This window comes from Balaenoptera musculus, chromosome 14, assembly GCF_009873245.2.
Source record: "Balaenoptera musculus isolate JJ_BM4_2016_0621 chromosome 14, mBalMus1.pri.v3, whole genome shotgun sequence".
In the NCBI taxonomy this organism is placed as follows: Eukaryota; Metazoa; Chordata; class Mammalia; order Artiodactyla; family Balaenopteridae; genus Balaenoptera; species Balaenoptera musculus.
Window position 1 is genome coordinate 77,058,695 of NC_045798.1, and position 144,179 is coordinate 77,202,873.

The following is a 144,179-nucleotide window of genomic DNA, read 5'->3' on the forward strand; positions in this document are numbered from 1 at the left end:
ACTTTTAGACCAGCTTTTTAACTGTAATCTCTAAAGACAATTTAATATTTAATCTCTTAAAATAAATATGATGTAACAAAAGGAAAATATGTGACCTAACTAAACAAAAAATTGTCTTTGAGGTACCTTAAACCCATGACAACTTAAGTGATCAAAACTATAGATTGTAAGTACGATGACACTGGACACATGTGGGGTGCTTCCGCAGCATCCATGTCTCCCTTCTTTCCAACAGCCCTGGATTTCTTTTGTGGGATCCACACAGTTCTGAAGAAGCTGCCTCCACTTCTCTGGCTCCAGGATTGATCAGGAACAGGCATGTAACCAAAGCCAATTCAGTTAGAATAAATCTCAGGACTAGCCTGGCAAGGTTGGGACGCTGATGTTTTCTCTTCCCTGCTAGAGGTGATAAGGGTTCAGGTGATCCCCGGAGCTGTTAGCAGTTACTTTTGGTCCCTGGAGCATTATTCGTTCATTGTTTATTTAACAAACATTTAGTAACAACTACTGTGTTCCAGATGTGAAAATATAAAAGTGAATAAAACATGGTTGTCGATGTTAAGATATTTATATTGTAATGGAGGAAACAGGGAGGTATAATGGGGGAGGGGGCAGATAGGTCAACATTCACAAAGACTAAGAGAACAAATTCTTGGTGCGGATCAGGTTAGCTGTTGCAGGATATCATCTGAGGTAGACGTGGCTGTAGCTAGGCATCCTTTATATGGAGTAGATGTCATTACCAGTCTGCCTTGAACCATCCAATTAATTGTGGTTTCAGTGAAATTTCTTGCAGTAACTTAATTGCAAAAGGGTTACAAAGTCTCCTCAATCTTCAACCACTGGCTGGTGTCTTAATCCAAAGTATAATCTTAACTTGAAACCAGTCTTCTGGGTACACCATCTTTCATTGTTAAAGAGGCAAATAAAACAAAGTATATTGAGTACGCATAAATATCATCTAGGGACAAGACACAATAGCACATTGTGTCCTTAAAGATGTCTTTTACAGGATATATTCCTCTGAAAGATCTGGATACAAACACACACCCACCATTACCACAGCAATACTATTTGGCCCATCTGAATGATTACATAGAAAATATATAAAATACCAGGGAATCTAGAGCAGGTGTTCCCAAAAGGTAGGCCCGGTGGGAGGAATACCTTCCTAGGATGTCTTATTAGAATCATCTGGATAGTTTTTTCCAATAAACACGCCTACACCTCATCTTGGGATTTCCATATGGGCCCCTCCCTGTTGTAGTACATTGGTCTTAACTGAAGGTGTTCTCTCTCACTTAGAATGGGGTGGAAAAAAACAGAGGCCTGGTCTAATGAGTAGCGGTATGGAGAGGGACCTCTGAAACCATGTACTGGGGCATAAATAGCAAATTATCCAGCTGATGCATGATGACCAGAATCATTAAATCACTGTGTGTCATATATGTGTAGGAGCTTTGATCACTGCATTTTCTTTTCTTTTTTTTAAATTAATTTATTTTTGGCTGCGTTGGGTCTTTGTTGCTGCGTGCGGGCTTTCTTTAGTTGCAGCAAGTGGGGGCTACTCTTTGTTGTGGTGGCTTCTCTTGTTGCGGAGCACAGGCTCTAGGCACGCAGGCTTCAGTAGTTGTGGCACGTGGGCTCAGTAGTTGTGGCTCACGGGCTCTAGAGTGCAGGCTCATTAGTTGTGGCGCACAGGCTTAGCTGTCCCGCGGCACGTGGGATCTTCCCGGACCAGGGCTCGAACCTGTGTCTCCTGCATTGGCAGGCGGATTCTTAACCACTGCGCCACCAGGGAAGTCCACTGCATTTTCTAATATGGACGAAAGATAGAAGGACAAAAGTAATCGTCATTGATTACAAATCTGAATTCAGACCCAAAATTTATGGATCAAGTATCGTGGGGAGTTCATACCAAATGGCTTCTTGTTGCCAAGGAAGAGGTGAAGACTATACGCCTGGATCACCTCGATCCTCATCTAAACAGGGTGACTTACTGTGGACCTGTGAGTATCTAGCAAGATTATTATTGGTTGCCTAAAGTATTTCACCCTAAGCTTCAGAAATGTGAGAACAGATGAGATAGACGATTCCAGGGCAGGTGAGGTTGACAGCAAAAAAGGGGCAAGGACTGTAATAATAAAAGTCCTTGTAAAGTTTTCTCCTGATTGTAATGATTTCTACATCACACCAAAAGAACACAAGGAAATAGCAAATTACAGGAAAGAATGGCTTTCATATATTTTACTAATCTCAAGTGTGTTGAAAACAATTGCCTCCCTATTTTATCACTGAAACTGATTTAGGCTTTAGTTCAGCCTTTTACTGAATTATAAATTAGCTTCTTAGGGCATAAAGCTGTGGGGTAAAGAGGGCTCAGCATATGCTCTCCCAACAGATGTCCAAATACTTTCAGAAAGACTTTCGTAAAAAGTGATTCTTTTTTTACATACTGCCACAATATAGCTATAATAGGACTTCCTAATTTAAAACATTAAGGATTTTTTTTTTAAACCCACCTTTTTAAAGTTAACCCTCAAAAGATCCAGTGGGACCTTAAAAATTTAGGTTCCACTGTTTTTTAAAAAGCGAGAGAGAGAGAGAGAGACATTTTGGAGGTCTTTAAACCTTAAAAATGCAACAAAACTTAAAAAAAAAAAAGTTGAAAGCCTGTCAGGTCACAGGGAATTCGCACCGGCATGGGAATTCAAAATGTTAGCATTAGGCACAGAAACGTTTTGTAGCAAATAAAATAATCCCCCAAAGATGGGGGCTTTGGGGGGCTTTTGCTAACTGTCGTGAAAATAATTTCCAAAGAGCGTTACAGACCAGAGGCAACTGTTAGGCCAGGGGCGTCCACACCAGCGCGTCCCGCTTCGGCCCAGAGACCGTGGAACTCCCGCGGGTCGGGTCGCCCCTGCGCCCCCGGCGTCGCCCCGTGCCGCCCGCGGCCCGGGTGAGCGCTCGCCCGGGATCGAGGTGTCCAGGCCCCCCAGCCCACAGCCGCAGCCCAGCTTCCCCACCCTGTTCCCCGATCCGCAATCCGGAGAGTCGACACAGAGATCCCGGTAAAGCTGCGGTGGGAACTGTCCTGTCGCTGACTTCCAGACAGTCGGCCGGGCTGTGGACCGAAGAAGTGCGGGTTAGCGCGCTCCCTCCGGAGGAAGCCCGGTTCCTGGGACGCGTACCACGCGGCCGCGAAGGGAACCCGGCGGCGCTGTGGGGCGGCGGCCCCCACGATGAGGTAGGGCAGAGTCGGTAGTCACAAGCCGTGCTCGGGCCCTTGGAAAAGGTGCAATTCCCCACTTCCCTCTTCACACGTGGGCCTTGCACCCTCCTCGCAGCGCTCCTGCCCATCTAGCCGCCACCCTTGGTCCCACAGCGTCCTCCCCACGACCCGCAGGCAACCACCAGACATTAGGACCACGCGGAAGCCGTCCAGAGGGAAGGCGCCTAGAGGGCAGTTGGGCGTGGCTTCTCGGAGAGAGGCGGGCCCGGGGGCGGGGAGATCTACGCAACCATTGGTTCGGGCTGCTGATTGGCTGAAGTGCCTGAGTGGAGCCCGCAAGCGTCTCCGCCTGGACCAGCCGCTCCTCCTCTTCTCCCAGCCGCTCGGTCCGCACCGGTTCGCGAGGGAACCGCTCAGGTACCGCCGCCACAGCCCAGTGCGGACGACGGGAGAGGAAGGCGGAAGGAGGACACGCTCGCTCGCTTGCTCTCTCCCACCCGCACCCGGCGTGGAGCCCAGGGGGGAGGAGTCACTGCGGGCACGCCCCGCCTCCGGCCCGGGAAGACTACGCCGGCGACCCCGTCGGCTGGCCACCGCCCCCCTTGCCGGCCGAGACCCGCCCCCGGCCCTCCCTTGGCGGCATGGAGGGGCCCCGCTCCTGACGGCCGCGCCGCCGCCTCGGCCCCCGCCCCTCCTCCTGGCCCCTCCCTCCCGCCCCCGCTCGCATGTCCGCACCGCCTTAGCCGAGGATGCTGAGGATGAAGCTGCCGCTGAAGCCGACGCACCCCGCGGAGCCGCCGCCCGAGGCGGAGGAGCCCGAGGCGGACGCGCGGCCAGGCGCGAAGGCGCCGCCGCGCCGCCGCCGCGACTGCCGCCCCCCGCCGCCGCCGCCGCCGCCGCTCTCGGGTCCGCCGCGGGGCCCCCCGCCACAGCCGCCGCCGCCACCCGGGGGGCTCGGGCAGCCTGTTGCTGGCGGATCGGCGGCGGGGGCGGGCATGCCGAGCGGCGGCGGCGGCGGGCCCACGGCGGCGCTGCGCGAGCAGGAGCGGGTGTATGAGTGGTTCGGGCTGGTGCTGGGCTCGGCGCAGCGCCTGGAGTTCATGTGCGGGCTGCTGGACCTGTGCAACCCGCTGGAGCTGCGCTTCCTCGGCTCGTGCCTGGAGGACTTGGCGCGCAAGGACTACCACTACCTGCGCGACTCGGAGGCCAAGGCCAACGGCCTCTCGGACCCGGGGCCGCTGGCCGACTTCCGAGAGCCCGCCGTGCGCTCGCGCCTCATCGTCTACCTGGCGCTGCTGGGTTCCGAGAACCGTGAGGCCGCCGGCCGCTTGCACCGCCTCCTGCCCCAGGTGGACTCGGTGCTTAAGAGCCTGCGCGCGGCCCGGGGCGACGTCTCGCGGGGCGGCGCGGAGGACGAGCCCGGCGAGGACGGCGACAACGAGGAGGACGCCGAGAAGGACGGCTCTGGCCCGGAAGGCGGCGGCGCTGAGCCTCAGCCCGGAGGCGGGCTGGGCTTCAGGGCCCAGGAGGAACTGCTGCTGCTCTTCACCATGGCCTCGCTGCACCCGGCGTTCTCCTTCCACCAGCGGGTCACCCTGAGGGAGCACCTGGAGAGGCTCCGCGCCGCGCTCCGCCGGAGCCCCGAAGACGGGGAGGCGGAGCCGTGCAACTTTGCCGGCCCCAGGGCCCAGGTAAGGCGCGCCAGCCTCCCTGCGCCCGCGGGGCGGTCACTGCCCCGGCGGCCTCCCCCGCCTGCCTTTCGGACGTCCCTTGGCCGAGCCTCACCCCGGCGCAGGTGGCTCGGCACCCCCAGCCCAGGCTCCCAGCCCCAGAGCACTAATCTGCGTTTTGCTGGGCCGCTCAGTTGCACTCCGCCCCCCCCCCGCCCCTACACACACGGGTACCCGCCATAACAGAATGCTCTAGAAGTCTCTTCCGTGCCGGCGTTGCCACGGAAAACATGGAGCTCTCAGCCCCGTCCCCCTCTCGGATGAAGGGTCTCGGGACCTTTTTGGCTTTGAGCATCTCGACGTGTTGGGAAAGGCGAAGCGCTAGGGGAGCCTGTGTGTTGGCCGCAGTCAGCCCTGGGCTGAGCTTTCCCTTTCCTGCCGCCTGGCGCTCTGGTCACGTTGTAAAGCTCTGCCTTGCCCCTCGGTGAGGCGTCCTAAAGGTGCGCTCCCGGCGTGTGGCCCTGTCTTTGACACAGAGGGGCTCTTTTTGCTCAGTGTATGCCTGAGTTAAAGGGAGTCGTAGGGTCTTTTGGCTCCTGCTCAGAGAACTTCATGTTCCCAGAAAAACGTCAGATGTGGAGACCCGCGAAATGACTCAAATTAGATAAGTCGTAGCGCAGGTTGTCTGGGTAAAGAAACCCCTCCTGGGGCGGTTGGTTATGCCCTTTGCCTCTGGCGTGTCCTGGTTTCTAACGGGTTTGAGTTGTGCTTACACATTTGGGTACGGGGATGTTTGTTGGTCCTTTGCTGAGGCATAAGTGTTTTCTAAAAAGTTATTAAACGCCAAAGTGTAGAAGACGAGAATTAAGATAAGTCATTTGTCGCAAACATTAAAGAAAATAATTTTATATGGCCACGAAAGCAATTTAATAATAATCTAGGCCCAATATAAAGTCCTTGAGCGTCACAATTTTATGGAGTAGTAGCTTTTATTTAGAGTAAAACCCGAACAGTAAGTTTATTTTCGTGGTTCACAACTATTTAAAAAGTATTTATTTGGATGCCATGTTTTTCAACTTGGGTGATCTCCAGGATGATATATTGGAAAGGGGGAGTTTTTTCACTCCTTGCTTCAAAGTTAATTCAACTTATATATCTGCTGCCGTTCAATACCTTGGAATTAAAACTGGGCATTGTATTTCTCTACTGGCTGTGTGGACTCAGCACGCATAGAATCAAAGGAATTTGGGGGCTGGAAGGGATTTAGGGATAATCTAGGCTGAACCCCTCCTTTTTAAAACGAGGCTTCTGTGAGGTGACTAACTCACATTTTAGGACATACTTTATCAAACTCAGATGTAGTAACGCAAGTATCCAGAATTTTCTTGGTGAGCTTGAAATATTATCTTCCAATGTCTATTTACTACTAGCATGCAACTGTGTATACTGATGGTATAAGCCCTTACCACTCTTCTTCAGCCTACTCACTAAAATAATTCCAAAAAAATCCTGCGCCCGTCATTAAATTTAGAGAAGCAAGTCTGAACTCAGAAGCAGTACTTATATATCTTAAAAAAAATTTTTTTCTTGTAATAGTATATATTGTAAAGATAACCTTAGAGTGTAGATATAATCAAAATGCCCCACAGTGGAGCAGTTTATATTATTCCATTCGTATCATTCCAACAAGGGTAACCGATTTCTGGTTTTAAATGCTGAGTCTTTTTTTTTGCCTTTAAAATTTGCTTATAGTGTGTTGGAAGGTGACTAGACAAGGAGAGAGAAGCATGAAAACCACAGTAATGAAATTTTTATCTTGACTGCAGTGTGTGGCCTTTTCTGGCAACCAGTGAGTGCTGGGAAGAGTGGACAAAGTGAGGCTGGGCATCCTGCCATTAATTTCAGCACATCATTACTTCTCAGGCAGTGCCTTGTGCTGTGGCCATCAGTAGAAGTGGGGGAATAAATAATAGGGGATACACACACTACAGGTGACACTGAAAGCTATTTCTAGACGTTGGTGTTGTGATGAACTTTTTTTCTCCAGTAGTTGTTTAGGGTTACCGTTAACAAGTCACTTACGTCTCACTAAATTGTTACTGCCCCACACTTTCTGCTGGTTGGCGTGGACTCGGAGGCCCTCAGCTGTGGCTTGTTCTGGCCTTGAAGACATTTCCGCGGATCTTATTGCTCCCAGGCTCTCTCTCTAGAGGCGGCAGATGGGGGTGGACTGATTTCAATCCCTGTTCACTGCAGTCCAACCCAGCTGTTCCGCGGCCTTGCGCCGTCGATGCACTCGGGGGAGGGACGGCCCACCTCCGAGTCTGCAGGGAGGTGCCCGAGGCTCGCGCCCGAGGGCCGCGCGGTCACGCGCCGCCGCCGACCGGCGGCTGGCGACTGGGGGCCCGTCCTGCGGGGCTCCTCCCCTCCCCCGCCCTGTAAGATGGCGGCAGCGCGCCTCCCACGTGACTGGCGCTGGCCCCGCCCCCGAGGGAGCGGGCTGAGGACGGGCCGCGCTTCCAAGGGGGTGTCCCTTAGGCCTTCGCTGGGCGAGGCGGAGACGCAGGGTCGAGCGAAGAACCCGGTGGATTGCATGGTGCCCTCTGGGAATGGCAAAGGGGAGTTCTTGTGGCAGCCTTTTTTGGCCCCGGAAGTAACCTTTTAGACCCATACTTGTAACTTTTTCATTGCTTAGGAATAATTCTATTTCTTCACTAGTGTTTTAAGCATCACCTATACTCAATGGATGAAGTAGAACTAATTTTCTTTTAATTTTCTGTTGGAGTAAGGGTATACTAGTCATGACTTTTATGGGAAGTTTTAGGTTGGTTTGGCTGCAGCAAAGAATACAAACAGTTCACTTAATAAATGCCTTTTGGGAGAGGCTTTTAGAAGATCACAGTTAAGCAGTGATTATTTTAGTAGCAAATGGGAGCTATTGGGTATCCTCCTCCAGTTACTTACATTTTTCTCTGCAGTGGTTTTCTCAGGTAAGGAGAATTCAGGGAAAATCTCACTTATACCATAAGTTAATATACCATTAATTTTTCTGCAAATTAACTAATGTAATATATACCTTTTTTTTGTTATTTTTAATTACCTTTTGTGGATTTTTTTGTGGGGTAGGGGACAGGAAGTGTGTTGTAGAGGCTATCAAAGCGTTGAAGAGTGATAGCCATGTTTAGTAGAGCACTAGACTTGGAGGCTTAAATTCCAGCTCTGCCACTTACTTCGTAATATTAACCAGGCCACTTAAATCCGTGAGCCTCACTCTGATCTGTAAAATGGGAATAATAACTTATTCTTAAGGTTATGGTGATTGAATTAAGGAGATACGATGCAAAATAATTCACACTGTCTTGAGCACAAATTCTTTGAGAATGACGTTCAGTGCGTTTTCTTTTCCACTAAGATGCAGCCATCCAGATTGTTACATCAGTTGTTTTCAGGAGTAGGTTTTCTTTTCTTTCTTTTTTTTTTTAACCTAATAGAAGTCTATACATAATAGTATTTTCTATATTCTCTATTACCATACCTCTAAATTGATTGTTCAGGAAGGATAAGTAATTAAGCTGGTGTGTGAGACACATTTGGGGCAGTTTTGTTAATTCTTACATTGTAAAGATCTGGTATGCTACAGATAAGCCCAAAGGAAGCATTTCTCTGGGTCACAAATCATTAAAATATGTATTTTCCCCATATTGGATTTGGAGATGGGAATAGAGAAAATACATATTTTGAATTTGGGTTATCATGAACTCCTGTGCAACCATAATCTACTTAAATCTTTTTCACATTTAGTTAGGATGATGTAAAGCTATTTTGCAGTTTTGTTAAGTTATGTAATTTTTCGTTTATTTCAGAGTACAGCCTGGAATCCATGGATAATTAAACATTTTATGCCTTTTTTATAGAAGCTATTAAATTGGCTGATGTTTAAGCATATTTAATATTTTTGTTCTTCTTGAGAAATATTAAGCTTAATTTTTTTTTTAAGAAAAGCAAAAAAAGCCTGAACTACACTCAAAGCAGACTGAGCTTCACTTTTATCAACCGTGTTTCCATTATGGAGGACTGTGTTGTCACAGCGCTCCTTTTCTTCACAGAGAGCACTTTGTTACACAAGCCACCTTCATCCAGGCTGTGTAGACAGTCACTCCAGAAGGGAAGTGCCTAATCGGGTGTTTATGTCACAGGTGGCAGAGCTGCTGGGCGCTCGGTAGTCCGTTTCCTTCTGTTCTTCCTATGCTCCAGGGAACGTTTGGCTTTAATGCCCTTCTAAATGTCTTAGTTCATTAGGCCTGTTTAATGCTCATTCAAGAAATAATTTGAGGTCAGGTTTAGGTTTTGAAGAGGTCATTTTTGCAAGTTATTTGGTTTTTCAAGTTTCAGACTGCCTAGTATTGAATGGGGATCTCATCACCATTTATTGCATGTAACTGCTGTGAAGATGAACGTGATAACGTACATGAAAATGCTTGGTAAACACGAGTGAGATAGGTCAACCCATTTGTCTGTTGATGGTTCCAAGAGTGGATAGCACAATTTGGTTGCAATGGATGAACAGAAATACAGAAGCCTGAAGAGATGATAGGGGTTGGGTTGCAGAGGGCCTTGAAGGTCAGATGAAAGAAACTGGTTGCAGTGGGAGCAGGTGGAAATTTGTGTGTCTCCCTGAAATGTTCACTGTCACTTTAAATTCATATGTATGAAAAGAATGCATCACTGATTTGTTAAAAAGAAAAAGATCTTCCAGACTCATCCAGTTTTCTCAATGGCACCATTATATTCCTAGTCACTCTGATTTGCTTGATAATCTTAATCCTCTCCACCCTCATATGCTGAATCCACTCTTTTCTCATCCTTGCTGACACCATTCTGTTCTGGGACCTTTATCTCTGATTCCCTTGCTTTCAGCCTTCCGACTTTTTACCTGTTGGATACCACTGCCAGATACATCTTCCTAAAGCAATATTTAATCATATCACGTTTTCTTACAGTGACTGATGGAACGTGGTCTCTAATAGGTCTTTGGACTCAAAATCTTTCTTCTGCTCCTTCCTCTCACGTCTGTTCTTTTATTTAAGGCTGACTCATGCCATCACTTCTTGCATGTTGTTCTCTGGAATTGTCCCTATGGTAATCTTCTCCTAAGAGTCTTTGCTGCCTCTGCATTCCAGTAGCGTGTATATTCTGTGTTACAATTTCGGTACGTATCCTATAAGTCTTTTTTTTTTTTCTTTAACTTTGAATTATTTTTAACTTAAAATCCAGGGAGGAAGGTCAATTTTATAAGTTCCTCAAAGACTCAGGCATGACGTCTCATTTTTTTGTCAACATTGCATATGTTGTAAGTGTTCAGTCAAAATTTCCTATGCTTAGTATATTTCAAATATAGCTCTGAAAAATACCATTATGATTAATTGCTCTAAGACAATTAGAGTGCATCAGGAAGTGATTTTGGGGGGGGGGTTGGTGAATTATCAGCTGCTTTATGGTTACTTGCAGCCATGTAGTATAGGCACAGTTGTTTTGGAAATAATAGAAGGAATTGTTCCTTTAGGTAGAAAGCATGGAGCAGTATAGATTTGAACTGAAGCTTCAATGAGTGAATGCTGAATAGTTGTGCTTATTAATTATTCTTTCAAAATCAGGTCGTGTGTTATGTACACCACTCCCTAAATTAACTAAGCTTTTGTGTGTAGGGGTGCATATTGGTGCAAACCTATGGGTGATGTTTTGATAGGACGGAAAAAGTCACAACTTACAAACTGTATTATTGTTTGGGTAGTTGTAGTTACTGTCGCCCAGTGTTGATCTCTGACCCGTGATTTGCTTGAGGGGTGGTGGGAGCCAGATGTGGAATTGAGATAGTACCTTGCTTATGATCTGAAAGTTAAAAACTTTGGTCACTCAAGTGAGCAGTTTATAATCTAAGAATTGTGGGGTTTTTATGTTTCTTGTTAGGAATGTTTAAATGGGGAGAGTTAAGAAGCATAATGTTCCCTCAGTGTAATGGATTTTGGTTTTGGGTATCAAACGCTTGAAATTCTCTAGTGGTCCTGGAAGGAACAGCATGGTCGTGTGTCAGCCACAGTGCTGTGGTGCTTGGAGAAGACTTCCTCAGGAAAGAGGTCAAACACTTACAGAGAGGGTGATGTTGAGTGGTTTTGTTAGTTTGGGGAAGGTGCCTGTTCTCCCAGTTGGTATTAAGCACAAGTCCTAATGCAGTGTTTCCCAACACTAATAATTACCGACCTGTAAGTCACTTTCTGTCAAGGATGCTTCATAAGCTTTATAAGCTACAGTTTCCACATGGTCCCAGGAACATTTCTCCACTGGGGGTGAAGGCTGTGCTTCAGCTAGAAGTCCCTGCAGTGCCATTTGGCGGTCAGGCTCCTGAGCCCAGGCTCACCTCCTACCAAGATCCTCTGGTGTCTCCTGTGGGGTGGGGCTGTGTAGGAGAGGGCAGTTTGGTCATATACGGGCTGGGGAGGAGAGACACATCCTCGCTAGATCCTTCTGTACTCATGCTCATGGGTGCGTTCTTTTCAACTCACCCGAGAAACATTCTGGCAAAGTGGGGATTTAAAGATCTGGGGGTTGCTAGCCCAGGGATGCAGCAGTTCTTGTTCAGCCTCCTAATTCCAGGGTAAAAGAAGAGATCTTTCCCCTTCTGTGGTAGGAGAGCAAGAAGGTTGGTAAAGGAAACGGACGCTGATGTTAAAGAGGGGGGGGTACCCCAGCTTTGGTCTAGGCTGGAAGCCATTACCACTACTCCTTGCATTCTATACCTTTGTAGCTTTGTGGTCCAATACAGTTTATATTTTTTCACCAGTCCACCTGTCAACTACAGATGGCGCTATTGAGGTTCAAAGAGCAGAAACACAAAGGGAGTTTCATAAACGTCACACATCCAGGCTGGTTCTCGGGTAAAAACTGCTGCCCTCACTTCTTTCATTCTCTACTCTCCTCATCCCCAGTAGGCTTTTGTATCAGGGTTCTTCTGCTAGATCTTCCCTAATTGTGCATCCTACAAGTTCAGTTCTCTAGAAAAGACGATGACATCGACAATTTTAAGGTTTTTTATTTGTAATAAATTCAGAGCTCCCCAGAATACGTAGAAAGTTACAGTGAATCAAGTTTCCCACTCCCATCTTTGTTTGCTGCACCCAGCTCCAGGCCACTCCTACTCTATACAGGTAGCCACTGTCAGTTCAGAGATGCCGTGTTAGGAAGAACTTAACAGAGCCAGGTCTTGTCTGTGGGCTGTGATGGCAAAGTGTATACACGGATTCAGTACATAGTTTAGCACTTCCTCCCACATTCAATAACTAGAGCGCGCTTACCCATGCTTTAACATAGTGAATTCTACCACACTCGTCTTGCTGAATCACCTTATTCGCACATTTCTAGTTAAACAGTAAATCACCTAGGAAGTGAGTCCATGATCATAGCAGAAATCCATGGCATACTGTTTCTAAGCTGCTGATTCATTGCTCCCTCCTTTCTGCACTGTTGGGTCAGTTTTGTTCTTTGCGGCATAACTTCAATACATTTGCCATCCGTGTTTCTTCTCACACCAGAACTTGCCTCTTATCAGATGCTGTAGATTGATTCAAGGCATTTCTTTGGGTTGGGTTATACTGTTTCATTGAGTAAAGATGAGACAGATATCTGCTTTTCTACCACATCCTCTCAATTAAAGAGACAGACAATAATTCTTAAATTCACCTCAGCTTCTTCCCTCTTTTTCTACCAAAATAGATGAAATTTGACATCTCAGTAATGTTTCTAATAATGAATCATTTTCTGACATTCACAGGGAGACTTTCTATGAATCTTGCTTACATAATAGCATATGCTTTAGGTACAACCCTGGTTATTTAAAGAAGAGAGTCTGAAACCTAGAACTGTAACAGATTACCCCAAAACTTAGTGGCTTAAAGCAACAGCCATTTTATTATTATTTCTCATAATTCTGTGGCCCAGGAATTTAGACAGGTAACTAACAGCAGGGGCGACTTGTCTCTACTCCAGGATGTCTGGAGACACAGCTGGGGACTGGGGGCATCTCTCCCCCTCTCCTCTCTCTGCATGGTCTCTGGCACGGCAGCCTCAGGGGAATTGCACTCCTCACAGGCTGGCTCAGGACTCCAAGAGCAAGTGTTCCCAGAGGCCCAGCTGCAAGGCTTCTTATGACCTATCCATAGCCATCCCGGAACATCCCTTCCATCCCATCCTACTGGTCAGTCAGGTCTCTAAAGTCAGCCCAGATCCACTGGTTGGGGAATTAGACCCACCTTTCAGTGGGAGGAGTATCAAAAGTATTTTTGGCTATCTTTCCTCTACCACAAAAACTTAATAGGGTGTTGTTGTTTTATATACTAGTGTTAAAATCGAAGTCTGATTTGATGAGTGTAAAAACTTCTGAAGTTAGTAAAATTAGTAAAAAAAAACAAACTAAGAAATTCATTTTCTGCTTTTGTTTTTTGTTTCTTTCTTAGAAAGAATGTCTTGGTATTTTCAAATGTACAGTCCGCATCAAAGGACTAGAGGAAACGTTTAGAACATTGGTAGATGAGCTAAAATAAACTCTACCTACAGTTTGACCTTTGTTAAAGTAAAATGAGACCAGTGTGATTTTTGTTCCAATGATGTGTTTTCAGAGAAGAGTCTTTTTAGGACTGTCCAGTCACTTGACTATTTCACAAACTTTCTCCACATTTAAGAGATCTCAAGTATGTAATTGTGATGGCTCTACATGTGTAAAATTGAAATCTGAGCAATCTCTAGAATGAATGAGATACATTACATGACATGTGGATTTGAGCTAACCAGGAGCACGCCATAGGTCAGAAAAAGCTTTACACACTCAAATGAGTTATAGAAAGGAGAAGGGCACACACATACTAATGCTCTTTTTGTTCCTGTGCATTCTTTTGCCGGCTTAGAATTTTTAAACTTCGTCTTCTTAATCCAAGCAGAGAAAATTCTCCCACTTTCCACTTGGTCCTGATTCTTTTTGTAAAATGCCAATTCTGGCATGTCATCTATATTGCATTTGCATGGGAATCTGAACTTAATAGAAAAAGTGGGCATAATTCCTTCCTGTACGGTTCCATTGAACCACTAGTTCTCAGATTTTATGGCACCTTCTTCTACACAGAGTAAAGCACACGTGACATGGAGAGGGGAGACGGCAGAACCGACCCCCGTTCACGCTGGGACCAATAAACGCCGTGATTCTGATCTCTGTAGCTCATGAGGCGTTAAATTTTTGTCAATAAAATTTAAAATTTTATAGTTTCTAAATTTAGTCTAAATGATTTTATAGCATTGGTACATGCTGAGACTTGGTGTTGGGAGGGGGCAGAAAACTTAATTAGTAGATATTTCATGGGTTGACGAACTTAGGTCCTTGGATAGAAACTCAAATACCATTTTTCTGCCTATCTTATTAAACTAGGAGGCTTTTTACTTGGTTGTTAAATTGTGTTCTTTAAAGTAACTTCAGGCTTTAAAAATGTGATTTTGATAGTGAAGCAAACTACTTTAAGACAGTTGCTTCAATATAAAATTTGTGGAGACAACATGATAAAATTATTCTTCTTAATTTTTTATTGTGGTAAAATATAATAACAAAATTTGCTGTTTTAACCTTTTTTGAGCGTACAGTTCAGTGGCAGTAAGTACGTTCACACTGTTGTGCAACCATCACCACCATCCATCTCCAGAACTTTTCTTTTATCCCACACTGAACCTCTGTATCCATTAAGCAGCTACCCCTCATTCCCCTCTCTCTGAAGCCCCTGGTAGCCACCATTCTACTTTCTCCATGAATTTGACTACTCTGAGGTACCCCATATAAGTAGAATCATACAGTATTTGTCTTCTTGTGTCTGGCTTATTTCACTTAGCATAATGCCCTCAAGATTCATCCATGTGTCAATTTTATTCCTTTTTAAGGCTGAGTAATGTTCAGTTGTATATATACCACATTTTGTTTATCTGTTCATCAGTGGACATTTGAATTGTTTCCACCTTTTGGCTATTGTGCATAATGCTGCTATGAACATTGGACTACTAATTATCTGCTTGAGCCTCTGCTTTCAGTTCTTCTGGGTTTATACCTAGGAGTGGAATTGCTGGATCATATGATAATTTTATTTTTTTGAGGAACTGCTGTACTGTCTTCCACAGTGGCTGCACTGTTTTACTCTCCCACCAGCAATGCACAGGGGCTCCAATTTCTCCACATCTTCACCAGTACTTGTCCGTTTTTTGGATAATAGCCATTCTGATGGGTATGAAGTGGTATCTCATTGTAGTTTTGCTTCGCATTTCCCTAATGAAAACTGTTGTTTCTTTTATATTTTGCATTCATGTATATTTAAAGGTGTTATTTTTAATTCATGAACTACATATGAACAGTGTGGAAAATACTCTATATAAAATGGTTGACCTATTCAGCTGAACTTCCAATTTACACAAGTATTTGAGAGGATTACAGTGCTTTATTTATTTTGATTTTTGAAGTATTTACAGCAATTTTAGGCCAATGTGGTCGTATTACTTTGTAGTAAATGATTATATGGTTTGGGTTAGGAAATACATGATTTTGTTATTGTTGGAAGAATTCCTGTATCCACTTTTTTTTATTCAGTAATATTGAAAGTTGGTGAATGCCATTCGAAAGTTGGATGTTGACTTAAGAGGTCGGTGCTCTCCTTCTTAAGTGTTTCTATGTAGACAGTCTTTATTTCCTTGGGTTTCTAGAACAAGACATACTGTAAGGCTGAAGCTTTGCTCCCAAGAGTATCTATTATGATGCCTTATTCCTAGAAATAGAGGTGTCAACTGGCAACCCATACTCATTGACAGGCCAGGATGAATGATGAGACTATAGAACAAAATATATCTTTTTAACATCTTTATTGGAGTATAATTGCTTTACAATGGTATGTTAGTTTCTGCTGTATAACAAAGTGAATCAGCTATACATATACATTTATCCCCATTTCTCCTCCCTCTTGCGTCTCCCTCCAACCCTCCCGATCCCACCCCTCTAGGTGGTCACAAAGCACTGAGCTGATCTCCCTGTGCTATGCGGCTACTTCCCACTAGCTATCTATTTTACATTTGGTAGTGTATATATGTCCATGCCACTCTCTCACTTTGTCCCAGGTTACCCTTCCCCCTCCCCGTGTCCTCAAGTCCATTCTCTGTGTCTTTAAATTAGGATTCTTGGAAAGTTTAGGGTCTTCTGTTTACTTCATTTCTTTTTTTTTTTTTTTTTTTTTACTTCATTTCTTTATACAATTAAAAAAATTAATGTATATTTTTTATTGCAGATTTGCAAAATTGTAATTGGTTCCTGTAACTGAGATAATTTTGGTCTGAGTAGTGTTTTGAGGTTCTGAACATAAAGGGGAGGATAAGGTGTGAGTTGTGATAAAGAACTGTGTTAAAGCTGTTTTAATTTTTGGCTTACCCAGTGGGTTATAGTAACAATATATACAAGACAATACTTGAATTCTGAGCGCTGTGTGTAAGATTAGCATGCTCTTCATTACTCCAAGTAGCAGTTCTGGGGTAAAACTTACCTCTAGTTCACTAATAGTAGTGATTGGCTGAGCAAATTCAGATTTAGAGCACCCAGTTGCTATTAGATGGTTTAACATTAATAGTAAACTCATTGTCCACACACATTCTTGTTTAGAATTGTGTATTGATGATACCTTTTAAAAAACTTTTTCCTAACAAAGCATCTTGTTAAACTGTCACTAAGACCAAGTAATGAATAAAAATTGTATAATTATATAAAAAATACAAATACCCTTACATCTGGGGAATAGCATAAAGGGTACCATCTTTTTATATTTATTCCTTCGATCCTGGTTCATTTTGGTAAAGAACTGACATCATTGGCAGTTCTGAATAGCAGTTTGCAAGCTGTCCCAAGAAACTGGGACGGTGAATAATGGGTAGAATATTGCCATTAAATGAAGATAAATATTGATACTTCTTTCCCCACTGCTCTGACACTGTACCTTTCTGCTCTTAATGTGTAATCACCTATTTTATCTCTAAAAATTGCTATTAAAATTTTTGCTATTAAAAGTAAGACTTTAATCTGGTTTATTTTTGTGCCATTCGCTATTCTTAGTCTCTGATATAGATTAACATGTGCCCCTCTTTCTCCTCTAGAATGACTCTGCTCATGGTGATTATATGCAAAGTAATGAGGCCAGTTTAATGGAACAAGCCCCGATACCTCATGATGGACTTACTGTGGCACCTCATAGAACCCAGCGAGAAGGTATGCTGTATTTTTCCTAAACTTTAAAACATCTGTACACGAAAAGATTGCAGAGTGCTATTGACATTGGTTAACTCACTCCTCTTTCTCCTTTTTGAAGTAGAGAAATCCTCCAGGTCCTGGGTTTAGCTCCAATGCCAGCCCTCCCACTTCCTTGAGTCTGTGTCTGGGCTCTGGCTCTGCAGCCCCTGGCCTGTCCCAGCCCACGCTTACTTGGTTCTGCCTGTGGTCCCTTGTCTTAAAATCTGATTGCATACTTCTGGAGGACAAAGACCTTAACCTACTCCCAGAGTATCAGCCTAGTGCTTTATCTGTAGAATGTGCTCAGTGTCTACTGAAGAAATTAATTTTACGGAAGTTCGCTGCAAGAGAGTGAAGAAATTCCTTACAAGCCCGTTCTTCCTGCAGTAATGCAGTTTTCAGGAGGACCGGGTGGAGGAGTGAAAGGACGTTGGCACCTGAGAAGAAATGAGTTCAGATACTCTCTTCTCCTCGCATCTGGGGAGCCCGTTAGCCTGTATTGAGGGAAGTCTGAAGTGGCAGATGTAGACTGCCACCCGGGCGGCCTCGGAAGGGTGAAGGGTGTACACTTAGCATCACACTCAGGCATAGCAGCTTTGAATTGATGTCGTTTTGCTTCCTTTTCATTCCAGTAATAATCCTTTTGTGTGATGCATTTTTCTTCACGGAGGAAAAATAGGTGTGAATGTTTAATGTTTAGAAAATGTTTACAGAATTACCACTTCTATTCAAGACTATTAAACTACTCGAGTCACGAATGAACTGCTTCAGCCAGGCCCAGTGAGCCTACCAGTAACCTAAAGCAGAGTTTGGTTTTGCAGTGAAGGTCCTTTTTTAAAAAGTAAAGATATTTAAAAAAAAAACATAAAGACTACATCAAAAAGGTAACAATTAACTGTAATGTGGTACTCATAGATGGTTTTTCCTTTATTCTTAATTTGTAAACAAATGTACACAGTCCCTGCTTTTCAGTTTTAATTTATGAGAGTTAGGGGATCTCCCGTTATCAGCCATTCCTCACCACATACCCCTTTGTTTTCCTCATCTTGATTCTGATAGATCACAGCAGGTATAACTCGAAATCAAGGCTGAAGCCATAGCCGTGTTCCCGTACCCACACTGCCCCAGTGGTCCCCTTCCCTGGAAGTAAAGCTGCTTCATATTTTGGAACATTGATTAGTTCAGGTGGTTTTTATTTAATAGCATCATCCTTCATATAATTTAATAGAACAGCTTTTGGAAACAGCAGACTCTCCCTTCCCCACTTTGGCCTTTATCATACTGCAGCAGTTGTGAGCAATTGAAGGCTTCTCACCTGGCTTCTGAGATTTTCTTTTGTCCCATTCTCAACATTTCTCACCCACCAAGGGAAATTGGCCCAGAAGCAGGCCACCAAACACTATGGATTTGGAAAGTTAACACAAAATACTGGTAATGGTATCTCCTTAGTTTATTATGCCTGTTTACCAGCAAATTTCTGTAATCTTATGTTTCCTGCTTTCTCAGTGCCCACCTTCTGTGATCTACAACAGTCTTAATTCTTCCTGTATACTTTTGTTACTTTGTATATTCTACTTCGCCTATTTTAACTTCTTCTTTTAAGGCACAGTGAGTCCTTCCCTTTTCTTCTCCATCTCCTGTCCCCCGAATCCAACAGTGACCTTCTGTTGAGTCACTTTCCTAACTTCTTACCTGTGACCTTTATCATCTTCATGACTATTTCTTCTACTTACACCGTGAGCAACAATCTTTTTTTTTTTTTTTCCTTAAGTCCTTATATTATGCTTAGTAGACTGGCTCTTTTCAATTTGTAAAGAGATTTGCTTGCTAAGGTGATAACTTTTACTGAAGGATGTATGAAATGAGTAGTTTGGGGATTTGCACTTTTGCTTATTACTTCACGAGTAAGCTGACCATCTTATCTAATTCAATTCAGAGTAATTGTTCTTAAGCCATTAATGTAATTTATAATCACTATTTTATCTGTATAATAAATTGTGAAAAATTTTGCTGCAGTGAACCATCATAGTTCGTTATAATGTTAAGTTTGTGTTACTGTTATATGATATTAAGGGTCACATTCGAGAAAAACAATTTTTAAATTCTCAATTGGAAGGAAATTTTTACCAGTTCATATTACTTTTGAAGGGTTTTTTCCCCCCAATTAAAAAACAAAAAAACAAAAAAACATTTTCTAGTTTACACCTAATATGCATAAATAACTGAATGACTCTAAAGTGCTGTATTTGTGGTAATCTGAATTAACAGTTCTGAAGATTTCATCTAGAACAATAATCTTCACTGCGGGCACCTTTTATTATTTATCTTTGGTGCTTAGCAGAGTGCTTGAAATGACTTCAGCCACTCAGCATGCTTAGTGGATATAGAAATAAATTACTTCATGAATGGACAGCACATTGCTGTGCTTCTGGGTTTTTTTGTTTTATTTCATGATTAAGGCTAGTAGTAAAGATGAAGATAAATAGCTTAATCGTTTGGCTTTGTCAGGTTGGGTAACTGAAATATGTATCTAGTCTCTGTAGAACAAGTCAGCATGTTTTCTTTCTTTCAGCTGTACACATTGAGAAGATAATGTTGAAAGGAGTCCAGAGAAAAAGGGCTGACAAATATTGGGAGTACACCTTCAAAGTAAGCTACTCTCACCCAAAAAGATATCTCATACTATGTTAAATGATCTTTTGGAAAGAATGAAAATTGATCTTTGGAAAAACTTAATGGCAGGTTTGCTAATTTAAGGGAAGCTATACACATGTCTGTGTTTGTCTTAGTTAAGGGAATGTACTGTTTTCAGTATATACTGCATGGTTTGCCAAGTGTTAAAAATTGTATCACATTAAAGTTACTCTGACAGTTTTATTAAAAAGAAATAAGAGCCTTAGATTTAAGGTGTAAGATATATCTTTAAAAAGTGAAAGTAAACATTCACCAGTATTTTTAAAAATCAAGATCACAGGCATTGTCTTTTCCTGGTATTCTTCTCCTCCTCTTCTTTCTCCGAGGCTTTGATTTTCTGGCCTTTGTTGGCTTTTCTTATCTCTGCTTGCTCTGCTGCCATTCTGTCCTTCACACGGCTTTCTGATTAAGTGCAGAGCCCAGCTCTGTTAGTCCCCACGGCTCCTCTTTGCCTGTTGACTGTGATGTGGATTCCGTGTCCACGTCTTCCTCCCCCCCTGCTCGGGCTTCGCTGTCAAGCCCTTTCTTCTGACGTGGGACTGCCCACGCCTGGAAGCCGCGTGGAAGGACGCTGTGTTTCTCTGCATCCTCACTTCACTTCCTACCCAAAGGTGTTGCTTGCCCAACTTTAGCTGTACTTGCCTCACAAAGTCATTTCTAATCCTCCAGCAGAATGTTTTTTCATTCATCCCAGGTGTACCACCATCATCCCTTTCCCAGCTTCTTAATTTGGGTTCCATGATTTTTCTTTCCAGAAGGCTGTCATCTCATAGAGAGCAGGAATCTTCATCCTCTGCATCTCGCCGTATCTGACTTGCTTCGTACATTAGTTGGAGTTTCAGGACTCTGGCTTCTGCCTTCTGTGAGAAATATCCTAAATTTTCAAATTTTAAGTCCTTATCTCCATGTTTCACCTATGTTTGGAACATTTAACACAAGCCCCCCTGCTCTCTTCATTCAGTTAGACCAGCTCTCCTTTTGTTGCTGGAGCTCTAAGCGCATTCCTTCCTGAAGGCCTTCGTTGTCCTCTGGCTCTGGAACGATATTCCCCCGGACCCTGGCAGAGCTGACGTCCCTTCAGCTCACACACAGGCTCGACGGCCCCTACTCTGAGGCCTTTCTTGGCACCCGTCTGACCTGCTTCTCCCACCTCCTGCTCCTGCTCCTGCTCCATGCCCAGCTCGTTTTCTTTGGAGCACTGATCACTGATGGAGCTCCTTGTACATTCATTGGCTCTAATCTGACTCCTACACTAGACTCTGACCTCAGCCAGCAGAGGCTTCACTGTCTCGTCCACTCCTGTATACTTTCATAAGAACAGTGTCTGACACAAGTAGCTGCTCAACAAACATTTGAATAATTAAAAATCATTTAAAAGATGTGCCAGTTAATCAGGATATTTGTTTGAGGGTTGCTAGGTAAAATTTTGTATGTATTCTTAAGTATCTGGTTAACTGTGGCATGACTGGTTGGTAAGGCTTATGTATTAGCATAGTTCAAGTATTCACTCAGCTCAAATAATTGTGAAGTAGAAATTATTAGTGGGCTACCATCGAGTCCACTGAGTTAAAGGTATCCAAGAAGTAGGTGGGTAATAGATTTTAGTTCTGGCTCTTCTGCTTACCTAGAGTTGAATCTACGTAAGTTAACCTTTTTGAGTTTTAGTTTCTCCATCTGAAAACGGAGGTAGTCATATCTGCCCCATCTACGTTAATAGGATTGTAAAGCATTAAGAGAAAGATGAAATCTTTTCATAAACCATAAGTCCCCATAAAAATGCAATACAGTACTACCAAAGAAGGACAGTAAACTTGGTATTTCTCTTAAGAATGTATATTTAATAAGTTCCAGGAGATAGAGTTTTTCTTTTTTCTTGGGGCATAGATCTGTGCTGTCGAAGTGTCATTTTAGAGTCCCTACAACTTCACCAAAAGGAACGTAAGACATTTCCCTTTCTGAAAAATTACTAAAGTATAGTCACATTTTTAGAAGACAGCTTGTTTTGAAAACCATGCGCTTTGAAAGGAGTTATTAAAATTTTTTTAAGTAGAATGTCAATATACAGTTAATTTTAACAGTTTTGAAGCAATTATGACAATACCAGATTAACTTTATATTTCTAATTGTTAATCTTGATAAAGTTAAAGTAAGGTCATTTGTTTTACACATGGCTTTTTTCCAGTCAGTTCCTGCCTAAGAAATAACTGTATAACGTGTTTTTTTTTTTGAATCAGGTAAATTGGTCTGATCTTTCAGTCACAACAGTAACAAAAACCCACCAAGAACTACAGGAATTTCTGCTGAAGGTAAAAGTATAGATTTGTTGTTAAAATGATCTTGACGTGATATACAGCAGGGGTCCCCAAGCCCCGGGCAGCGGGCAGGTAGCGGTCCTCAGCCTGTTAGGAACTGGCTGCGCTGCGGGAGGTGAGTGTCAGTGAGCAAAGCTTCGTCTGCCACTCCGCATTGCTGGCATTACTGCCCGAACCATCCCTCCCGCCACGCCTCCCCACCACGCCCCGCCCCGGTCCATGGAAAAATTTCTTCCACGAAACCGGTCCCTGGTGCCAAAAAGGTTGGGGACCGCTGATACACAGAATCCGAAAACCTTAGTACCAAAACAAACACCAGGAAAATTAAAGCATGTATATAGAGGCTGGCTTACAGCTCTTCATGAACATTGCTGTAGAAGATGTCATGTTATTCTAAACATAGATTTTGTTACCTTACGTTACCAATATAAGGAATTGATGGTTTTCCACATTAAAAAAAAGAAAAAAAAAAAAAGGAAACCTTATTCCTAGTTCCTTGCTGAGATGTATATTGTTGGTGGCTCTGCGCCTAGCGCCCGACAGGGTCTCTCCTGGGTTTCCCTAAACTTTATCTACTCTTTGTCTTGACAGATTTCATTTTTCAGTCACAGAATTTCTCTAAAGGCTTAGGTGTTTTTTTAAAAAAAATGCAGCCCGAAATAAATAATTTGCTCTTCAGAATCACAGTAATTAATGGTCCCCCTGCTTAGCCAACTTCTGAATATAGTGTTTTTTCCATAGGAACAATGCCGTATCAGGTTATATGAAATAATTGGCAACTAGCGTACTTCTAGGAACAATTTGCCAATTATGAAATATCCTTTCAAGTTTACCATATGTCTTTTTTCCTTTTCATCTTCCTTTTAAAATCATCTACAAAAGGTAAGAGCATAAGCTGTCTGCTTGACAACCTGTACATGCTAACAGTCTTTGACTTCTGTGGAGGCGGTTGAACTGCACCTAAAGTTTGCTATAGTGAGGAAGGTCAGTGAGTTTGCTATAGTGAGTTCGAGGTCAGTGCTTTCCAGTCCTTTTTTCCATATCAGTAGCAGCCTCTGTCCTCCACATCCTGGCCTCCTTCCCATGCTGCTCCTTGACAGCTGTGTCTGCCACCTGTGTTGTTTCTCCTTACCAGAAAGGAAGCTCCATGAAGGCAGGGTCCTTGTTTCATCCTCACCGCTGTATCCACAGTGCCAGAAACAGTACTTAGGACAGGGTTGGAGTTTGAACTCTATGTTGACTGAATGAATGAATGGATTAATGAGGAGAGTTGCAAAAACCAAATTGTAATGAGATTTTGTAGATGGTTATCCGTTAGGCCTCAGTGTTCTTAAAGAAAAACGTGTAGCGAGGTGTGAATGCCTTCCAGCACACTGAGCTTGTGCTGTGGCTGAGCCGGGGCTCCGGAGGTGGGGGACTGGGTATGCTGGAGCAAAGACCAGACAGGTGAGAAAGTTCGGGGGACTGGTATAGAAGAGGCGTGTATTTTTAGCGAATGTGCCTTCCTCTAGCACTGGAAGTAGTCCCTGGATGTCGAAGATAAAAGCACTTGAAAATAAATCCGTTTGCAAATACTGATGGCTGCATATCCGCACTCTGCCCAGTCACGTGAGCGGTCACTGACCAGGTGAAAATGTATATATTCTCACCTTCCTGTGTTGAGAAGAGCCATCAGTCATTCAGTAGTTGAAACAAGCTTCTCCGCTGAAGCTGGTTTTGGCCGTGTACAGATATTCAGGAGAAATTGTGTTTAAAATGGGTAATGTGATATATGCCTAATGTTCTAAATCTGTATTAAAATGATAACATCAAAGTATAAATACTGAAATGAATGGTCATTTCTTTGTTTGGAAAAATGTGTAGATCCAGAACGTGTTTCTTCCTGTTAGTGGTCTGAGGACATAATTTACACAGTGGGTGTGTGGAATGCCAGCAGAGCGTTTGACCTTACCAGGTTAATAAAAGGACCAGGAAGAGCTTCATTCTGTTATAACATCTTGATTCCATAGTCTTACTGTGCCTAAAATAGTAATTCTTACGCTACCTTTGTTAAATGTTCCAGTTCTGAATTGTTGACTCAAAATGCTTATTTGTCAGAAGAATACTTACTTTGGGTTCTCCAATTAAAAATTAATATGTAAACTGACAAATTTCTATAGATTGTTATATTCCCGTGGCACCTTAGATAAATGTGTTAATGGTTCTATTCTTAATTGTAGTGAAAGTGCCTGCAGTTCACAAGTTAATTGCAAAGACTAGTTATCAAAAGTCAAATTTAAAACTTTGACTTCTTGAAAGACTTGGAAAATTAGTTTTATAAGGGATCAATTTATTAGGCATTTTAATAGGTAAACTAGTAAATAAAAACACAGTTTTAAGTCATTTTATTTAATTTAAAAATTTTCTTGGTCAACTGATGATTTTTTTGTGATTTCTTGTGCATGGCTCTGAGGCCACCTCCATCACATTGAGGAAAAGGTTCCTAAACCTCCAATTAATCTTTTTATGTAAGATTCTGAGTTTTCACCCCATCTTTCACACCCAGGTCTTTATTTGGTGTGTAGCGTTGACAGCCTGACATGGCCTGAGGTTCACATGTGATACAGAAGGCACAAAAGTGGTAACTACAAAGGCAGAGATCATGTTTTCAGAATACTATTTGAGGATAAAAATAATACTCCCTGTGCTCTGCGAAAGGCTCTGTTTCACTAAAGAACCTTGGTGCGGTGTCCTGGGATGGGATGGGAGGGGAGTGCGGGGGGTGGGGGGGCCCAGAGCAGGCTTAGCGCTGCCGGCACCCTTGGCCCCTCCCCTTCCCTTGGGACCCTGCAGTTCCCTGTGCAGTGGGTTCCCTGTGCAGTGCCGCTTCAGGCTGCAGCCCTATGTCGGGAAGATTTAGAAAAGGAACTGCTTCTGGATGATTTCTGAGTAGGAGGCATTCATCTTCCTTTTGTGCCTCTGGTGTGTGACATATTTGCCAGTAAGTGAGAAACTTAACGTTGGTCGTGCGGTTTTTCTTTCCTAGCTTCCAAAGGAGTTGTCCTCGGAGACTTTTGACAAGACCATCTTAAGAGCCCTGAATCAGGGCTCATTGAAGAGGGAAGAACGGCGGCACCCTGACCTGGAGCCCATCCTGAGGTAACGGTTTACTGGCACCTCCCCGGCAGCCTCACAGGCTGGGCCACGGCCGTCCCGGGGCTGAGGATGGAGTTCTAGGGGAGATCACAGAGATTCCTCCTCTGGAGTACTTTTCAGAATGGACTTTTTATCCTTGTGTTATTTAGATCTAGGCTAGTAGTAGACACCAAACGAATTTCTCGTATCATTGTACTTTTCAGCTGTCTGTTATCATAAAAATCGTTTCTAAAGTATGCAGATATTCAGTGAAACCTCTTATTTTCACCATAAAGTATTTATTGAAAGAGGCCCTTGTCCAAGAGCTCAACTTTGGAGATGGTTTTGGATTTAAGTTGTTGAGTAAGGTTAGGCTAATGGGTGGGAAAGTGAGGGGCGTCCGAGGTCTGCAGTGTGGTTTTGGTCACTGTTGGCGCTCACCCCTCTCTGAGGGCCCCCCTTTAGGAGAGAGAAACTAAGGAATAACGGCCAAGGGAACAAAGGCTGTTATACTGGAAACTTGCAGTTATCAGTAAGTAAAATAAGTGAAAGCAGTGTTGGCGCATATGTGGCTTAGAGTCGGGGCTTAGGTGAGACTGATCTGCCCCCTGAGGCTCAGCGGGCCCAACCTGGGAGGAAGATTGCTGGGGCAGAGGTGCGGGCCGTGTCATGCAGTGACCCTCCTGCTCCCACCCAGGCGCCCTGAGTATTCTCAGGACGGGGTGGGGCTGGGGACAGAAGCAGAAATCCGGGAGGGAGGGTATTTCCATTGGAGGACAAGATTTAGGGTGTGATTTGGAAGCAAATGAGGGAAACCAGAGAGGAGATGGAGGGAGCGACTGGGAAAAGGCAGCGGAGCAGAGAGCTGGAGGGTCCGATTCGAAGCCCCCCTACGAGCACGAGCACGATGGAGGGCGTGGAGGGACTGAGGAGCGACCTGGAGGCTGGAGCCAGACGTGGAGCGGCCGGGGAGCAGCTTCAGGGGAGCGCCCCTCCCGCGCAGCCCGCGCACCATGGGCTGTGAGGACTCAGAGGGCACAGTGGGAGGGTCCAGAGAAGGACAGGAGAAGTGGGAGGGGCTGGTCTCTTGGGGGTGGGCACAGAGAGCATTCCAGGGCTGAGCCGGGGTGGGGTTGGGCGAGGAGGAGTTGGCTGAGCTCCTGAGGCCCCTGTGCTGCTGCTCAAGCATCGGGGGCGTGTGCATCCCTGGGGAGCCTGTTAAAGGGCGGAGTCGTGCCCCACAGTACTGGGGTGAGCGCAGTGCTGGGGTTCTAGGCTGCTGGGGGCGCGGGGTCCGCAGAGCACGCCCAAGAGGGTGGCGAGTTCTCAGGCCCCCGCACACACAGGTGGCTCAGGAGGGGCTTGTGCAGCTGTGATACGGGGGTGGGGGGTGGCAGCGCGAGCCTGGTGTCTGCGCTGGGTGACAGCCTCTGGGGAGGGAAGTCATTCGCCCCCGGGTGACGGTGCGGGGAGGCCTGGCCTAATGTTCCAGAGGGTGCACACGTGACAGGTGGCCCGGCAGGGGCGTGAGGCCCAGATGGGGTCAGGAGGGCGTATGCGCAGGGCTCGGAAGGGAGAAGCAGTGACAGTGGGAGACAGATGAGCTTACTACAGGGGGATGGGCCTAGTTAGGGTGTATCTTAAGAATCATGAGAACCAAGTTTCTCTGTTGGAGAAGAGAGTTATGGTATGGAAAGGAGAAAACCAGAATGAACCCTGGAGTGCCTCATTGGAGTTGAAGATATCGGGGCAGACTCACAATTTTCAGTATATATAGGTAGATACAGAAATAGATATGGTTGTGTGTGTACACATGTGTTCCCTGGCTCTGGTCATTGAAAGGGTCGGGAAGCAGCCACACCCCAGTAGCGGTGGGCATCCCTGGTATCCAGAGCTTGACTTGTAACTCCGTTCTCCACTGAACAGAGCTAGGGCTCCTTGGAGGAGAAGCTGATTGCAGGGCTGGAGGAGGAAAAATACAAGATGAGCCCGTTGTGCCAGAGAGCAAGGAAGCGCTCAAGGGATGTTTGGCTCGGTCACGAGGACAGAGGCCAGCCTGAAGGGCTCCTAGTGGTCAAGTCTGGAGCAAATTGAACATCAAAATAAATAATAACAGTAACATTGAATGAAATAGGAAACCATGGGTCCATGTTGAAATAAATAATAAACGAATAGATTGAACGTTTGAGGACTAGGATATTTACATTGTCAGAGTCATTTCCCAGTGCTTATTACTTCAAAAGGAGGGAGAGTAACTCTGGGTGGAGAAGTCTGACAGATGCTACTTGGATCCAGGAGAGCGAACTTGACTCAGGATCGCCCACCGCACAATAGGCTGCAACGAAGGAGCACTGCCTCACTCCTGTGATACTCCTGCTGTGAACCTAATCTCGAGGAAACAGCAGGCAAACCCAAATTGTGACCATTCCACAAAATATCTGCGCTGTCCTCTTAAAGCCAGGACAGTCGAGGGAGGGCTGAGAAGGTAGCACGGCTAGCTGGATGCAGCGCAGGATCTGAACTGGGTCTTTGTGGTAAAAAGGATACTTTGGGATCAATTGGCAAAATTTAAATGGCATCTGGGGGTTAGGAGGTCATAATTTATCAGTGTTAACGTCCTGATTTTGATTGTAGGAGAATGTCTTTGTAGGAATACTCATGTTTCACCCGGTGTTGGGGCAGCAGAGGTCAGTTATTTATGGTTTAGAAAGAAAATTCTCTTTATTTGCAACTTCTCTGTAAGTTTGAGGTTTTCAGAGGGAAAAAAATACTTCCACAAGGAGCCACTTTCAGAAATTTGGCTCTTGGCCAGCACCACAATTAAGAAGTATGTGTTGGACTCCTTGTTATAGCTTTTAGGGTTCTCCTCAGTTATGATCTCGTGTGTGTGTGTGTGTGTGTGTGTGTGTGTGTGTGTAGCCTTTTTACTGTAAAGATGTTATTCGAGCTATTTGTGGAGAATGCAAAGGAAGGTGTAATGTGAAAAGTCCCTAATATCCCTTTCTTCAAGTCTAGTCACTAGAAGTGGCCTTCATTAAAAACTTACATAGCTTTCCAAAAATTTTCTGGGCATGTACACATCCCTGAATTTGTGTATTTGTGTGTATTTCCTTTGCGCAAATGAACTCTTCTTTGCACACTTTTTTGCCATTTAGTCTTTTCATTAAATAATATTGGACGTGGTAAAGCATCAGTACATGTAAAAAGATTGCTGCCTCATTTTTTTATTTGCTACATAATGTTCCATTTTTAGTTGTACCATAACTAAACTAATCAGTGTATTTTATGGCTGTTTTGGTTCTTCCTAAATATTTTAAAGCTACAAGAATATTACAGTGACTGTCCATATATATGTTTCTTAACACACTTCTCTGTAAGAGAAATGTCTGGAATTGGAATTTTTGGTCAGAAGTGCAGTGTGCATTTTTTAATATGCGGTACTTCCAGATTACTTCTCAGGAGGCAGCAGCACTTTATACCCTCAGAAGCCTCCTTTTTGCATCTCCTCCACACCTCAGCAGACATAAATACTCTCAGCTTCTCATCTTTGCCAGTCTCTCAAAAAGGAAGACTGTATCTCATTTTAATCTGTATTTGAGTGGCCATTTGTACTTTCCTATGAATGAATTTTTCAGTCCCTTTCACTTTTTTATTGATTACTAGTTTATAAGAGTTATTTGTTAGATAAAAGAAAGGAGCACTGTTTGTCATTATTTCTTGACCATGCAGAAGGTTTAAATTTTTATGTAGTTGGATTTATCAGTCTTCTCTCATACGGGTTCAGGGTTTTGTGTCCAGCTTGAAAAGACTTTTTCTCTTCAAAAATTATATTTTTAAAATGTTTTCTTCATAATACTTCCTTTTAAAAACATCTTTGATTCTTTTGTATGGCTAGCCTGTGGTCTTAACACCATTAATTGGATTTTAGGACACTTATTCTCAGTTTGTGAATTTTAGATTAGTATCGCTATAATTCACCTAAGAAATGTAGCAATTATAAAGGAGGGGGAGAAATGAAAGCGAGAGGTAGGTAATGAATTTATAAGTGAAGTGGAGATTGGATTGGTACAGGACGTACTGTACTTCCAAGTACACTGTAAATTAGGAAAATGAAGATATGGCACTGAAATGTACATTTGGGGTTGGACGACTTCTGTTATGTCAAAATGTAATCCTGTTTTTCTTATTTGATTGCTTGAGTAGTTTATGGCCACTTTGGGTTCTAGTTGGGTATAACTGCCATCTTGTGGTTATGCAGCAATGAACCCTGACTTGAGTCTGTATGCTGATTCCAACCAAGCCCCTGCCTTTATCTCAGGTGTGGTTTTCCTATACTGGATATGCCTGTACTTTTGACCAGTTAATTTGGTTTGTAAATGTAACTGGGCAGTAGATGCCTTTGGATTTTAATCCTCAGCCTTAGGTAATGTGTTCAGACCTGGAAATTTAGATTAGCTCCATACTTCGTATCTCAATTTCTCTTCCATCTCTTCATTTCCTCCCTTTGTCTTCCTATTGAATATTTACCTCCACATTTGAGAACCAAGAAGCAATTTTGTCTAACGCACAAGGCATCTTTGGTCCATAAGGGTCATCTCTTCATATGGTATTTTGATGATTTTTTAACTAATCTGAATGATAGGTCCAAAACCTTGGGGAGACATTAAGAATTAAATTTTTAAATGAGCATTTAAAATTTTCAAAAGTAATGCAAGGGGGTTTGGATGTTGAGCAGGGTGACAGTTTAATATGCGTATACTATTTGAGTGTCATAACCTTGAAGAATGTTAGTATAGTCCCTAAGAAGAAATCGGAACTGAAAGGCCAGATAACTTGTTTAGGGTGATGCAGCTTTTAAGTGATTGAGCTGGTATTCAGATCCCAGGTAAACTTTCCATTAGACTGTGCTGTAACTATGCCCCTTTTGGCAGAGTCCCTTTTGTAGGGAAGACCTCCAGTTGGAATCTTTTAATGACATTAATAAAACATGAGGAAAGCTGTTTTTTAAAAATAACAGCTTAGAATTGTGGTATGATACATATTGAGGTGAGTCATCAGTCATACCTTAGTCTGTAGTAATACTTGTAACTAACTTGGCCGCTGCGTTCCATTTGTAGTTTCCAGAACTCCTGTATCCCGAACTTCCCAACCTCTTACTTTCAGACTGTGGGAAGGTGCCTTCATGGTACACCCAAATGATGAAAAGTAACACCTATGAAGAAGGGTAAAGAAACTGAAGTTGTTTTTCTGAGCAGAAAGGCGACTATTGGACCACTTGGGTAAAAGGCTGAAATAATACATAGTTGGTCAGAATTGAAGCGTTACCACTAGATTATATAAAATTAAAAATAAGCCTGTTTATTAGATTCTTGTAAATAAGTCTTTTATTCACTTCCTCCTATGGGAAATACATTAGAAAATAATATTCTTTTCCTTAGGAAGGCAATTTTTTATACCTGAATTAAACTGCCACTGGGTTTTTTACAATCTAAACTGTCTCGTGGATTTATAGTACATGAAATTAATGAATCTCTTTTCTTTTTATGTGCAGGCAGCTATTTTCAACTTCGTCACGAGCTTTTCTACAGAATCAGAAAGTACACAGCTTTTTTCAGTCCATATCATCAGACCCTTTCCACAGCCTCAGTAAGTGCCCCTCTGCTTCTCTGTAGAAATTTGGCCTTTTCCTTGCTTGGATGTCTTGCTTTACAATGCCATCTTGTATAGAATTGTCACTTTAGTTAAGGTCAAGGAATAGTGGCATACAAAATTAGAAACATTTGTAGTTTTTAGTGAATTTTACACTGCAGTTTTAAAGAAAATAACAACAGCTAATGTGACAAAACAGTAATGACCTGTATGCAAAAAGAATATAAAAAGGAGTGTATGTATGTATATATATAACTGATTCACTTTGCTGTACAGCAGAAACCAACACAACACTGTAAATCAGCTATACTCTAGTAAAAATTTAAAAATTTTAAAAAATTTTAAAAAAAGCTAATGTCACAAAACAGACTGATTCCAAGGCAAGGGCCAAGTATCTCAAAGTCGTGTGCATACTGGATCCTCAAGTTCCTTGAGAGATCTGGCTTACAGGTTGTAGAGATGCTTCAGTGCTGCTTGCATGATGGATAACCTCTCATGATCTGCCCCTGTTCCCATAATGACCTCCCCAGCCTCCCAGGCTGGAAACTCTGGCCTTACTCTTTTCACTTTTCCTCTTTGTATTCAGTCATTTAAAGGCCAAGCCACGCCAGACAAAGGACATCATCCTTTTTACCCCTCCTCACCAATCCCATTGTTAGTTAGGTCTTTTTTTCATGCATAGACTATGCAAAGCCTCACTTCTCTCAGGTTCTGGTTTCTTACTGTACTATAACCTGTCCTGGGATTATCTCGGGGATCAATTTGTTAATCCTCTATTTAGAACCTTAAACGTTTGCTGTGAAATTCAAGCCCTGCCGTGAGCCCCTTGAGCCGCCTCTCACCTCTCTCAGGCTCCCATTGGCAGCCACTCAGGACACCCTGCCGTTTCCTGTCCCAGGGTCTTGGCTCGTTCTGCACCCTATCTTTTGTTACAGCCTGTTAAAATCACACCTGTTTCAGGACCCAACTGAAATAACACCTCCTGAGGATTTCCTAGCTTTCTCTTAACGTTCCTGTGTTTTGGTTTTGCCCGCATGTTTCAGCATTCATCATGGTCTGCCTGGAGTTTAGTTTTATACACGTCTATCACAGCTGCCTTTTTTAGCAAATATTTTGCCAGTAACATCGATGTGTGCTTTAGGAGAATTTCTGCTAACTTTAAGCACAGCCACTATGGCAAGTCGCTATGTATTTTTCTTGTTTTTTGAATCTTTCCTTCTGCTTTCAACAAAGCCATGTCTCCCTGTACCTAAAGGGGAAAGAAAATGCATTTTTCCTCAGTTTGAAGTGGGAGGAAAAAAAAGAGGTAAAAAAAAAAATAGTATGATTGGATATTTATTGTAACAAAGGGGTTAACTTTTAGTTTTTCTAATCATTTGTGTGTATGTATATATGCCTTAAACATTTTAAACAAAAAGTAGCAAATAGAATTAATGACTCTTCATGACTAAGACAAGATGAACAACTCCATGTTTAAATTCATGTCTGAATAGTGGCAATAGCTTTTTAAAAAGAGAATCCTGATCATTCTAGAGTCGTTAATAGATTTAACAGCCAGTGCTTTCCACTTGAACCAAGTGTGGTTTTTAATGAATATCTATAAATAGCGTCTAATTCTAAAAAAGCATTGAAGCATGAAGTTAAACTTTTAATTCAGATTTTAGCAGGCTGCCTAGGAAAATGTACCCAAGTGAGTAGTACACACATAAATAACAGAAAACCCGTCTGGAGAGTTTGGCAGTATCTAAATTACATGAGCAATGCTAAAGAGGCTGGTAGATTTTAAGAGATCAAATCGTTATGAAATCAAAATAGTGTATTAAAGGACATGTTTTGATATTGTGGAAAATCTGGTCAGGATGTTCAGATTATTTCACCAAAGAACACATCATTGGCAAAGTTCATTTGCACTTACTCTTTTAAGAAATGACAGCTCTAACTTCCCCTGCCCCCTCAATAGAGAGCAATATTCCGTATCCTGACAGCTGAGAGAACAAATGTTAAACTCCTGAATGACTTAAAATGTTGACCTCCAGAAGCCTACTGGTCTGTATTTTAATGGAGACGTAATCCAGTGCATCAGGGTGGGTTCCGTGGGTCAGTGCTGGTCCATGATTGTCAGTCACTGGTCTGTGGTAGAAGAACAGGAACAGAGAGGAGACGCTGGGAGTAATCTGACGTTGCCACATTATACTGTCTTTCATAGAAGGAGCGATCCACATGAACTGGAAATTCTGAAAAACCTTACACAGCACAGATAGTTGAGAAGCACTGATCTAGTCCATCTCCTCATTTTGCACAAGAGCACGTGGGGGCAGGCAGATGTGAAGCAGCTTGCTTCACCCCTGTGGCTTTTATGGGGAGAGCTGGCTCCGTGCTTCAGGGTCCCCACTCCCAGTCCAGGGTTTTGTACTATGTCCTCTAGCTTTCTTCAAAGTCCTAACTACTAGACATGTTCTCTTTACCATTAACTCTCCACTCTCATCCTCCATGGGAGAAGAGTAATCATTATATTTGTTTTTCTCACTATTATAATTTTCCCTAAAAGTTAATGGTATTTAATACTTCCCGCAGATAACTTACAATCCAATCTGAAGACTTCTAAGATATTAGAACACTTAAAAGAAGACAGCTCAGAAGCTTCAAGTCAAGAAGAAGGTAAACGCTGATTCACTGGAATAAGTCATTCTGCGTGATATTGTCACAGGGATAGGTAAACAAACCGTTAGAACAGATTAAGGAACTGAGAAACAGACATATGGGAACTTGGAATGTGACAGGTGGCCTTACAGAAAAGTGGGGAAAGAATATGCAATAAATGGTATTGGCTGGCTTTCCAGTCAAAAAAAATGTTATATAATTAGATCCCTACTTCTCTTGGGCACAGAAAATTTCAAATGAATAACAAATTATTTGCAACATATATAAACTTAATGTAATATGTAAAATGTAAAACTTAAATTTTTAAATGTTAATAGTCTGGGATGAGAAGGCTTTCTTGACAAGACAGAGCATGACCATAGCGGAGATCTTTCTAATGTAAATTAAAGCTTAACACGTGACAAGAGGTTACCATTCAGAGGACGTTTGCAGGATATTTACAGGTGTAAAGACTATACATCCAGACTACAGATTCTTCTAAAAATCACTGAGAAAATCAGTCTGGTCAACAATATGGGGAAAGACAAACATAGGCAGTTCTCACAGAAGAACGTTGAATGGTTCAGCCTCACAAGTAGTACAGAAAATGCAAACTAAAAGCAATGAGAGGGGCTTCCCTGGTGGTGCAGTGGTTAAGAATCCGCCTGCCAATGCAGGGGACACGGGTTCGAGCCCTGGTCCACGAAGACCCCACATGCCGCGGAGCAACTAAACCCGTGCACCACAACTACTGAGCCTGCGCTCTAGAGCCCGCGAGCCACAACCACTGAGCCCGTGTGCCACAACTACTGAAGCCCGTGTGCCTAGAGCCCGTGCTCTGCAACAAGAGAAGCCACTGCAATGAGAAGCCCGTGCACCGCAACAAAGAGTAGCCCCCCGTTCGCCGCAACTAGAGAAAGCCTGCGCACAGCAACAAAGACCCAGTGCAGCCAAAAATAAATAAATAAAATAATTAAAAAACAAAAATACAATGAGAGATTAGTTCACACTCATCAGATTGGCAAACCATTTTCAAGTCTGACATTATCAAAGATATGAAGTAATGGGAATCCTCATCTACTGTTGATGGGAATTTAAATTGGTACAACTATTGGTACAACTATTTTGGACAAAAATTTGACACTCTCGTGAAGTTGGAGGTGATTAATGCTACTACCCAGCAGTTCTGCTTCTATGAAAATTGTCGTCCGTGTGTTCAGGGGACAGGGATTCAGGCTCTCCCAGCAGCTTATGGGTAACAGCAAGCACCTGGATGTTAACCCAGATGTTTCAAATGTTAATAAAGTTATAAACAGATTGTGGTACCTTCATGCCAGGTGGTAATTAAAATAAAGGGTATTTGTAGTATATTCAAACATGTAGCACCACTGTGTTTGTGAATACACACAGAGGTAGTTAAAATAAAAACATGCACTAGATTATTTCAACTAGTTAACCTCTGTAGAAGGAGGGAGCTGAATGGAATGGAGGGAGGCCTTCAGTTGTTTCTGGGATATTTCCTTTCCTAATAAAAAGAGGCAAATACAGAGATACCTGCGAGGTGGGTACATGGGTGTTGGTTTTATTAATATGTGGTTTTTTGATATTTGAGACACTTCTTTTTTTTTTCTCATGGTTAAAAAAAGAGCCTGAAATTGAATGTGTGGTTTTGCAGCTTAATGCTCATAGTCAAATTTCATAGTCTTGGACAAAATTGATTTTGCTATTAGGTGGAACATATTTGAGAGGATATTTAAGGAAATTACTGTGTCTTACTGTGTCTTTGAAAAATTGTTTCTTTAAGGAATTTTCTGTGAAAAATGCTTGGAAGTGCTCTACGTGGTCTGTCAACACTGTTATGGTCATGTACGTTAGTTGCGTCTTCCTTTTGGATTTTGCAGAAGCATCTGGTATAATAAATTGTTTTTTTCCTCCACTCTAGATGTGTTACAGCACACCATAATCCACAAGAAACATACCGGGAAAAGTCCCCTTGTGAAGTAGGTATCTAGTTCCTAAAACATGAATGACTTTGTGCGTTTTTAAATCAGCGTCACGTTTACTTACTGATGTATTTGGCTGTAATTTTGCTGTTTTACTGTTTGCTTGTTATTTGTCTCACCTTTTCTGTGTTTTCCTTTCTCTCCTTTCTTGCTTTTGGGCGTTTTTTTAAAATTCTGTTTTTCTCTTCTGTTAGCCTTGATAGTTTTCCATACATTGTTTTTCGATTCTTCTGATGGTTACCTAGAGGTTTTATTCTACATCTTTGACTTAGGAAGGTCTGATATTTGTGCTTGTACCATTTCCCACATGAGGGCCTTGGATCACTGTAACTTCACTTACCTCCTCCCAGCTTATAAACTGTAGCTGTCATGCATCTTAATTCTGTTTTAAACCTCATGAACCTTTTCGCGTTAATCATTTAGTTTTTACCATTCCACTGTTCTGCATTCCTTCCAGTGTGTCTGAGCGTCCTTGTAACTGAAGAACACTGGAGAATTCCCTGTCATCATATCTGCCAGTAATGAAATCACTTTGTTTTTTATCTGGAAAAAATGTCTATTTTGCCTTCATTTTTGAAAGACTTTTTTGTTCATACGACATAGGACTCCAGGCTGGCAGTTACTTCCTGTTAGTGCTCAGAAGCTCCAGTGTCGCTGTCTCCGGTCTAGTGCCCTTGGTCCTTCACATCATATCCTCTCAGCCCAGTTTGATTTCTGCTGCAAGCCACATAAAATCATTTATGTGACTTCTGACCCCCCTCACACTGCGACCATCCCTCCGCAGGCCCTGCCTCGTGACTGTCCGCCTCCTGCCTCAGGGCCCGCGCTGATTCTGTGAGCCTGCTTAGCCCTTGAACCAGCCCAGTTCAGAGCTGCATGTTAATTTGCCCCAGGGGTCAACCCTCAACTGGTGGGGAGCTCCAGCTTCCTGCCCTTTGGGGAGATAATTCTGGGAGGTCCCAGCTGGTTTGAGCCTCTGTCGCTCATAGCGGCAGCCTCACTAATGGACCCACACGCTGGTTTTTCCTCCTTTCCTGTTTCATTCTCCCCACTCCTTGCTCCCACTTCTGGATCACCTCCCAAGTCAACTGTGTCATCCCCAGATTCTGCTTTTAGGGGCAACAGTGGACAGTGGGTATCCATTGTTCTTCAGTCTTATTGCTGCTCTTTGAAAGTTAGTGTGCTTTTCCAAACTGACTGTGTTTTTGAATTTTCCCATTGTCTGGTTTTCAGCAGTTTCCTATGATACATTTGTAGCTTTCTTTGAATGAGTTCTGCTTCCTAAGTCTGAAGCTTGATACAGTTTTGTTTTAGAGAAGCCCAGGCCATTCTCTCTTCACATATTGCTTCTGCCTGTTCTCTTGTTCCCTCTTCTGAGGCTCGGGGTGCTTACAGGTTAGACTTTTCACCGTGTCCTAGGTGTTTTCTCAAATTTTTTTTGTTTTCCACATTTTTTTCCTCTCAGTGTTCCCATCTATTTTCTCATGGTCAAATTTCCTCTTCAGTGATTTTTTTCATCTGTTTCCATCCATTGAGTTCTTAATTTCAGTTTATTGTACAGTTCTAGAATTTAAATTTGGTTCTTTTTTTATATTTTCCAGTATTCTTCCAAAATTCTGTCATCTTGTAGTCCTTGACCGATGTGAAACACTGTTAATTCAGAGTCCGTGTCCAATCCCTTCATTCTCTCTGGATTCTCTCTGAGTCTGTTTCTGTTGTGTGTTTCTCTTGGTTTTCAGTCACATTATCCTGTCCCTTCACTTGCCTTAGACACACACAGTACATAGTGGTTCTCTTGAGATTGGGGTTAACACCCCAGCTGTGAGTGGTGCAGGATGAGTCTAAAGACAGACTGTGCTTCTGTTGTCAACCTCCTCAGAGGCGGGTATTAATTATTAAATAGGTAAGAGAGGTATGAACTGGTTTATTCTTATAGTAGACTTTTTTCCTTAGAGCTGTTGCTAGGCATTGTATAAAAAACTAATATACTGAAGAAAGGGTTAGTAGAGCTTCTTCATTATGAGATGAGAATGTTAGCTGACTGAGGACAGAGTTTCATACTTGCGTGAACTCTTCTTTTGATAGCACTATTGGTACAAGTTGTTCTCCGTTGGATGGGCTCACCATGCAGTATTCTGAGCAGAATGGCATCATGGATTGGAGGAAGCAGACCTGCACCACCGTTCAGCACCCGGAGCACTGTGTGGCCTTAGCTGACCAGGTACGGGGGCTTTGTTTTGTCTTCGTGCCATAGTGTTCAAGCATTGTCACTGCATGAGAGTCGAGTTCTTTAAGCATATTTTGTCAGATAGTGTATCTGGTAAGAAGAAATGAAGGAATGTTTGAATGTAAGACTTCAAAGTTAATTGGTGTACATGATCTAAGCTCCTCTGTGACCTGAAGAAGTGTATATGTATTACTTTGTTTTTTTGTTTTTTGTTTTTTTTTTTTCAATTTAATTTATTTATTTATTTTTGGCTGTGTTGGGTCTTCGTTGCTGCACACGGGCTTTCTCTAGCTGAGGCGAGCGGGGGCTACTCTTCATTGCGGTGCACGGGCTTCTCGTTGCGGTGGCTTCTCTTGTTGCGGAGCACGGGCTCTAGGCGTGCGGGCTTCAGTAGTTGTGGCACGCGTGCTCAGTCGTTGTGGCTCGCGGGTTCTAGAGCGCAGGCTCAGTAGTTGTGGCACGTGGGTTTAGCTGCTCCATGGCATGTGGGATCTTCCCGGACCAGGGCTCGAACCCGTGTCCCCTGCACTGGCAGGCAGATTCTTAACCACTGCGCCACGAGGGAAGCCCCGTATTACTTTTATTGCTCAAAAATATTAGTACATTTTATTGTGATGCCTAAAATGTTTCACTAGGGATGCATTGTTAAGCCAGGTTTTTTGCTTTTGAATTATTCACATTTCAGTCACTGTCTTGCTATTGGTGATGTGAATTTTGAAACGGACCTTCCCTCATGAGTTGTTGGGCCAGTTTACCAGCAGTCCTGAATGTACTTAGGAAATACTTGGTTCTTAGGAGTTGGTGTAATCAGAGAACAGAATGCTCTCAAGTGTGTTTAGGTAACATGGCACCACAGATACATGAGAGATACTTACTGGTACAGCTATGGAGAGAACCACCTTCTCTCTAGAAAATTGATTTTTATTACTGGCCAACACTCAGATCCAAATGTTAACCTTTACTGGAATGTGTTTTTACGAACTAAAGCATTAAAACATACTTTGAGAAATTGTGTGTTATCGGAGTCATACTTATTTAATGGCCGAGTTTCAGATCTATGTGATTATACTTTTTCTCCCTCTACTTCAGTGCCAGCACCTTTTCTTCTTAGAGTTGACGCAATTGTGTGTTGCAGTTTTACCAACCTGAACTTTACGAGAATATTAGTAAACGTATAGCAAATACCGGTTACTTGACTGTGTTTTATTTTGTGATAAGAAGAAAAAATACACACTCCATTTTAAAAGCAAAATACGAAATAGATATTTTTTCTCATAATTAATATTAAGTATTTGTCAGAATATGCAGATTTTAGTGGGTCAAGTAGGTAACTTCAAAAAAGAGGTTGGAAATAAAAATGTGTTAGAATATACAACTGGGACTGCATCATTTTAATGTTTTGTATCAGAATAAGAGGATACCTACATGAGTATGGTCTCGCTTTAGTCTGATTTTTTTTTTTTTATTCTTTTCCCTAGCATTCAACTGAAAAACGAAGTTTATCTTCAATAAATAAGAAGAAGGGAAAGCCACAAATAGAAAAGTAGGTTCAATTTAATCTTTCCAGTAATAGAAATTGGTAAGAAGAGATAACATTTGATAATGGGCATGTTTAATTTATGTAGTATAAATAGTATTTTTCCATTAGTTTTCTTTATATTTTTACTCTGGACTTAATTTTTTCAGTTCTAAATAATCAACACATGCAGGTGATAAAAATAAAGCTATTGTCAAATATTATATTCAGTTTGGAGGGGCAAAATTCTCAGCCCTGTAAACTAAAGGGTGAATCTTGGATTTACATTGTACCTTACTAAACGTTTTTATTTTAATTATAAAAAAAATTTGAGGGGAATTTTATTAATACTGTACTTAGTGTGTTCTCTAGGGACTCTTATAAACAATGTGGGTAACATGTATACTTTCGACTTAGGGAGAAAATTAAGAAAACTGACAACAGATTGAACAGTAGAATAAATGGTATTCGAATCTCCGCTCCTCAGCACGCCCACGGTGGTTCTGTGAAAGGTAAGGGTGTTTTTCTTTCAAATACGCGTCACCTAAATATATTTAGCAGGGTACCTATTAGAGTAGGTATTAGGCTGTTGTGTCAAAACCTGATAACACTTTTTTCCTGCGTTGATGTGAATAGTGATTTCTGAATTAACTTCATTAATACTTCAGAATTGTTTAATGCAGGAAATTTGATTCGGCCACGGAGGTAAATTTCTCCTTTGCCACAGTGACACTCTGGCACCTTTTCCTTCCCCTGGTAGCAGCGGTCTCCTCGATTGTTTCCTTCTCAGCCAATCCCTGCTCCAGAGCAGAGGCCGCAGGACCTGCGGGGTCTTTCCACCCTCGTGAAAGCCTGTAGTTCTTGTGTAAAGTCACTTCTAAAAATCTTGTTGACTTTTTCATGTTTTAATGACTGTCCTTTGTGGAGTTTTATGGGACTTCAGGGGAATTCAGACCCTCAGATTTTCGTTGTACTAGATTTGTGTGGCTTCCATCTACCCACCATTATTTTAAGGTCCTTTTATTTTTAGGTGAAAGATTTTATGTTCATTTGACTGAGAAATGTCCCTTGTGCTGGTTCATTGGTAACTTTTCTGTGTTACATTTACCTTCACCACTAATAGTAAAGATTTTTAGAAAAAGAATAAAAGCTCACAGACCTCTAGGAAAGTGTTTGTCCATGTGTGTGTCTAACACATAATGTTGACAGCTGACCCTACAAATACGATTTGTTTAATTTAAATTTTATTCAAATGTTAGTACCTGCAGTTGTGATGCACCATAAATAAATAGAATATATCCATTTTTTTAATGGAGTATATTTTTAAACTAGCTATTTGTTTAGAGAGATTTAATATTGATAAGGAAATATAGTTGCATTTTGACTCTAAAATCATCTGGCCCACTCATTGAATTAATTAACTGAGCGGTCTTTGGGGGGAAAATGACATGGGGGAAAAAACCATGTTTATGAGTATATTGTAACACTTCAGTATCTTTGAGGTTTCCTGTGGTGATGGCAGCTAAAAGGAGTGGGGAGAAGCTAAAATAAGGAAGACAAGAGTTCTCTGTCAGTGGATGATTAGAAATAGCTTCTGCCAGGCCTCCCTGTCTGTTTCCTCCTTCTGGTTTATTTTCTGCACTGTCTTCTAAAGCACACACTAAATCAGGTCATTCTATAGTTGAAATTCCTGTCAAATATATACCACCCTCATGACATCACTCTCTCTCGTCTCTCACATGATTTGGGAACTACGCCAAAAAAGCTTGTAACAGTTCTTTCCCTTTTAGCTTCATATTTTCAGAGAAGTGTGTGGACTTTGATCTCAGACAGATGTGGGTTTGAATCCTTACTCCACCAGTTTCTTAAATTTGTAAAAGAAGAAGAATATCTACCTCACCAGACTATAGAACTTAAATGTGATAACATGAAAAGCATTTAGCTAGTATCAAGCACAGAGGTGTTCAATAATGTGGATCCTTTTCCCTATTCTAATAAGTTAGAAGAAAACATACGCTGTATAGGCTATTAAGAACTTTTTTTTTTTAAACATCTTTATTGGAGTATAATTGCTTTACGGTGGTGTGTTTCTGCTTTATAACAAAGTCAATCAGCTATACATAAAAATATATCCCCATATCCCCTCCCTCTTGTGTCTCCCTCCCACCCTCCCTGTCCCACCCCCTAGGTGGTCACAAGCACCGAGCTGATCTCCCTGTGCTATGTGACTGCTTCCTACTAGCTATCTATAAGAAATTTTGATAACATCTCAGGCTCTAATTCCTTTCTTTCTTTATTTTTAAATATTATGAAAGTACAATCTCAGGATTTTTGATTCAAGATTAACCTTTTCTGTCTATTTTGTTCTCTGTATATGTCACTGATTCATATATATTTATATTTATAGAGTACGACTATAAATATATATATCAATACTTTGTACAACTTGTCTTATTGTCTAGTATAGCTCAGATGTTTGCTGGCTCCAACTTAAAGGGAAAACCCTCTATTTATTAATTCCCCTTTGAAATACTAAGGAGTTACCTTTAAGTAGGTGATTACCTTTAAGCATTCAGTAAACTTAAGATATATTTAAGATTTTTTTTAATAGAACAATCATGCATATCATAAATGTAGATACTATATTGAAGCTGAAAATTTTAAATAACTCAAAGATAAGTATTATTTATTTTTAACTTAAAATTTAACTTCTATTTTGAGTAATATACATTTATGTAGTTCAAAATTCTGAAGGTACAAAAGGGAACAAAATAAATCCCTCACTGCGTCCCTCCATGTTGTCTTCTCCCCAGAGCAGTCAGTGCTGTTCATCCTCTGTGTTTTTGCAGTATATTTGCTTTTAAAATCTCTTTGAGACATGATAAATAAAACAGTTTGTCTCTCTGTTTAAAAGGGCAATTTGTGGAATAGCCTTTGGCATAGTTATTTCATCCTCACCTTCCAGCCACACCTCTGACTCCAAAGGATCACATATTTTTTTATTATAAAAATTCCAAAGACTCTACACAATTCTGAAGCACCTGGATTGTCATAGAGGGAAAATTATGTTCAGTATAGATTTACATTTATGTATTTAGTTCTTTGAAAATTGCAAATTAATATATGACATTTGGTGATTAGAATATTTGCTAGCTATATAATCTAAACAAAATCATTTCATAAATTGATTTTGAGAAATAGCTGCCTTTTTTTATTTTTCTTTTTACATTTCTGAAACTTACTCTTTAGAGTTTCAAAGTCATCACTGCATTTTAGTGAGCAAATCTTGGCTCACTCTATCCCAATGGTTCTGTTTTGTTTTTTTTTTTTTCCCCAGTCCGTCATTTCTGGTTCGAACTCAGGGGTTACTCAGTCTACTCGATGGGAAGCAATTTACTCTTTTAAAGAAAGAATTTTACAACATGCTCTGAGGAGTTAAAATGTATAGACTTAAGAAGTGGCTCAATGTGCTAATATTGGACAGATCCTACAAAGAATCTTATTTCTGATTTTTTGAAGTCGGTTATATTGATTTTTTCCTCTGCCTTTGTTTTAAGAATACATTTGTCCCCCCAAAAAAAAGTCGTCAATTATTTTCAAATAATATTGTGCTTCAGTAATGAATTTTTACCTAGGTCAGAGGCCAGCTTTTTAGGTAATTATAGAAAAACTTGGAAAAAAAAAAATTTAAGGGTGTAACTAATTTCTGATGGTTCAATTCAGAAATTTATTTAACTAAACAATTCTATTTTTTAAAAATCACGTTATTTTTAGATGTGAATTTGGACATTGGATCTGGACATGACACATGTGGAGAAACATCTTCAGAGAGTTACAGTTCTCCATCTAGCCCACGACATGATGGAAGAGAAAGTTTTGAAAGTGAAGAAGAAAAAGACAGAGGTTTGCTCTTTGGAGGGATTTGGGGGTGTCAGAGGGAAATGTGTGCGCTTAAAATCAGTCAAACATAAGTATTTTTATGTTACTGTAAATGTCGTTATTGGCTTTAATTGGTATAAAGGGTGTCTTGTAGACCACTGACTTAGCAGTTTCTAGTGATGTTGATTTTTTTAAGCCTATTTCACTTCATATGAAATTAAAGAGAAAGAAGACAGTCACAACAAAATGTGGAGTTAATGTAGAAAGATTGAAAACTTGCATATTGTTAGATGCACATATATTGATAACGTTTATGTCTTCCTGATGGATTGACCCTTTTTATCATTATAAATGTCCTTCTTTGTCTCTAATGACAAGTTTTGTCTTAAAATCTATTTTGTCTAATAATAATATAGCCACTTTAGCTCTCTTTTGGGTGTTTGCAGGGTACCTCTTTTTCCATCCTTTTACTTTAAGCCTATTTGTGTCTTTGACTCTAAAGTGTCTCTTAAAGACACCTTATAGTTGGATTATGGTTTTTTAGCAATTCTGCCCATCTCTGCCATTTGATTGGAGTGTTTAACCTATTGAAATTTACTGTAATTACTGATAAGGTAGGATTTACGTCTGCTATTTTGCGCTTTGTTTTCTGTATGTACTATGTCTTCAATTCCTCCTTAAATGGAGGCTCAGAGTCAGCCAGAAATGAGAGTTTAGAGCCTTCTTAGGTCTCTCCTGGGCATGCATATATAGCCCTAGATATGAGCATGGCCTTTTAGATTCCCAGGAATATATTGAAGCTTTTCAGAGCTCCCTGTGAGCATCTCATTTTCAGTTTTTCCTTTTAAGTTTTTTGGTCAGACTATTGTTAGCCTCAACTGGTAATGCCAGCCCAGGCAGCCAAATTGTTAAACAGTTGCCGCAGATTGATTGTGACAAATGCCCTGTGGGTAAGCAGCTGTTAACACAGAGTGAACTCAAGTTGCCAGACAGATAGTGACGGTTCCTTAGGAAGGTGCTTTTATAGAGTTCCAAATCCATGTTTCTTAGAGTGGCTGCTAGGCTGCTTGTTTTCATCGCTACTATAGTTGCAAGACTATTCGTTTACAAGGCTACTTCAGAGATGGAGAATGTGAGCAAGAATTAGGGCAAGGTGAAATACCGCAGTGGTTGCTCTTCTTACAAGATTCAGCTGTTTTTCTTTAATAAACACTCTTCACATCGCTGCAGGCCTTTAATTGATTTCCAGAGTTCTGAAAAAGTTGATTTTGATAGTGTTTGCCAGGATTTTTGTTGCTTTTATGGAGGAGTGGAGTGTCAGAGGTTCTTACCCTGCCATTCCAGAAATGAGGTATCAAAAATGTATATGTTGGGACTTCCCTGGTGGTCCAGTGATTAAGACTCCCCCTTCCAATGCAGGGGGTGCGGGGTTTGATCCCTGGTCCGGGAGCTAAGATCCCCCATGCCTCGCAGCCAAAAAAGAACTGGAAACATAAAAAAACAGAAGCAATATTGTAACAAATTCAATAAAGACTTTAAAAGTGGTCCACAGACACACAAAAAATGTATATGCTGAATGAGGATGTCGTTCTTTACAATGATAATGCTATCTGATAACATCTTGGCTATAAACGTCTGAGTAATACTGTCTTGGTTATAAGGTGTGTCCATGCTGGTGGGCAGTAATAAATGGTTTCTCTTGGGCCACTTAAAGATCATAAAGATCCTTTGACAACAGCATTTCAGACACGTGGCTTTTTCCTGCACGGTCCACAACTCTTCGAGACCTTAGCCTTTGTGTTATAGCGTCAGGTCACATCTTAGGGAGCTATGACAGTGATTCTGCTGCATCACATACAGTTAAAGCCAGTTTTTACTTTGAAGTTATTTTGAAGTCATAACAAATGTAGCATGCAGTGACTACTGCCAGTTCTACTAATCTGAGGCAACACTGCACTTCTGATCTGCAGTTTCCTCCTGAAAGAAGAAAAATGAAAGTAACTGCCCAGAGCTCTTATGAAGGTTAAGTGAGAGAATTTTTATGCCTTATCCAGAATAGAGAAGCTTTCCATATGCTATGCTCAGTTCTGTAGGATGTACCAATAATCCATGGCTCTTAAGCTAACAAAGCAGATTTGCCTCTTTGTCAGAATTAAGGGTACATCTGCATGCCTAGATGACTTTGCAGCAGTCCTTTCCTGTCATCAGATAGGGTGAGTTGGTGGGCCTGTATAGAGGAGCTTGCCCTTTTTCAGATAGGCTCCGTTATCGCGTGACTAAATGAGCCTTCCCTAAACGAAGTATCATTAAGGGCTCTCTGAAACCAACCAGGGGGGAAAATGTCCACTGTGATAACAAGTGTGGATCATCTTTAGAATTTGGAGTGCATGAAAAGGTTGCTTTGAAAAGCATGGGGCTTTGTTGTTCTTGTTGGTCATAAAGGGGTTTTGTTGTAAGACTTCATACTTTTCAGAGTCAGTGCAAAAATGGAGGACCTCTCTCTAAATAGCTGGGTGAGTCCTTATAATGCTTAGAAAACCATTTGGGATCATGGGGCCATTTGCTATGACTTAAGAAGATTTAAACAAAGACCAATTCCTATAGAAATTTAATTGATCATCTGAAAAATGTTACAGCTTCTTTTGAACTTAAATATTTATTTTTAACTCTATACTTGTATGAAGGTACAGATATAAATACAGTGCCTTAAATAAGTTACTAATTTTTGGATACTTTGTGTTTTGCAAAGTTTAACAAGAAACTCCTCAGCTATTAAGGAGAGTATATGTTAGAACCATTTACTCATAAGTTGAATCTTTTCTAATATAAATTATTATTGTTGAATTAATAACATTGTTGACATTCTGTAGGTTGGCTCAGGTTTAACCTTTCTCCAGGAAGACTAGTATGATTTGTTTTTAGTATTATTTCGAAAAATTTTAGCATCTTAGCTGAATATAACTAGTTATTACCTTAACAAATATAAACATTTTAAGTATACAATGCAATTCTGCTCATATTTGTAAGCAGAAAGATGTTAAATTAGGCACTACATTTAACTGAACGGTCTCTATACATAGTACTGCAGTATCTGGGTTTACGATATTTAAACATTGTGGGTTAGATTTTGTCTTTTGTCCCCTTTATACCACAAGTCAAGAAATCCAGGGGAAGCCTAGATCGAAGTTATTTCTGTTTACAAGCAGAAGAGTGATGCAGAAATAAAAACAAATGCAGTACAATTTTGTATCTGCCACTTTGCTGTTTTGTTTTAGGAGAAATGGCACTGCTCTCATATTTGCTCTGCTTCTTGTGTTCTAGCACACTTGTTTTATGACTGTAATGGTAGCTTTAAATTTTCTTTCCCCCACTGAAATATTTAAAAGTAAGAATATTTATTCCATTCTAAGAAAACTCTCTTCCCTTCCCTATCTCTGGATATTTGAGTTAAATATAGTCTTTTTTTTTTTTTAATTATTTATTTATTTATTTTCGGCTGTGTTGAGTCTTCGTTGCTGCACACGGTCTTTCTCTCGTTGTGGTGTGCGGGCTTCTCATTGCGGTGGCCTCTCGTTGCAGAGCATGGGCTCTAGGCATGCGGGATTCAGTAGTTATAGCACGTGGGCTCAATAGTTGTGGTGCACGGGCTTAGCTGCTCTGTGGCATGTGGGATCTTACTGGACCGGGGCTCAAACCCGTGTCCCCATGCATTGGCAGGCGGATTCTTAACCACTGCGCCACCAGGGAAGTCCCGAGTTAAATATAGTCTTGATTGAACTCCTTTAAATTGTATTATTTATGTGAGACAAATGTGAAGACCTCGGGTTTAGTGGTACAGAATATAAATCAAGTGAATTGCCTAAAATTGATTAAGGTTAAAAATATCTGATCCCTTTCTCTGTAATAAAGGTCTGTATTTTATACTGTGCTTCATTCAGTCTCCATTCACGTTTTGTTTCTTACCTCTCCTTGGATTTTTTTTTTAATTTAAGATCTAATTTTTTTAGAGCAGTTTTGGGTTTACTATAAAATTGAGAGAAAGATGCAGAAATTCCCCATGTATTCCCTGCTCTCACACAGATATAGTCTGCCCTGTTAACAACATTGCTCCCTAGAATGGCACATTTTTTACCAAGGATGAACCAGTCTACTTTGACGCATCATTATCACCCAAAGTCCATGGTTTATCTAAGGGTTCACCTGCAGTGGCTTTGGACAAATGTATAATGATACATATCCATCATTACAGCATCACACAGAGTATTTCCACTGCCCTGAAAACCCCCCGGGCTCTGCCCGTTCATCCTTCTCCGGGGCCCCTACCCCTGGCAGCCACCAAGCTTTTATTGTTTCCATAGTCTTGCCTCTTTTCCAGACTCTCCATACGTTTACAGTGAAGTCCACAGAAAGCCAAAAATTAAAAGAAGTTCAGCTTGGTAGTCAGGAAGCTTAGGGATACATTTATTAGTCCAAACTTCAGTGTTTATTTTAGATACACTTAAATTTTATTTCTAGCAAGAAGGTTGGGAGATTTTGCTTGTGTTAACATCTACTTATGTTTGTTTCCCTCAGACACAGACAGCAATTCTGAGGATTCTGGAAATCCATCAACAACCAGGTTTGCAGGTTATGGTTCTGTCAACCAGACTGTCACTGTCAAGCCACCTGTTCAGATTGCTTCATTAGGAAACGACGATGCAAGCCTCTTAGAAGATCCCTTAAGCTCACCCAAGTATCAGCATATTTCTTTTATGCCAACTTTACACTGTGTCATGCACAATGGTGCCCAGAAGTCTGAGGTGGTCGTTCCTCCACCCAGATCTGCTGATGGTAAAACAATAGGGGTGCTTGTTCCTAGCCCTGTTGCTCTCTCTGCAGGAAGGGAGTCCACGAACTCAACCCCCGTCGGAGTACTAGGGCCAACAGCTTCTACTGCAGAATCAGAAAAGCACCTTGAATTACTGGCGTCCCCTTTACCTGTTCCATCAACATTCCTTCCACACAGTAGTACTCCCGCTTTGCACCTCACAATTCAGAGGCTAAAACTGCCGCCGCCGCCGGGATCTTCCGAGAGTTGCACAGTGAACCTCTCCCAGCAACCAACCGGGAGTCTGAGCGTCGGATCACCAAACACTGCCTTTATTCCTGTTCATAATCCAGGTAGTTTTCCAGGATCTCCTGTGGCTGCCACAGACCCCATCACAAAATCTGCATCTCCAGTGGCAGGACTAAATCAAATGGTGCCTCAGATTGAGGGCAACACGGGGACAGCCCCTCAGCCTGCCAATGTGAAGGTAGTTCTTCCAGCAGCCGGCCTCTCGGCCGTACAGCCACCAGCTTCCTACCCCTTGCCAGGCTCTCCCCTTGCGGCCGGGGTGTTACCCAGCCAGAATTCCACCGTCCTCAGCACGGCGGCAACGTCTGCCCAGTCAGCGGGAGCAGGCGTCAGCCAGGCCCAGTCGAGTGTTCCCCCCGCGGTTCCTACCCACACCCCCGGCCCCGCCCCAAGCCCGAGCCCTGCTTTGACACACAGTACTGCGCAGGGCGACAGCACGTCTTACATCAGTGCTGTGGGAAACACGAACGCCAGCGGGACAGTGTTGCCTCCGCAGCAGATGGGCTCAGGTCCTTGTGGTTCCTGTGGGCGAAGGTGCAGCTGTGGGACCAATGGAAACCTTCAGCTAAATAGTTACTATTATCCTAATCCAATGCCTGGACCAATGTACCGAGTCCCATCGTTCTTTACTCTGCCATCCATCTGCAATGGCAGCTACCTCAACCAAGCACATCAGAGCAATGGAAACCAACTTCCTTTTTTTCTGCCTCAGACTCCATATGCAAATGGACTGGTGCATGACCCAGTCATGGGGAGCCAAGCCAACTATGGCATGCAGCAGATGGCAGGATTCGGGAGATTCTATCCTGTGTACCCAGCACCCAATGTAGTTGCCAACACGAGCGGTTCGGGGCCCAAGAAGAACGGGAACGTTTCATGTTACAACTGTGGTGTAAGCGGGCACTATGCGCAGGAGTGTAAGCAGTCGTCCATGGAGGCCAGTCAACAAGGTAATCATGAGAGCTCCCAGAGGACTTGTTTCTGAGTGTGCCCGTTCCTCCCTCCCCTAGTGATCGCGGTGATCCTGTTGGAGCAGAAAGAGCTGTTGTGTGTTTGTTTACGGAGGTTGTGCTTTCAGTGACAAATCGTAAAATGCAAACGGCAGAACCTAGTGTGGACACACACAGGTCACACACACAGCACAAGGAAGTTCAGAGAAATTCAGTTTCCAATTAAGGAATAAACCATTAAGGCACTTCTTAAGGAATATAATGGGGATTTGCAAATCTCTTGCTAGCAGCACTTTTTTTTAAAGCTACAATCCTATGTCATAGAGTAAGCAAAATTTTTAAATGCTGAAAAACTAGGAAGTGATAGTCATCTGACATGGAAGATTTTTAGTTGTTTGGGTCTATCTATGCATAACCAACTGGCCTCATGCTATACCCTTCCTTCCCAGCAGACGTTTTTTTTTTTTTCAGTGCTATTGCATTTTAAAAGGAACAAAATATTTAAGCACTGGTTTTTGGAGTAAGGAAATTCAAACTAAGTTTAATATTATTACCACCAGAATAAAGAAATTGTTCTTAAATAAGTACGTGTAAGATACCAAATTCAGTGTAGACCTGAGAAACTGTTACCTTTCACTCACATTAGGCTTTTGTCATTTTGCCAAATCTCACACAGAAAAAAAGTCTTGACTTGGGAGTATGTGCTTGACATTTTTAAGGGAAAATTGAGTTTGATAGCTTTAGGTTGAACTTAAAGCACAAACTTCATTATTACTTTTTAAAAGTCATTTCATGGACCGTTTTGCGGTCAGAGTATTGCAGAAGGAGCAGCGCCTGAGGAGCATGCCCATTTGATATCTTGTAGTGGTTTGTGATGCATTGCATTGTACGCAGTGACTTAGCAGTTCTGTCTTTCCTATTTTAGGCACTTACAGACTGAGATACGCACCTCCCCTCCCCCCTTCTAATGATACGTTGGATTCTGCAGACTGAAACAAGTAAAGCTTGCCTACTTAATACACTGAAGTGTGGGGAGTCATGGTTGGGGTGTGGAGGGGAGGAAAGGAAAGGTATTTTGTTTGTGTTTCTTTGTCTATACATTTCCTAGATTTCTATGCAGTTGGGGTTTTTCATTTCTCTTGTACCAATGTCCAAAACAAGAAAGAATGCATTGCTTTTGAGCCTCTGGTCTCCTGGTACAACAACAGGCTTATCTGTATGATACATGTAATTTAAACATCCAGACAAACTACCAAAAGGAAAATGTTGATGCGTGCTTTTTTTTTTTTTTTTTAACACTGAATACTTGCTGTGTGCAATGTTTACTGAATCTTTAAAACTGTGTATTTGACCTTTTTTAATAACACTGGTGACAGTCCTATGGTCTTGAAAAAAAACTTTGCTTCTTCCCCAGTTTTTCTCACTTTGGTCCTACACTCCGCTTTTCTCCCCCGCCCTCACTCTTTCCAGTGGCCGCAGGAGTGGTTGGCACTGCATTGTCCACACTTTGTAAGCTGCTCTGCATATAAATTGAGGGTAGAATGTTTCACTTTAATCATAAGGGAGAATCGCATTCCCAAAATAGTGTGTATATATGTAATGAACAGCACCACGTAAATACATATATGCAGCGCTTGTTGTCCAAATAAAAATTAAAATAAGTGGAAGAGAGAGGAGGAAGTAAAATCATATGAAACTGAGAAAATATGACATGTGAAGTGGACAAAGAACTTTTTCTTTAAAAAAAAAAAAAAACAAACTTTTTACTTTATCATACTTTTTTAGCCTGTTGCTTCAGAGAGACATAAAGTGAACAAACTAGTGTGAGTGTGGTTCTTCTGTGTGTTTGTGTTTGTCATGAAAATCAACAGCCAATTTTACCTGTAGTCTACCACTGTGTCATGTAAAAGAGACACTTGAGTCAAGATTTCTTTTCCTACACCAACTGTTACAGTGTTCCATTGTGTTAAAAATGTGTATGCTTTATTGCAATCTGAACAGAAGCTCTGCGTTTCTACAGAAGTCAGGTATTTGTTCCCTAACTTGTCTCGTAGCAAAGTCACTTTTATAACAGTTTACCACTATGCTTGATTATAATGTGAAAGACTGAATTCTGAGTGTGTTAAGATGGTATGAATCATGTCAGTGTCACATCACTAAGTTTAATGCTGCTGTTTAAAAACAAAAGTTTTTTTTAAAGCCTATCTCTGTACTAAATTGCTTCCAGGTAATTTTTGATTTCCTAAAGTGCACTGAGGTTATCTGGAAGACGGGGTGTAGGTTTGGACTGCTGCATCCAACAGCAGTGAGCAGCTACCACTGTAGAGTCGCAGGTTGAGGGCTTGGGGTTGGGTTTGTTTCCCCATCCTCAGTACAGGGCAGAATCGACAGATACTTGTTGTGTGGGGTCACGTTGGTGTGCAGCAGAGGAGGAACTTGAATATCATATCTGGTCTCGGTTCAGAAGGCTAACAGATTGCCAGACAAAAGGAAACACTTGAAGAAAGAAGCTTTGTGTAATGCTTCACAGATAGAATTTATATTTATAGCACCAATGTACATTTTGAAACCTTCTTTCCGGGTTGGGAGTTAAAGGGGAAGGAAGGTGGGGGGTGTGAAAGGGGGTAGACGAAAGCTTTAATTTAAAAAGAGAAGAAGTCCGAGTAAAGGAAATTATTTTGATTAAATGTATTTTGTTTGATCTGGGTATTTTTGGACCACATTATTAAATTAATTGTTGAGCTGCAGTTGAGTTGTTCACGTGAGAGTTTTGATAAGCCCCATCTGGACCGCATTGTGAACCACTTGCCAGTTGTACTTTATGGAGCTTATTTTATGATTTAAAAGACTGTACTGTACATAGGAGGTATGTTACCTTCTCCTTATTTGTATGTTTACCATATACTTTGATATTTGAAATGTTATGTACTGGAAAGGCCACTTATATTTCTAGAACAGATTGGATTTTATGCAACCTTTTTTCCTTGAATTAACAGCAATAAAAAAGTGAAAAACGGCTTAAGAATTGTGCTTTATTGCAAATTTTGTACAAGTGAAAGATAGGAGGACATCATACCTGGTGGGTTTGGGGTTTTTTCCCTTTTTAGAGAATCGACCCGTTATTTTCCTGCAATGTGGGTAGTGAATCCCGAAGTTATTTACCATCTGGAAATGTTTCCCACAGGCAGCCTTAATATATATATGGGTCACCTGTGTGACCGCTGAAAGAAGAGTCTGCACTTCTGTGCTTCCTGAGCACACACTGTGTGCCAGAGGGCACCGTGGCGGCTCAGACAGAGTCCTTATCACCCGAGAGCGGTGTTTCTGGTTCAGGCCCTCCCTCACCAAAAGCGTAGAGGACCTAACTTACTTCCTCAAATTTGTTAATACCATTTTGTTTTCCAGGCAACTCTCCCAATACAGTACCTTTGATTACATTGGTTCTATCTTCTGTAATCCAGTCTCAAGTCAGTCTTTACACAATCAGTAATTTTATAAGGGATTGTGGGGAGGCGCTTTCCACGTATCCATGCATCAGTCATGTCCTCTGGTGATGACTGATGTCATTCGGCCCAGCCCCTCCAGTTGTCCCCAACGTTCCGTGCAGTGATGGACACTAAGAATGATTGTCCTGAGCCACCTAACGCACGTTCCCTCTGTACCCAGTTGGGCAGTGGGTTTGAAAAGATCACAGGACCCCTGATGGCTTTTCCGTTAGCCAGCAAACAGGCACCTACACGTAACACACGGCAGTTATGGACCCGCCTCCAGTTAACTCACACACCTCCAGTGTCATCACCTGTGTCCCTTAACCGACCCTTCTCCTTCCTTCCCCCACTGTGCAAGGTCACCACTACTATCAATTTCACTATTCCTCTTTTCCCCTCACGTTTTACATCCTCCTTCCCCAAACAGTGTATTTTTACTTTTCTTGAGCTTTATAGAAAGGGTACCCTTTACCTCGTCTTCTGTGACTATCTCTACTCATCTGGTTTTACAGTCCTGATGTTGCATTCCTTCAGTTTATTCATTTTCACTGACTTTACAATATTCCATTGCATTGGGGGAGAACAATACACACACACACACAATTTATCCATTCTGTCAACAGACATTTGGGTGGTTTTCACTCGTTTGCTCTTGTAACAGGAGCAGTTTTGTACCAGTCTCCTGGCTTGTATGTGCGAGAGTTCCCTGGGATATACATCTAGGAATGCAAGTGCTGGGTTGTAGGACATGCCAAGTACTCAGTTTTCCCAGATTCGCCATGTGGTTTGCACTCTCACCAGCAGCCTGTGCCCCTCAGTCCACATCCCGATGCTGTGATAGTGCCCGGGGCGGCTTGGCGAGGGAGAAATAAGTGTAGGCTTGGAGGGGTTTGTGTGAGGCTTCATGGAGGAGGTGAGTGTGGAGGAGAGCCTGACCTGACAGTACGGGCGGGGTTTGGACCAGTGTGGACCAGGGGACGCGCTCTAGGCAGAAGGTGTGTGTAAAGGCACAGGACCCGAGGTGATGGGTTGTGAGGTCGGGAGGTGACACAGGCAGCTGTCGTAGAGGGAACATCTTGAAAGAGTTACGAGATTTGTGGTTCAGTAGGTAAAATAGAGCCAGACTGGAGAATTTGGAGTTGATTGAATGAAAAATTGGAAGTTGCCAAGTTTTAAGTAGAGAAAAAATACGTTGACGATAGTTTTTGAAAGTGTCGGGTGGTTGAAAGAAGGCTTGGAAGTTAAGAGACCGGTTAGGGTGAGGCGACAGGAAGGAGGAGGATGGAAGGAGCCCTGGGCTTCAGAGCCACGTTTTCCCCACATGGAAGATGAGCTTGTAGAAGTTACGGCTGTGAGGATTACACGATACGTGGGAAAGGTCCAGCGGGATGAAGTAGCACCGAGGAGGCGCCCAAGTGTTAGTTGAATTCCGTTTCAGTGAACAGGAGAATTGTGATTCTGTTTTCAGAGATGAGGGAAGTGCGGACGAGAGTTAAGTCTGTGTGAAGGCAGTGGTTCGCTGGGTGGCGAGGAGCCTGGTAACTGTAGTTCTTCATTATATTAAGCTTAGTTGTTTCAGCTCTATCCACTTATAAAGGAAAAAATATTTCTTGTGCTCAAAAAGTAAATCTATTTGGAGGTAGCTATGGGCTCTATATCCATGGGCTGAGCCTTGCAGTACCAAAGTAGAACAAGGTCTTACAAGGCAAATCCACATTTAATTTTTTATGTAAGTGCTAAACATCTAATTTTTCTGAGAAGTTTCCAAAAAGATTAAAGCACAGTGTAAAATAATTTCTCTCTCTCTCTCTCTTTTTTTTTTTTTTTTTAACAGGTAGCATCTAGTACTTGAGCACCACCATCCATGTGAGCTTGGAGGACACCTTTTTTCAATTCTACATACTGATTACAAAAACATTTAAGGTTAAGGCAGTGAAACCAAATGGAGGCAAGCTGTGACAGTAGTTAACCCCATAACCCTTCCATCTTTCCTCTCAAAGGATAAAGAAAAATGCTGACTCCCCCCCCCCCCCCCCACCCATAGAAAGGGCCCATTTCTGTCCAGAGGAATGAGTTGAGGTCTGGGGGATGAAGGAAGAGAGAGGTGCCCTGACCTTAAACATGGTGGCTGCATCTCTGGACCTTTCCTCGGGGATGGAAGACAGTCTGAAGTTGGGTTCTATTATGAGAGTGAAGGGCTCTGGGGCCCGAGGTTGAGAGGCAGGTGTAAACTCAGATGAGGGCGTGTTCTCACTGCAGTGCCCTAGACCGCCTGCAGAGGGCAGCACCATCCTTTCCCAGAGCACGCCCATCTGCTTGCACGGTTTGGATACCTAAGGTCAATCGAACATCAGTATTTTAGTATACCACTGCTTATGAATCACAGCTGTTGTACTCATATGTGCAAAAATAACTTTTCCACGTTTCAGGAAAAATTGACCTAATTCTTAAATGCTGTCCTCTTTTGAAAACTGTGAGCCCCTACATTGGAGCATGGGTACACATGACGTGAACTCTGTGTGTATGCAAATGTCTGTCCATCTTGGAAGCAAGATAGCTTTAGGCTCCCTCTTTCCTGCTCTGGAAAGTGGGGTACATCACAAGTGTGGGCATCAAAAATCCTTCCTTCCTGCAGTCACACCTCTTCTTCAGTGACTGCTGGCCTCAAGTCTCCAGAGCTCTTAATTCCAAGATCCTGGTTTGCTACTTGAAATTTGGGGGTAGGGGTGAGGTGGGGGGCTGGGTGGCTCTTCATTGTCTTTCTTTTTCCTCTTGCAGCTCCAACTTGATCCACTGTAAAAGGTCTCGCACGGCCAGCCTCTCACCAAAAGAAATTGCTAATTGGGAAGTGGCGCCACCTGGTGGGGAACGAGGACAATGCAAGCAAGCCGACATCATTGCCCACTTGACCTGATGTAGAGAAAATTGAACGTAAGGCAGAAAACATTTGAGATTGTAAACCTGTGCTCAAAACCTTAAAGAATGCGGGCAACTGGCCATAAAAGCAATTTGAGCGGTCTCCTCTTTCAGCCATTGCAATCTCAATTTGTTATAAACATCTTAAACGCATTGATGGTACTTCAGAGTTTCCTTTGCACTGTTCTCTGTGCTTATTGGCCTGCACAACTGTGAAGGGCATGGGGTCTTCCTCCTCCCTGTTTTACAGATTAGGAACTCAGGGTTCAGAGGGGTTAAGTGCCACAGACATGCCGCCAGTGATGAAGGCCAGGCCCCAACTTCAGATTAGTGCTTACCTCCTGCCCCACTTCCTGGCCTGCAACTGCTTCTCCACTGAACCCAGGGCAATGACCTTTTAAACCATACAGAGCGATAGGCACCCATGGTCTTAAGAACCATGGGGCTTCTGGATTCCTGAGAGAGGAGTGGGCTGGGTCCTGGTCAGTCAGAATGTCTCTTTTCTGTATCTCTGTTGAAGGGGTGAGGGAAAGTTTGCAGAGCTGGGAGACTTCAGGCCTTTTAGAACTAGGCTTTCAGTGTTTGCCTGTGTCAGATGAGTTCAAGGAGCAGCAACTGTTGCCTACATCCAAGGTTTGAAACATGCACCAACATACTCTGTTGGAACACTGAGTCTTGCTCTGCAAAGGTTTTTATTATCCCCAGATGTCTCGGTGACTATTGAGCATTTGGTGACTATTCCATTAATTTTAATACTTCAGAACTTAAGAAATGCAGTAGCAGGGCACACAGAAAAGACACTTCACTGCTGATATTTGCAAAGCTCTGACAGTTATATATAGATTGTCCCAAGCACTCCCTCTACCAGCCACTGCAACTCAAAGACACTCCAAAGACCAAAAATGACAGAGGCAAAGTCACCTTCAAGCAGGAACAGTGACAGTCACACCCACCCCAAAAGCCTTTCTGGATGTTAAGAATGCCACCAGGTCACCTAGTACTCGGTGCACATTCTTGCTAGCGTATCAGGGTTGGGTATTAGTGACATGGTAACTCACTTTTGCATTGGAAGCCTCCATCAGATGAACTTGTACAAGAGGTGGCGCTGGTAAAGCCTTATTTTCAGCACCCACCCACAGTACGCATGACCTTTCTCAGGCTCATTTACAGAATGGGGATAACATCCACTTTGTTAGAATAGTTACAAGGATTGAATCTGGCAAAATACATAAAGCACTCAGCGTCTGGCACACAGTAGGTGCTCAGGAAATTCGTGATGGTGGCGAACGCCTTCATGCCCAGCGGGGGGCAGACACATTTCAGCCTCACTGCAGCCAAACGAGGTGGGTACTCCGCTCCACCTTACCGTTGGGGAGGTTGAGGCGTGAAGGCCGCCCAAGTGTCTGAGGGTACAGAGCGGTTCAGTGGTAGGGCTGGGACTGGTACCCGCCGCTCTTAGCCCCCAGGCTCCTCCAATTCTTTGTGCCCGGGTCACAGGATGCCACAGGCATGGCGTGACAGTGCAGGGCACCCCCCACGGGGGTCAGGTAGGCAGGACTCAGGCCGGCTCTGCCGTAAACTCTGTCGTCTTGAACACCTGGCCCTCCTGGACCTTCATTTTTCTTACCCGAAAGCTGAGTGTTGCTTGGAAAAGAGTGGTAGAAACTGAGCTAAATGACCTTAGAATTCTGTGGCTTGAAGCTTACTTTTTCACTTTAAGTGATTTATCAAGTTTTTATAATTCTTTACCTTTACACTTTTGTTTTAACTGATTTGAAGTCCTTTTTGGGTGTGGTCAGGAGCACAAACCCCAGCTGTCACCATGTGCTAACAGGACAGGAAACGTTTCCAGGTCCTTAGGGAACGGCGAGAGAAAAGACCCCAGTTGGGGCTGGCTGGGCACTAGGTGGCAGCACCGGGTTCTGACCGTGTCTGGTCCAGCGGAGGAGCAGGTGCTCTGTCCTCTGTCATCAAGATTCTAGGCTCTCCTCTACTCGTACTGATAAAGTTTTCACTTAGGCGGGCCTTCTAGTCAAAAAATGAAGCTCGCATACTGAGTCCTGTGCTGAAGGACACAGGGTTAGCCGTAGCTCACAGGTCGGCAATGCGTAGAGATGGACAAACTACGGTCCACAGCTAAGAATGGTTTTTACATCTTTAAATGGTTGAAAAGAATACGTTTTCATGACGCATAAAAAATGATATGAAATTCACATTTCAGTGTGCACAAATAAAGTTTCTTGGAACACGGCCACTCGTTTGTCTCGTTGTGGCTGCTTTCGTCGGAAATGGCCAAGTTGAGCAGTTACGACAGAGACCACGTGGCCCTCAGAGCCTGAGGTACTGTCTGCGCCTTTATGGAAAAAGCTTGCCGACCCCTGACACACAGCAACCTTCTCTAAGTAAAGGTGCGCTCTCCGGTGTCTTTCAGGTCCTACGTGCGAGTGCAGGAATTTCACTCTCTCCTTTTTGCTGCTGGGTCTTCTTAGCAAAATGAGATCACCTCTGGTGCACACATTCCATCAGCCGTTTAGCAAATATCTCTTGGCTGGGAGCTGAGTGTCACGAGGGGCATAACCAGCTACAGCCTGGTCACAAGCTGTGGGATCCCAGCGGGTGGACAGGTGAACTCTGCCTGCTGAGAACTGGGAAAGGGTTTCCAAAGGACAGCATTTCCGCTGGGCCAGAAAGGAAGAAGTGAGATATTCTTAGTGAAGAGGTAAAGAGATGGCGAAGAAAATGTCATCGAAGATGGACTTCAGGAGTGTTGGGTAGGGAGGTGAGAGGGTGGGAGGAACAGGCAGGGGCAGGTGCGGGGCAGCAGGGCACGAAGACGGGAGGGAGCCAGGACGGGCAGGGGTTTGGAAGAAAAGAACATGGATTCTTTTGCTCTTGCTGAATTTGTGGTGCTTGAGTGACACCTGGTCATGCAGTGTTTGTCTAACAGTGTGGCCTTGGGTCACCTGCAGCAGAGTCACCTGAAGGGTGTGACTAAAACACGGACTCCTCAACTCTCCCTCCCCCCAAACACACACCTAGAGAATGGAAGTTCCCAATGTATATTTTGGTGGGTGCAGGGGAGGGCAAAGCCGATCCGTCAAGGAAGGCTGAGAAGGAGAATCCAGATAGCGGAGAATGTTCCCTGAAGACCGGAAGATAAACCTGGAGAATGAGATGGTCGTTATTGCTACATACAGTAGAGATCAGGAGGTATGGCCATGAGCTTGACAGTCACGAGGTCACTGGTAACTTTAAGACGACAGTTACAGGGGACTGAGAGGAGAGCCAGAGGAAGACAGACAGAAGGATGTGAGGATGGACAACTAACCTCACTCTAGTTGCTACTTTTTTTTTTTTTAATTTATTTTTGGCTGCATTGTGTCCTCGTTGCTGCGTGTGGCATTTCTCTAGTTGTGGCGAGTGGGGGCTACTCTTCATTGTGGTGTGCGGGCTTCTCTTGTTGCGGAGCACGGGCTTTAGGCGTGCGGGCTTCAGTAGTTGTGACATGCGGGCTTAGTAGTTGTGGCTCGCGGGCTCTAGAGCACAGGCTCAGTAGTTGTGGCACACGGGCTTAGTTGCTCCGTGGCATGTGGGATCTTCCTGGACCAGGGCTCAAACCCGTGTCCCCTGCATTGGCAGGCGGATTCTTAACCACTGTACCACCAGGGAAGCCCATAGTTGCTACTTATTTTTAAAGGCAGTATAATGTAGTGCTTTGAATCCCAAGGTTGTCACTTGAGCCGGGGCCTCTGAGCAAGTTCCCTTACCTGTAAACAAAGATTACAAGAATGTCAACCTCCTAGGGTTTTTGTGAGGGTTAAAACGTTCCAACGTGGTGCCAGGCATACAGGGAGCACTAACACAATGTTATATTTCCTTTAAAAATATTTTCTTATTCAGAACCTGCCTTCCTATTTTAGGGCCTGTCAAAATTAGGCATGCCTCCCTTTGGATTATGACTGTGCTTTGTTCTTTTCTGTTAGCTGCTATTTTTGTTTTACATAATTGCAGTCATCCTATACACGCATTTTATATCTTTTTTTGGTTTACAACTGATGAGCCAATATCGACACTTTATTACTAACTAAAGTCCACAGTTTACATCAAGGTTCACTCTTGGTCTTGTACATTCGGTGGGTTTTGACAAATGTATGATGACATGTATACAGCATTGTAGTATCATACAGAGTAGTTTCCCTGCCCGAAACATCCCATGCTCTGCCTATTCACCCCTCCCTCCCACCCCTGGCATCCACTGATCTTTTTTTACTGTCTCTATACTCTATAGTTCTGCCTTTTCCAGGTGGTCATATAGTTGGAATCACACAGTATGTAGCCTTTTCAAATTGGCTTCTTTCACTTAGTAATATGCATGTAAGTTTCCTCTATCTCTTTTCATGGCTCAATAGCTCTTTTTTTTTTTTCTCTGAATAATCCACTGTCTGGATGTGCCAGTTTGTTTATCCAGTCACCTACTGAAGGACATCTTGTCTGCTTCCAGGTTTTGGCAATTATAAATAAAGCTGCTCTAAACATCCATGTGCAGGTTTTTGTGTGGATGTAAGTTTTCATCTTACTTGGGTAAATACCAAAGAGTGCGATTGCTGGATCATATGGTAAGCTATGTTTAGTTTTGTAAGAATCTGCCAAACTGTCTTCCAAAGTGGCGCCCCGTTTTCATTCCCACCAGCGGTGAACGGGAGTCCTTGTTGCTCCGCATCCTTACCAACATTTGTTGTTGTCCTTGGGTGGATTTTAGCCGTTACAAGAAGTACGTAGTAGCACCTTATTGTGTGAACTTGCAATTCTCTAATGACACATGATGGGGAGCATTTTTCACGTGTTTGTCTTTTTTGGTGAGGTGTCCAGATCTTTTGCTGATATTTTTAAATTGGGCTGTTTGTTTCCTTATTATTGAGTTTTAAGCATTCTCTATATTTTGGACACCAATCCTTTGTGCTTTGCAAATATTTTCTCCTTAAAAGCATTCTTTTAACGCTTTTTTCTTTTCATTGGGATGAAACGGGGATGTGAGGCCACCAAGGGACAGAGCCCAGAGGGTCCCCCTGCGTCTTTGCTCTTCTCAGACGCAGCGCCAGACATCTCCAGCGGGCATCCGGCAACATGTCAGAAGCAGGATCCCGCAGTGGTTGCCAGGTCCTCAGTCCAGAGCTGGGGGCGCACTTGGCAGCTGGGGTGGGACCCTGGAGGCTTCCAAGTACCTCCTCTGAAGGGACAACGGCAAGATTAAGCAGCTGGGCCACCGCTGGCCCTTTTATTACTTGCCCAGAGAACAGAAATTGTGGGTCTACAGCGACATCCCTTCGTAACTTCTTCAACCTTATTTGGGACACAGAGGACCGAGTTCCTCCCCAGTGTGTTTACAGAGACGTGCACGGCAAAGGAAGCAAGCCGTTTCCACGCCGGGCTTCAAGCAGGGCTGCCGGCGTTGCCTGTGCTCCTCGGTGTGGATGAGCTTCCTATCCGCCAGACACAAACAGACCTTGGCGGGGCCTCGGCGGAACAAGAGACAATAGTGCTTCCCCCAGGATGGAAAGTCGTCACCCCGCAGCGGACGGGAAGTTCAGTTCCACAGAGGGGCTTTGCCTGTGGGTCTTCAGATCTCCCCTCCCACCCCACCCACCTCAGGATAAATTGAGGCAATGTCCTAATGCTTCCACATAGCTGAGTATCTTCTCTGGAGTTCAGTATCAAAATAGGCATATTTCTGGCTACATTGAAAAACCTGGCGAGGAGGAAGTGAACTACTCTAGAGTGTGCGTGATCCCAGTGGAAATAAATCATTGTGCCCAGCTCGTTCTGAGTCCCAGTTTCCTCTTAAACCAGACTTTCCACCTAATGGAAAGTGGAGGTGTGTTTACTCTAGCAAAGATGGTCTCTTGATTGAAAACAGTTGGAAAAGGCCCGTCACGTGGAGGGAAATTGGTGGAGCGCGGTGTCTCTCCCAGTGCCGTCTGGGGAGCCCCTTGGGGGGCCTGTGAAATACAGACTCCAGTATTACCACCACCACCCCCGGCCCCCCCCCCCCCCCCCGCACAGGATGCCCGGCGGAGGGCGCAAGAGCGAGCTCTTCACAAGCTCTCCATTCCGATGCACAAAATTTTGAAAATCATTAAGTTAAAAGCACAAACTTCAGAAGCCTAAAAAGCTGGCTTTAGATCTTGACTCTGTCACCCAGTAGCCGTGTGACTTTGGACAAATATTTAAATGGCTTCATTCGTATCTGCAAAATGGGAATAATAACAATGGGGTCGTGGAGATCCCCCAGTGCCTGCACAGCTACCAAAGCTAAAGTGCTTGAAACATGTACTGATACACACAAGAGGTCCTCAGAAGACAAGAAAAGGGGCTTCAGAAAGTGTAGGCTGTCCCCCTCCTCTACTGTGGGGTTTTGTTTGTTTTACACGAAGTAATAATGACTAGCTTTTATTTGAGTCCATATCATGCACCAGGCATTATCCTGAGCACTTCCACGTATTATTAACCCTCAAACAAGCCTATGAAATACGTATAATTATGATACCCACTTTATAGATGGAGAAGTCGAGTCAAGGACAGGTTAAGGAACTTGCCCACTAAGTTGCAAAGTCGGCATTTGAATGCGGGACCTCAGAGCCTGGAGCTCTCTTCTCCTTGGGCCTCTAGCCCTTAAAGACCTGACAGTAAACTGATAGAGAAAAATGGAAGTCCATTTTTCTGGACTTCAGTGGAAGTTTAACTCCTCTTCAGCAACCACATGGTAAGCATGGAATGTTCAAATAATTATTATTGTGGAGCCCAAGGCAGAAAAATGTTTTCTCTGACGAGCCTTACAAACAGTATCCTTTCTGAGATGCTCAGTCTAAACCCGAGCTGTCCAATCTGGTAGCCAGTAGCCACAGATAGTTATTTAAATGTAAGTCAATCGATCCCTGGAAGAGACTAGAGAGTCCGGACATAGACCCACACATATGCCAAAAACTGACTATTGACAAAGGTGCCGCGGCAGCTGCAGCCGGCTGACCTCGGACGCCCAGGGACTGACCGGCTGCAGGGCTGGGGGCGGCGGCGGGGCGGGCGAGGAGGGTCCTTCTCAGCGACCCCCCCGCGGCCTCGGCCCCCCTCCCCCCGTCCGCGTGGACGCCCCTCTGCGCTTCTCCGAACCCATTTTAGGACCGAGAGAGCCGCCCAGGGGATCTTCCCCCGGCGCGCCGCCCCCAGGAGTGTTGTCCTGCCAGAGCTGAGGATGCTAAATGTCCTGACAGAGGCCCGCACCGCCAAGGACGGGCCCTCCGGAAAGGCGACCGGGGCCCAGAGCAGGCCCCGCCCCTCCCGCCGGCGCGCGGGGTCCACGTGGGGGCCTCGCCCCGCCCGCCCGCGCTGGGTCCACGTGAAGGCCTCGCCCCGCCCGCCCGCGCTGGGTCCACGTGAAGGCCTCGCCCCGCCCGCCCGCGCTGGGTCCACGTGGGGGCCTCGCCCCGCCCGCCCGCGCGCGGGGTCCACGTGGGGGCCTCGCCCCGCCCGCCCGCGCGCGGGGTCCACGTGGAGGCCTCGCCCCGCCCGCCCGCGCTGGGGTCCACGTGAAGGCCTCGCCCCGCCCGCCCGCGCTGGGTCCACGTGAAGGCCTCGCCCCGCCCGCTCGCCCCTCCTCGGCCTGCGCGGCGGCCCCGAAAAACCGAAGAGCCGGGGAGGTGGGCCCCAACCCCGCGCCACCTGCCCTTCGGAGCGTCAGTGTGTGCGGGTCTCGAAGACGGTGAGAAAGGGGCCTTTCCAATAGGCTCGGGACAGTTTCCCCAGGGTTGGTCTAGAAAGTGCTCCGCGTCCCTTCAGCTGGTTCCCGGCGCCGCAACAGGAACGGTCCTGACCGCGAGGCCAGGACACTTTCCCCTTGGATGGGCTTGTCCCTCTGTGCACGCGGCCCGCCCTCACCCCGGATCCTAATGCCTCAGACTTAGCGTCACAGCTTTTGGTTCCATGCTGAATTGAGCAGGGAGAGATTTGGACCTGGGAATATCCGGAAAACAAGCGGTGTCTGTATCTAACAGACTCTCGGTAAATGTTACAGGAATTAATGAAGTGAGGAACCATCCCCCAGCCGCCACGGTTCCCTTTGTTCTTCCACGAACCAGAAAATGACCTGTGTATTCTGAGTGGGCATTCTAGGACCGCAGCCCTAATGAGAAAGAATTATGAGGACTTTACACTCCTGGGTTGTTTTTTTTTCCCCTTGAGACAAGAAAAGGATGTTCAAAGCCATTAACCTCCTTAGAACAAGCAGATAGGAAAGGCGGAAAGCAACGTTTTGAAAACAAAAGCAAATGGCCTTATTTACTTTTAAAAATGATACACGTAAAACATGAAGATATGTTCAAAAAGAATATATTTCTGAAAAGTGTAAACAGTTAAAATCCCTGGTCCTAGAGCCCCAGTCTTAATTCTCTCCCCAGGTGTAACCTCACCCCACGGCCCTCCTTGCCCTCTGCGCAGCTCCAGCTGCGGGTTTCTGGCTTTTCTCCACGAGGGACAGTCCACCTGCAAGCCTCTTGCTTATTATTCCCTCCACCTGGAAAGCCACCCCCTCCCTCCCTTTCGTTTCCCTTTTTTGGGGGAAGGGGTATTTCATTTTATTTGTAAGATAAGTGCACAAACAAAGTGTGCCGCTGGATGAATTTTTACATACTTTTCTGCATATATATTCACCCAGATTCAGATGCAGACCATCTCCAGCACACGAAGCCTGCCCCCCGTACCTCCCAAAGTCAGTACCCTCCCCAGAGGTAAGCACTGTTCTGACCTCCATCGCGGCAGATTCCTTTTGTCTGTTATATAAATGTCCTAATGTCCTTCGGAGTTTCCAGCACTTTCTTTGGGAGCTCATTCCCATCCTCCAGGTCTCAGCTCAGATGTCATCTCCTCTCCTGTTCCTTTCGATAGCAGTATCCATAGCAGTATCCTGTGCCTTTCCTTCAGAGCCCTTCACGGTTTGCAATTTGTTTACTTGTTTACTGTTTGTCTCCCCAACTGGAAGGTAAGTGTCCTCTCCTGTTCACTGCTGTCTCCTGAACCCCTAGCCCATTGTCTAGCATATGTAGACAGTCAACAAATATTTATTCAATGAATGCATACATGTGTGAATGAAAGGAAGAAATGCCCCAGGTATCAATTTGTATGGTCCTGAATCCAAAACTAATTATAGTCATCCAAACATGGTTACAAAGACAATATTCACCAAAGTCAAATGTGAAGATTTAGAAAGAAATACTGGAGTTGTTCCAGTCTGCCTGGAAGCAAAAAGTGGGCTAATTCTCCCGCTCTATAACAGGATTGCTTTCTCCACCAAGACTGGGCTTTCGCTTTATAGTCTTGAATCAATGTTTTATAAAACAACTCCACTTTGGCTACATAAAAAGGCTCTCTCAACAGTGGTAGACTCTGTTGGAGTGATAGAGGATGATGGTTTTAAAACTTCCTTTATATTTTGTCATGTTTTAAAAGTGAGCACATAATAATTAAAAAAATTTTTTTAATTGTGATAAAATACACATAACATGAAATTTACCATCTTAACAAATTATTTTAAGTGTACATACAGTTGAGTGGTTCTAAGTACCTTCACATTGTTGTGCAGGCCATCTCCAGAACTCTTTTCAGCTTGCAAAACAAACTCTGTAGCCATTAAACAAGTCCCCCATCCCCTCTCCCCCACACCGTCCTTGGCAACCATTATTCTGCTTTATGTCTTTATGAATTTGACTACTATGGAACCTTATGTAAGTGGAATCTGTAACGCAGTATTTGTCCTAGTGACTGGTTTATTTCACTTAGCATAATGTGTTCAAGGTTCATTCATGTTGTAGCATGTGTGAGAACTTCCTTCCTTTTTCTGGCTGAATAATAATCCACTGTATGTTAAACCACATTTTGTTTATCCATTCATCCGTCGATGGACACTTGAGTTGCTTCCAACCTTTGGCTATTGTAAATAATGCTGCTGTGAACATGGGTATGTGGGTATATCTTTGAGACCCTGCTTTCAATTCTTTTGGGTAGTAACCAGAAGTGGAATTGTTGGATCAGATGATAATTCTGTTTAATTTTTTGAGGAACTGCCATGCTGTTTTCCACAGCATCTGCATCATTTTACATTCCCAGCAGCAGTGCACAAGTGTTCCAGTTTCTCCACATTCTCGCCAGCACTTGACATTTTCTGGTTTTTTGATTGCAACCATCCTATGGATGTGAGGTGGTATCTTTTTGTGGTTTTAATTTGTATTTCCCTAATGAAAAATGATGTTGACAGCATCTTTTCATGTGTTTGTTGGCTATATGTATATTTTCTTTGGAGAAATGTCTAGTCAAGGCCTGTGTCCATTTTTCATCAGCTTGTTTGCTTCTGTTGTTGGTGTTGGGTTCTGGGCACGTATTACTTTTAAAATCAGGAAAGAATTTTATTTTATGAAGAAATGGGAAAAATGCATATAGAAAGCCAGTTAAGAGAGTGTGGTGGTTAAAAGCTATGGGCTCTGGAATTAGAACACTCAGTCACCGTAATTATTGAGTACCTACTATATAAGTCGGGGTAAGGTAACTACTCTAACGTACAACCCTAAAAGTGACCTAGTAGAATAAACGTTGCTCGCTTACTTCAAGTCCATGGTGGTCTGAGGCAGAGGTGGGGGAAGGGCAGGACTTATGGAGGGACACTATGTCATTTGGTGACTCTGAGTGACATAGTCATTCAGGGACCTCGGCTGCATCCATCCTGTGACACTTGACATCCTCAACATGTGGCCTCCAAGGTCACCAAAGGACGGGATAAAAGGGAGGATTACACAAGGGCATCGTTTTAGGGACCAGTCTTTGCCTGTATCGCATCAACCTAAAGTTGTGCTTCAGCCTCAACCACTGCAGAGGAGACTGGGAAACATCCTCTTCCTGTGTGCCCAGAAGGAAAGGAAATGGCGTTGTCTCTGCCCCAGTACATCCTTTTGGTCACCAGCCATCTCATCCTCCTTCCCCTCCACACACAGTCTCATCCCCTTCTCTCGGGAGACAACCTAAAGTTACATCCAGGATCTCCAGGTCATGCATTCTTCTCCAGCAGGGCTAGGTTCCGATCCTGTGTTCTGGTGACCAGTGAACTAAGGGGGGGTGAGCTGTCTGCCTGCCCTCCTGACACCCAGCGTACAGAGCTGAAGTAGAAGTGACAGATTCCCATTGAGCCGTTGAGGGAGGGCGCAGTAGCCCCTGGCTCACAGAAGTGACAGATTCTTTCCTGAGAGACAGGTTTTGTGAGGGTTCCCAGCCCTGACAAGGGGAACGTTCCCTTAGGTTTCTGATCTGGCCTCCAAAGGGCACCCCAGCTGCATCTCAGAGGAGTTTCTCCTATTTCATTATCTTCCCTGACTACACCTGAAATTCTCCTTGGGGAGTAAGCCCTTCTCCTTGGCTTCCTCATCCGGTTCTTGGAGCATTCTTCCTGCTCAGGGAACCCAAAGGGATGTTTTAAGTCTGCTGTGTGCATAGTCAAAGACATTTTCAGGGTGACTTTGTGATTTCTCTGGCAATAATCTTCTCAGAAAGGTAGTGGGCTGAGCGAAATAGGGAAAACTCTGGGAAGGGTAGATTTGAGATGCCGACCGGAAATCCCTGCACAGATGTAGACTAGTTGGATGTAGGAGCCTGGCATCGGGGAGGAGTCCAGGCTGGAGAGATACGTGGGGAGCCATCACCATCTGGCTGGCATTTATCAGGAGGCTGGCACGTGTAGTCAGAAGAGAAGAGGTCCAAAGACTCAGCCTGGGTCCCTCCAGTGGCCAGAGGTGGGGACGAGGGGTGCGTGCCACAAGCCAGGAGATGGAAAGGAGGGCCTGGGAGGTAAGTAAAAATCCAGAAGAGTGTGGTGTCTCAGAATAAGAAAGAAGAACACGTCTCAAGGAGGAGGGTGTCCCCAACTAATCCAGTGGTGCTGAGGGATCAGGAAGATGAGGGCTGAGTGGACACCTGAGGCGCTCATCGGTGACTTGGGCAAGAGCTGTTCCTCTGGAGCAGTGGAGTGACAGTCCCACTGAAGTGGGTTCAGCCAACAGTGGGAGGGGAGCATGAGTGGACGTGACTGCGGACGGGGTGGTCTTGCTGTGAAGGGGAGCGGGGACATGGGAAGGGGTCTGATGCGCAAGGGCAGCAGGAACACTTCGCCCCTGGTAACCGCCCTGAGACGGCGCAGAGGATGTGGCCGGAGCCGCCGGGAGACGGGGCAGTGAGAGCCCGGGGAAGCGAAATGTGTAGAGTGAAAGTAGAGCCAGGGCAGCAGCTGAGAGTGGGGATGAAGAGGCATCTCGGGGGTCCGAGGAGAGAGGAAGATGCTACGCAGGAGTGGTTGGAGAGCGGAGAGTGGGTGGACTCGGGACCTGTGACACCGAGCGGCAGGAAGGCCCCCCGGACGGCCGTGGTCATGCCTTTAAGGAGAGACCCCCTTGCCCCGTCCCTGTCGTGGCTGTGCCTCCTCGGCAGAGCACAGCCGCGTGAGCACGGGCGTGGAGCAGGCAGAGCTGGATTTAACCAAGTTCGGGGGTTTTGCCACCGTCGGCTCCCCTGGTTCTCAGGCCTTAGGTTTGGGCTGGAACTACACGCCGGCTTTCCTGGGCCCCCAGCTTGCAAAGGGCAGATCGCGGGGCTTCTCAGCCTCACCACTGCGTGAGCCAGTCCCTCATAATGGATCTCTTTGTGTGTATCTACATCCATCCTCTTCGTTCTGCTTCCTGGAGAACCCTGACTAATCCAAGGCGGATTGGGGGAGGTGGTGGGGGGGTGTGGCCGGCTCAGGGAGGAGGGGCAAGTCCTGGGGGCCAAGCAGGAGCAAGGAGGCGGGAGGACAAGTGTCACTTGAGAGGCTCCGGAGCCGCAGCGCCCGCTGGACGGGGCCAGGCTGAGGCTGCAATGTGCAGGTGAAGAGAGCATTCAGAGAAGGGGTTGCAGTTGTAGGAACTGGGGAACTGGGGGGGAGGGGGTGGAGACGGGGTCGCAGGGCCCGCGGAAGGCTTCGTGCAGTGGGGAAGGGGTTTGGATCGTAGATGTTTAATGAATGCACTGTCCTTCCTCAGGGAGGATAAGAAACTCACCCAGGGTCACCAGACTACTCAGTGACAGGGAAGCGGTCCTGATGCCAAAGCCTGGACTCTATCCTCTGAGTCCAGGCTTTTCTGTGATAAACACGGAAGTCGCTTGTCTGCCTCCTGTTCCAGAAAACCCCAGCACTCCAATCACCTTTCCTTTCCTGCTATGGAGAGCCCATGTCGCTCTCTGGGCTCCCAGATCTCTTCAAGATGCTGGATAAAGTCTGCGGATTTTCCCCAGAAAAATGTGCATGTGCACAAAGCCTGTGCATTGCAGGGGTCGTGGACCCTTCAGGATCCATCCGGAGCCCTCAGGTTGACACATCCTGCCCTGTGGCCTCTGAGTGTCAGGAGGTGGAGCTGAGGTGAGCTGGATGTCGATCCTGAAACAAAATGGTCCAGCCGCCCTGACGTGACCGCGACTAGCAGCGCCCAGTTACTAAAGGCCAGGTGGCTAAGCTGCCACTTGGGCACCCCGCTGCCCTGTCGGGATCTCCCTGCAGTTGCCTGGACACCGGAACAAAGGAGGAGACGGCGGATGGAAGTGGGAGGAGCGCCCCTCAGCCGGGAGCCAGCGGTGTGCCACTGCCACCCGCCGCAGCTCGGGGCTCTTCACGGTGTGTCCTGCTGCACCCAAGAGGTGCTGAGCAGGTCCCCTGGCCTGGCCACGAACCCTTCGGGGCTGCGTCAGCACTCAGCAGACCAGCCCTGTCTGGGAAGCTTCCAGGGACCCCTCTCTGTGGACACAACTCCAAGAAGCTAGGCCTGGCTGGGGGGGTGGCTAGGATTTCTTCGTTCCCTGAACCCCAAGGCAGAGCTCCTCCAAGGATGCCTTATGCTCTTGTCTAGTCTCCAAAGTAACAGCCATCTGCACCTGGAAACCACTACTTAACACCTGTGAGGGCAGCAGGAAGGGCAGCCTGTCTGAGGCTTCTGAAAAGGTTTGCAGCAGATACCCTCGGGAATTAGCAGAACCTTGAATTAGCTTGCTGGCCAAAAGTGCCTCATACTTCGAGATCCCGCAGGACTCCCTGGATTTCTCTGTCTTTTCATTTAATGCTGGAGAGACCCAGCCATTGTTTCTCGCTCTCGATTCTTTCTCTGGAAAGGAAACAATCCTTTTTCTTTCTCCCCATCCCCTCCTATCCACCCCCCTTTTCACCTAAGAAAATGTAAAAGCTCTCCATACAGTAACTACAGTGAAAGCAGTCCTTAATCTTATCAATGACTACAAGAATAAGGAACACCGAAGTAAAGCAGGTGTCTTAGTCATTAGGGTGTTGAATGTCCTCAGGCTGGATATGCTGAGAAACCAGGACTCGTGTTCTGATGAGAAAACCAAAGCCTGATTTCTAGGCAGTTATTATGTCACCAGATTCCTAGCACCCATGTAGAATAGATCATTTCCTAGTCCAGTAGGAAATGTGCTCTAGTTAGGCTCTTTTCATAGCAAGAGTCTTAAGTTACTGAAAAAAATAATAAAATAAAATAATTTTTTTTTTTATAAAAGGGGGTTTATTTTAAGGATACCCATGACCAGCGAGAACTGGCCTGGGTCACTGTCGGGGGTTGTGAGGGCTCTGCGTGGTGGCCGGCAGGACCCCGCTCTCCTGCTCTGAGCCTCTTCTTCTCCCTCTGCTGGGTGTTCCTCTCTCCTCCGCCCCACTGCCTCAACCGTCCACAGAGCCACTTCCTCAGGAGGTGGCCCATCCCACTCCCTCCCGACCTCCCAGCATCACACCTCAGATTCCCCTTCCATGGCCAACGGCCTCTTGGCTCCAGTTCCAAAGAGAGAGACAGGTGGCCTGGCCCCTGTGATAGTTTTCTGGGGCTGCCCTTGGCTCAGGCCACTTCTGTTCCAGTCAGCTGTGCGGAAGTGTGTCTTATGTGATACAACATGGTGAGAAGTGGGGACAGCTTGCTGCTCCCAGGAAGGGCGTGGATCTGAGGCCCCATGACACGCCTTCCACTACGTAGTATCAATATATTCCCTTCCAATATGATCCAGCTGTCAAAACACACCTCATCGAAGGCCACGTCTAGTTATTGCCTTAGAATCAATAGGCAGGGCCACTTCAGAAGCCACCGCTCAGCAGAGTCAGTTTCACCCCTGGTTATGTTGAGATCCCTTCTAGATACCCCTCTCCATTCTGTAATCCATGTACTGAATGGCTCATGTAACCACAGCCAATATAGATCCCATATGACAGTGGCACAGAACTGAAGCAATTGCATGGGCAGAAGGGGAGCCACCTCCTCCACTTGGCTCCTGGACCCACAAATTCCAGTGATGGCAGGGACAGCACCATCATTGTGACCTGTTCCCAGACTGCCCTGAGCCCTGCAGGCACCATCCTAGCCTCATGGTGTGGGACCTCCGCTGTCAGATTGACCACCTGTGGGTGGTGGGAGAACTTGGGAGACCCCATGTGAACTCACTTCTTTGTACTGCAGTGAGTTGTGGTTGCTCAGTGTGACTTCTGGAGCTTCTGCCTGTTGACAGGGTTGTGCCACTACATCACAGGGAGAGCTGCCTGGCTTTCCAGCTCTGTTCTGAGGTCTCAGGATAAATTGAGGGACCAAGATTCCCTGCAATGTTTGAGTGAGACATACCCCTTTTTATTAGGCTGAGGACTTTTATGATGCTACAGCTCCTGCAGAATCCCTGGGGGCTGCCCATCAGTTCCCATTCTGGAATCTCTTGGCTTATAGATGAATGATTTTGCTTCTCCAGGCGTTTGGATCACCACACCCTTTGGAGTCACCAGCTGTCATAAGCACAACTAGGTCCAAAAGACCACTGCCGTAAGGCCTTTGTTGCTTACCAACAACCTGGGCTGGCCTCCACATTTTAGTGGAGGTGGGGAAGGGCATAAGAGCCTATCAGCTGAAGTGCTTTTCCTCCTGGATCTGACTTTGACCTTGTTGCATGATTGTAGGCTGGACAGCCTCATCATAGACGCTGTGGGTGGGACAGGCTCTGGGAACACACACTGCAGACTGTCATTATGTTCTATGAAATTCAGCGCCCTTTAAAAATAAACGCGTCCCTTTGGCAAGCTGTCAGTGGGGTGCCATTTCCATCCACGGTACCACCCCACCCCTCCCGACGGCCCCTGGAGTTGTACACTCTGCTTCCCCAACTGTGCTCCAAACCATCCTCGAGTCTGCTTTTAGGATTCTGCATCTTATAAATGGGGAAACGGAGGCAGAGAACATTTAAGTGATTTGTTCAAGGTAACAGGGCAAGAATAAGGACTTTAACGTCCTAACTTCTAACCCTATTCGGGGCCTTTAGCTTGGCGGGAGCAACTCTTTACACTTTTAGCAGGGAGATGTGTCCACGAGGGCTGGTTCTCAAGAAAGAAAGGATGACATCCTTAGGTGCTTGATTAAGAAGGTCACCCCCCTCCTGTCTGGCTCTGCTCCCCAGTCTTGGCTTCCTCATTATCTCGGTTAGAAATTCACTTTGCTTTCTTCCATGCTCATAACACACCGTTCATTATGTTGGCGGCAGAACGAATAATCCACTCCCAGGCTTGGCCTCCCTTTGTTCCCAGCGCTCTGCATCCTCCCTGCCTTTTTCCTCCAGAGATCAAACTCTTTTATGCCTTTTTCTAGTTTCCTTTGATGCGAGCCTTGATGGCTGCGAGGCTGTGCTTGTCAGTTGCTGTTTTAACAACTCAGAGGTCATTTCAGTCCCTGCTTCTGTAGAAATGATGAGTCTGGAGGGAGACAGCCCAGCGGCCTCCCCTTCCTCCCCCCCCCCGTTTGTTTATGTGTTTGCATCAGGCTCTCTTCGGCAGTCATTGTCCTGTATATGAAAATGTGAACCTGATTTTGACAGCTGGCAGTGTCTTTGATATTGGAAGATGTCATTTGGGAAAGAGGGGGAATGACAGCAGATGGGCAGCAGCTGGTCTGCACGGCGGTTGCCCCTGGGCGCAGCTGTGGGTGGCTGGAGTGGGGTTTGGGGGGTGGGAGCGTGTGTGTGCATTTGTCTCTGTTTTGTGTGTTGCCAAATTCCCCGGGCTGGATATCATCAGGCCACAGCACCGTGCTCCGTCTCGTTAGAACCAGGAGTTCCCGGCACCGGGGAAGAGGGAAGGAGAAAGCGCCAAGAGACAGGGGACGAGAGGAGAGGAGAGCAGCAGAGAGCACCCCAGAGGTGGAGTTGGAGTGAAGTGGGGGGGCGGGGGGTCTGGGGGGAGAAAGGGGAAGACAAGGGGGTGGTAACGGGGAGCTGGGTGCGTGGAGGGGCTGATTGCCCAAGGTGGGCTTTGTCCTGGTCCATTTATAATAAACCTCCACAGACTGGGTGGTTTGTAAACAAGAGAAGTTTATTTCTCACCATTCTGGAGGCTGGAAGTCCAAGGTCAGGGGGCCAGCCTGGTCGGGTTGCGGTGAAGGCCCTCTGCCGTGGCCAGCAGGCTCCTGGCTGTGTCCTCGCAGGGAGGAAGGAGGGAGCTCTGTGGGGCGTCTGTAATGAGGCAGCTGATCCCATCCACGAGGGCTCCACCGTCAGGACTAAGCGTCTCCCAAAGGCCCCACCCCTTAATAGCATCACCTTGGCGGGTAGGATCTCAATATGTGAATTTCAGGAGGACAGACGCATTCAGTGCAGAGCAGGCTCTTTCCCAAGATCGGGCAATTCTCCAGCCGTTTGTGCTGATCGGCATCACGGGGCAACCACAGCCTTGGCACAGGGAGAGGGGAGGCTTTAGGGCTCAAGGCTGTCCTTGAGGCTGCAGACAGGGCCCACCTGCTGCCGACCACCCACCCTCATAGCAGCCGGGCCAGGCTCCCATCAGCAAGTGAAGGTGAGAAGCAGAAAGCCATTCGCCAGCTGACCTGCTCTGCGGGCTGCCTGTCCGGTATCCTAAACCTATAAACGTGGGAGAAGTGACTTTCTAGCTCTTTCTCAGGGTCCCAAGGCAGCCAGCGAATGGTCAGTAAGGCTACGATGTTGCCGTTCCCTCAAGACTGTTGGCGCCTGGAGCTGCCTGGCACCGGGATCGGCTCAGGGTCCTCCCGCCCCACACCCCGCTCCTTCCCTCTCCCTCCTTCTGTTTTCCGGTTCCTGTGCTGGGTGGTCCTTGTCACCACCAGCAGCAAGTCCTGCTCTAAGGCCCACAGAGACCAGGGCTGTGCAGGGACATCTGGCCTAGCTCCATCCCTGGGTTTCAAGGGTCAAAACAGGAATCCCAGAGACAGGTGTCTGCTTTATTACATGCAGAGAGAAGCCCTCAAGTAGAGCCAGACACAGGTGCAGGAGTGGACACCCTCCAGGGTCCGGGCCTGGGCCATCGGCCACAGGACATCAGGAAGGAGGCCCCCTCCTTGGCCTCCTGCCCACAGCTGCCGGGGCTTGCCGGTTCGAACCCAGATTTTCCCACTAAACCAGGGCAGCTGGGAACAAGCCTCTGACCGCAGAGCAGAACCGCAGCCCAGGAGTGTTGGTTGCTGGGGAGGCCCCGAGCCAGTCGGGGTCAGCTGCATCCTCCCCGCAGACTGTGAGCTGAGAACCTGCCGCCCTCCCATGGCTCCCAGAGTCCGGAGTCCCCGCCACTGTCCTGGCTGCATCCCTTCCTGGCAGCCACTTGCGACTCTGCAGGAGTGGGGGGGGGTGAGAGGTCGGTTGTAGGAAGCCTTTCCATCCATGTCACACACAGCTGATAGAAGCTGAGCAATTCCAGGGGGGATTTCTAGCACTTCCTTCAGAAAGTCCTGGCTACACGGCAGGTACACAGAGCGCTGTTCTGAGGCCCAGCTCTCAATCCCATCATCTCGGAGGGAAGAAGGAGCAGGAAGGCGGGAGGGAAACCCGTGGCCGGGGCTGACGCTTCCACAGGCTCCCTGCCCTTGGGTCCTTCTGGTGTCAGAAGTCTCCTGAACTGCTGTCACCTGCCTATGGCCCAGCGGGGATGGGGGCGGGGTCCCGGGGTGGGCTGGCAAGGGAGCAGCCCCCAGGGGACTGAGTCCCTCCTCTGTTCTCAGCCAGCCATGGGGGTGGCTCTGCAGCCTCGGCCGGTGAAGCCCCTCCAGGGAGCCTTTGTCTGGCTGGTCCTCTGGACTAGCTTCTCCCAAGTGCCAGCAAGTCAGGCAGAATCCTGAGCTGGGGAAAGTATCAGGGAGACCAGTGGTCCCCAGCATTCAGCGTTGCAGAGAGCTCAGGGAAGCACTTACCAAATCTCATAACTAGGAAGTCCCCGAGACAAAGACTCTGCAGAGGACAGCTGGCCACGGCTCCTTTGGGGATCTTGGCCGAGAAGGCGCGATGTAGGCAAATGGGAGCAGGAGGGACCCAGTGAAGGCATTTGAATGACAAGGAAGGAGGAAATGTAATTTTTTTAAGACTGAAGCGATCAGGAGGCACTGGATATTAGTATTTTGGGAACAGGGCTGTCATACATATCACGACAGTTCATCAGTTCCGACCTCCCTCGCGTGACAGCTGACGTTCACATGTGTGACACACGTCCAGGAGCCAGCTCTTAGCCGGGGAGTGACGTGTGACTCTGTCCCTTCTGTCTGCGCTAAAGAAAGCATCTCAAAACATACGCATCTCAAAACAGTCACATGTGGTAGTGACTTTACTATACAGACAACAGGGTTGAATCACCTCTAAAATTATTATTAAACTATTGGAATAAACCAAAGACTGATACTTTAACTATTAGCAACAAACTACCTGCAACAGCCCTCTCAGTACATGAACCTATAAGAAGCCTAGTGAGGCTGAAAACTGTGATAGTTCAACCAGTACCCTTGCACACTCACTCTTCCCTTAAAAAAAAAATTAATGCAAGCGATTTTCAGAAAAACTTGATAAAACAAAACAGCTATTTGTTTCATAAAAATTCTCTTTGGATACATAGTGATATACACATCAGCTTACAAAGCTGTAATCAACATGTACCTATAGTTTCAGGTTCTGCTTTTCTTCACTAAATATTTCATTTACACATTTCCATTTATTGGTATATTCTCACAGTATCTCGTGTCTAAAAATATTTTATTGATTAACATTTTCCTATTATTGAGCATGGGTTGTTTCCCATTATTTTATAAATAGGGCTGCAATGGATTTTTTACTAGAATTGTTGCCATTTTGATGTACCGTTTCCCAAAGTGAAACTACTGGGTGAAAAAGTGTATAAAGCCTTTGACACTGCATCACATATTGTCAGATTCCTCGTCTGCAAGAATAAACTTATTCTTAGTACCACTAGCAATTTATAGATTACCAATTTCTCTTCGGGCCTAACAGAGTTTTCTCTTTCTTTCTCTTTTTGTCCCTGTCCAACCCCACTTCTTTCTTCTTCTGCCTCTTCCTTTCCTTTTTTGTTTAGTAGATATGCAATATTACATTAAAGAATTGTTTTAGTATTTCTGAAGTTGAAATGAGGGTATAGCCTGCGCTTCTGTTGCCACCTCTCCGTCCTGACAGCCTCATGGCATGCATGTGTTGAACCAAAGAGTGAAGTCTCTTCAAGACCTGAGCCCAGGCGTGCTCAGGAACGCATGTGGCCGGTGAGAAGGGACGTGTATGGCTGGCCCAGGGTGCATCCCCCACAACCCTTAATTCAGTACATGGCAAAGGGTAGCCGGTCAGGAGGTGGGAGGAGTAAGGAGAGTGTGGTGTCCTGGGCCTTTCCAGCCCGAAGCTACGTAGGCTATATGTGGGCTCCTACCGAGCTTTCCTTCCCCTGTCTTCCATTCTGAGTATGGCAACCACGTGTCCTAAATCTGCTAACATTTCAAACATTTGGCCCAGTTGTCCCCATAAAGGGCACCCCTTCTTTTCAGATCATGTGTCCCAAATTTGAATTTGGAAAGTATGGTTACTACTATTTTGGTATATCCGGCTCACCCACTCCACTAGAACGCAAGCCTATTAAGAGCAAAGACTGTGTCTTATTCATCATTCCAAACCTGTATCATCCCTTTCCTCCTACCTGCCCATCCTTTCATTCTAAAATTGGTTCTACTTGCTCTCTCGTCACTTAGGGAGCTGCTGTTCTTTGAAAATACAGATCCTAAAATAGCACCCGTCTCTCCTTTCTCTTCCGAGGGCTGTGCGTGTCAAAATGGGTTCAGAAAATGTAATTTTCCTTAATGTTTTATATGCGGCACCATAGAAGCTAAAGGCAATAATGTAACCAGTAAGCATTGCCTATCAAATTAATTCTTCTGAATACTTCATGGTGCTGTTGGCAACTGAGTGGTCCTTGAAAGTCACAGATTTCACTGCTTTTGCTTAGTATACAAATTAAAGTTGGCATGGCCAACGAAAGATACTCGCTATAGGTGTCAATCATATAAAGAGCTTTCAGTGCAGTGCTATGAATTCATAGCTTTCAATAAATATTATAAAGATGAAAATGATAAACACTCTTAGAAAGTATGTACTAGTGCAGCATACCACACAGCAAATCCTCTAAGGTATCAGGGGAAGAATTCTGGCAAATGCTTTGAGTCTAAATGCTTGGCATTCCACTGACTTTATTACAGACCCCAGCACTTAACATTGTCTCCCAGATTCCTCCTCCTAGTATAAGTCTCCAGGAGGCAGTCTGGTTGAATTAGCAGAGTCTTCAATATGTCAGGAGACCATGGCCATCCTTCAACCTACAGCTCAAAATCAAGCAGCTCAAAATCAAGCTTTTGCTATGGACAGAAACATCTAAAGGGTTAGGTGAATAGGGGTGAAGAAGGTAGCTTAGCATTTATGAAATGGTAAACTTGAACTGGCAGGAATTGTCTTCCACTGTCCACTAGAATTTTTAATTCCCCACCAAAGAACTTGAACCACGAATTCAAGATTAATGAAGAAGCATCCTTTGGAAGGTAGACATCATCTGTCCCATTTGTAGGCTCCCCGGACATCAGCTCAAGTGACTGAAGTGAATCTAGGGTCGTACAAAACATCTTCCCCCGCCTCCTGACTCTACTGCACCAGCCCCAGATGCGACCTTCTAAGTCCAGACGACTTTATATGTCACAGCTGTCTTCTGCTGCCCAGAAGTCATGCTTGGACCACTGTGGCTTGCCTGCACTAAGGCCAAGGAGCTTCAGGTCAACTGGCAAGTAGTATCTGTTTTGTTTTCCTCCCAACTTTCTACATGACCTGAGCTCCAGACCTTAAACCTAGCAGGATGGAGCAGGTGGGGGACTCAGCCCGTGTTGGCTCTGAGTCACTGCTCCCAGGGGCCGAAGAGACGGCAAGTCAGGAACCCCACCCGTGTCGAAGGGTGAGGGGGGGATGTGCACTCAGAAGTCCCAAGAGCACCCATCAGGCAGCCGTCCACATAGAACCCCAGCTGGCCATCAGGACCAGGGAAGGGGTCTAACGTTAGCAAGAAAAGAGTGGGCCTCCGGAGCAGGAAGGGCTTCTGGAGAGAACCGGCTTCTAGGCTGGGCTGCATTGCCAATCAGCATCAGCAGAGGAGGGAGATTCTGTGACCCAGAAATCCCTATTGGGAGACACTGGCCCTAGTATGGTTCACTCATTCAGCATCTATTCTGAGCTCCTCTCATGGCTGGTCCGTGTCCTGGGAGCTGGGAACACAGCAGTGAGTAAGAAAGGCACAGCTCCTGGCCCTGTGGAAGAAACGTTCTGTGAAGGAGGATTTTCAGGAGGAAGAGTTGGGCTCCACTGCAAAATTTAGCAGCTCTAACTGGGCCCCGGAACCAACACCTAAGCTAGTGACTTCATTCTCAACCTGCCAGATTCTTAATCAGTTCCTGCCTTCACCATATTTGGCTCCAGAACAAGATGGGACTGTCTGGGCGGGAGAGCATCTTTGGACTCAGCTGGGGAAACTGGGCAGACGTCTCCAGTGGATTCTGCACACCTGTGTTCATGGTGTCACGATTCACAGTGGCCACAGGTGGAAACAACCCAACCGCACGCTGATGGGGGGAGGAAGGGCTAAACAAAATGTGTCCGATACATACAACGGAATATTAGCCTGAAAGAGGAAGGAAATTCTGACACACGCTGCGGCATGAATGAACCCTGAGGACATTATGCTGATTGAAATAAGTCAGTCACGAAAGGACAAGTACTGTATGATTCCATTCATATGAAATACCTGGAACAGTCAAATTCATAGAAACAGGAAGTAAGATGGTGGTTGCCAGGGGCTGGGGGAAAGGGCAAATGGAAAATTGGTGCTTAATGGGGACCAAGTTTCAGTTTAGGGGGTTGAAAAATTTCTGGAGATGGATGGTGGTGATGGTTATACAACAGTGTGAATGTAATTAATGCCACTGAACTGAACACTTAAAAATGGTCAGAATGGTAAATTTTATGTTGTGTATATTTTACAATAAAAAAAATTTTTTTTGAACTCGTAATAGAGTAGGTAAAGCTTCCTTCAAACTCAAAATTCTTTCCCAGGCCACCTTCCCCACCTGGCCTGTCAACTCCTTGACGTTTGGGAACCTCCCAAAGAATAAACTAACATGTTCTCTAGTGAAACGGAACAAAACAAAACAAGACTGGGAAGAAGCAGAAGCCGGGGAAGTAGTGAGAGCTTGACCCTGTCTGTGAGCTTAGCCTGTGCCCATGGCGCCCACGTTTTGTGCCTCAGAATCCCTTGGAGGGCTTGTTAAAACAAGATGACGTTTGCATCGCTAACAAGTTCCCAGGTGATGCTGACGCCGCCGATCCGGTGACCGCACACTTTGAGGACCACAGGCCTCAAGCCCAACGCTCTTTGAAGTGTCAAAACCACGGACCAGGGATTCTCAGGTTTTAGCAAGAAGATTTCCGTGGAATGTTGCTTCACTTCCAGAGTCCTGAGCCGTATAGACATGTGTACGTTTTGAAGCTTCCCCGGCTGATTCTGATGCAGTAGGTTTTCATTCCATGGGGTGGTAAATGCAGGAATTAGCCCAGTGGTTCTCAGAGTGTGGCCTGTGGACCAGCAGCACCTGGGCACTGGTTAGAGAACCCATTCTCAGGCCGGGCCCCAGACCTGCTGAGTCAGATCCAGCCGGGCAGGGCCCAGCTATCTGCCGGAGCCCTTAGGGTGGTGGCTTCACACTAACGTCTCAGAACCAGTGAGCTAGATCTTTCGACAGCTTCTTTTTCATTGATAACGCTGATGACAAAACCAGGGCTCTTGGACAATCGGATACGTAGGTTCCCGGTGCGTGTAACCAATTCCTGGAAAATGGGACTGTTTATTTTTATTTATTTATTTATTTTAATGTTGACCTGGAAATGTGATTTGTATGCTACCAGGGTTGGAAAAGTTAATGAAGAGAATTAGAAATACTCTGGCATCCGAGGCCGCATGTAGCATAATTCATAGAAACCTCAAGGAGGCAAATTTTGGCTTGGTAAAAGGAAAAACATTCTTCTGGTTGGAGGGCTCTGGCCGTCCTCTGGGAAGGGTTTTCTTGGGATGTAGTGATTGCAGTCTCACTGGAGGTGTTCCATCTGGATGCCGTGAGGAAATCTAAGGATGGACTAGACTGGGTCAGGGGTTCCCAGATGCCTGTCTGAACAATGTCGGTATCAGAATGACCTGGGGTTGTTTAGATTCTGGAGTCCCCCTCACAAACATTCTGGTTTGGCACAGCTGAGGTGGGACTCTGGCATTGCAGGTTAATTTGGAGTTCTAGGTCTGAGAATTGCTAAACCAGACCTATTTGCTGTCCCTTTCCAATTGTACAAAAGAGGATAGAGAAGTTAACTTCTAAAGGTTGGAAAATGAGAAAAAATTAAAGAATTCTCTCCTTCAGAGAAGAAGTTTACATTAAAAAGTAGTGGGGATGGTGGTGCTTTTAGCTCTAAGGGCACCCATAAGACACAAGTTTACAGCAGAAAGGATTTGGATTAAAGGAAGAAAAATTTCTTAGCAAAGAGGATTATTAAACATTGGGATGGGCTAAAAGAGTCGATCCTGGAAGATTCTTCTCCAGAAATTTCTAAAGCTAGGAGGACTTCTCATCTGTTTGGAACCATGTTGGGGATAGTTTAAACTCTCTTCCAGCCCCGATGCTGATGTTCTGATTTACACAACAGGATAGTAAACTAATACAGCCCTCAAGCTTCCAGAAGAGCCGTAATGAAAGCTCCCCTCATTATTAGATTGTTAATAAAACAGTCAGCAAATGGTGAACAGATAAAATACTCCTGCACTTACAAGACAGGGTTTGAATAGGAGGACAATCCAGTTTCTTGTTTTCCTGTCACTTAATCCCCTGTGCACCCACAGCTTTGGTCTGAGCACTCGTTCCGTGGGCACCAAGTCTCCAATGCAGAAAAGTAAGAAACTTCTACCTGACAGTATCTTTCTGTGGTCCTGATTTCGAGGTGCAGCTGGAGTTAGGCATCAAGGCCAGCACTGCTGAAAAGGGAAGATCTTAAGGCAAAAAGGGAGGCAGGAAGGAAGGCCCTGAACAAACATAGATATGAATAGCGACTGGCGAGGATAGGCTCCACCCTGGGAGGAAAGTGAGGCGCTGACATCCAGCCCGGGCAGGGACGTGGGACCAAAGGAGAGGCTGCAGTTGCTGCTTTCAAGTCTCTTAAGTACTTCTGCTTCAGGAAAGACAGTCGTAGGGAGACCCTCATATTTTTTCACGTGGAGGCATAAGCAAAACTGATGTCGAGCTTTTGAAAACCCTCCAGAGGTGTCCAGAAAGTCCAGAAGGCTCCCTCAGTCAAGGAGCACGTTTACAAAGGGCAGCATCGCGGTTTAAAACACTGGCCGTGGAGTCAGATGACTTGGGTTAAATCCCTCCTCTACCACTTGACTGTGGACAAGTTTCTTAACACTTCCAGGCCGCAGTTTTCTTATTTGGAATATGAGGACAGTAAACAGAACTGGATCATTGATGCGATTTCACGAGATGACAATGACTGAGGGCAGGGGCTGGCACATAAGTGATCGATAAACCTTAGCTCTTAGCACTTTTCTAAAGAAGTGCAGGGCTGAACTCAGATTCACTGAAGCAGGGCCTCCCAAACGCCGGGCTGACACCTGGCACCAGCCTGTGACAGAGTTTTCAGCATCCCTTGGCAAAACGGGAGGGATAATGACAATGTCCTATGTGTGCATGTTGACACTTGGTTGCTGATGACAGTTTTTTTCCTCTACTCAGAGACTGTACAGTGCCCTTTGCTTTTGGAAATAACGAGCATAGTAGGAGGTACTTTCAGTTTCATGTTCTTTTCAGCCTTGATTTTTTTTTTTTTTTTTTTTTTCTGGTCTATGAAATTCCAAGATTGGGAACCATTCTTCTAAAAGTTAAGGTAAACACAGAGAGGGTTGGGGGAGGCTCTCACTTCTCCTACCAACACAGGCTTCTCAGGTTCTTCCTCCTTATTTATTCACTTTGTGTCCTTGGCCAATTTCTCCCTGCCTTTGCGTATGTTTCTAGCCTTAGTTTCTCCATTGCTTTTGCTCCTGCCCTGGGAGGGTAGCAGAATATGCCGCCCCAGAACATGCCACTTTGGCATAAGGATTATTTTGAACTGAAGGCAATTGAGAAGAAGCAGATATAAGAAAAGCGCTCCACCCTCCCCGTATTCACCTAAAAGCAGGACATAAATTTGTAAAGATGTCTCCCCTCCCCTCTTTACCAGGAAGGACAGAAGTTCAGCACTGGTGACAACTCTATACTCTTAGTAACCTACCTTACAAACTTCCTAACGAACCCTTATCTTCCATTATTTCCCCATATACTTAACCTTCCTACAGTTTGCCACCCTAGAAACTCAAAGTCCTTTTCCTTTGTCTTGTCGCTTCCTTAGACATTGATTTTTCTTTCGTTAAGATGCCATACAAGCCCAAGTTCTGACCACCCCGTGAATCACTCATCTCTGAGTGCCCCCTTGTGCATGTGCGATGCACATGTTAATAAACTTGTTTGTTTTTCTCTTGTTAATCTGTCTTTTGTTAGTCTAATTCACAGGGCCCCAGCCAATGAACCTAGGAGGGGAGAGGGAAACAAAGTTAAGTTTTTCCTCTTCTATACACTTCTGGCCATTTTCTCCCGCTTCCATGCCCCACGTTTTGTTTTGTTTTGTTTTGTTTTTTTCATTCCCCCTGCTCTGTTTCTCCTCCCCCTCACACACTTCATTTCTGTTCCTGTTTTTGCTCCTGATTCTTTTTTGTACTCACATGTGCTGCGTCCCCACATGTGTCCATTCCCCCAAGTGACTGGTGGAGGACACCCAGGTGCTGTGCCCTGCGGGGCAAACACTCTGCCGTGTCCCCTCCAGATGGAGGTCTGTGCTGAGGACAGAACAACAAAAGAGGACCTTAAGACTGGTCTTGCCGTGTCCAGACAGTGACACGTCATTAATTGAGATGTTCTGTTTCAGCACCGGAGGACGGCTCATTGCCCGTAACCCTTCCAACAAGAGGGACACCTTTTGGGCAATGAACTTGAGGGAGAGAAGTCAGGCTCTGTACACACTCTGAGGATTTGAGCCAAGGCACAGATACAAATCTATGATTTTTGCAGTGTCCTCGAAATTTGGGGGTGAGACATTTCTCCCCTTTAGAGAACCAACTCAGCCAGTGTGTCCTGGTTTGCCTGGGACTTTCCTGGTTTCAGCTCTGAAAGTCCCATGTCCTGGGAAGGCCCTGGCAAACTGGGACAGTTGGTCACCGGAGAGCCGATAGTGACCAACGCTCCACTGGACTGTTTGTCCAAGATTAGGCACAGGTAGGCCTAAATCCAGAGAATGAAACCAATGAGAAGATATTAAAGGGGCAGCAGTCATTTAACCCAGAGAAGAGAAGGCTAGGGGCGGGGGTGGGCAGGGGCTGTTTTGGTGATGACTGTCACATGTGTGGCGGGCTGGACTGTGGGCACAGCTGCCGTCCATCTCCACCCGAGCTTGGAGCCGGAGGAAGTGGGTGTGAGCGGAGCCCAAACTTACTCACAACGCCGAACTTCCTGACAGTACGTATTCTTAGACACTAGAATGAGTTTCGAAGACACATGAGGTATTGTCCTTGGAGGTCTTCAGCACAGTAAATTCCTAAGGGCTTTAAGAGTTTAGGTGTGGCCCCATATGGTCACCTTATCTTTGATGAAGGAGGCAAGAATATACAGTGGAGAAAAGACAGTCTCTTCAATAAGTGGTGCTGGGAAAACTGGACAGATACATGTAAAAGAATGAAATTAGAACACTCCCTAACACCATACACAAAAATAAACTCAAAATGGATTAAAGACCTAAATATAAGGCCAGATACTATCAAACTCTTAGAGGAAAACATAGGCAGAACACTCTATGACCTAAATCACAGCAAGATCCTTTTTGACCCATCTCCTAGAGAAATGGAAATAAAAACAAAAATAAACAAATGGGACCTAACGAAACTTAAAAGCTTTTGCACAGCAAAGGAAACCATAAACAAGACGAAAAGATAACCCTCAGAATGGGAGAAAATATTTGCAAATGAAGCAACTGACAAAGGATTAATCTCCAAAATTTACAAGCAGCTCATGCAGCTCAATATCACAAAAACAAAAAACCCAATCCAAAAATGGACAGAAGACCTAAATAGACATTTCTCCAAAGAAGATAGACAAATTGCCAACAAACACAGGAAAGAATGCTCAACATCATTAATCATTAGAGAAATGCAAACCAAAACTACAATGAGGTCATCTCACACCGGTCAGAATGGCCATCATCAAAAAATCTACAAACAGTAAATGCTGGAGAGGGTGTGGAGAAAAGGGAACCCTCTTGTACTGTTGGTGGGAATGTAAATTGATACAGCCACTATGGAGAACAGTATGGAGGTTTCTTAAAAAACTAAAAATAGAACTACCATACGACCCAGCAATCCCACTACTGGGCATATATCCTGAGAAAACCATAATTCAAAAAGAGTCCTGTACCACAATGTTCATTGCAGCTCTATTTACAATAGCCAGGACATGGAAGCAACCTAAGTGTCCATCAACAGATGAATGGATAAAGAAGATGTGGCACATACATACAATGGAATATTACTCAGCCATAAGAAGAAACGAAATTGAGTTATTTGTAGTGAGGTGGATGGACCTAGAGTCTGTCATACAGAGTGAAGTAAGTCAGAAAGAGAAAAACAAATACCGTATGCCAACACATATATATGGAATCTAAAAAACAAACAAAAAATGGTCATGAAGAACCTAGGGGCAAGATGGGAATAAAGACGCAGACCTACTAGAGAATGGACTTGAGGACACAGAGAGGGGGAAGGGTAAGCTGGGACAAAGTGAGAGAGTGGCATTGACATATATACACTACCAAATGTAAATAGATAGATAGTGGGAAGCAGCTGGCATAGCACAGGGAGATCAGCTTGGTGCTTTGTGACCAGCTAGAGGGGTGGGATAGGGAGGGTGGGAGGGAGGGAGACACAAGAGGGAAGAGATATGGGGATATATGTATATGTATAACGGATTCACTTTGTTATAAAGCAGAAACTAACACACCATTGTAAAGCAGTTATACTCCAATGAAGATGTTAAAAAAAAAAAAAAAGAGTTTAGGTGCGGCCCAAGAGCCGTGGGGATGGACCAAACACTTTTCCAAGTTTCCTTCTGACCCTAGGATTCTGTTTCCGTCCACACATCTATTATGACTCTGATTAGTGTTCGTGTCCTCTTTTGCCTGTAGTTAAACCTAACGATGACCAGGAAAAAGTGATGTGATTGTGGTCTCGTGGGGAAGTCAGTTGAGCTTCTCCAAAGCATAATGGAGAGGAAAGGTTAGCATGTTAGTTTGTTTTTCCTAAGGAATGCTTAAATCTAGACAAGGTTATTTATTGGTCAAACAATTTCATGATGGCAATATTAGGAATTTACAACAGGGAAAAATTCCCTGTGATCCTCTTTCTCCAACAGGCTGAGTGACCCACCTTCCCTTTCCACTCAACTGGCCTGACATTTCCCTCTGACTTCTTCATGTTTAACCTGGCATCCAACCTGACCCACATAGGACTCGTACATTATGGCAACTGGATCATATTGAGTGATGAGAGTAAAAAGCAAAACAAAACAAATGAAAAAAAAAATCCTATGTTATTTCCAGTTTTTAAAATCAGCTCATTTTCCTTCATAGAATTGTTTCACATTCTGGGAAATCAAGCCGGGCCATCTGGTGAATTGTCGTGGTTAAAATGGATAGAGTTTTGGGGGTGGTGGGTGCCTGTTGCTTTAGGGATGTTTCCCCCTCTTATGTAAACAGTTCTGTTTGTTGGAAATTGAGCACTACCTACACAAAACCTGAGCATCTTTCCACTATGCTGTTCTGAAATTGTTCCTTATCACTGATCCCAAACCACCAATCCTGAGGTCAGAAGCTGACGGCATACACTCTTTGTCTTCTGATCAACTCCTTACAGGAGTTCCTTGGTATATTAGAGTTCTCCAGGGAAACAGAACCAATAGGATATATGTACATATATATATATATATATATATATATATAGAGAGAGAGAGAGAGAGAGAGAGAGAGAGAGAGAGAGATAGGATGAGCTGTCAGGCGCATATCCAAAGGCCATCAGGCTGGAGAGAGGTCAGTCTCCATATTCTTCAGGCCTTTGACTGATTGGATGAGACCCGCCCACAGTGTGGAGGGCAGTCCAATTAAAGGCCACCGATTTAAATGTTAATCTCCTCTGAAATCACTCACAAAACATCGAGAATAATGTTTTACCAAATATCTGGACACCATGGCCCAGCCACGTTGACACATAATATTAATGATGTGTCATTACATTGGATTTTGTCTGTTCCTCATGCTTAGCAGTCTCCCCTGTCCTAACCCCGACACTGCCCCCACCCAGCCCACTACACGGACACCTATGATCTCATCATGGGCTGCTCTCTGGGGAAGAAAGCAAAGGAGGGTCTATTTCACAAATTCAAATGGCTGTGAAAATCTCAACCAGATATAACCAAAGTAATAAGACCAGAGCCAGGACAAATTCTTAACTAACCCAAGAAACAACACCTTATTTCTTACATGAGTGGCTGTTCTCAGGTAAGAATATAAAATAATTTTGGTTTCACCTTTGGATGTAAATTCAATGAAATTATACTCAAGAGAGGTATAGCGTAGGAGGCCCTGCATAGATACTGAATTCATATTTAAAGAAATAGTTGTTACAAAGCACAGCCGTAGAACAGAGTGCACTGTGGAGGCCAGTCTGTGGTAAGAGGGAAGGGGACCACTAGCCCTTTAATATATGATTTCAGCAACAAGCCTGGGAGTTCCCTACACGGATTCTTCCTTTAACAAGAGGAAAGATGCCTTTTGTCCTGTTTCGTTTTCCACTGGGCATCCATTTAGAGGCTAACAGTGATGCTAGTGGTACCAGCAGAATGTTGCCAAAGTTGGGGAGATCACTCTGCATTTGTTTCTACTTACATAAAAGAAGCTCTTTTTTGGTTTAGAAATATATTTTTACTTGGTCTTCCAAATCACAACTTTGTCAGTAAAACTCATGTTGTCGTAAGCAGTAGGTACACGTATAAAACTAAATTTCTGATTTTATTTTATTATAGTCCCTTAATTGCTCATATTATTCTCCTCTTATAAACATCCATTCTGGGTTTTATCACGTGTTCTTCTAACTCTCCTTCCATACCTTCATATATATAAAGTAGACTTTCATTCACATAACCAGTTTGTGCTGTACGTCTCATTGTACTTATTTTTTCACTCGTCATGAGGTTTCTGAGATGTAACCATGTTGGTATAAGTCAAATTTATTTACTGCCTCTGACTGTTGTCTGGTTTTTCCGTCCTGTGCATGTACCACAGATAACATGTCCACTCCTTCACTGAAGGACAGTTAGACTGTTTACAGCCATTTACATTGACAATGCTAGTGCAGACACACCGACATGAGTCTCTTTCAGCACCTCTCAGTTCCTCTGGGCTGTCACCCAGGAACAGTATTTCTGGGTCCCATGGAGAATATACATATACATGTTCTCACTAATATTGCCCAACTGACCTCCAAAAATGGCAGCAACAAGTGACTCCTGCCCATCTGTAGTGCAATAAGGACTTCCATTTCCCCACGTCCTTGTCAGCACTTGCTGTTACACAACATTATATTTTTTACCAGTCTAATGGTTATAAGGTAGTATCTCATTTTTTTATTGAAGTTTAGTTGATGTACAATATTATGTAAGTTACAAGTGTACGATATAATGATTCACAATTTTTAAAGGTTATACTCCATTTATGGTTATTATAAAATATTGGCTATTTTCCCTGTGTTGTACGTTATATCCTTGTAGCTTATTTTATACATAACAGTTTGTACTGCTTAATCCCTTACCCCTATAATGACCCTCCCCTTTCCCTTTCCCCACTGGTAACCACTAGTTTGTTCTCTGTATCTGTGAGTCTGCTTCTTTTTTGTTATAATCACTAGTTTGTTGTATTTTTTAGATTCCACATACAAGTGATATCATACAGTATTTGTCTTTCTCTGTCTGACTTATTTCAGTTAGCATAATATCTTCCAAGTCCATCCATGTAGCTGCAAATGGCATTATTTCACTCTCTTTATGGCTGAGTAATATTCCATTATATATATGTACCACATCTTCTTTATCCATTCATCTCTTGATGGACATTTAGGTTGTTTCCTTGTCTTAGCTATTGTAAATAGTGCTGCTATGAACATTGGGGTGCATGTATCTTTTTGAATTAGAGTTTTTGTTTTTCCGGATAGATACCCAGGAGTGGAATTGTTGGATCATATGGTAGTTCTGTTTTTAGTTTTTTGAGACACCTCCATGTAGTATCTCATTTTTAACACAATCTGCATTTCTCTGATTACTAGTGAGTTTGAGAGTCTCCTCATCTATTTATTGGCCATTCTGCATTTACTTCTGTGAATTCCTTTTTCATATTTTTGCCCATTTTTCTGTTTTTTTCTTGCTAAATTGCAGGAGTTCCTTAGATGTTCTGGATTTTAATCCTTTGTCCTAGTTTTGCAAAATATCTTCTTCCAGCACATCTCCTCTCTGTTACCTTTGTCTAGGGTTGTCTTATTTTGAAGAAAGTTTTACTTTTGATGTCATTAAATTCATCCTTTTTTTTTTTTTCCTTTGCAGTTTCTACTTTTTGTGCCCCTGCTTGAATCAGCTACCTTTTGCTGTAATAACAGACCCAATCCAAAGCGTAGTGGCTTAAGCCATCAGTGATGAATTGCAATGGGCTGGCAGGGTGGTCCTTCTGGACTGGGCCTGCTTCCTGGGGATGGATGGTTGAGGTGTGGTCTCACATCATGGGGACCTCAGCTGGGATGGGTGGACCTCTCATCCTCCAGGAGGCTAGCCCAGGCCTCTTCACGTGATGATCTCGGGGTCTCCAGCAGCTGGGGACAGGGCAAGCCCCCATGTCCACATGCTTTTCAAGCCTCTGCTTCTTCAAATTGCTAGTACCCAGTGGGCCAAAGCAAGTCATATGACTAAGCCCAAATTCAAGAAGTGGTAAAAAAGACTCCACCTACCTCCTGATGGGAGGAGCTGTAGAATGTCTGTCTGTTTTAGTAAGCTTCATTTTTTAGAGCGGTAATCATTTCACAGTATATACATATGTGTATCAAGTCATCACATTGCACGCCTTAAGCTTAAATACTATTATGTGTCAATTGTATCTCAGTAAAGCTGGAAAAAATCATCTTGAGATTTTGATTTAAATTGCATTAATTTAGAGATTAAGGAAAATTATCGTCTATTCTGTGCTAAGTTGGCCCACTCATAAATATGGTACATATGTCAGCTTATTTAGGTGGTCTTTTATATCCTTTATTAGAGTTTTAAGTTTTTTCCATAACTTCATGTGATTTTGGGGGGTTAGGTTTATAGATATTTAACAGTTTTTGATACTTTTTCAACAATATCAAACAACGGGGTTTTTTGTTTTCTTGTATTTGACCAGATTTCAAATGTTATAGAAGGGGCTTTATGGAATTGTTGACATGTTGTAAAAAAGCTCTGAATCAAGGAAAAAGCATGTTATCTAGGGTTATAACAATATTAATATTTGAAGTGGCATCATTCATCATGCCTTCTAAACTATAACAAATGATTAGTTTCAAAATGAAATCAGGCTGTTGAAGTATTCACCCAAGAGATTTTAATAGATTTTTCTCTCCCAGTAATGCAGGAAGTCAGTTTTCAGTACAGCTCACAAAGGCATAAGGTCATGAACTGCTCTCTCTGAAATCTTTATTTCAGCAGCTCCCAAGTGTTAGAGAGAATTAATTGCTCAACTGTAAAAACCGGGTCCCAGAGAAGTTTGCAAAACCAGCCAGACGGGAGAGAGTTTTATGGCACACGTGGTCTTATACCCTAGCAACAAAAAAAACAGGAAAAAAAAAAAAGAGATTACGTTTCCATTGTTGTTAGTGCAATGCCTTATAATTTCCCTTTGTTCTGGGATAAAAACTGAGAGATGGAAAGTGAAACTTATCTACCTGAGTTTTCATGATGCTGGGTGCTAGGGATGGTCGTCATTTGCTCAGAAAAAGATTATAACTGCTTGTCATTTTTGCAGAGAAAAAGGGAATAATGTGCCTTTTGAGGTCTACATGTATAGACAGCTTGAGAGTGCTTTATCTTATGGATGCATAAGTGTGTTAAGCAGAATGATTACCTGGTCTGGGCAGCAAATGCCATATGCATTATTTTTTTGTTTAAGACTTCCCCCCTTATTTTTGCGTTTTTTGTTTTGATTGCTTTTTATTATATTTCAATCATTTTTTGCATTCATTTTTTAATATTTGGATCCACTGTATTTCTGTCAATGAGGAGTCATGCTATTTAGAACATGGGCAGCTCAGTTCCAAGTGCCAGCATTCCACTTAGTGGGACCTTAGGCAAGGATCATTCTCTGAGCCTCAGCTTACCCATCTGACACAGGAGGGGTTAGGTGACCTCACATGTCCTCTCAAACTCCCAAGATTCTGCATGTCTTCTTGGACTCTTGGCCTTTGGAGATAATTCGTAAAGTTTCCATAAAGAAAGTGGAAACCAGCTACTTCTTTAAAACCAGTGAGAAGCTTAGGGAACACAGTAATCATGTTTCTGTAGTGCTCTTGGAACTGAATCAGAAACTGCCAGGATGATGGGGACTTCACATGACAGCAAGGAGCAAAGTGTATCTTTCCAAAGTCCACATTTATTCTTCTGGCAATTTCCTGGATTGCCATGAAAATTGGAATGGATGAGAATTGGAGTTTGTCAACAAGATAAAAGGCTCACGGATAAAGTGAGTTATCTGCCTTTTGTTCCCACCGAAAGGTGACTTTACTCGAAATTCTGCTGAACATCTAAGGAATTAATCTGGATGAGTGAGCTCAGCCTGACATTAAGATGCTCCGATGCCCTTCTTAGCAATGATGCTGAAATAGCAGCAGCTTCAGTTTGCTGAAGCAATAACAGCTGCCAGGGGAAAAAAACGAGAGAAAGAGAGAAACTAGAAAAATCAAAGCCATTTCAAAAGTATAAAGTACCAATTAAGAGACTGTCCTCTTGAAAGTATTATTTAAGCAATTGATCAACCAATATCCATTGATTGCCTGCTGGTCAAGACCTCACCTCTGCACTCTGTGCCTTCCAGGAGCTTACAGTTTAGTTAGCAGCGATCAACTCTTCTGCAGACCAGTGACCCCAGTGCCTGCTGAGCTTTCGCAGACGGCACCACACCCCTTAGAACCAGCAGCAGCCCATAGCGCATATGTCTTTGTATCACAAGATCTTTGATTTTTCAGTCCCTTTCAATTCTCAGGTCCCTACTTTGGGAATCCACCCACTGTTGGCTTTTAGCTGCCATGTTTCTGGCTAACCACTCTTCATTCTTGGAATCCACCTCAGTTGCTATTGTGTTTGCCCTTCCATCTTCATCCTTTCTTCAGACCCCGGTTCTACTGACTCCTGCAGCTGAAGGCCTTCTCCGCGTCCTTCCAGGCTGATGTGGCAGATGGAGGGTGCTGTCTTCTGCTCCTGCCTCCCAGCCGGCCCAGCAGAGCCTCATTTGTTGACTGGGGCCACCAGGCAGCCTGTCCTCTCCCGGGACTTGACTTCTCCTTGGACCCACAGACGTGCCTATTCACAGCTGATGTGCTTTAGGTCCCTTTATCACTCTCTCAGGTCACACACCCCTGGACGTGCCCACTGTAGTGGCTTGCTAGACTCTGAGCAGAGCAGACCAGAGCAAGAGCAATACATCCCGTGTTCTAGGAACGCTGCTTCTTCAGGGCTCCCACTGAGGATGCAAATTGAGACTTTTCTTGAGTTTGAGCTACAGAGATGAATTCATTAGAGACGAAAGGTTCCAGTTGGGAGAGGAATTGGCCTCCTCCAGAAGTAAACAGTTTTCTCTGGAAGGCGAACCATAGTGACGAGAGAAAAACGTTCATTCTTTGCTGCCTGACCAGCTAGAGGACACAGTCCCCCGAAGTCAGCATCTATGTAGGCTTTGGGGTTACAAAGTTCAGGGCAGACACAGTAGTTCGAAATTAACTTCATCTTTCTTACCCCATCATCCTCTTCCTCCTCGTGCGGGTGACATCATCATACAGCCAGTCCCCTGATCCGAAAGCAGCCTCCTCATGCTAATAGAATACTTACGAGTGTATCGGTAAAAGTGTCACCTCTTTGATCCCTCCTTTCTGTCACCTAGTTCAGGCCCTCATTTTCTCTCACCCAAGCCAATGTAATAACCCCTTCACCCTGAAATTTCCAATCCACTCTTGCCATTGCCTTTCTCCGCTTGGACATAATGGTTTCCCTTTGCCTCAAGAAAGGAAGTTCACATTTCTTAGTATAGCAGTCGAAGTTCTTCACAAGTTGGCCATCTCCCATCATTCATTACCATGTACCCTATGAAATCAGGTGAAAAAAGGCAAGATGTTATCCCTGGTCTGGTCTGGTCTGGTGTAGTAACTCTCATATTAATTTCTGCCCTGGCACGACAAATGACTTATTGCTTAAACATGCCCTGTATTTCCACCTCTGGCCTGAGCTCCTGCTATGCCTTTGCCTGGAATGCCCTCAGGCACCTCCCGTCTCCTCTCAAGCTGATCTCAAATATCCCTGCCATCCTGCAGATCAGAACAACTCTCCTCTTCTTTGTGCTGTTACTGCATTTAGCATCTTTGATCTTGTGCTACAAATGGTTGCTTACGTATCTATCTTTCCTACCAGCTTATAAGCTTTTTGCCTCTAGAGAAATGTAATACTCCTCTTCACAGTTGCCATAATCATTGGTACTCAAGGAATGTTTGTTGAAATGAACCTGCCCGAATATGTACCCCTGGCTCTAGTGCTCGATACAGGCATACGTGTACATTCAGACACACATGTACACCTGTGCGTGCACACATATGCACATGCACGCACTGCACACCTACACTTGCTTACATATTCATTCATTTATTCACTGTGCAACACCCGGGGCTGTCTCACCCTCTGCTCAGAGAAGATGGAGTGATTTGGCTGATAGGAAATTTAGAGAGAACAAACCAGTGTGACTGGCTCAGCCCCTCTCTGTTTTCCTTTTGGGGAGCTACCCTGCCCTCAGGGAGACGTGAACTGAGCGGTGGGCTGGGGAGGGGCAGGGCCGGGTGGGAGGCTGCCGTGGTCCAGGCTGCTGTGACTGCGGTTCAGTACTGGAAAGTTTATTTGCTCGCAGATACAAGCTATGTCCTCAGTATCAGCTTAATAAAGGTGTCATTGTAGCCTTCACCTGCCATCTTTCTTGATCTGTTTCTCAATTGGCTCATAAAGCAGGCAAGAAAGAAGAGTGTTATCTCTTGGGGCCCCTCAAAGACCCTAACAGAAGTAGAAAACCAAGGCAGAACTTGAATAATTCTCCATCTGTCTGCTCTGACTGCATGTCTTCAATTTTACATAAGGAAAGGGGGCTGAAGAAATTGCTTCTTGTCATCAGTTGGTGCATTTACTTCCTGCTTGTGATGTATACGACAGCAGTGCAGGTATTTGTCGTCTGTGTCTTGATGTATGATACTTCTATGATATATGACACATATATGATGCTTCTCAGCTTTCCCAGGGTTTAGAATCTCATTGAACAAAAGGACTCATTCATATTTACCTTGACTTGTTTACAACTGGTTTTGCTGGCAAGGGCCCTCCTGCCCTGTTGGCTTCATCTCCCTGGGGAGTTATGCTCAAACCCTGGGACATTTGTGTTCCTCCCCTGGGTATGGCATCATTGTGTTGGCTGCGCCTTGTCAGGCATCTCATCCAGCAGGAGCTGTGTTTTCTTCATTGTAATGATATCCTCTGAAGACACAATCGAGTAGCCCTGTTTTTCACAGCATGCATAATTCTGGGCTGAGACAGTCCCTGTCTTTGTCCCAGTGTCACACTCAGCGCTGGTTTCACTTCTGTCCTCTTTAGGGTGAGACAGATTCAGGGAAGATTCCAGGATGAGGGATGGTTTAGAGTTCAGTTTTCACACAGCGCCAGCTAAGGAAAGGTTACGGAGAGGAGGATTATGGGAGGGGCAGGGTTGAGGAGCAGTTTATAGCTGTGGTGGCCAAAGCCCTGGGGGTTATTTTACAGACTTAGTGACCAGCTAGTGTCCATTTCTGCTGAGAAAAGGAGAGGAAATAGCCCGAGGCTACAGCAGAGGGATTGAGTCTTGGCATGGGTGACACAGGGGCTCGGTGGGGGGGTCTTCTCTTGATGGGCTTGACAGTTCACATAGATTTTAGTCTACCTGGGATGGTTGGCATTACTCTTCAAATAAGTCTCAAAGAAATAATAAACCCGTCACACTGCAAACATTTCACCACGTCCATTTTCACCAGAACAGGGTTTTTTAATTTGTTTGCTTGCTTTCTGATGTGGGGAATCCAGCAATTACTGCAGACTGCCCTCTCCCCAGGATCCAATCAAATATGAGCAATCCTGTGGAACCCATTGATATAAATGTTACAGTTATTTATGTCTCTAATTAAGAGTGTTACCCATCTTCGAGGGAGGCCTGTAATTTCTAGCTTCGGAGGAGGGCTGTAGAGCATATATTTAATTTTTGAGTTATACCTAAATGAAACAAATGTGTCCAGAATTGTATGCTAGTTTTTAGATTTTGAAACTGGAATGAGAATCTCAAAATGTAAAGGACTGTACAGGTCGTGTGGTGTAATGCTGTTAGATGCATAAGTCCTTTTGACAACATCCCAGACAGCGCACTGCGGATCCTCTGGCCTCCACGGTGAGGTGAGGCCCCTGCTTCTCAACCCAGCTCAGAGTTTCAAGAATGTGATGTGTACCACTGCTGGTGTTCAAGGCAATTTCAGTGACTGACACAGAGATGACCCTCTTTTTTACTTTAACACTTATATATCTATTTTCTTATACATTACACAAAAAATAATCAAAGGGCGGACATTTCAAAGAAAAGTGAGGAGAGGCTGAGAATAACATAGCAAAGGAGCACAATCCGGCATGCATTTGGTATTTGCAAACAAGAGGGAGAAGAGTATTGAAAAAGTATGATGGGAAGACCAAGTTAAGATATAGGGGAAATAAGATTAGATAGAAAACGTGGAGTCCGTCAGAGAGAACCTTAAAAGCAGTTAATAGGTGAAATAAATGGCATGTTAGAAATAGCAAGAACATGGGCTTTGGAGAAAATAGGATGCAGTTCTGAGATGGAGTTCCTTAACTCTCTGACCATGGCTGCAGTGATGACTTTTTTCCTTTTTTGCTGGGATACTTGTTGATCTGTGGGTTGTGGTGGCGATAAAGTTAAGGATGTTGAGATGGGCGGATTATTCTGGATTATCCAGGTGAACCCAGCGTAATCACAGGGATCCTTATAAGGAGGACACAGGAGGGTCAAAGTCAGAGAGAAATGTATGGATGGAAGCAGAGGTCAGAGAGGAGAATAGATGCTATGTTACTGGCTTTGAAGTTGGAGAAAGGGACCATGAGCTAAAGATAAAGACTATATGTGGCCTCTAGATGCTGTAAAAGGCAAGAAAATGGCTTCTCCTCTAAAGGCTCCAAAAGTCATGCAACCCCGTGGACACACTTTAGACTTCTGACCTCCAGAACTACAGGATAACAATTTTGTGTTATCTTAAGCCACTAAATTTGTGGTCATTTGTTACAGTAGCAGTGGGAAACTAATACTTGCTCCAAATTGGAAACAGCCCAAAATGTCCATCATAGGCAAAACGGATAAGTAAATGGTGGTATAGTCCTATGATGGAATTAAATTTCTATGATGGGATTTCTATACAGAAATTAAAATGATAGATTACAGCTTCATACAACAACATAATGAATTCTCACAGGAGCTTAAGCAAACATGAGCTTGAGCAAAGAAGCCAGACACAAAGCGTACACACTGAATGATTCCATTTGTATGATGTTTAAAGCTTGTGCCCCCATGGCCTTCTTGGGTGTCCTGCAGATAGATGTTCAGCTGTTAAAGTAGGTTAAATCATATGGAAGCCTCACTGTGTCCGTCAGGAATTTGGCAGTGCTAGCCATGGGAATAAGATAATTTGAACAAGTATTACTAGGAAACTCTTGTTTACATTAGGTTCTTGGCTGCTTTGACAACATCTATATTCAGAGGCAGTCCTCCATAAAATTGAACAATGGGATAATAGGAGGAAAGGCATTCCCTTTGATTACCTTTCAGAGGTGAATAATGGACTAGGAAAGCTAACTGTTCTGCTTTCTTTCTAAATTGCCAAGCAGGAAGCAGGCTGGAGGGTGGGGCTGGCATGTCCCCACATAATAGGGGCCCTCTCAAGAAAGAATTTAAGGGAGTTTGGGCTGTTTTACAACACTTGAGTCCTAAGAATAATTCCTTAGGCTGCGGTAACAGAGGGCTTTGCAAATTAAGGGTCTTGAAGCAGATTGTCCCAGGAGGACAGCTGGGCACTGCTCTTGACTAGGGGTAGGCAGAAGCATGGCTTACCTGGCTGGGCACATTCCACCTGAGTCACCACATCTGAGGGGGACAAGGTGATTAAGGATCTGCATGTTCGGTCCCAAACTATTTTATAGAAAAGCAAGTTTGGAAAAAGAAAGTCACTGGGCAATCAGTCTCTACTTTCTTGTCTCTTTCGTGCACAAGACTCTAGTAAAACCCGCACACTCAAGTGATACAGGGTTGGGTTCCCACCAAAGTCTCGCCCATTTAATACCACCTTCTGACAGCTGGGATGGCACTTACGTACTCATCCCAAGAGGGCCCCCTCTCCTGCTGCCCATCTCTCTCTCCCAGGCCTGACTTATTCTGGATGGTTAAAGCTTCATCTTATGAATGGATAAAGAAGATGTGGCACATACATACAATGGAATATTACTCAGCCATAAAAAGAAACGAAATTGAGTTATTTGTAGTGAGGTGGATGGACCTAGAGACTGTCATACAGAGTGAAGTAAGTCAGAAAGAGAAGAACAAATACCATATGCTAACACATATATATGGAATCTTTAAAAAAAAAAAAGGTTCTGAAGAACCTAGGGGCAGGACAGGAATAAAGACGCAGACGTAGAGAATGGACTTGAGGACACAGGGAGGGGGATGGGTAAGCTGGGACAAAGTGAGAAAGTGGCATGGACATATATACACTACCAAATGTAAAACAGATAGCTAGTGGGAAGCAGCCACATTGCACGGGGAGATCAGCTCGGTGTTTTGTGACCACCTAGAGGGGTGGGATAGGGAGGGTGGGAGGGAGATGCAAGAGGGAGGAGATACGGGGATATATGTATGCATATAGCTGATTCACTTTGTTATACAGCAGAAACTAACGCACCATTGTAAAGCAATTATACTCCAATAAAGATGTTAAAAAAAAAAAACTTCATCTTAGTGCAGTGTTCTCTAAAGAAGAGTCCAGATGTTTTTCCTGGAGGTTCGTTCACTTTCTTCCCTATGTACGTAGTCATCTCGTAGAATGTCACGTTGTTCCACCTGGTTAGAGAAAGACTTCAGATTTACCTCTTTTTTAAGATTTGGTGGTGGTGGTTTCTACAGTGCCGATCCTAGGCCAAACTGTGGTGTGATGTGAGCCACAGTTTTCTCTGGAGCTCCTCAGCCTGTCACTGGAGTCTCTCTCCCATATTTTGGGTCTTAAGCTCTTTCCCAAACAAAATCCCTCTCAAGACAAGCCCTGAAACCGCATCATACCAAATGTAAATGCCTGTCAACAACCCGCAGCTCAACTAGTTACCTCTAACATTTTGAAAGAGGTCAGTTTCTGAAAGCAAAGGAATCATGTGCCTCAGTATTTTAGGGACTAGCAAACAAGTGAGAGTTTATTGCTCAAAGAAGCTCTCCTGGTGCACCAAAAATCACATTAAATAAGCAAATTACAGTTTGTAATGTTCCCTGCTTCCCTATTTTAATATCTCAGAATAGGCAAATTGGGATTTAAAACAGTAACGACCACTGATTCATTCACTGCCTCAATTCCAGCTTCTAGGCGTGATAAGGCTGCCCTCAGCCCTCAGTATAGCAACAAGCAATTTATACACCACATCACCTAAACATCAGATCCTTCCTTATGAAGAAAAGTTATATTTATAGCTGGAAATGATAATTTTATTCTTATTTAGTCCTCCAAAGGGCTGACCACAGAAAACTGAGCATTGCAAGCATTCGAAGGCTGTTTATTGGATGAATATCAGAATATTACCCACTAGTGGGCTGTCAGTTATTGCCTTGATGTCTGTCTCAACACTGTGTTAACATACGTCAGCTGAAATTTCATACATATTTATCTGAAGGGGGAAAGGATTTTGGAGGGAAAAAGATATCCACTATTTTTTACTAAAATTTTGAATTTTCTGAGGAAGCCCAAAAGAGTCTATTTACTTGAACTGACCTAAATTGCAACACTTTTAATACCAACTTGATATATTTATGGCCAGGCTTCCAAAATCATGTTCAACTTTATTCTTAAATTGACCTCTACATCAGCAATTTTTTCCAAGTTCTTATTTTTAGCCATATTATCTTTCTTTTTCTTGCTGTTTTGGAAATGTTAATGATAATTAATACCAATCAATATCTATTCGTTAAGCCCTAGTGCTTTATTTCTAGTTTTTAAAAGTCTTCATATATATTATTGATTTCACCTTCATACATATCTGTGAAGTAGCAAGAGGAATGAAGAGCTGAATGTTTATCACGAAGAGGATGGCATAGTTCACAAGCTGCTCTTCCGAGAGACCTAGCTCGGAGGGCGGGTGGAAATGCGGTGAGAAACGTACAGATAGGGAGGAGTAATGTGGGGGAGAGAGCACGATGTTGTTCTTTTCTCCACTGGAGGCATTTTTAAAATTTGGATTGTTCCTTGTCAGTTAAATACCCATATGCTTTTTGAGCCAAATCTGATTTTACAGGAAAATATTTAAGATATGGAACCATTACAGCACAAAGATTAGTGCTTTCTTGCATACCAAGCCTCTCTGAATTCTTGCCAATCTTGGAAAATCTGGTGGCTCTGAGTTTCTGTGGACTCTCAACACCCCTCTCTGGTATTTTGGACCTGGGTGAGTTACGATGGAAATATATCCATACATATGCAGAAATGTCAATACTCAAGGAAAAAATAACTATACAGTATTTTGGAAGTTGCCTGGGAACAGATGCCGTAGGTTTGCACAAATTGAGCCTGATTTGGGCAGATCATGAGCGGATATGAGGAGCGGGTACGGTACTCCTCAGTTCATACGTGGGGTGTGGCGCTCAGAAAGTCCTATCAGAGAACACCGGCTTGATGGACCATTTCCTGTATTGTTATGGGGCGTCCTGACAATGCATTTTACACATTTACAGCTTAAACTGGTAACATCCCTGAGGACAGCAATTTAGCTGTGGAATCAAGAACCACAGAAATGTTCATTCCCTTTCACAGCATAGTCCCATTCACTCCTGAAAATTGATCTCAAGAAATATTTTGTTAATTTTGAAATATTTTTCCTTAAAGATTTTTTTTTTGCAGTGGATCTATAAGGAAGGATGGGTGTGAAAATAAGGGACATATCATAAATTATTCAATACTAGTTGAATAGCTTTATCAATTATAGCATATTATCCAGTAGAATTTTATGCTGCACAGTTGTAATTATGTAACACCATAGGGAACAACAGAATACAAAATTGTCTGTACCCTAAGATTATGTGTGTATATGTGTGTGTGTGTGTGTGTGTGTGTGTATATATATATATATATATATATATATAAAACACCAGTATCTCAAGAACAGAGCCTGGAAGGGAATGTAGAAAATCAGAACAGATGTTAGAATTGAGGTGGGGGGCTTTTTTCTTTCAAAATCCCTTCTCGTGTTTTTTTTTTTTTTTGGCTGCACCATGAGACTTGTGGGATCTTAGTTCCCCGACCAGGGCTTGAACCTGGGGCCACAGCACTGAAAGCACTGAGTGCTAACCACTGGATTGCCAGGGAACCCCCCTCTTTCGTGTTATTTTAATAGAGGTTTTATAATAAGTAAAAATATAAAAAGATAAAATGCAACATTCGAACTACTATGAGGAGAGTCAAAATAAGAAGGCAACAGATTGTCAGGCTCAGAAGTTTTCGGCTTGAGTCACTTTTGTGACATGATTGACTATAATGCTGTTTAAGTGCCATTTGTCATACTGGGTTCTCCAAAGCAAGCGCGGAGAGGACGTGTTTAATTGTTTAGTGGATGTGCTGGAGGGGGAGGACTTAGCAGCGTCCCATGTGCTTTAATAAAGATAATAAAGATGTGCCTGTCAGCCTTTTTCTCACCAGACACACCGTATGCTAACGACCTTTCCCCTGCCTTGGAGTGCATCATAGTACCATTGTCCCCTTTGTAATCCTTTAGCTGTGAAGGAGTTCAGATCATGTCACCCCCAAATACACCGTTTTGGCATGTTGCTTATTTTGAGTTAAAGGCATTTGAGAAACAGGTGGAAAGAAGAGCGCTCTGACCCTTCTTTTCAGCCTGAAAGCAGGAGATAAAACTCCTGAGTGAAAGGTGCCCTCTCTGTACCAGAGGAAGACATTCTTCTCACCAGCGATGCGGAATTGGGGCTGAGAATCTGTACAAACACACCTCACTAAACTAACCCTCATCTTCCTAGTTACTGCTCCACAAGTCACTACCCCAGCTCAAGCTCCTTTGTCCTGTCATTTCTCCACAAATTGATTGTTCTTTGCTGAAGATGATATATATATAAGCTGGAATTCTAAGTTGCCGGTTTCTGTTTTGTTTTAATTTTATTTATTTGTATTTATTTATTTTTGGCTGCGTTGGTTCTTCGTTGCTGCGCGTGGGCTTTCTCTAGTGTGGCGAGCGGGTACTTCTCTTCGTTGTGGTACACGGGCTTCTCATTGCGGTGGCTTCTCTTGCTGCAGAGCACGGGCTCTAGGTGTACAGGCTCAGTAGTTGTAGCTCGCGGACTCAGTAGTTGTGGCTCACAGGCTCTAGAGTGCAGGCTCAGTACTTGCGGTGCACGGGCTTAGTTGCTCTGTGGCATGTGGGATCTTCCTGGACCAGGGCTCGAACCCATGTCCCCTGCGTTGGCAGGCGGAGTCTCAACCACTGCGCCACCGGGGAAGTCCCTAAGTTGCTGTTTTGAGTTACCTTTCCTTTAGGTCTCTCCCGTGTGATGTGTGCTGCACGTGTTAGTAAACTGCTCCATCTCATGTTAATCTTTTTGTTAGAGTTCCAGCAGAAAATCTAAGGTGGGTGGAGGTAAAGTTTTGCCTCCCCTACAACTGCAAAAATGAATCCTAGAGGAAATATTTCTTGGGGAACTAGGGGATGATAGATACCACGGGGAGCCAGGAAGCAGGCCCAACACATGACACAACATCAGTGTGAATGGCTAGGCTGCACTTTAGGTTACAGGGGGCAACGCTGTGCTGTAGAGGAGAGGGAAAGAAGAGAGTACGAAGGAGGTGGTTTGGGGAACCTAAACCTTGAAGTAGGGACAGGACTTCAGCAAAGGGAGATGCAGAGAACTTCCCAGGAGGAGAGAGCTCAGGCAAGATCCAAACCCTAGGGGAGTTCCGGGCGCGTCCCAGTCATGATTGGTTCTTAGGGATGAGACAACACATAACTGCTTTGGAAAGAAGGGAGGGGCATCATCTCGTTCCCCTGTTCATTGTGTTTAGCACAATCTGACATGAAGTGTGTACTCAATGATTGATATTGAGAGAATGAATGAATGAAAACATGGACGCAGGATGGATTGGAAAGAGTGGGAGCAGGGAACCCTGGGAAGAGGGGCAAAGACTTGAACCAGGGCAGGGTGGCCGTGAAAGAGACGAATGTCAAGGATATGCAGTAGGAGAATTGATAAGAGAGTGGGAAAATAGCTTCAAGGTTGAAAACCTGGGAAACTGGGAAAGTAGAAGAGAAGGGGCAGCTGGAGCTGTGGCTAAAATCACAGAAGCAGCCATGGTTATTTCCATTACAGAAACATAGGAATCCTCTCAATTCATAGCTCATAAAATAAAATTAAAGTGTGAGCACAAAAAAACTTATTACAAGGTACTATTTTTTTAACATCTTTATTGGAGTATAATTGCTTTACAATGGTGTGTTAGTTTCTGCTTTATAACAAAGTGAATCAGCTATACATATACATATATCCCCATATCTCCTCCCTCTTGCGTCTCCCTCCCACCCTCCCTGTCCCACCCCTCTAGGTGGTCACAAAGCACTGAGCTAATCTCCCTGTGCTATGCAGCTGCTTCCCACTAGCTATCTGTTTTACATTTGGTAGTGTATATATGTGCATGCCACTCTCTCACTTCGTCCCAGCTTACGCATCCACCACCATGTCCTCAAGTCCATTCTCTGCATCTGCGTCTTTATTCCTGTCCTGCCCCTAGATTCTTCAGAACTGTTTTTTTTTTTTAGATTCCATATATATGTGTTAGCATATGGTATTTGTTTTTCTCTTTCTGACTGACTTCGCTCTGTATGACAGACTCTAGGTCCATCCACCTCACTACAAATAACTCAATTTCATTTCTTTTTATGGCTGAGTAATATTCTATTGTATATATGAGCCACATCCTCTTTATCCATTCATCTGTCAATGGACACTTAGGTTGCTTCCATGTCCTGGCTACTGTAAATAGAGCTGCAATGAACATTGTGGTACATGACTCTTTTTGAATTATGATTTTCTCAGGGTATATGCCCAGTAGTGGGATTGCTGGGTCGTATGGTAGTTCTATTTTTAGTTTTTTAAGGAACCTCCATACTGTTCTCCATAGTGGCTGTGTCAATTTACATTCCCACCAACAGTGCAAGAGGGTTCCCTTTTCTCCACACCCTCTCCAGCATTTATTGTTTGTAGATTTTTTGATGATGGCCATTCTGACTGGTGTGAGGTGATACCTCATTGTAGTTTACAAGGTACTATTATTGCCACGTGGGACCAAGAGAAAATGAGAAGATGGGGGGGAAAAAACCCTCCAAGGTAAATTGCTAAAGTTGCTTAGGAATAGGGGGGAGGAATCATTTTATGGAAATGAAGGGATCTCAGGAGTCCCTGCACATTCATAAGTTATATTGAGACACAATTCATGCTGCCACTTGGTAGAGCTGTGCCTTTGTCCTCTTTGTCTGTTGCCAGGGGCTACCAATCCTGGAGAGAAAACTAGCTCTGAAACAACTGATTAAACAAATTTAATTAACTTGGAAAACATAAATGGGGCCTCGTGGGACTTGTTTCTGTTTGGCCGTCCTGATACAGGCTGAAACTTGAGAGCCACTGGGTTGCAGTCCACATAACTGTAGTAGGGTTCTCCAGAGGAACAGAGCCAGTAGGCTAGGTATATACGTAAGAGGGGATTTATTACAGGAATTGGCTCAGGGTTATGGAGGCTGCCGGCCCACGACCTGCCATCTGCAAGCAGGAGAACCATGAAAGTCGGCAGTGTAACTCAGTCAGAGGCCAAAGACCTGATAATCAGGGGCTGATGTGAAGTCCTGATCTGAGTCCGAAAGCCCTAGAATCATGATCGCCCATGTCTGAGGGCAGGAGAGGATGGATGTCTCAGCTCAGGCAGAGAGAGAACAGATCTGCTCTTCCTCCACCTGTTTGTTCTCTTTGGGCCCTCAGTGGATTAAATGATGCCCATGCACACTGGGGAGGGCAATCTACTTCACTCAGTTCACCAATTCCAATGCTGATCTCTTCCAAAAAAACACCCTAAACAGAAGCATCCAGAAATAGTGTTTTATTAGCTATCTGAGCATCCCTTAGCCCAGTCAAGCTGACACATAAAGTTAACTGTCACCATAACTAAAACTGGTTTTTAGATTGAGCATCACAGATTGACTCCGTTCCCTTCTTTCGTTCATTCAACCACTGTTTCATTTCATCAATATTTTTTGGGGTACTTGCCAGATATCACTATATCTGCTGGGATGATAAAGTAGTCAGGGTGTCTGCTCTTGGACAGAGTTGCAGATAAAATACAGGATACCCAGTTAAATTTGAATCTCAACAATGCAAACAATTTTTTTTAGTATAATGTTGTTCCAAGTATTGCGTGAAACATCCTAAAAGTGATTCTTTGTTTTCTGAAATTTGAGTGTAACTGGGTACACCGTATTTTTATTTGCTAAACCTGACACTGTTACTCCGTGGCACTTATATTCTTGTGGGGAATACAGACCAAAAAAAGTACACTTACTTAAAAAAGCAATGCTTTTCAGTGGTGATGTATGCAATTGAGAAATAAAAAGGTATAATACGGTGAAGAGTGGCATTGGATAGGCAGGTTAGAGCAACCCTCTCTGAGGACCTGGGAGCCAGTTATGTGTAGCTCTGAGGGGAGAAAATTCCAGACAAAGGGAACAATGTAGTGCAAAGTCCCTAAGGCGAGAAAGTTCTTAATATGTTCTAGGAATTGGCCAGAAGTCAGCATGGATGAGCATAGTGAGGAAGAGAGGCAGGAGGTGGGGATGAAGAGGCAAACAGGAGCCCAGGCACTTAGGCCTCAGCAGGCCAGAGCAGAGAGTGACATTTACTCTCTCCTTGGAGCATTTTTAGCATAGAGGAGCCGCAAGACTGGCTCTGTGATTTTAGACGCTCTCCTAGCTTCTGCAAGGAGAATGGTTTGTAGAAGGAGCAAGAGTGGGAAGCAGGAGGAAGGTCAGGAAGGGCTTGTTGAGGTCCAGGGAGGAGATGGTACCAGCTGGGACACAGGGTGGTAGTAATGAATATGGGAAGAAGTGGATAAATTCGGGTTAAGTATTGGAGAGGAGTTGACAGGACTGGCTAATGGATGGCATGTGGTGGGTGGAGGGAAAGAGAAGCAACATGGGTGATGGGGCTTTTTACTGAGATGGAAAAAGACTGGGGTGGATAGGTTTTGGCCAGGGGAAATTGACTTTCTTTTTGGACAGGTTGCATTTAAGAAATTTATTAGATACTCAAGTTAGGAAATCAAGTACATGATTTCAGGGCTAGAGATATAAATCTGGGAACTATCAGCACACACATAGTTTGTAAACCATGGAACGAATTAATATTACCTAGGGGAGCATCTGTAGATAAACGTGAAGGACCAAACAGGGCACTCTGACACTTAGAGGTCAAACCAAGGAGAAGGAGCCATCAAAGGGGCTGAAATAGGGCAAAACCAGACAAGTAGTTACCTTAAAAGCCAAGGAGGAAAGTCCAAGAGCAGGTGGGAGTGGTCAGTTGTGCTAAAAAGTCAAATAGAATAAAGTCAGAAATGTGGTCATTGGATTTACAACATAGAGGTCATTGCAACATTTAGAAGAGCAGTTTTGATGGAACAGTGAGGTCAGAATCCTGTTTGCAGTAGGTCACAGAAATGAATGAAGGTGAGTAAGTAGAGGCACCCATTATGAAGAACTCTTTGGAGAAGTTTTACCGTGAAAGGGAGAGAAGTAGGAATGATAGTTGGAGAAGGATTGAGGATCGAAGGGGAAAGATTAGCGATAGAAAGTACTAAAACAGATTTTATGTTGATGGGACTGATCTGATAGAGGGAGTGAAATTGATGCTACAAGAGAGAGAAGAGAAATTTGCAGGAGTGAAGTTCTTGAGGAAGAAGAGGGGATGAAATTAATAGCAGCAGGGAAGAAGATGCCCTTTGATGTGACCAAGGACAGTTTATCTATGTAGTTAGAAAGAAGGCACAGAGTATAGATACAGATGCAGGTAGATTTGGAGATTTGGTTAGGGGACAACGAGGAAGTCCCAGGAGGAAGTTTTTTTAAAAAATTAATTTATTTATTTTTGGCTGCGTTGGGTCTTTGTTGCTGTGAGCGGGCTTTCTCTAGTTGTGGCGAGTAGGGGCTACTCTTTGTTGCGGTGTGCATGCTTCTCATTGCAGTGGCTTCTCTTGTTGCAGAGCACGGGCTCTAGGCGTGTGGGCTTAAGTAGTTGTGGCACGCGGGCTCAGTAGTTGTGGCTGACGGGCTCTAGAGCACAGGTTCAGTGGTTGTGGCGCACGAGCTTAGTTGCTTCGCGGCATGTGGGATCTTCCCAGGGCTCAAACCCATGTCCCCTGCATTGGCAGGCGGATTCTTAACCACTGCGCCACCAAGGAAGGCCCAGGAGGAAGTATTTTTTATTTAACATCAGCTTCATCACAAAAATTGTGTGTGTGTATAATATTGTAGTTCTGTGTATGTATATATTTGCAAATTATGTCAGCTACCATTTCAGTTGAATCGAAGACTATCACAGCTTGGTTGGATGCAATTACAAATTACGTGTATGCCATGAATGATTTCAAATATATTTTTGTTCCATTCAGCTTCTTGTTTTAGAAACTGGGGTTTAAAAAAAAACATAACATGAAAACTGCCCTCTGAACAAAATTTTAAGTGTACAGTATTAACTATATGAACATTGTTGTAGAGCAACAGAACTTCGTATTGAATGCCTGAAATTTTTTACCGGTTAAATAACAACTCATTTCCCCCACCCCCAGTCCCTAGTAACCACTATTGTATTCTCTGCTTCTATGAGTTTGACTACTTTAGACACCTCATATAAGTGGAATCACGCGGTATTTGTACTTCTGTGACTGGCTTATTTCACTTAGCATAATGTCTTCATGTTATACATATTGCAGGATCTCCGTCCTTTTTTAAGGCTGAATAATATTCCATTGTATGTATAGACCATATTTTGTTTATTCTTTCATCTGTCAATGGACATTTGAGTCGTTTCTACCTCTTGGCTATTGTGAATAATGCTGCAGTGAATATGGGAATGCAAATATCTCTTTGAGATCCTGTTTTCAATTCTTTTGGATAAATACTCAGAAGTGGGATTGCTGGATCATATAGTTGTTCTATTTTTAATCTTTTTTTTTTTTTTTTTTTTTAAACATCTTTATTGAAGTATAATTGCCTTACAATAGTGTGTTAGCTTCTGCTTTATAACAAAGTTAATCAGTTATACATATACAATATGTTCCCATATCTCTTCCCTCTTGCATCTCCCTCCCTCCCACCCTCCCTACCCCACCCCTCTAGGTGGTCACAAAGCACCGAGCTGATCTCCCTGTGCTATGCGGCTGCTTCCCACTAGCTATCTATTTTACATTTGGTAGTGTATATATGTCCATGACACTCTCTCACCCTGTCACATCTCACCCCCACCCCCCCCCCATATCCTCAAGTCCATTCTCTAGTAGGTCTGTGTCTTTATTCCCGTCTTGCCACTAGGTTCTTCATGGCTTTTTTTTCCCTTAGATTCCGTATATATGTGTTAGCATACTGTATTTGTTTTTCTCTTTCTGACTTACTTCACTCTGTATGACAGACTCTAACTCCATCCACCTCATTACAAATACCTCCATTTCATTTCTTTTTATGGCTGAGTAATATTCCATTGTATATATGTGCCACATCTTCTTTATCCATTCATCTGTCGATGGACATTTAGGTTGCTTCCATGTCCTGGCTATTGTAAATAGAGCTGCAATGAATATTTTGGTACATGACTCTTTTTGAACTATGGTTTTCTCAGGGTATATGCCCAGTAGTGGGATTGCTGGATCGTATGGTAGTTCTATTTGTAGTTTTTTAAGGAACCTCCATACTGTTCTCCATAGTGGCTGTATCAATTTACATTCCCACCAACAGTGCAAGAGAGTTCCCTTTCCTCCACACCCTCTCCAGCATTTATTGTTTCTAGATTTTTTGATGATGGCCATTCTGACCGGTGTGAGATGATATCTCATTGTAGTTTTGATTTGCATTTCTCTAATGATTAATGATGTTGAGCATTCTTTCATGTGTCTGTAGGCCATCTGTATATCTTCTTTGGAGAAATGTCTATTTAGGTCTTCTGCCCATTTTTGGATTGGGTTGTTCATTTTTTTGTTATTGAGCTGCATGAGCTGCTTGTAAATCTTGGAGATTAATCCTTTGTCAGTTGCTTCATTGCAAATATTTTCTCCCATTCTGATGGTTGTCTTTTCGTCTTGTTTATGGTTTCCTTTGCTGTGCAAAAGCTTTTAAGTTTCATTAGGTCCCATTTGTTTATTGTGTTCTTATTTCCATTTCTCTGGGAGCTGGGTCAAAAAGAATCTTGCTGTGATGTATGTCATAGAGTGTTCTGCCTATGTTTTCCTCTAAGAGTTTGATAGTGTCTGGTCTTACACTTAGGTCTTTAATCCATTTTGAGTTTATTTTTGTGCATGGTGTCAGGGAGTGTTCTAATTTCATACTTTTACATGTATCTGTCCAATTTTCCCAGCACCACTTATTGAAGAGGCTGTCTTTTCTCCACTGTATATGCTTGCCTCCTTTATCAAAGATAAGGTGACCATATGTGCGTGGGTTTATCTCTGGGCTTTCTATCCTGTTCCATTGATCTATATTTCTGTTTTTGTGCCAGTACCAAACTGTCTTGATTACTGTAGCTTTGTAATATAGTCTGAAGTCAGGGAGCCTGATTCCCCCAGCTCCATTTTTCGTTCTCAAGATTGCTTTGGCTATTCGGGGTCTTTTGTGTTTCCATACAAATTGTGAAATTTTTTGTTCTAGTTCTGTGAAAAATGCCAGTGGTAGTTTGATAGGGATTGCATTGAATCTGTAGATTGCTTTGGGTAGTAGAGTCATTTTCACAATGTTGATTCTTCCAATCCAGGAACATGGTATATCTTTCCATCTATTTGTATCATCTTTAATTTCTTTCATCAGTGTCTTATAATTTTCTGCATACAGGTCTTTTGTCTCCTTAGGTAGGTTTATTCCTAGATATTTTATTCTTTTTGTTGCAATGGTAAACGGGAGTGTTTTCTTAATTTCACTTTCAGATTTTTCGTCATTAGTGTATAGAAATGCAAGAGATTTCTGTGCATTAATTTTGTATCCTGCTACTTTACCAAATTCACTGATTAGCTCTAGGAGTTTTCTGGTAGCATCTTTAGGATTCTCTATGTATAGTATCATGTCATCTGCAAACAGTGACAGCTTTACTTCTTCTTTTCCGATTTGGATTCCTTTTATTTCTTTTTCTTCTCTGATTGCTGTGGCTAAAACTTCCAAAACTATGTTGAATAATAGTGGTGAGAGTGGGCAACCTTGTCTTGTTCCTGATCTTAGTGGAAATGGTTTCAGTTTTTCACCATTGAGGACAATGTTGGCTGTGGGTTTGTCATATATGGCCTTTATTATGTTGAGGAAAGTTCCCTCTATGCCTACTTTCTGCAGGGCTTTTATCATAAATGGGTGTTGAATTTTGTCGAAAGCTTTCTCTGCATCTATTGAGATGATCATATGGTTTTTCTCCTTCAATTTGTTAATATGGTGAATCACATTGATTGATTTACGTATATTGAAGAATCCTTGCATTCCTGGGATAAACCCCACTTGATCATGGTGTATGATCCTTTTAATGTGCTGTTGGATTCTGTTTGCGAGTATTTTGTTGAGGATTTTTGCATCTATGTTCATCAGTGATATTGGCCTGTAGTTTTCTTTCTTTGTGACATCTTTGTCTGGTTTTGGTATCAGGGTGATGGTGGCCTCGTAGAATGAGTTTGGGAGTGTTCCTCCCTCTGCAATATTTTGGAAGAGTTTGAGAAGGATAGGTGTTAGCTCTTCTCTAAATGTTTGATAGAATTCACCTGTGAAGCCATCTGGTCCTGGGCTTTTGTTTGTTGGAAGGTTTTTAATCACAGTTTCAATTTCAGTGCTTGTGATTGGTCTGTTCATATTTTCTATTTCTTCCTGGTTCAGTCTCGGCAGTTTGTGCATTTCTAAGAATCTGTCCATTTCTTCCAGGTTGTCCATTTTATTGGCGTAGAGTTGCTTGTAGTAATCTCTCATGATCTTTTGTATTTCTGCAGTGTCAGTGGTTACTTCTCCTTTTTCATTTCTAATTCTATTGATTTGAGTCTTCTCCCTTTTTCTCTTGATGAGTCTGGCTAATGGTTTATCAATTTTGTTTATCTTCTCAAAGAACCAGCTTTTAGTTTTATTGATTTTTGCTATTGTTTCCTTCATTTCTTTTTCATTTATTTCTGACCTGATCTTTATGATTTCTTTCCTTCTGCTAGCTTTGGGGTTTTTTTGTTCTTCTTTCTCTAATTGCTTTAGGTGTAAGGTTAGGTTGTTTATTCGAGATGTTTCCTGTTTCTTGAGGTAGGCTTGTATTGCTATAAACTTCCCTCTTAGCACTGCTTTTGCTGCGTCCCATAGGTTTTGGGTCGTCGTATCTCCATTGTCATTTGTTTCTAGGTATTTTTTGATTTCCCCTTTGATTTCTTCAGTGATCACTTCGTTATTAAGTAGTGTATTGTGTAGCCTCCATGTGTTTGTATTTTTTACAGATCTTTTCCTGTAATTGATTTCTAGTCTCATAGCGTTGTGGTCGGAAAAGATACTTGATACGATTTCAATTTTCTTAAATTTACCAAGGCTTGATTTGTGACCCAAGATATGATCTATCCTGGAGAATGTTCCATGCGCACTTGAGAAAAATGTGTATTCTGTTGTTTTTGGGTGGAATGTCCTATAAATATCAATTAAGTCCATCTTGTTTAATGTATCATTTAAAGCTTGAGTTTCCTTATTTATTTTCATTTTGGATGATCTGTCCATTGGTGAAAGTGGGGTGTTAAAGTCCCCTACTATGATTGTGTTGCTGTCAATTTCCCCTTTTATGGCTGTTAGTATTTGCCTTATGTATTGAGGTGCTCCTATGTTGGGTGCATAAATATTTACAATTGTTATACCTTCCTCTTGGATCGATCCCTTGATCATTATATAGTGTCCTTCTTTGTCTCTTATAATATTCTTTATTTTAAAGTCTATTTTGTCTGATATGAGAATTGCTACTCCAGCTTTCTTTTGATTTCCATTTGCATGGAATATCTTTTTCCATCCCCTCACTTTCAGTCTGTATGTGTCTCTAGGTCTGAAGTGGGTCTCTTGTAGACAGCATATATATGGATCTTGTTTTTGTATCCATTCAGCCAGTCTGTGTCTTTTGGTGGGAGCATTTAATCCATTTACATTTAAGGTAATTATCGATATGTATGTTCCTATTCCCATTTTCTTAAATGTTTTGGGTTTGTTATTGTAGGTGTTTTCCTTCTCTTGTGTTTCTTGCCTAGAGAAGTTCCTTTAGCATTTGTTGTAAAGCTGGTTTGGTGGTGCTGAACTCTCTCAGCTTTTGCTTGTCTGTAAAGGTTTTAATTTCTCCATCAAATCTGAATGAGATCCTTGCTGGGTAGAGTAATCTTGGTTGTAGGTTTTTCTCCTTCATCACTTTAAGTATATCCTGCCACTCCCTTCTGGCTTGCAGAGTTTCTGCTGAAAGATCAGATGTTAACCTTATGGGGATTCCCTTGTGTGTTATTTGTTGTTTTTCCCTTGCTGCTTTTAATATGTTTTCTTTATATTTAATTTTTGACAGTTTGATTAATATGTGTCTTGGCGTGTTTCTCCTTGGGTTTATCCTGTATGGGACTCTCTGTGCTTCCTGGACTTGATTAACTATTTCCTTTCCCATATTAGGGAAGTTTTCAACTATAATCTCTTCAAATATTTTCTCAGTCCCTTTCTTTTTCTCTTCTTCTTCTGGGACCCCTATAATTCGAATGTTGGTGCGTTTAATGTTGTCCCAGAGGTCTCTGAGACTGTCCTCAGTTCTTTTCATTCTTTTTTCTTTATCCTGCTCTGCAGTAGTTATTTCCACCATTTTATCTTCCAGGTCACTTATCCTTTCTTCTGCCTCAGTTATTCTGCTATTGATCCCATCTAGAGTATTTTTAATTTCATTTATTGTGTTTTTCATCGTTGCTTGGTTCCTCTTTAGTTCTTCTACGTCCTTGTTAAATGTTTCTTGCATTTTGTCTATTCTATTTCCAAGATTTTGGATCATCCTTACTATCATTATTCTGAATTCTTTTTCAGGTAGACTACCTATTTCCTCTTCATTTGTTAGGTCTGGTGTGTTTTGACCCTGCTCCTTCATCTGCTGTGTGATTTTCTGTCGTCTCATTTTGCTTATCTTACTGTGTTTGGGGTCTCCTTTTCACAGGCTGCAGGTTCGTAGTTCCCGTTGTTTTTGGTATCTGTCCCCAGTGGGTAAGGTTGGTTCAGTGGGCTGTGTAGGCTTCCTGGTGGAGGGGACTATTGCCTGTGTTCTGGTGGATGAGGTTGAATCTTGTCTTTCTGGTGGGCACGTCCACGTCTGGTGGTGTGTTTTGGGGTGTCTGTGGCCTTATGATTTTAGGCAGCCTCCCTGCTAATGGATGGGGCTGTGTTCCTGTCTTGCTAGTTGTTTGGCATAGGGTGTCCAGCCCTGTAGCTTGCTGGTCGTTGAGTGAAGCTGGGTCTTGATGTTGAGATGGAGATCTCTGAGAGATTTTTGCCGTTTGGTATTACGTGGAGCTGGTAGGTCTCTTGTGGACCAGTGTCCTGAAGTTGGCTCTCCCACCTCAGAGGCACAGCCCTGATGCCTGGCTGGAGCACCAAGAGCCTTTCATCCACACAGCTCAGAATATAAGGGAGAAAAAAATAGAAAGAAAAAAAGAGGATAAAATAAAATAAAATAAGCTATTATAATAAAAAATAAGAAAAAAAATTATTAAAAGTAAATGTATTCAGAAAAAAATTTTTTTTTAATTTTTAAAAATAGATTTATTAATTTTTTATAGTAAAAAATAAGAAAAAAATTTTTAAGAAAAAAATTTATTAAGAAAAAAATTTTAATTTTTTAAAATAAAAAATATGAAAAAACTTATTAAAAAATTTTTTAATTTCTAAAAATAGAAAATACGGAAAAAATTATTAAGAAAACATATATTAGGAAAAAAAAATTTTTTTAAGTAAAAAAAAAAAAAAAAATGGACGGACCTAACCCTAGGACTGATGGTGAAAGAAAAGCTATACAGACAAAATCTCACCCAGAAGCATACACATATACACTCACAAAAAAAGGAAAAGGGGAAATTAATATATCCTGCTCCTAAAGTCCACCTTTTGAATTTGGGATGATTCGTTGTCTATTCAGGTATTCAACAGATGCAGGCACATCAAGTTGTTTGTGGAGCTTTAATCCGCTGCTTCTGAGGCTGCTGGGAGAGATTTCCCTTTCTCTTCTTTGTTCGTACAGCTCCCAGCGTTCAGCTTTGGACCCACCTCTGCATGTACGTCGCCTGAGGGCATCCGTTCCCCGCCCAGACAGAACGGGGTTAAAGGAGCAGCTGCTTCGGGGGCTCTGGCTCACTCAGGCCGGGGGAGGGAGCGATACGGAGGAGGCGGGGCGAGCCTGCGGCGTCAGAGGCGTCGTGACGTTGCAGCAGCCTGAGGCACGCCGTGCGTTCTCCCGGGGAAGTTGTCCCCGGATCACGGGAGCCCGGCAGCGGCGAGCTGCACAGGTTCCCGGGAGGGGCGGTGTGGAGAGTGACCTGTGCTCGCACACAGGCTTCTTGGTGGCGGCAGCAGCAGCCTTAGCGTTTCCTACCAGTCTCTGGGGTCCGCGCTGATGGCCGCGGCTCGCGCCCGTCTCTGGGGTCTGCGCTGTTAGCCGCGGCTCGCGCCCGCCTCTGGAGTTCGTCTAGGTGGCGCTCTGAATCCCCTCTCCTTGCGCGCCGCAAAACAAAGAGGCAAGAAAAAGTCTCTTGCCTCTTCGGCGGCTGCAGACCTCCTCTCCGGCTCCCTCCCGGCTCGCCGCGGCACGCCAACCCCTTCAGGCTGTGTTCACGCCGCCAACCCCAGTCCTCTCCCTGCGATCCCACCGAAGCCCGCGCCTCAGCTCCCAGCCCCGCCTGCCCCAGCGGGTGAGCAGACAAGCCTCTCGGGCTGGTGAGCGCTGCTCGGTGCTGAGCCTCTGTGCGGGAATCTCTCCGTTTTTCCCTCTGCGCCCCTGTTGCTGTGGGATCCGCGCTGATAGCTGCGGCTCGCACCCGTCTCTGGATTTTGTTTAGGCAGCGCTCTGAATCCCCTCTCCTTGCGCGCCGCGAAACAAAGAGGCAAGAAAAAGTCTCTTGCCTCTTCGGCAGCTGCAGACTTTTTCCCGGACTCCCTCCCGGCTAGCACCAAAGCCCAAGCCTCAGCTCCCAGCCCCCCCCCCCGCCCCGGCGGGTGAGCAGACAAGCCTCTCGGGCTGGTGAGTGCTGGTTGGCGCCGAGCCTCTGTGCGGGAGTCTCTCCGCTTTGCCCTCTGCACCCCTGTGGCTGCGCTCTCCTCCGCGGCTCTGAAGCTTCCCCCCTCTGCCACCCGCAGTCTCTGCCCGCAAAGGGGCTTCCTAGTGCCTGGAAACCTTTCCTCCTTCACGGCTCCCTCCCACTGGTGCAGGTCCCGTCCCTATTCTTTTGTCTCTGTTGTTTCTTTTTTCTTTTACCCTACCCAAGTACGTGGGGATTTTCTTGCCTTTTGGGAGGTCTGACGTCTTCTGCCAGCGTTCAGTGGGTGTTCTGTAGGAGCAGTTCCACGTGTAGATGTATTTCTACTGTATCTGTGGGAAGGAAGGTGATCTCCGCGTCTTACTCTTCCGCCATCTTGCCCCTACCTCCGATCTATTTTTAATCTTTTGAGGAACCTCCATACTGTTTCCACAGTGGCTGCACCAATTTGCATTTTCACCAACAGTGTACAAGTCTTCCAGTTTCTCCACATCCTTGTCAACACTGGTATTTTCTGTTTATTTTATAACGGCCATTCTAACAGGTATGAGTTGATATCTCATTGTGATTTTGATTGGCATTTTCCTGATGATTAGTGATGTTGAGCATCTTTTCATACACTTGTTGGCCATTTGCATGTTTTCTTTAGAGAAATGCCTATTCAGAGGCTTTGCCCATTTTTTAATCATGTTGTTTGGTTTTTTTGCTGTTGAGTTGTAGGAGTTCCTTATATATTTTGGATACTAACATCTTATCAGATATATGATTCACAAATATTTTCTCCCGTTCTGTGGGTTGCCTTTTCACTCTGTGGATTGTTTCCTTTGCTGCACAGAAATTTTTTAGTTTACCATAGTCCCACTTGCCTATTTTTGCTTTGTTGCCTGTGCTTTCGGTGTCATATCCAAGAAATCATTGCCCAGCCCATTTGGCTTCTTAACAGTATTAAGGGTGAGTGTATTATTTTGCCCATGGTGCAGTGCTCCTCCAAAAATTATATTCACATTTTCCTGCAAAAACAATTCATTTTATTTTTAATGGTGACCTCCGAAACTGAATTTGCAATAGAATTAGCAGTAACGTCAGACGTTTCATGTTTAATAGAATGAACTACAAAAACTTTACACTGATTCCATGAATTGTGTGAAACAACAACAGCAACAAAAAAAATCCATTATTGGTCTAAACTTTTCTTTTTGAGACATGTGATGCCATATCAAACCATTATCATTAACCATCTGCAAAGATAGAGCCAACGCTAACAGTGATTGCCTCATTTCTCATTTCTGCAAGAAAATTGAAATAAAAGGAAGCAAAATTAACTTAGGAGAATAGTTATTTGATATAAACAAAAAGTCATGCTTCACAGAGTGATGTTGATGACAGCTACACATGTCACATTGTTATTTGGGGGAATAACTATTTAAAATCACTTCTTAAATACTACTTTGACAGAGATGCTGGTATTTCTTCAGCAGGTTTGTGTCTTCTGGTTTTTGTGTGGTCAGTGATAGGTCAGCAACGCCCATGGTGGATGACAAATGTCAACAAACACTCTGACCAAGCCATTTAAAGGGCTCACTCCCCAGGTTACTATTGAGACCAGTGTTTCTTATTCTGGTTCCTACATGTTACCTGCTTGTTCTCTCTGAAAGCCTTTCAGATTTAAAAAAACTCTGGTGTCTTAAATTTTACAGTGTTATGGTTCACTGTAAGTTTTTTCCATTCTAGGTGCTCAGTGGAACCTTTAAATTTGGGAAGACATGTTTATTTCTGTAGTCGAGATTGCTAATTGCCTACCTAATAAGTCTTTCCTTCTTTCTTACTAACAGAATATCTATGCATAGGATGGCAACATGCCTAATTAGAGTTTCCCAGCCACCCTTGTTGGTAGATGCAGTCTTGTGACACAGTTCTGTCCAGTGAGATGTAAGTTGGAATCATAGTTGGCATGAATGATTTTGCCCCTCTTCTTCCTGATAAAAACACAGTTGCAAGGCCCGAGAAGGGAAGAGTATGGCAGAAGCTAACCAACTTCTCCAGGGCCACCTCATTGTACAGCTCCAGGGAGCACTGCTCACACTGTTATCTGTGGAATGATGGTTCCCTGGAGTCTGCAATGCAGTGACCCTGCAGGGAAGGCCGTGCACCAGTGTACTGTCTCAGGGGGTGGGGAGCACTGGCCTGTCTTACATGACTTCCAGGAGTCTTGCTCTTTTCAGTAAGGCTTTGTATTCTTCCCTCTACTAAGCTTCATGTCCCCCGGATCAGAATATCTCTGGTTCAGCCTCCTCAGAGAGCAAATCTGTCATCTGTTGGATGGCGGAGGAGCAATAGCCCTGCCTGTGGTGGCAAGGGGGAAGATCTGGGGGTCTAGCTCTTTCTTATGAGTGAACCCTCTTGTTTTCAGCTGTATCCCAAACCCATTCAGAGATGTCTGATGCTTTCATATCCTCAGCCTTTTGAGGATTCATCCTGGACTCCATTTATAGTTGGTTGGCTTCTCCAGGCATAGACACTTAGCAGGATGGAGAAAGCTGAAGGCAAATTAGATGCCTTATTATCTTCCAAAATTTTGTTGACTTTTTTTTTTTGCATTTCCTCTCCCATTCGCTTCCTCTTCTTTTATTCCTTCATGGCTATCTTAGTGGGTTTGGAGAGGGAGTAGAGATAAAGGTGTGCAGGGTTAACCTGAGGTTGACAGCTGCAGGTGAGAAGGCAAGCCTAGGTGAGTTCTTATCAGCGCTTGTGCTGAGAAGCCTCAGGCTTTTAGTCCACACCCTAGCCATGTGGACTGAAAAAACGAATAGCAAGTTATAAAGAAAAACATTAATCTAATTCACAGTTTTATCTGGAGATGCCCAAGCCTAAAGAAACAAAAATCTAAAATAGTTACCAAGTTTCCTCTTGAATGACCAATAAAGCAGCTGCATATAGTTACAATAATAAGAACAATTCACTCTCCTCAGCGCTGTGGGACTCCCAGCCCGTGGTCTTTCCAGGTCATTGTCTTTCCATTAGGACCCAACTTGCCTCGCACAGATGCTGCTGCTGGTGGTAAAGATGAAGCTGATGAGGATGAAAGCTGACACTTACACAGCGCTTAGTGTGTGCCCAGCGTGCTGAATATTTTAATCCTCACCACCATCCTCTCCTACGGTTACTATTATTATTCCCAACAGGGTAGGAAGGCACAGAGCAGTTAAGTAACTTGCACAAGTTCACATAGCTAGAATAGTTCAAATAGAATAAAGGGTTAATATTTCAAATAGAATAGAATGATGCAAAGCCAGGATCTGAACTGAGGAGATCCTCCTCTAGAGGCTTTGCTTGTACAAATGCACTATAGATTAAAAAAATACTTGAATTTAAGTATCACTTGACAACTTCAAAAGCAATTTCATTTGATTTCATTCGATCCCCGCGGTCGCATTGTACAGTCGAGAAAAGTGAAGCCCATCTGACTCCAGATAGTACTAGTAAGGTAACTTAACTCTTTTACCTAGTGACACACTGATGTATGTTGTTTTTAAGATTTCCAGAGCACTGTAGCCCTAAGCTCAGCTCTTGCACTAGTTCGTTTTGATGATCGTGAACATTCATTTACACAAAATTCCAATAAGAGGCACTGTAAAGGCAGTATAACTACCTGAGTGCAAGTTATAGGTTGTTGGTTGAAGCCTCAGAAAGTATTTTCCCATAGAAATAACGTGAGTCACGGTAACTAGGTGCATAGGCTAACCCACAAAGGCCAGAATGTTACTTCTGTGACCACCGTTACCGCAGCTCTCTAGGGCCTGGGCGGGAGGAGGAGGGCCCTGGTGGTGGCGGCAGCGCCCCGCATGGGAGGGATGAGGCGGGGACGGGCCAGTTATAATCTGAGTGCAAAGTGGGGCCACTGGGCATACTTTACACCTAATGGCCTCACTCAAACCCATGCCACTGAGGCACAAGGGAATAAAATTTGCTTTTTTTTGTGTAGCCAAAAAAATTTTTTTACTGACGTATAGTTAATTTACAACATTGTGTTAGTTTCTGGTGTACAGTAAAGTGATTCAGTTATACATATATATGTATATATAGATTCTTTTTCATTATAATTTATTATAAGATACTGAATATAGCTCCCTGTGCTATGCAGTAGGACCTTATTGTCTATCTATTTTATATATATAAAATTTGCTATTTAATCAAAGAGATTTCCAGGAACAACCCACACTCCCCATCTAGGGATACGGGAATCTACATTTCTGTGCTGAAAGAACCAAGGGTGGAGAGAGGTCAAATGACAGGCCAGCTGAGAGCCATTTGTAGAAGGAACACTAGGTCCAAATAAGGCTGATTTCCCGAAAGCATTCTGCTTCCTTCCCTCTAGTTGTTGGGCCCCTAGTTTTACTATTAACCTACAGACCTCGTATAATTAGAGGCTCTGTTGTTCCAGGGTGACATTAGGAGAATCTTATATTCTGAGCTAATGTAATCAGTCATGTTAAAGGAAGACTTCTGTGTTTTACAGGCTTTCAAATTAGGGGTCTTTGGGGGATAACGCACTTGCCATCTTGACCCAGGATGAGAGCTGGGCATGATCATGCTTTAATTGATTTTTTAAAATAAATTTATTTATTTATTTTTGCCTGCATTGGGTCTTTGTTGCTGCCCATGGGCTTTCTCTAGTTGCGGTGAGCGGGGGCTACTCTTCATTGCAGTGCGTGGGCTTCTCATTGCGGTGGCTTCTCTTGTTGCGGAGCACGGGCTCTAGGCGCACAGGCTCAGTAGTTGTGGCTCGTGGGCTCTAGAGCGCAGGCTCAGTAGTTGTGGCACACGGGCTTTTTGCTCCGCGGCATGTGGGATCTTCTCGGACCAGGGCTCGAACCCATGTCCCCTGCATTGGCAGGCGGATTCTTAACCACAGCGCCACCAGGGAAGTCCTGCTTTAATTGATTAATTCTAATATTTATAAAGATAATAGTCACTCATTCATTCAGTTATTCATCTCCTTCTCTCATTCTAAAAATTATGTGAGGTGAACAAACATTATGATGATGGTGATGATCTGAGTCCGTGGATTCCTTGAATCTTCTGCAATTGTGGAAGAGTAAACATTTCTGTGCAGGGGGCTGGTTTTTCCTATTGTCCGTGCTGGGAGATTGTTTTATTTTACTTTGTATTTTTTTCCTGAGAGAGATTAAATAGGTTTTACAACCCAAGCTAACTCCTGGCCACAGAGCATCCCCCCTGTTTATTATCAGAGGGGACCTGATAAGAGATCGGCCATCTTAAATCCTAGAAGCTTTGTAATGACTAGCAGCAGCGGTCAACACAGCCTTCAGGGCCCTGCAGCTGTAATGTGGGGAGACTGTAGCACCTTCTAAAGTCTTAGAATAAGCAAAATCCACTTGAGAGATTTTTCTTATTTTGAGCTCAAGGAAAACCACAGAAAAACAGATGCACTTTGAATCATCTGCTCCTTGCTCAGGAGTCAGACTGAGGGCTCCATGGCCCCTCCCTCCAAGATGAGGATGCTCAGTGATGAGTCACCGTTGTGGTCCAGGCCATCCATCCATCCTCACGACACCACCACTGGTGACAGCTGATTGGCAGCCCAAAGGGAGACAACTTCTCTTTTTATTTTCACTGAGAAAATTGAGGCCAAATTTTGCCACAAATTGTTTCCCTCTACTTCTTATCCTTCCAGAGTATATAATGTTTACATCTAAAATCTATCCTGTCTTCTTTTTTGGTTCAAGGACAACTTTTCCATCTATGTTCTGACACTCTTTTCTTTCCCTCGACTTCCATGACATTTCCTGGTTTATGATTCCTGACATTTATCATGCTTTTTTCTCTCTCCATTTTATAATCTTGAAGTCTTCCACTCCTTCCTTAAACTCCAGTGTCCCCCAAGGCTAAACCCTCCACCCTCAGCCCTTGTTACACTCTCTCTAGGTGACCTCATTGTTTCAACCTCTATGCACTGATAACTCCCAAATCTGTTTCTCTAGCATTTTTGTTTCCCTCCCCAAGAAGAGGACTCAGATACCCTATTGCCTGTGAGATGGATAGATAGGTAAACATCTCACATGGGCCAAAAGAGAACCGAAACCATTCTTCCCACATTCTTGATCACAGATGGTATCACGCTTGTCACTAGGTTAGAAACCTGAGTGTCATTTTAAGTCTTTCCTGCATTGCATCACCAACACCTAGATAATCATTCAGTTCTGCCCAGCCGCCTGGGTATTTGTCAGGTTTGCCCAGTTTCCTCCGCCCTCATTGTCCCGATCCAGGCCTTCATCATTCTCTCTTGGACCACTGTGCCAGCACCCTCGCCAGTCTCTCTTGCTCAGTCTATTATTACCTAACTCCTTCCCTCAGTTGCCAAAGAGGTAACCTTTAAATGCAAATGTAATCACTTCCGTCCTGCTTTCGGTTCTTTGGTGGCTGCCTGTCTCCTTCAGCTTCTTCGTTGGTCAGGTCCCTAAACACCTCATCTGTCGGCACCTCCTGCCTTTACGTTACAGCAACCCTAGACTGCAGCCATCCCACTGCCTTTGCCACGCCTTTCCTCGCCTCCGTGCCTTCCCTTCCTCTCCAACTCCATAGCTCCTACTTACATCATCCTTGATGCCTTTTTGGCCCCATCCTCAAGGTCCCTACCCTAAGCTCCTGGAACCACATGCTTGTGGTGGCACCCTTGCCCTGTTCTGTACTGGTCTGTCTCCATGTCTTTCTCTTTGACTGGTTTGGAAGCTCCTTGTATACGCATCACTTGGCTCCATTCCTGCCAGGTTGTTGATCCTCAAAGTTAATGGCGTGAATGCATGAATAAATGACATACAGATTCCCCCCCCTTTCTGTGGGAAGGGATTGGGAAAAGAGAAATTAAAAGCGATAATTAGAAACAATTATGAGAAATGTCTCAAATAGAAAACGTTACACTGCTAGTTAATCTGATGTTTTTTTATCATGGTATTAAAAGTATTTTTAAGTGTAGCATTTGCCCTTTATGAAATTCTAAATTGGGAGGGATTATCAGAGGTCATCTGTCCCAACCTCCAGTTCTTAAAGTACAATAATTTTTTTAGATGGTCATTTTTTTAAATGCCTTTAAAAATAGTTTCATGTATCTTAAACCATCATTGGACAGTGAGCTTTCCAATATCTGGACCTGCTGAACTAAAACTGTTGAACTCCAATGCTAAAATAAGCTCAAAAGGAGGCACTGGACAAGGTTTGGCGTGGAGATGTGGTGTTGCCTAGTAATTTGGAGGCAGCATTTGCTGTAGGCTTGCCCCTGCTGCCTGACATTGTAGGAACCTTACTTTTAGAGGTACTGATATCTCTGTCACCAGGAGGGCATCAGTTTTACTTGCCGTTCTCACTCCTGCTGTTTAATAGATCAGTTAATAATGATTTTAAAATGTTCAAGATTGGTAAATGTCTAACACGTTGGAAGGGCTTTTATTTCAATACATTATTTGGAGATGCAGAGGGTAGAGAGGAATAGGGAGGTTAGAGACAGACAAACCAAATCATTTTACTCCCTGGTCTGGTGAAAGGAGAAGGAAGAGTGATGTCTAATCCTCCACGGATGGCTAAGAAAAAAGAGCAAGGAGACAGCAACAGGTAGAAAGACACATGACTTGATGCTGCTGGGAATGAAATACTAAGACATACAAATAGCATCACCTGTAAGTCACCAAACTTGAGACAAGAATCGGGCCACTGAGCAGAGCAGCCACCATCACCATCATCAGCATCATCAGAATGAGTTATAAACCAAGTCTGCCACACTGGCCAGAAAGTCACCTCCACATCTAGGTAGAGTTAGCAGAGGAAAGGAAGCCGTCAGAGTTGGAATTGTGGGCGTGGGACTAAAATAGTCCAAAGGATGGATGTAAATAAAAAATTGAAAAGGGTTGAAAGGTCAATATAAGGCAGTGATTCTTCACTGGGAGGGATTTTGCCACCAGAGGGACATTCGGCCATGTCTGGAGAGATTTTTGGTTGTCACAGCTGGGTGGGGACAGGGGTGCTACTGACATCTGGTAGGGAGAGGCCACGAATGCTGCTAAACATCATACAACACACTGGGCAGAGAATCGTCCAGTCTGAAATGTCAGCTGTGCTAAGGTTGAGAAACCCTGAATTTTTCAACCTTATAAACAAACCCAGGGAGATTGACTGGATTTACCAGGGGCCACAGCACAAGCCCCCTTCTTACCTGACCAAGTAGTGAAGCCCACTTGTGCCAGCTTATAAGATCCCAATTCTGTGTCCTGCGACCTCACACTGGTAGCTTGAAATAGGTTAGTTCCACCATGGAAGTCGGCAAATACCACAAAGCAGGGCTTTGTGCCTCCACGCTCCACACCCTGGAAGGCTGGTTTTAAACATTTACCAGCATATCACTGCTTCTCAGTTACTGGAGGAATGAGACTAATCCTCTGGTTCTTTCTATCCCTCCTCCTTCCTTTCTCCTCCCTCCTCCCTCCCTCTTCCTCTCTCTGTTTTTAAAGAGCACTACCCTTGGGACTTCCTGGTGGCGCAGAGGTTAAGAATCCACCTGCCAGTGCAGGGGACACGGGTTCGAGCCCTGGTCCGGGAAGATCCCACATGCCACGGAGCAACTAAGCCTGTGTGCCACAACCACTGAGCCTGCGCTCTAGAGCCCGTGAGCCACAACTACTGAGCCCGCGTGCCTAGAGCCTGTGCTCTGCAACAAGAGAAGCCACCGCAATGAGAAGCCCGCGCACCACAACGAAGAGTAGCCCCCGCTCGCCGCAACTAGAGAAAGCCCGTGAGCAGCAACGAAGACCCAACGCAGCCATAAATAAATAAATAAATAAATAAATAAATAAAGGGCGCTACCCTTAAAGACACAAGTGCAAGTCCCTAAATCCTTAATCCTTGTGCTTGCAGCCTGAGGCTCTCAGAGGACAGCACGTATCAGTATCACCTGGAGGGCTTCTTAGACCATAGATCGCTGGGTCCCACCTCCAGAGTTTCAGAGTCAGTGGGTCTCTGAGGCCCAGGACTTTGAGTGTCTCACAAGTGCCCCAGGTGAAGTTGGTGCTGCTGCTCTGGGGACCAACCACATTCCATGCCGTCTGAGAATGGCCTCACTGACTCACATCACTCTGCCCTTGGGAAGCAATTCAGTGGGATTTAAGGTGAAGTTTCCACGTCTCTCAAATACTCACATAAATGTAGCATTGCAAGATGTGAACCATCACCTTGTTTGGGCTGCCTGTATTTTTAGTAGTTTTATTTTTCTGGCCTTGGATCCTTGAAGATGAATCTTGGGATTATCACGTGTGACAGTTAGTGAAATGATCTCAGATACGGAATGCTAGGTAATAGGGCAAGTTTGCAAGCTCCAGCCAGAGCCTCCCTACGCACTGTGACCTAGGAACATAGAAACATTCTGACAAGAAAATTTCCTTAAAAACATGAAAAAATGTTCAAAAGTGGAATAACTAAAAAATAAATAAATAAATAAAAGTTAAAGAAAATTTTAAGAAAGAGAAGACCATAAAAAGATGAGTTTTCAAAGTGCTGATGGGAAGCAGCGAGGCTGCCGGTGTCACAGGCACTGAGGTGCCACACGCCCCAGGTGGGGCTGTCTTTATAGGCACCCTTGTTCCCGCCCCAAACCAGTTTCAAAGCAGGGCTCTGCTCTTCCCTCTGTTCCCCATGGAGAGGATGCCAGCCCGAGGCAGGAGTGAGCCACGTAAAGTGTGCAGACTGTGAGGAGGAGCCATGTCGCATACCACGCAGCATTTCACTCCCCACGCCCCCCTTATCGTGTGTTGCCCAGTTTCTCTGCTTGCCTTCCAGCCTCAGAGCCTTCCTCTCTCTTCAGCCCCTCTCCCCACCTGCAGCTAAGTGCAAATCATGGCTGCCCTTTTCTTTGTGATGCTGAGCAGTTTAGCTGCTCTCAGCTCCCTCGAGCCCTGCCACCAGCTGGCCCAGGCCCGCAGAAGACTGGGGGCGGGGGGCACATCACCAGAGCAGGCCACTTACAGAGGGATTTTATCATAAGCAGGATTTTATCATAAGTCCTGGCAGGAACAGATGGACCACTCCACTGGCGTAATTTGAGGAGAATTTAATTGAGGGACCATTTACAAAAGCGTAGGCAGGGTTGCTGGTTAACAATTCCAAGGTAGGAAGAGTGGGCTGGCTTTCTACCCTGTGGCAGGCAGAATTCTACGATGACCTCCAATGAGTGAGTCACAACCTGGTCGAATCTCCTGCCCTTGAATGTGGATGGACCCCGCGACTTGCTTCTAGCCAACAGAATACAGCGGAAGTGAAGAACGTCGCTCCTGTGGTTGAGTTACAGGGTGTGAGGCGCTGTCTGGCTGATGGAAGAAGAGGTTCTCCTGCTGGCCTGGAGGAAGTGGGCTGCCCTGTTGGGAAAGGGCCACGTAGCAGGGAAGTACCGGTGGCCTCTAAGTGCTGGGAGTGACCCTTGGCTGCCAGGCAGCAAGAAAGCAGGGGCCTCCAGTCCCACAACTGCAAGAAACTAATTCTGCCAGTAACCACATGAACTTAGAAGTACCCCCCAAGCTCCAGAGGTTAACTGTCTGGCCCACGCCTGAGTTGTTGCCGTGGGAGGCCCCGAGCAGAAGAGCCAGCCGAGCCAGACTCCTGACTCATAGGAACTGTGGTAGAGACTGAATGTTCGTGCCCCCTCGTCCCCCAAATTCGTATGTTTAAGGCCTAACCCCCAACGTGATGGTATTAGAAGGTGGGGCCTTTTTGAGGTGAGTGGCTCATGAGGGTGGAGCTCTCATGAATGGATTAGTGCTCTTATAAAGGAGGCCCCACAGAGCTCCCTTGCCCCTTCCACCCTGTGAGGACACAGCGAGAAGGTGCCCATCTGCAACTGGAAGAGGGCCCTCGGCAGAACCCAACCACGCTGGCACCATGACCTCAGACTTCTCAGCCTCCAGAACTGGGAGCAATAAATGTCTGTTGTTTGGACTTCCTTGGTGGTCCAGCGATTAAGACTCTGCGCTTCCAATGCAGGGAGCGAGGGTTCGATCCCTGGTCGGGGAACTAAGATCCCACATGCCCCGTGGTGCGGCCAAAAAAAAAACATTTCTGTTGTTTTTAAGCCACCCAGCCTGTGGTACTTTGTTATAGCAGCCCAAATGGACTAAGACAATGTGAACTAATAAACGCGTGTTGTTTTAAGCCACTACATTTGTGGTAATTTGTTACGCAGCACTAGATAACTACTGCATAGCCCTAAGGCCCCAGAGGCAAGGGGAAGGAGCAGTCACCCAAACCCCAAGAGAGGGCAGCCTGACCAGAGCTGTGGCCTTTGTAGGCACAGCCAACCAGAGGTGGCCTGAGAAGGAGGGAGCTGGGGGATGGGGCCCTAACCTCACATTTGCCCCCCGTGAGCGCTCCCATTAGCAAACCCAGCCAGAAGGCAGCAGGGTAGGGCCAACAATACAGTCTGATGGATCAGCTTCTTGGGACATAAAGCCCGGTGGAGAAGGGTGGACCAAAGAGTTAGAGGGGCAAATGGAATATATATCTAGCACCAGGGGATTCTCAGACCAGCTGTAAGAAAAGAGTTTTCCATCATCTTGTTACTGATATAAATGGACAGCAAAAAGCAAAACAAAACAGAAAGAGCAAAAAAGCAGTGAGAGTTAAGGTTTTTGGTTCCATGGTAGAATTAGTAAATAAAAGTGCGCTAAAAACTAAAATCACTTAAATCTTGATTTTAGGTGGGCTAATCAAAGCATTATCTTTACACAACTTGCTTACTATAATTACACTTTAGACCCTAGCATTGTTCAAGGTCTACAAAGAGACAATTCATGTAATAAGGCTAGTTATAAATCAGACAGCTCTGTAATTACTGGGTAAATGAGATGGTCTCTAGAGAACAGTTTCACTGTTATTTTTTTCCTAGTTATTCCTTAGAGGATACAATTTATTCACTGCTCTGATAAGAATGGATTTGTTTAAACACACTGTATCTTACTTTACAGCTGTAGAGTTGAGGACTTATATTCATTTCCTAGGGCTGCCGTGACAAAGTACCAACAACTGAATGTCTTAAACAACAAAAATGTATTGTCTCACACTTCTGGACACCACAAGTCCAAGATCAAGGCATCGGCAGGGTTGGTTCCTTTAGAGGGCTGTGATGGGGGTGTCTGTTCCATGCCTCTCTCCTAGTTTCTGGGAGCCTCAGGCATCCCTTGGCTTGTAGGTGATGTTCTCTCTGTTTTCACATTGCTTTCTTCTATGTGTGTCTGTCTCTGTGTCTAAATTTCTGTTTTGTATAAGGACAGTTATATAGGATTAGTGCCCACTCTGATGATCTCATCTTAACCTAATCATCCACAAAGACCCTATTTCCAAATAAGATCACCTTCACAGGTACTGGAGATTAGGATTTGAGTATCTTTGGAGGTGGGGTACATAATTCAACCCAGAAGAGGATCTAATACCAACCTACAGCTTAAAGGTAAAGTCATGTTCAAGATCATAGATTGGTGTCTTTCTGGTCTGTCCTACTCACTTTATCCGGGGAAATTGGGAAATATCCTTTCATGCAAACTGTTCTGGGAAAAGCTACTACATAAATGTTAAATAACTAAGATAGTAAATGTGATGGCAAGGTGGGTGAGGAGGCCCTATTTATATATTTGCATTCTTTTTTTTTAGTACTTGCGGGGCCATAGTTAAAAGGGGAAATAACATATGACACTGTGTGCTTTTCCTTTTAACAATGTTGGCTGCTGTGGAGGACACTTACGTTTCTATTCATTGATCTCTGTTCCTCCTTTGTTGTTGTTCTAACGATAAGAACAGGGTATATAGGTTTTTTTCTAAGTGCAGTAAAATGGCACTTAGAAGAAATATCTATAATGAAGCAATTGGTTTAAAAAAAAGGGGGGGGGGAGACTAAACTGACCATTCTTAGAATGCTTTGAAGACCCCAAACACATCAGTCATTAATCCTTTCCCATCCTTTCTATTAGGCTGTGTGGTCCTGGTTGCTATAGGCTCTGAACAGAATGAGTTCTTTTTAGTCAGGCTCCTCTGCTGAAATAATATTCTGTAATTGCTCAGTCCTCTGTGGCCTGAGAAGACTCACCAGCGTCACATTTGGGAAGCTGTCTCACCTCATCCAGATCTTCATCGTATCAGGCCAGTCAGCCGAGCAGGCAATCAATAGGCGTTCAGGTCTTTGCACGGAGCTGCTGTAGTGTGCTCATAGAGATTTTCCGGGGTGGCTTGGGAGTGGGGTAGGGGAAGGGGATTATTATTTTCTGAAAAATGTGTTTCTTTAGATCCAGTGCTTTTAAAAATGATATTTTTATTCAAATTAGCTGTAGCCAAAGGAAAGTACAGGGAAGCATTCATTAACGACAAGGCCTCCTGCTGGCCTCAAGCAAGTCTGTTTCTAAAGCAGGAGGCATAAAAATTGATCCAGCCTCGATGTGCCCAGTTACATTTACTAGGACATTATTAATTTGCTTAATGATGTACTGTCTACAATTCTTACACGCAGTCGCCAAAAAACGAAGATGCTGCAACTTGTAGTCTGCAACTGTGATTTCTGCTTCAGTTCAGGGAACATGGAAGAATAGCAGATCATAGGTGAGGACGTCTAATCAAGGTGCAGCCTCGCAATTCCTATTTAAGCAGCTTTCAACCTCTTTAAATTTATACTACAATTAAATGTTCTCTAAATAAATTGATGTATCTGAATACATATATGTATGTGTGTGAACTTAATCATCTACTTTTCTGTAAAACAAAACATATTGGTAGCTCACATTACCTACTGAAATAGCCTGGTGACATCGGTTTCAAGTAAATTCCTCCCCAAGTTTTTCTCCTAATACTTTCTGCTCTAAGTATATTTGGTTACTGGTGTCTAGTCCTCATCCAACAAGAGATAACTATTAGCAGCACCAACATAGAATGGGGGGAGGGGGTGCCAGCTCAGTCAGAGGTGTAATTAGATGCACATCTAGCCTTTCCTGCGCTCTGTTTCCAAACCCAAAGTCACGTGGTAAATAAACATGGGAGGTGAGATTCCAGCTGGCCGTCTTGCACTTGATCCATGCACTTGACCCCTGCACTTGACCCCTGCGCTCTAGTGGTCGTCCTGACTCCTTCTCGCCAGCCTTACTCACTCTGGATATTATTATTTTGCCCAATTTTTGCCAAGCTGTGGTGTGAGATGGCAAGAGAGTGGTGCAAAATGAGCTGTAAAAGCATTTTCTCTGTACCCTATCTCCAGGGGAAACACACTGCCTGGTAACTGATGACTAGGAAAGCTCCCAAATGTGACAGGGATGATAAGGGCTCATGTCGCTTTCCACTGGAAATAGAGTTATAAGTAACCAACAAGCAAAATACTGAGGGATAGAAGTCCTCATCAAAAGGTGAAACTAGGAAGTAATTTCCCAGTTCCAATGCCCTCATGGGAAATGGATCACTTAAAAAAAATTTTTTTTTTGCTATATTTCATGAACATATTTTGTGCTTTGTATATTCCAGATAAAACCTGAAGATCATTACACATTGCAGTTTGGAGAAAGTCAATTTATACTCTTATCTTTGAATTTAAGAAGACAAAGAGAAATACAGTTATATGAATAATGTGTAGTAAAATACAAAATGAGTGTTTACTCAGGATTAATGGAGCTAATATTTATTCCACAGATCAGCTATACACAAATTAACAAAAGGTATTTAGGTGAAAGGACTTGTGAATTTGTGTGGTTGATACAATGTTGTTGGTTGTGGAAAAGTTAATCTAATAAAAGAGTGCTTTCAGTGAGAGAGAGAGAGAGAGAGAGAGAGAGAGGCATGGCCACTATAATCAATATAAAAAGAACAGAGTTTGGTGTCTGCAAAGCTAGGCGATAATAACAAATTCCCAGAGAATAAACCTCCATACATATTCCAGTCATTTTCTGGAATACAGACTCTATTATACTTGAAAGGACAGCTATTGCAATATATTACCTCGTAGATTTTAAAAGAGAAAAGTTGGCAATGTAATGAGCATCAGCATGGTGTGGTGAAAAGGTGATGGTTTTTAGAGGCAGACAGCCTAAAATCCCAAATCTGCTACTAATTAGCTAGGTGAACTTGGACCCAGTGGAATCTTTCTGAGCCTCAGTTTCCTCTTCTGTAAAATGGGAACATTCATTCCTCACTCAGTCATTTAACCAACAGTTATTATGTGCCGCCAACATGCCAGCCGCTGTTCTCGTCACAGCAATGAACAACAACAAAAGTCCAGTCTTAAGGACTATAGATCCCAGTGGGAGAAGAGAAAGATAACAAATCCACCAGTAAATAAATATATAGTATGTCAGGTGGTGACATATTAGTTTCCTTGAGCTATCAAGTTTGGGTAACAAAGTGTCACAAACTGAGCAGCTTAAAACAACAGAAACTTAATCTCTCACAGTTCTGGAAGCTGCAAGTCTGAAATCAATGTGTTGGCAGGACCAGGAGGTTCTAAGGAAGAATCCTTTCTTGCCTCTTCCCAGTTCTGGTGGTTGCCTGCAATCCTCGGTATTCCTTGACGCACAGCTACATCATTCCCGTTTCCCATCACTCACAGTCACATGGCCTTCCTGTGTGTATGTCTGTGTGTCCTCTTTTCTCATAAGGACCCCAGTCGTACTGGATTCAGGGTTCCTTCTAATCCAGTATAACCTCATTTTAGCTATTGACATCTGTGAAGACCCTATTGCCAAATAAGGTCACGTTCTGGATGGCCATGAATCTGGGGGACACTCTTCAACTCAGTACAAATGCTATGAAGGGAAATAAAACAGGGTGAGGGGTCAAGCATGAGGGAGGTGCTATTTATTAGGGAGGGTCCTGCAGCAGGTGAGGGAGGGAACCTTGTCTCTCCTCTGGGGGAAGAGCACCCAGATTGGGGGGGGGGGTGGACAGCACAGCAGCGCAGAGTCCAGAGGCAGAGCCTGTTTGGTGGCTTTGGGCCCCAGTCAAGTGTTGCGTGGCTGGGCAGAATGGGGCGGCAGGAGGTGAGAAAGTTAGAGCCGGAGAGGCCACCAGAGCAGCAGCACGTGTAGCCTGGGAGACTGACAGGATTTTGGAGTGAGCCTTCCTCCCAGGAATTTTGCCAGGGTGAAGTGAGAAACTATTTGTTAAGCACTTAAGAGTACTCGGCTTAAAGCGGCCGGGGAAGTGTCACTTCTTTCCCACCCGGCTTTAAGAAATTTCTCTTTCTGGGTTTGGTTTGACTGACTCCTTCAACTGAGAAGTTCTTTCCTACTTATCTAGTCACCTGATAAGGTATCTGACATTTTTTTCCATTGCTGAGGGGACTGCATTTCAGGGCTTGTATCAGTTAAACTCCATCAAGTAACCTTTCATAAGGAGAATACCTGCTAAACCCAGGATACCTGCAGAGCAGGTTTATACCTGCAAAACCTGCAGAGCAAGGATAGCTACTTGGGTTGGAAATAAACCTCTTGTCCTATGTTCTGTCCTAACCCCTAGTCATCTCTGAAGACTCTCTACACACACTGGAGAGGAGCATGGCTAGATTCTAGAAAACTTCCTTATGTCTTTTATTTCCAAAGTGGCCTTATGATTGATCTAAGTCAATGGACCTTGAATGTTTACATATCATTTAAAACTGATCTCATCATTGTACTTTTTGTTTGAAAAACATTTTAATGAGTGAAAGGAGTGTACTATGATGTTAGGTATGAATATGTTGCCCATAAATGAATCCTCATTCTATCCCTAGGATTGTTTATCAAGCATCATAAACATCTGCAAATTTCTAATTAATCTGTGTAAATTTCATCACTCCCTCATTTGTGTTCAAAGTATGTATTTTGGAGTGATGTTTTGCTGCTTTATGGGAGTTCCTATGACTTGTTTTGGAAAACAGGCATGTACCGTGGTATTAGGAGGCATTCTAATGCTCACTCCAGAAACTCTGACCCTGGGGACTCAGGAAGAACTGCTCTCCTCACCCCTACCCGCCAAGACTATTCATTTGGTTGACACCGCAGGGAGGAAACTGCTACATATACTGGCACAAAAATGTTTGCTAACCAGGCTGTTTGGGGTGTAGTTAATGGACTTGGGTAAGCTTTTTTGAGTTCTAAATTGAAACCATTCTCCTAACCATTTGTCCCTCTGATATGTCTGAGATGGAAATGTCTGGAAGGCAGCAATAACTGACACAAGCAGTTGGGAAAACTCAGCAGTAAAGTGTCATGGTAGGCTTCTGTGAAACACAGAACTAGACCTTCTGTTGTGTTGCATCTGTTCGGAGGGTGTGGAAGTGTGTACAGCAATCTCTACTAGAAAGAGGAAATCATCTGTGGAGCGATTAGGGAACATTTGCTACCAGTTATGCTTTTCGCCCCCAAGCCAAGCCCTGACTTCGACTCAGCAAAATGAAACCGTGAACTCTTTCACCACGTCTGCTTTCGTCCTAAGATGAGATTTAACATAACATTTGGTTATTTTGAAGGTAGCCTTTGACGCACCAACAAGGAAAAGCACTTTCATTTGATTAGTTTTCTTGTGCTTCCATCTTGTTTGGGATGTCATAACACCATAGCCTAGGACAGGCAGCCGATCACCGGGGAAGGGCAGCCAGAAGGAAGAGCCCAGCCAAGCCATGAACTTCAGTTCAAATGCTCGTCTCTGACACAGACAATGCCATCCCTTGTGTGAGAAACAAAACAGGGACAGGGCTTTGTATGGGATTGCTAATGACAATATGCCCTAAGATTCACTTTCTTATTAATGCAGGGTTTATGTGACTGCCCCATGAAAGACAACTGTGTACTTACTGAAAACAGGGTCACAGTCATTGTGTGGTGTCCTGGAAAAACACAAGATCCTTCCAAAACCCAAAACCCTTTTTTAATTTAAGGCTCATTAAAGGGTGTGAACGTAATCCTTAGATTAGAGTACCCTCTTTAGAACTTTTTCATTGTTAATTCTAATGGTCTGGGCCTCTTTGACCCCCTGAGCACTTGACCTTGATTAAACTGCCCCCCCTTATTGAAACTCCTGTTTCCCTTGGTTTTCTTGGCTGCTCTTTCAATGGAGTCCCTTCCTCCACTGACACTCTAAATGGCATTTATAAAATGTTTGTTTTCAAGGCCTCTTCTCTTTTTTTCTCAGGACCTATTTCCTATAGAGCTAATTTTCTTCCAGTCTAAATAATTATAAAATCTCTGTTCCAAACCTTGTCTTGCCTCCTGAGCTCTGATTGCTTGAATATCTTGCTTCTCCTGCAACTGCAACTTGATTTTAAATCCTACTTATTTCCCCTCTTCCCTCCTTCCAGCAAAAAATATGGCCCTTCTGATTTTTAAAACTTAATTTTTGTTTTCATCAATGTTCTACCTAATGAATCAAAGAGTTTTACCTTCATAACCTGGCAGTTCCCTGCTCCCCATTTCCTTCGCCCTAAAAGCAAATGCTTTCAATCCTTTTAGCTTTTTTTTTTCTTTTTTTGGCGGGAGGGTATTTCCTCCTTGTCACAAACAACCTGTCTGTGTTGCTCCTTCTTGCATTTTTCCGTTTTATGCATCATCTATCTCACCATCACCACACACTCTTGCACTCTCTGTCATGCGTCCTCCCCAAATACTTAAATCACAATTTTGGTTAGACCACCTTTCAAGAGTTCTTTTGACTATGTACGTGCATACTGCTGAGTAAGGTAGTATTTTTAAGACTACTTTTCCTGTCTTGTAAAATGTCACTTTAATCCCACCTTCAACTGGGCTTAGTGTCCCCTGTCCCAGAACTCTCTATTTTACCTGCTTTTTCCAGAGAATAAACTCTGAAGTGCAATCAGTTTCACAGAGGGAAGGCGAGGGTTACAGGAGATCTACCGATATCACTGCTTCCTAAATGGATTGGCAACCTCCTCTTTTAAAGTCCCACTTCTACTCCCTTCAAGAAGAGCCTGGGATCATGTTCCTATGTCTTTAGGAAGTTCTGCACTGCAAAGGAGGCTTCCTCTCAGCTTTCCCCTCTGCTGCCTCAGAATTCTGCTTCTTCGTTCTGCTAATCAGTTACCACTCATGCTTCAGGTCTTCAGCTTCCAAAATTTTATTGCCATGCGTCTTCATTCTTTCTGTCTATCTATCTATCTCTCATTTTTTAAAGTCCGCTACCAGTTTTTGTGAGATTTCTTGAGAGATCAGAGTTAAATGAGTATTTCGGTCTGCTTTCTTTAGCCAGAACTTGGTCTCGTTATTAATAGAAGTTGTATAGAAGATGACTTTATGAATGCTTTTTCTCAAGAGTTTCTTCCTTATATTTGTCCTTTAACATATCTCTTTGGTCTTTTCCTGGTCTTTGCCCAGGTTCAGCACGGTGATAGCCAGTTTCTGCGGTGAAGGTACACGTGGACAGTTGGACTGTTAGACAGTTGTCCTGCTAAATTGTGCCGCACACACTCAGTGTAAATGACATGTTTTTCTTGCACATCTGGACTACCTGGCCAGTTTACTGACTTTTGTGCTGTCCTCGAATGACTGGGACCTCATCATTCTTTGAGATGGGCCTTGAACAAACATTGCACTTCTATGTGTTAGCAAATTGGAAAGAGAAGATGTAAAGACATATCTTCCTAGTAATGGGTAAATGTGCATTGAAGTGCCTTTTATGGTTTTTACTGGATGAGAAGCCACAAGGGGACTGAACTTTATTGTTGGCCACAAGCAGGATGATTTCTGATTTTTTATTGGTGCACTGGGTCACCCAGCATGAAAAACTGAGCCAAGGGGACTTCTCTGGTAGTGCACAGGATAGGAATCCGCTTGCCAATGCAGGGGACATGGGTTCAATCCCTAGTCCAGGAAGATCCCACATGCCGCGGAGCAACTAAGCCCGTGCGCCACAACTACTGAAGCCCGCATGCCCTAGAGCCCGTGCTTCGCAACAAAGACTAGCCCCTGCTCGCCACAACTAGAGAAAGCCCGAGCGCAGCAACGAAGACCCAATGCAGCCAAAAAAAAAAAAAAAAAACTGAGTCAAGGGATCATAGACTTTTCTAGATGAGAAAGTGAAATCCAGAGAAAGAAACCACACAGCAAGTTAGCCGTATGCTCTCCTGGGACCCCTTTCCCTTGACATGACTAATTTCCCTTGTCCCCAAGGACCCAGATCAGCATCACCTCTTCTAGGAAGCCTTCCTCCACTGCCAGCCCTCCCTTCTAGGTTGATGTAAGGATCTTTACCGATGCTCCCAGAACAACGTGTGCTTACCTCCATTGTTGAGGAGAACATCTTTTTCCTGGACAATATGGGTCAATTCTTATTCTTTGGCTCCCTTCAGATTATAACAGTCCTTTTCCTAAAACATCCGTCTTTCAGGCAGTTGTATTACTACACAGTTGGCAAGGTTGCAGTACACTGTAATCACTTCGATTGAACTTGGAGAGTTTTCAGGTCTCCGGAGCAATATATTTACATCTTAGTATGGGCTATTTCTACAAATGTCTACTTTCAATAATTCTTTCATTTCAGAGATTTTGTCCTCAAATTCTGTGAGTGGGAGCACCTAATCAGAACTGCCTGTATCCTGATGATGTTTGTCATTTATCTACCTCCCAGACTTGCTGGGAGAATTGCGTGGTGATGTACGTGAAAATGCTTTGTCAACAGGAATGTGCTATAAAGATACAAGGGATTGTTTTTGCGGCATATCTATTCTTTGTTTATAGTCCAACCTGAAAAAAAGTTTGGATTAGAAAATGACCTTTGGATTAGAAAATGACCTTTAATCTGGGAAAAAATAATTTAATAGACCTTTAGATATATATTTAATACAAGCTGTCTTATTATGTGTATAAAAATACAACGGTGGGACTTCCCTGGTGGTCCAGTGGTAAAGAATCCGCCTTCCAGTGCAGGGGACGCGGGTTCGATCCCTGGTCAGGGAACTAAGATCCCTCACGCTTCGGGGCAACTAAGCCCGTGCACCTCAACTACTAAGCTCCCGCGCCTCAACTAGAGAGCCTGCGTGCCGCAAACTACAGAGCCCACACGCCCTGGAGCCTGCACGCCACAACTAGAGAGAGAAAACCCGCACGCCACAACTAGAGAGAAGCCTGCACACTGCAATGAAAGATCCTGCATGCCTCAACGAAGATCCCACGTGCTGCAACTAAGACCCGAGGCAGCCAAAAATTTAAAAAAATAAAGTACAATGGCTAGAGTTTTATCAGTTTTTCTTTCCTTACATTTTGTGTGTGTGTGTGTGTGTGTGTGTGTGATGGGCTTGAGGTTTTTTCATTTGAAAGTGCCTCTCCCACCCCCCCGCAATATTAACAAATAAATCAAGCTTGTTTGTGTTCAGTTCTATACAAAAATTATGATCATTTTGCAAGTGTAATTAATTTAAAATAGAACTGAAATAGACTGCAGATACCATAAAATACTATAAATTAATTTTGATTCTAGAAATTCTATGTAGTTTCCTGAGTCTTTCAGTCATGGATTATGAGTCTCCAACCTTAAAAAAATTTTAAATACATTAACCAAAGCTTGTTTTTTTTCCTCCCTGTTTTTTTTTTGGTATCACTAGTCACTATAAATCTTATCAATCAACTTTGGCTATAATAGTATTTATGTACTTATATTTGAGTAGGGAAAATACAGATATGAACTTTCCCACTCTATTATCCTTCAGCGCCCTTTGCCTGATTTAAATCAACATGCATCAATTTCACAGTTAGGTTTCTACATTGAATACTTTTAAGTGCCAGAAGCAAAGTAGGTGATAATTCTAGAAAATCTGTGTTAATATTAGTATCAACCTTCAGAATACAAAAAAGGTATGAGAAAATGTTCATTCTTCGAAATATTCTGGGGGCAAAAAAACCTCTATTGTCAGATTTTGTTTTTCCTATTTTTAATTTAAAAACTGTATATATTATTATATATTCCAATTCAGTGGAATATTCTGCTCCTTTCTCCCTTCTTTCTTCCTTCCCTCCTGCCTTCGCTGCCTCCATCCTTCTTTGCATTTCCAGATTACGTGATTCTAAAGGAGAGAACAAATTCCAGTTTGAGAAGTTGATTCCTGATGAAGAGTTGAGTGCATCTACTTTTTTTTTTTTAATAAATTTATTTATTTTATTTTATTATTTATTTTTGGCCTCATTGGGTCTTCGTTGCTGCGCGCAGGCTTTCTCTAGTTGCAGCGAGCAGGGGCCACTCTTCGTTGCGGTGCACAGGCTTCTCATTGCAGTGGCTTCTCTTGTTGCAGAGCACGGGCTCTAGGCACATGGGCTTCAGTAGCTGTGGCACATGGGCTCAGTAGTTGTGGCTCGCAGGCTCTAGAGCACAGGCTCAGTAGTTGTGGCACACGGGCTTAGTTGCTCCATGGTATGTGGGATCTTCCTGGACGAAGACTCGAACCCATGTCCCCTGCATTGGCAGGCGGATTCCTAACCACTGCACCACCAGGGAAGCCCTGAGTGCATCTACTTTTTAAAAAATTTTTTTGGCCGTGCAGCATGTGGGATCTTAGCTCCCCCACCAGGGATCAAACCCGCACCCCCTGCACTGGAAGCACAGAATCTTACCCACTGGACCGCCAGGGAAGTCCCGAGTGCATCTACTGTTATGGGAGCAATGCTGGTTGGCAGGTGGGCATTTCTTCTTCCAAAGCCATTAGGTCCAAGAGGGGAAGGTCTATGTATGATGTGGCCATCACTGTATTCCTCGTACTTAGCAAAGTGCCTGGCACATACTAGATGCTCAGTCAGACTTTCTTGAATGAGTTAATCTGCATAACTGGACCATCACAGTTTGGATCATAATACTGTATTGCCCAGAGTTAATAAGTACAACTCAGATTAAGTCCAGATCTGTACATTCGCATGGAGCTCAAATGAGGAGACACAGGTTCTGGTCCGTGTGCTTTTGCACAGAACATTTATCTTACAAGGAAAATGTAGAAATTAAGACTCATGGGCAGAGTTCCAAGTAAATGCCATTCTGCTCCTCTTCCAGATTTTGCTGCCAGTTTCCACGTTGTCTCCATGTATTCACCCAGCTTTCTCCTTCCCGGGGCCCGCCTATCCTGCTAGCACTCCCTTGTCTCCTATCGTGCATGACCAGAGCCCAGAGGTTTATGTAATGAATATGTTAAATAAATCCAGTGTTCCTGTGTCTTAAACAAAGACAAAACCTTTTATTACAAGATTATGCATAAAGTACTATGAACTTAAACACCTTCAAGCCACAATCAAGACTGAGAAATAGAATATTTATCAGTAGCCCAGAAGTCTCCTCCAGTCAGTGTGCCAGGCCAAGGTGAACTTCTGTTGTGACTTGTCAGATTAGTTTTGTTTATTCTTTTCTAAAAAATTGTGTTAAAATGTACATAACATAGGGACTTCCCTGGTGGTGCAGTGGTTAAGAATCCGCCTGCCAATGCAGGGGACATGGGTTCCATCCCTGGTCAGGGAAGATCCCACATGCCATAGAGCAACTAAGCCCGTGCACCACAACTACTGAACCTGTGCTCTAGAGCCCGCGAACCACAACTATTGAGCCAGTGTGCTGCAACTACTGAAGCCTGCGTGCCCAGAGCCCGTGCACCACAACGAAGAGTAGCCGCCACTCGCCGCAACTAGAGAAAGCCCGCGTGCAGCAACGAAGACCCAACGCAGCCAAAAAAAAAAGATAAATAAATAAAATTTTAAAAATTACATAACATAGAATTTACTATCTTACCATTTCTAAGTGTTAAGTACATTCACATTACCATGCAACCAATCTCTAAAACTCTCTTCATCTTGCAAAACTCAAAACTCTGTACCCATTAAATAACAACTCCCCATTCCCCCCTGCCTGCCCCCAGCACTTGGCAACCACCACTCTACTTTGTCTGTATACATTTGACTATTCCAGGTACCTCATATGAGCAGATTCATACCGTTTCTGTCTTCTGTGACTGGCTTATTTCACACTTTTTGCCTATTCTTAAAACTTGATTCGTATACAGGAGTCATATAATATGTGTTCTTTTGTGTCTTTTTCTGTTCAACGTAATGTCTTTAAGATTGATCCCTGTTGTTGCCTGTTTCAGTAATCTGCTCTTTGTTACTTCCATGGTATAGTCATATGCCACAATTTATTACCCATTCTCCTGTTGACGGACATTTGAGTTGTTTTTCAGTTTTTGGCTATTTATGAATGAAGATGCTATAAAAAAGATGCTATATTTTTGTACTTATTTTTGGTGGACATATTTACTCATTTCTCTTGGGGATCATACCTGGGAGAGGAATTTGGCATATGTTTGGCCATAATAGATATTGTCAAACAGTTTTCCAGAGTGGAATGTGGGAGAGTTCAAATTAATTTTGTGGTGTGGTACCTCATACCTCACCTGGTCCTGTCACAAGAGCAACCTCCATGGGGATCTCAGGAACACAGCGGGGGGCTGGGACTTGGTCATTTTTCCCTGTTTTGGCTCCACTCTGTCTCCTGTACCCACCTCCTCCAACACTGCCCCCACTGGCACGTCCTCATTATGGGCCTGGGGAGTTCCACCTCCTATGCAAGAGAAGTGGTGTATCTGCGGGTTTCGCCAAATGGCTTGTCTGGAAAGAATCTGCGTGGGTCGGGAAGGGGAGCAGTAAGGCTAAAAGGGGTCAATGAGAAGAAGCAAGAGAAACAATTCTGGTTGTTCTGGGACCCTGGTTGGTACCCCGCTGCGGGGCTGGGGTTGGCCCTGGAAGGGAGAGGATGAAGATAACTTACACTGTGGTCCTGTTTCCTCCCAGGCTCCAGAGGAACCAGTTCTGGAAGGTTTGCCCTTTGATTACAGTATTTATTTCATATTTAAACAAACATATGACAAAAAAGTCCATCAAGAAACAAATACGCAGGACTTCCCTGATGGTCCAGTGGTTAGGACTCCGCCCTTCCACTGCAGGGGGCATGGGTTTGATCCCTGATGGGCGAACTAAGATCCTGCATGCCACAAGGTGCGACCAAAAAAAAACAAAAACAAAAAACACCCAAATACCCAACACTCCTGGGGTTTCTAAGAGCGACTGAAACGAAACAGTCTCACTTGACTTATTTGTCCTCAGAAAGTACAATGGTGGGGAAGGGCTGGAGGAGGGGGTGTGTCAGTGGGAAGCCTCTTTATCCTGGGCTGCGTTTTTGAATCATGTTCAGTAACTTGACACTGTCACCTGGGTCCAGTTCTCATTTTTTAAAAAATTAGTACTCGTTTTTAACATAACAATACTAAGGAGTGATGAGCAATTTTAAAAAAGAAACAGTGGCAACAAATGAAAACCGAAAACACCCTCTCTCACCCATATTACCCTAGGTCTAGAGGATAGTCCACCAAATTTGTAACCCTAATCTTGGTGTCATAAAGCTGGGGTTTCTATCCTTACTTTGCCCCTTTCTAGCCCTGTGACCTTAGAAAAGATACTGAACCTTTTTGAGCTCTTCTTTACAATGAGAACCATATAGAACTCTAAAAGGGGTCGAAGAGATTAAATTAGAAAATATACATGCAAGGCCTGGCAGTGCCCTAACCTTAAACCTAAAAAAACAGAACACCAGGTTAAATTCAAATCTCAGATAAATAACGATTTTTTTCATAGAAGTATGTCCAAATATTGCAATTACTGGGTGTCCTGTATTTTATTTGCTAAATCTGGCCACCCCATCATGGCATGTTATAGGCACTTGGTAAATGTTTCCTCATTTCCACTTCCTCACAAGCTCATCTAAAAAGGACTTCAGACGCTGCCCGATTTAAGTGTTGCTAAACTGTGGTTGAAGGATGGGGAGATAAGGAAAGATGACTGTGGCAAAATCGGCTATAACCATATTTTTATTTCCACAAGTAGAATTGTACAAAAAGCATAAATACTGAGGGCCAGCATGGAGTCCTACCTGATCATTAATTCACTCTTTATAGAGGGCTTAAATAATGGTTCTCCAAAACGATGCATTTTTATCTAGATATTTAAATTATGTTTATGGCGATTTTTTTTCATGTTTACAGCATAGTTTTGAGTGAGAAAAGCAGGATAGAAAATTGTAATGACATTGTGATCTCTACTTCATTAAAATACACAGAAAAAAGCTACGAGGAAATATGTGGAAATAACTCTGGGTCATTGGATTTTTTCGCTCATCCTTGCATCTTTATGGTTTTCAATATTGACCAAACTTTCTATAATGAACTCATTACTCTTAGGACAAGTAAAATTTAAAGTTCTCTCTTAAATTACATTAGATTTTTAATTTATTAGTTGTTTTAAATTATAAATAAAATTTTAATGAATTAAGTGGTGGGAAACTTAACATAACTTTAAACTTTTAATTATCGACAAAACGTAGAAATTCAGATTGTTAACAAAACCATACAGTTGATCTTAAAAAAACAAAACCAAAACTTTGTTCTGAAGTATAACAAAAACAGGAAAATATATAAAACACAAATATAAGACAACCCATTTTTTAAAAACAGAGACCCAGGTACCCACCTAGGTCAATACACAGGACACTGTCAGCATCCCAGACGCCCCCTTCCCCTGCCATGTGCCCTATTCCCAGTCACAACCCACTCGCTTCCACCTAGTTGGTTTGTGTTATTTACTCTTCCTTTCATTTCAATTTTACCACCTAAATTGTATCCCTAAAACGTGTAGATTAGTTTGGCTTGTTTTTGAACTTGATATGAGTGGGATCATATGGTTAGTATTTTGCTTGTCTGGCTTCTTTCACTCAACATGCTTTTACGATTCATTCAGATCAGGAAACTTGCACAAGCCTCTTAGATAGCCTCATCCACCAAAGGGCAGACAGCAGAAGCAAGAAGAACTACAATCCTGCAGCCTGTGGAACAAAAACCACATTCACAGAAAGACAGACAAGATGAAAAGGCAGAGTGCTATGTACCAGATAAAGGAACATGATAAAACCCCAGAAAAACAACTAAGTGAAGTGGAGATAGGCAACCTTCCAGAAAAAGAATTCAGAATAATGATAGTGAAGATGATCCAGGACCTCGGAAAAAGAATGGAGGCAAAGATTGAGAAGATGCAAGAAATGTTTAACAAAGACCTAGAAGAATTAAAGAACAAACAAACAGAGATGAACAATGCAATAACTGAAATGAAAACTACACTAGAAGGAATCAATAGCAGAATAACTGAGGCAGAAGAACGGATAAGTGACCTGGAAGACAGAATGGTGGAATTCACTGCTGCGGAACAGAATAAAGAAAAAAGAATGAAAAGAAATGAAGACAGCTTAAGAGACCTCTGGGACAAGATTAAACTCAACAACATTCGCATTATAAGGAGAAGAGAGAGAGAAAGGACCTGAGAAAATATTTGAAGAGATTATAGTCGAAAACTTCCCTAACATGGGAAAGGAAATAGCCACCCAAGTCCAAGAAGTGCAGAGAGTCCCATACAGGAGAAACCCAAGGAGAAACACGCTGAGACACATAATAATCAAATTGGCAAAAATTAAAGACAAAGAAAAATTATTGAAAGCAGCAAGGGAAAAACGACAAATAACATACAAGGGAACTCCCATAAGGTTAACAGCTGATTTCTCAGCAGAAACTCTACAAGCCAGAAGGGAGTGGCATGATATACTTAAAGTGATGAAAGGGAAGAACCTACAACCAAGATTACTCTACCCAGCAAGGATCTCATTCAGATTCAATGGAGAAATCAAAAGCTTTACAGACAAGCAAAAGCTAAGAGAATTCAGCACCACCAAACCAGCTCTACAACAAATGCTAAAGGAACTTCTCTAAGTAGGAAACACAAGAGAAGAAAAGGACCTACAAAAACAAACACAAAACAATTAAGAAAATGGTAATAGGAACATACATATCGATAATTACCTTAAACGTGAATGGATTAAATGCCCCAACCAAAAGACACAGGCTTGCTGAATGGATACAACAACAAGACCCATATATATGCTGTCTACAAGAGACCCACTTCAGACCTAGGGACACATACAGACTGAAAGTGAGGGGATGGAAAAAGATATTCCATGCAAATGGAAATCAAAAGAAAGCTGGAGTAGCAATACTCATATCAGATAAAATAGACTTTAAAATAAGGAATGTTACAAGAGACAAGGAAGGACACTACATAATGGTCAAGGGATCAATCCAAGAAGAAGATACAACAATTATAAATATATATGCCTCCAACATAGGAGCACCTCAATACATAAGGCAAATGCTAACAGCTATAAAAGAGGAAATCGACAGTAACACAGTAATAGTGGGGGACTTTAACACCTCACTTACACCAATGGACAGATCATCCAAAATGAAATAAATAAGGAAACAGAAGCTTTAAATGACACAATAGACCAGATAGATTTAATTGATATTTATAGGACATTCCATCCAAAAACAGCAGATTACACTTTCTTCTCAAGTGTGCACGGATCATTCTCCAGGATAGATCACATCTTGGGTCACAAATCAAGCCTCAGTAAATTTAAGAAAATTGAAATCATATCAAGCATCTTTTCTGACCACAACACTATGAGATTAGAAATGAATTACAGGGAAAAAAACGTAAAAAACACAAACACATGGAGGCTAAACAATACGTTACTAAATAACCAAGAGATCACTGAAGAAATCAAAGAGGAAATCAAAAAATACCTAGAGACAAATGATAATGAAAACACGACGATCCAAAACCTATGGGTTGCAGCAAAAGCACTTCTAAGAGGGAAGTTTATAGCTATACAAGCCTACCTCAAGAAACAAGAAAAATCTCAAATAAACAATCTAACCTTACACCTAAAGGAACTAGAGAAAGAAGAACAAACAAAACCCGAAGTTAGCAGAAGGAAAGAAATAAAGATCAGAGCAGAAATAAATGAAATAGAAACAAAGAAAACAATAGCAAATATCAATAAAACTAAAAGCTGGTTCTTTGAGAAGATAAACAAAATTGATAAACCATTAGCCAGACTCATCAAGAAAAAGAGGGAGAGGACTCAAATCATTAAAATTAAAAATGAAAAAGGAGAAGTTACAACAGACACTGCAGAAATACAAAGCATCCTAAGAGACTACTACAAGCAACTCTATGCCAATAAAATGGACAACCTGGAAGAAATGGACAAATTCTTAGAAAGGTATAACCTTCCAAGACTGAACCAGGAAGAAATAGAAAATATGAACAGACCAATCACAGGTAATGAAATTGAAACTGTGATTAAAAATCTTCCAACAAACAAAAGTCCAGGACCAGATGGCTTCACAGGTGAATTCTATCAAACATTTAGAGAAGAGCTAACACCCATCCTTCTCAAACTCTTCCAAAAAATTGAAGAGGAAGGAACACTCCCAAACTCATTCTCTGGGGCCACCATCACCCTGATACCAAAACCAGACAAAGATACTACAAAAAAAGAAAATTACAGACCAGTATCACTGATGAATATAGATGCAAAAATCCTCAACAAAATACTAGCAAACAATCCAACAACACATTAAAAGGATCATACACCATGATCAAGTGGGATTTATCCCAGGGATGCAAGGGTTCTTCAATATACACAAATCAATCAACGTGATACACCATATTAACAAATTGAAGAA

The 144,179-nt window shown here is 43.7% G+C and overlaps 1 protein-coding gene across 8 annotated transcripts; it reads left to right on the forward strand.

Moving 5' to 3' along the window:
- The first annotated feature begins 3,952 nt into the window (after positions 1-3,952).
- Positions 3,953-58,500, forward strand: ZCCHC2 (zinc finger CCHC-type containing 2). 8 transcript variants are annotated; one of them, XR_005022632.1, is made up of 16 exons: positions 3,953-4,923; positions 17,113-17,224; positions 19,818-19,894; positions 22,174-22,245; positions 25,277-25,389; positions 30,917-31,011; positions 33,589-33,672; positions 35,597-35,654; positions 37,743-37,878; positions 39,363-39,427; positions 39,818-39,912; positions 43,175-43,303; positions 47,852-49,345; positions 50,271-50,415; positions 54,668-54,699; positions 55,612-58,500. XR_005022632.1 is itself a non-coding variant. In XM_036874975.1 (15 exons), the coding sequence occupies exons 1-14, from the start codon at positions 3,982-3,984 to the stop codon at positions 50,336-50,338; spliced, it is 3,540 nt and encodes a 1,179-aa protein (XP_036730870.1). In that variant the 5' UTR covers positions 3,953-3,981; the 3' UTR covers positions 50,339-50,343; positions 55,612-58,500. The 8 variants fall into 8 exon arrangements, 5 of the variants coding, with proteins under 5 accessions (XP_036730870.1, XP_036730869.1, XP_036730871.1 ...); XR_005022633.1 differs by lacking the exon at positions 50,271-50,415 and having other exon boundaries at positions 54,668-54,781; XR_005022631.1 differs by lacking the exon at positions 55,612-58,500 and having other exon boundaries at positions 54,668-55,577.
- The last annotated feature ends 85,679 nt before the right edge of the window (positions 58,501-144,179 follow it).

Excerpts from the sequence above, each read along its gene's own strand:
- ZCCHC2 (XM_036874975.1), top strand. The coding sequence starts at position 3,982 with ATGCTGAGGATGAAGCTGCCGCTGAAGCCGACGCACCCCGCGGAGCCG. Across the intron at positions 33,673-35,596 it reads AGCTTCAAGTCAAGAAGAAG|ATGTGTTACAGCACACCATA; the intron begins GTAAACGCTGAT and ends CCTCCACTCTAG. Across the intron at positions 39,913-43,174 it reads CCACGGTGGTTCTGTGAAAG|ATGTGAATTTGGACATTGGA; the intron begins GTAAGGGTGTTT and ends CGTTATTTTTAG.